Raw genomic sequence first — 144,179 nt, forward strand, 5'->3', positions numbered from 1 at the left:
CTAAAAATTATCCATAAGGATTTTCCTCCTTAAAGATGTGCGTAAACCTGACTTTCATTTGACCAATCAAAAAAGAATAATTATACCATGATTCAGACCTTTCATGGAGATTGAAAAGTTTCACTAGTAAAACATTGAATAGCTGACATGGAAGTACTTTCAAACATGTCCTCTTGAAGTTGACATTTTGATCAATTATATTATTCAGGAGTTATCTTTTTAAGATTCCCTTTCCAATGTATTCATAAGATTATAGAGGTTCATAAGATTATAGAGGCATATATAATCATATTAGTTGCCTTGATGAATTCCACATTTTACTATTTATATATTTCTGATACAAAGTAAAAAGATGTGTATTAATGATGAAGCAGAATGACAGAAGTGGACTAGGTTTTTATGATAGCAAAAACAAAACATTTTTTTCTTGTACAGGATCTCTTGACGTGATATTTGCATAATTATTGTATTTCTGTTGTTACAAGCACATTTTCTGGCATGGTATACCTTGAGTTACATATATTCCTTGTGGCTGACTTCTTATTTCTTATTTATGCAGGATTTCTTCTCAGAGAAATCAAAGATTTTTGGCGAGTTGCCTTGTTAATGTCTACCTTGTTATATCCCACTGATGTTGACCATACTGATGATATTCTAAACGAGCACTTTCAACTGGACAAAAGACGAGATTTATTTGAGGCAGTTGAGAATGCGATTTCTAAACTAGGTATGGCCAATGCTCCTTTCTATAGTCCTTACAGTTCGCTGTTAATTCATACTTGGTAGTACTTGTTTGACCCTCCAGAATATGGATTACTAAATATATTTTTTTATTTTGTACTTGTAACCCAAAAGTTTAAGCAATACAATTCATTGATGCTTAAGCATAGCCACTGTGTGAGTAGCCAGCTAGCAATTTAGATAGTTGCTATGATAGCTTAATATTAAAAAAACAAAAAAATGTTTTAAATTGGTTTTAGAATACGATTACATTGAAGATGAAAATATCCATTAGAAGATTGAAATCAATGGATGACCCTTTATTTGCTAGAAATGAAATGTACAACATGGTGACGAATTATAGCAAACAAGCGCGATGCTTGATATTGTATATGAACAAAATTTCAACATGTCTTATCTGATGTTCAAATTATGTCGAAATGCAGGTCTTGAGAAAGTGTGGGACGTGAAACCTTTGGTTAATGGGAAGGAGATTATGAGTGTTTTGCAGCTTAAATCTGGAGGGCCGCTTGTTAGGGAGTGGGTAAGGCAATCTTTATGCATCTAAGAACCAAAAAAAGAAAAAAAGTTTTGAAGTTTCAAATGCTAATTAATTCTTTACTTTGCAGCAACAAAAACTGCTTGCATGGCAGCTTGCCCATCCCTCTGGGACTGCTGAGGACTGCCTTGACTGGATGAAGGAAACTCACTCAAAGCGTGTAAAGCTTGAGTCTGGCAATTCTGTTGATTGATCTAAAGCTATAATTATTAGCGTTTGTTCTTTGGATTACACATTTATTTTTTGAGATATTGAGGCTGGATAAACATTTTGAAGGCCGCTAACATCCATAGAGTCTTGATGCCAAAGTTTATTACATTTGCAGTGAGATTGGATTGGAGTCATCTTACGGCAAGAAGATTTTATCTTCCTATGGGAGTAAAGGAGGCAAGGAAATAGAAAGAATTAGGTTAATGTGTGAATTAACAATCTTGTATAGATTCTCAAAATCTGTCCATAAACTTATATTAGAATGTGGCAGTTCAGATTCTACATGAATTTCGTAGTGTCCAGTTTAAAATATAATTACTATTTGATTTGGTTGTTGACTGTGAACAGAAGGCATATGAGAAGCCTTGGGTGGCCAGAATTATTATCTGCTGAAAAGAGAAAAAATAAAAAAGTTGGCTATATATATTAACAATAAGATTGCCAGATTGGGTTTTTTGTGTGAAATTCGGTAAGATGGCTTCAGCCTCACATGCTGATTTGAAAAAGTTAAAACTTAAAAGAGAAGGAAATTGCCCTCCTTCCCGGAAGATGACTAAATAATGAAATATGAAATCTTAATTTGTTTCCATCACATAAACTCATGTTAATTACTTAATTAACTCTGTCAACATTATTGATCTTGGCTAATAAAAAGAGAAAAATGGAAGCCATTTTTTCTACTTCCATTTTTCTAAGAAATGTCAACCCTGTAAATTACCTAATGACAACATTACATAATTAAGTTTCAATTTTGAAGAAGTATTAGGCAAGGTTTTAAAACCTGACGCGGGGGGTGACCCGTTCCAACGATCAAGTCACAGGTTAACCGGTCTAACTGGTGGTTTAACCAATGGTTTGATAGGTTTAATATCTAGCAAACACACCCCTAATAAATACCATCAGCTCCTATAAGTTTAAAATCTAGCAAACACAACCCTGATCAAATGCAAATCGACGATGACACACAAGGAAGGGTAGATTAGGTGATGGGGAGGACGAATCGGCAGTTAGCAAGTTGAGGCATCGCCAAAAAATGACAGATCAGTGGTGGAAGTCAATGGTTGCAATGGCTTTTTTTGGCGAGATGACTATAGATCTTTGTGAATGACGACAATGGAGCTTGGGAAAAGGTAGATCAATGACTGAGGAGGCCTATCAATATCGGGAAATGGAAGAAAAATTGTTGAACGATGAAACATTATGCGATGGCGGGAGATGAAGCGTCACTACCCCGGAGAAAGTCAGAAGGTGGTTTTCGACAACAAGGGAAGGTGGAAGGTCACTGGAAAAGGGGAGGTCATCGTCGATTTGCATTTGGCCAGAGGGTGTGTTTGCTAGATTTCAAACTTGAAATAGTTAAAGAATAACCCGACTCGGAGAAGGCCTCAGGTCTCGGTCCAATCGGTCCAATCGGCCGGGCTGGTCCGGGTTTTAAAACCATGGTATTAGGTATACAATCCCATATGAATAGATTATGCCACTAGGTAAATTCGTGTGATAAACCATTGAATTTTGTTATCTTACATGATTAGAAATTTCATGTGTATCTTATGCTATTTATTGCATATTATTTTCCAATATCATTTACCTTTGAAGAAAGCATGTAGATGACATGATGTGAAATTTACCATTTGGTATGTGTACAAATGATAGGTACGTTTCTGCCACCAAAGAATGCCACACATCTCATTGTGTTATCCTCAATTTCAATTTCAAAAAATGTATGATTCACTTAAATATCGAATTAATGTATAAATGATGTAATTATATCATTTTTGGATAGATTAATTAAATAAAACTTGTGAGTGTGTTGCATTACGTAATTAACATTCAAAATTATTTTTCTCCCTCTTTTCCATAGTCTTTTTAATTTATCATTTTTTTTTTTCCATTTTTAAGAAGGATTAATAACTCAATTTCGCCATTGTTGCTAAGTTGAAGCTTTCAGTTGGTTAAGTTTTGTTTTTGTATCGTTTTTTACTGTGTGAAAGGAAGTTGCTTGGAATTTGATTTGAAAAAAAAGTTATGGGTCAGATTGGGCTGGGATTTTGTGTGTTGATTTGTGTGAGAAGATTGTGGTGAGAAGGTTGAGTGTGATTCCGACTAATTTGCATCCGGCTAGGTGTGATTTGAGCGGAATCACCCTTGGCTAGGTGTGAATCGGCTGGAGTCGCACCCAACTCTATTTTTTTTTAGTTTTTAATTTTTTTAGTTTGGCTAAGAATTTGGATTTGGATTCAAATAGTAAAAAATATTTTCATCTTTATACTGATTATACTGTGTCAGAGTTAAGATATTTTACTAATAGATCTTGATGGCGGGTGAGAAGGTGTCGTTTTAAGGCTTTTCGAGTGGGAATGTGTGTTTAGGCCAAACCTCATGTGGAAAAATGTCGTTTATTCTTTTGGAGATTGGGATTCCGATTCTAAAGAGTAAAATTATATTATTGCTGCCACAGCAATAAGTAAAAAAAAAAAATATTTTGAAAATAAAATAAAATTTCAAAGACAGATTAGATAGTCGAAGAAAGAAAAGAAGATGAAACCAAAAAAAAGTTAAGTGGGAAACAACTTTCATGGAAAGTTCACGCAATTGCAGGCTTTTATAATTTTGAGTCAAAGAAAGAAAAGAAGATGGGACCAAAAAAAGTTAGTGGGCAACCGCTTTACGAAAAGTTCTGCAATTACAGGCTTTTATAATCTTGGGTGGGAAAATGCCGTTTATTCTTTTGGAAATTGAGTAAGATGGCTTCAACCTCACATGCTGATTTGAAAAAGTTAAAATAGAAAAGGAAATTGCCCTCCTTCCTGGAAGATGACTAAACAATGAAATATGAAATCTTAATTTATTTCCATCACATAATGTTATGTTAACTCTGTCAACATTATTGATCTTGGCTAATAGAAGGAATAAAATGGAGGCCATTTTTTTTCTAAGAAATGTCAATCGTGTAAATCACCTAATCACAGCAAACCTCCGTACTTATGAGAATGGCAACCGAGAGGCCTTATTAGTTAATGAAATGTAGAATTAACGAGTTTTGAAATGTTTTCATCTCTTTTGTTTAAATTCCAAGCTTTTTATAAAACGAGAAAAATAAATAGAAGGTGGATAAAAAAGGGATGGACAATAGACTGACAGTAAACAAAGCAAGAAATTAAAGGATATGTTGATGGCCCCAAACTTAGAAATAAAAATAATACTGTACTAACAATCTTCTCTTATAATTTTGAGTGATAGCTCGTAATTGGTCAGTTCATAATAGATCTCATATGAGTCTCGTATAGGTTCTATTAATTAATTGTGAATTGACTAATTAAAAACTATTACGTTAGAATTATAAAAAAAACTTATAAAAAAAGTTGTCGATCTAACATTACTCAGAAAATAATAGTATAAAAACTGTATCATTAAACAATAAAACTATACTTACTCACAATTTTACTAACCATCTTACTATCCTGATAAATATAATGGCATAGTATAGCTATTATGTATATGATACCTATACTATGCCATTATATTTTTCAAGATTGTAAGATGATTAGTAAAATTATGAGTAAGCATAGCATTACTCACCATTAAATATATTATATTCAATTAAGGATTTTTTTATTTCAATACCAAAAAGCAAATCTAGCAATAGAAAAGGATGAGACACAATACCCACATCATAGTATTAAATTGAAAGAAAATTAATGGTACGGAAACAAGTTTGAATGCCAATAAAAAAAGCAGATGGCCCCTCCCTGTCGGTGCCCATTGTCTTTCCTTCTCCAACACGCTTACAGAGCATTGACTGAAGTCAACGTCAATTACTTAATTAGTTGCTTTGCCATTCTAAAGTCTTGTAACGCCGGGCCAGTGAACATTTCCCAAATCTACAAACACTCTGATTGCTTCAACCCAAATCCGATGGCTTCTTCGTCGTCTTCTCCTACTCAAGAAAAGTACGATGTCTTTCTTAGTTTTAGAGGTGAGGATACTCGCAAAGGTTTTACCAGCCACCTCCATGCTGCTTTGTGTCGAACAAAGATTAAAACTTTCATCGATGATGAACTTAAAAGAGGAGATGAGATTTCACTCTCTCTTTTGAAGGCAATTGAAGGATCAAAGATTTCAATTGTCATTTTCTCTAAACACTATGCTTCTTCTCGATGGTGCCTCGATGAACTCGTGAAGATCATGGATTGCAACAAGATGCATGGTCAGATTGTGATTCCAGTTTTCTATCATGTAAATCCATCAGATGTAAGGAAGCAAACCGGGACTTATGGAGATGCTTTTACTGAGCATGAAGTACGATGCCGGCAGAGCGAAGAGGTGTTGCAGAGATGCAGGAGTGCTTTGACGGACGCAACCAATCTATCTGGCTTTGATTCAAATGTCGTTAGGTGAATGCTTTCGCTTGATATTATTTTCTCAATGAAATTCAACTCTTTTACATATACATGCATATACAATTACTATTGGCTTTTTTATTTTTATTTTCAAGATAAATATATATATACTTCTGTAGTTTGATGAAGACACAACAAAATAGCTTAAATAAAATTTCTAAATCAGAAATCGTTTGATATCTAAATCAGAAATCTTTTCATAAGGCAATATCGTAAATTCAATAGTAGACAGTCGTTATATTTTAGCATCAAATTTTATTGTACTGAGCTTTGAGATATGGAATTAGATAGATAATAAAATTTTTATCACTATGTTGAAAATTTTAAATTATATCATTTATGAATTTCGCCCTCCCTCACTTGAATTTCTAGCTCTGTCAGTACATTTAATTGATAACCAAACAACCAATAATTTCTTGATAAAACGTTGTATTTAGGTTTATTGCATAAGCTTTATATGCCATAAGCTCTTCTCTAAGAGTTCCGACCAAACGGGTCCATATATAGTTATGTGATAACCGTAAAATATGGACTTTAATTATTATATGATGTAAATAAAAAGGTTTGGATTGTGTAATCAAATAAATTTAATTGTAATCAAGCCCAAATTTTTTTATTTTCAAGTATGGACAAAAGTGGGCTATTGGAACTTGGCTTTGTCTTTATTTCTCTAACATTTAAATTCACGCTTGTTGTTTTCTTTTTACTTTTTGTTTCAATTTTAGGCTTGAATCAAAACTTATAGAGAAAATTGTTCAAGATATCTTGAAGAGATTGAAGAATATGTCTTCTAGTAATAACGAGAACTTGGTTGGAATAGCAAGGAAGATCCAGAAAGTTAAATCTTTATTGCCTATTGGGACGAATGAAGTATGCCAGGTAGGAATTTGGGGTATGGGTGGTATAGGCAAAACAACTCTTGCTAAAGCAGTTTTCAACGACATCTCAAGTCAATTTGAAGCTTCTTATTTCATTCAAAATGTTAGGGAAGCATCGGAAAAAGGTGAACTAAGTCACTTGCGAAAAGAACTTCTTTCTACAATATTAGAGGATGAACACCCCAATATAATGGATGCTTCCACAATAGAAAGACTTCGAAGGATAAAGGTTCTCTTTGTTTTTGATGATGTAACACATTTAAATCAAATAAATGAATTAATTGGAGGCCTTGAAAACTTGGGTTTAGGAAGTCAAATCATTATAACAACGAGAGATAAACAAGTGCTTGAAAGTTGTAGGGTGGATAATGCTACCATATATGAGGTCAAAGGATTATATAGTGGTGAATCTTTTTGCCTTTTTAGCCAACGTGCCTTCAAAAAAAACTATCCCATTGAAGAAGATTATATGGCGCTATCAAAAAGAGTAATAAATTATGCTAAAGGTGTGCCATTAGCTCTTGAAGTCTTAGGTTCTTTCCTACGTGGTAGGAAAAAACATGAATGGGAAAGTACATTGGAAAAATTAAAAATTTGTCCACACCAAGATATCCAATCAGTGTTAAAGATAAGTTATGACGGATTGGATGATGAAGAGAAAAAAATATTTTTAGATGTTGCATGCTTCTTTAATGGATGGGATGAACATCTAGTTCGTAAATTCTCTTCAAGTATTGGATTAAGGGTACTTATTGATAAGGCTCTCATAACTATTTCACGGGAAACCATAAGAGTACATGATTTACTTCAAGAAATGGGCAAGGAAATTGTTCAGAAAGAATCCGTAGATGAACCGGGCCGACGTAGTCGATTGTGGCGTGATAATGATGTCTACGGTGTACTAAAAAAGAATAAGGTAAATACAAAAAAAAAAATATTTTTCAGTTTCAGTTTTTTTTATCATTTTCAAAATCTAGAAAAATAATATCTAGGAGATTATTATTTTAATTTTTCCTTATACATCTTCATGTGGTATTGAGATTGGGATTGGGAGGTATATATTTAAACTATTATTAGAAGTCTTATGTTCCTTTCTTTATCGAGAAAACAAAAATTATGGGAAAAAGGCATTGTAAAAGAAATTTTTGACGTCAGTAGCTTCTCTGCACATATTAGAACGAGTGTTCTTATTATCAATTCTTATAGTACTCTTTTAGTACCCATCTACCTTTTGCTCGATCAAATTTTATGCTACATCTATAAGGAATTAGTATACAGCCAAAGGCAGGCCAAAGCAGAGTGATGTTTGTTTGCAAACAAGGAATTTTGATTTGTCTTACCAGTTATCTTTCTTATTCCGATGATTTTTTTTGCTTTTTCTTTAATTCATAAAATCAGAAGATGAGATTAAAAATAGTTTGAAGAGTCAGAGTTAAGAAAAACTGAGCATAAGAGATTACAAAATTGGTATTTTTGAAATGATTAGATAGAATTTATAAAACCTAAGTTTTTTAATTAATCTTATTTAAATTGGGGCTTAGAAAGAGATTTGGTGGGGTTCAAATAACACCACTCTTTAATATTTCTTTATACATTAGTTCACATGGTAACAGGCTTGGGTGGTAGGTTTGGAAGGTATATATATATTTTTAAGTAATTGTGTTGTTAACTTATCATTTGATTTTGATTGTAGGGAACTGATAAAATACGAGGCCTTTGCTTTAATATATCTACAATGAGAGAGTTACACTTATATCCTCATGCTTTCTCAGAGATGGATTATCTAAGATACTTGATAGTAAATACAAGCAGCAATAGTAATGTGCATGGTTTTGAAGGCATCGAATTTGATTTCACAGAGTTGAGATGCCTGTTTTGGGATTCTTACCCTTTCACATCGTTGCCTTTGAAATTTGATCCTCAGAACCTTGTTGTACTTAGGATGCGTAAAAGCAATCTTGAACAACTATGGTCTGGTATCAAGGTATGTGTTGATTTCATATGACAATTTTCCTTTATAAATTTTAAATATTAGATTTTCTAATTTGTCCTTCTCATATCTTTTCTTATTTTATTTTATTTTATAGGATCTTGCTAATATAAAATATATTGACCTAAGTTACTCAGAACATCTACTTAAAGTCCCAGACCTCTCGGAGGCTCAAAATCTGGAGTGCTTGATTTTAGAAGATTGTACAAGTTTGTTTGAGATCACTCCTCCAACTCGGGATCTCAATAAACTTGTTAATTTGAATCTAAGAAATTGCAAAAGCCTTAGCAGTCTGCCAAATGGAATTCAATCAAAGTCTTTAAGAGAGGTTATTCTCTCTGGCTGTTCCAGTCTCAACACTGCTCCAAGGATCTCATGTAATATGGAGCGATTGTGTTTAGATGGAACTGCAATAAAAGAATTATCTTCTTCCATCGATTATCCTTCGAGGCTAGTTGAACTGAATCTTAAAGGTTGTTCAAGGCTTGAAAGTCTTCCAAGCAGCGTTTGTAATTTGAATTCCCTTAGACAGCTTAATCTTTCTGGTTTTTCAAACCTAAAGTTTGTTCTAGGGATCCCACGCAATATAGAAGAGTTATATTTAGATGGAACTGCGATAAAAGAGTTGTCTTCATCAATTGAGAATGCATCCAGTCTAGTAAGATTGAATCTAAAAAATTGTTCAAGCCTTGAGAGTCTTCCAAACGGCGTTTGTAAATTGAATTCTCTGAAATGTCTTTGTATCTCTGGTTGTTTGAAGCTTGATAGATTGCCCGAAGACATAGGAAATTTAGAAAGTTTGGAAGTGCTAGAAGCTAATGGAATTCCTTTAAGAGAAGTACCATCATCTCTGGGACGTTTGAAGAATCTTCATCATTTATCGTTTGAGAGATGTAAGAGTCAAGAGCTGAAGTCTCTATCGCCTATTTTACCAGGTTTTCTATTTCTAAGGAGATTAAATTTAAATCACTGCAGTCTTACAGAGTTACCCAATAATCTTGGACATTTGTCCTTCCTCACAGATTTAAAATTAGATGGAAACAATTTTGAGAGTGTACCGACAAGCATCATTAACCTTTCTGCTTTAAATCTACTTAGCATAAGGTTTTGTAATAGGCTTCAATCCTTACCAAAGCTTCCATGTAATATGCAAGAAGTAAAGGCAGATGGCTGCAAATTGCTGAAAGTATTATCTGGTATGAAAGGTCCGAGTGATGGATATTACTACGGGGAACTTAGCTTCATCAATTGCTTCAATCTAGATTGGAATGCAGTCAGAATGGTTTTGAAAGGTGCTCTGATGGAAGTTGAAAAGGTATGTTTCAGTCTATCTCATTAGCATATGATTCAATTTCTTCTTCTTTTATATAAATAAAAAGCATTATATTAAATTAACAATTTTTGAAGTAACAATTTTTAATGGTGCAGCTAAGAATTGGCGAAGATTATGTGGTTAGGCGGTCTATAAAAGAAAGAGCTGGCAGAGCTGGCAGAGGTTATATGGTTTTCCCTGGAAGTGAAATTCCAAAGAGAAAAGAAAGAGCTGGCAGAGCTGGCAGAGGTTATATGGTTTTCCCTGGAAGTGAAATTCCAAAGTGGTTTAACATTCAAAGTAATGGATCCTGCATTGAGCTGCTACCACGTGTTCGTGGGACAATGCCTTATAAGCTTCTTGGTTTTGTCTTTTGTGCCATCGTCGGAATTCCAAAAAACCATTGCGGTTTATCGACTGTTGGGTATGTGTTCCGTCTGCCATTCCAAAATCGCAGCGAGCCACTTGATAGTGCCCAATTTAACATTGGACATATTAAGTCGGATCACTTATTCGTGGGATATAGTTTCGGTATATCTGGATTTTCTCGATGGACTGGTACTGCGGAGGCCATCATCAATTTCTACAGTCCAAACGATCTAATAATAAAGAAGTGTGGGGTCCGTTTATTTGTCGGTGAACAGTTCCTTTCCCTAGACAAAATACGAGGTCATGTGTTGGACAATGTTCTGAGAATCGGACCGGACCGTTCGATCGGACTGAAGTGGATTAAACCGTTGTCGAGCCGCTGGAATACTGTAGTGTTGCAATCCAATCGCAGTCTAATCGCTGCTCAATCTTGCCGGATTCCGGCATCGTTCGACGTATAATTATTAAATTATTTTTATAGAATACGGTCCAACCGACCGATCCAACCGGTCAAACCAAAAACCGACCTCTTGAACGGTCATAGTTTGGCCCGGTTTTCAGAGCATTGGTGTTGGATCGCAAGGTAATTAAATAACATATATACTTCAATCGTTACATGACATAATTAATTATTTTCATGTCTACATCTCTACACTATTTTCATGCTTTATGACTAATTGTTGAATATTTTCGCCTGGTTTCAAATTTCATTTTATACATGTTTATATTATTTACGTCTAATTTAAGATTGTTGTAGCTTTAAATTTACTTCTTTTGAATGATTTTCTTCTAGTTTCGAATTTCATTTTATACATGTTCATATTATTTATCTCTAATTTAAGATTGTTGTAGCTTTAAATTTACTTCTTCCATCAATTTTGAAAATAATCAACTTAAGCTAAGTTAGAAATTAGAATCTTTGGTAAATTAGATTTTTAAATTGTTATTATCTATTCAGTATAATTATTAAATTACATTTTAAAACTTTTTAATATATTTTTTTTAAAACGAATAATTTAAAATAAATTAAGAAGTTTTTTAAAGAAAATTTAAAAAGAGTCTGTCGCCAAACCGTGGTTGGGGGTGATGGTCCTCCGACTATGCCTACAATCCAGTTTTATTTTTTATTTTATGAAACAAAGTTTTACTCAATTATTGATTTATTTAATCAATTAATATAAATTTATCCAGCAATTTATATCCTTGTCTAAGGGTATTTTTGACATTATACATATATGAAAGGTATATTATCAATTAGGGTATAAACTTTTCAAATTTTTATAATGAGAGGACAAAAGTTACAAATTGTTCAATTAAGGGACAATTATTAGTTAATTAGAGTTAGGTTAAAAATTAAATAAATGTGAAAATTTATATTATTATTTTTTACAAAATAAATAGTAAAAAATCCAAAAATTATCAAATTAAGTATAGCAACAATAATTTTAAAAAAAAAAAAAAAGAAGAAGCCTACTATCTTTAATTTTTTTAATGTATAAATTTTAAATTTAATTTTTGTTCGTTTTTTCAATTTCCGTAAAAGAAAAATGATTTGGTCCTTTTAAGTTTTTAAGTTTTTCTAAAATTTAGATTTTAAGAACTAAATCTGCTTATGATAATAAAAAGAGAAAAAAAAAAAAAAAAAAATCAAGGGCATTCAAGTCACATTATCACTTTACATTAAAATTTAGTGGCTAATAATGGTTAGATGTCTCTTAATTAAACGATTTGTAACTTTTGTCCATGTAATGAAAAAATCTGAAAAAGTTTGTACTTTAATTGATAAAATCTACTTAAAAAGAATTTTGATTTTCAGAAGCTAACGAAATCCTTTTTATGAAACTGATTATAAAATTTGATTTTGCAGAAGCTACCAAAGACTTTTGATATCTTTACAATCCCAAACAAATTCTTAGGAAATCTCAAGTCTCATTGTGATTTATTATAATTTAACGAATGTGAATGGGGAAATTATAAGTAGTTATTTCACGTGTAACCTAAACACCTTTTAAACTCTCTCTCGATAATTTATAATTTATTAAATCTTCAGTTGCTCTAAATAGTCTAAACTAGAATAAATATGGTACACATATTATATATAATCCCAACATGATGATTTATTAATTTTGTTAGAATTTAATGAAGTTAATTAGAAGGTATCATTAATTATTCTTCCTTTAATCTTTTGTTTCTACATTAGTTATATTCAAAATTTAAGTTTTTTCTGTAAGTTTTCGGAAAAAGATGACTATCAAAATATTTCTTCTTTTTATAATTTAAAATTTTAGAAAGAATCTTTAGAATCAACATACTAATGTGAGAATAAAGTAAAAATTATTCATGTATAATTTTCTCTTGAATCCTAAAAATTATTTATGTATGATCAACTGAACATATATATGTTTTAATGTACATGTACGTAATTGTTTCTAAGTTGTACTTCAAATATGATTGGCCATATAGTAATCCTATATATTCTAAAATAGGCTCATCTTTTCAAGATACATATGAATTGTATTGATTAATTCTATATATTGATTGTTTGATCATGATTTTTTATATGCTTTTGTTGTTTCATTATAGCTTTTCTTTTGATTTGAATGACCCATTCAAGATTTTTCCGAATGAATATTGGATGTGATTACCACAACTCCACCGAGCGTTTTAGACAATGATGGCGCAGGACCTAGTAGAAGTGGCTGCTTTTATGACGAAGATGAACGACAGCATAAGGAATTCAAATTCTTTTGCAGGGCAAAGCCAATATCTTATACTTTTGTTTAATGAATATATTGGTAAGTCCGAATCTCAATTTCTGGGCCAAATGCATCTCATTTTGGTCTCAATTTCTATGTCATGTTCTTTAACATTGAATAAGTGCAGAAGCTGAATGATATTTTCGTTTCAGGATATATTGGTAAGGATAAGCCGCTTGGATTGATGCAACATTTTTTGATAACAACAAAACTATAATCCAGAGTTGTTATTTGTTATTCTATATTTATATCTAGAGAATTAGCAAAGATATTGTTTATTTGTATTTTGCTATTGTTTGCCAAAACTATCTCATCAGCTCATTCAAGTTATTGCTTCCAGCCTTCATTTATAATTTGGATAATCCAAAAGCCAATAAATTGTTTTGAAAAGAAGTTATCACAATTTTACGAATGAAATTGAAAAGCTTAATTTTATTTGTTCAGTATGACTTTTTGGTATAAACCAGTTAATAACTGCAACCAATATAGGCTTTCAGTTTTGATCTTTGCTAATATATTTATACTTAAATATAGAAAATCATGGTGCATAACTAACTGACACACCTTGGTTTCGAGTTTGGATTCAGAAGACATTCCGACTTTTTGCATATTGTGACACACCTAAGAAGATAGATGTGTTAAGAAATGAAATTAACAAAGGGGAACATGCATCAACAGTGATACTAGAGCACAGGCATGTGAAATAGTTCGCTCTCATTCTCACGAGTTTCTCTATAGAAACTAGAACATTTTCATCTATGATAACATCTTTTATGCCCATCTATACTTGTCAAATGTTTGGTTTTTACCTTATTTGTGGCGATTTGATGTTACATGTGCAGATATGTGGACTGGAGCAGAACTAGTATCAAAAAGAGATACGTATACTGAGTGGAGCTTTTGGAAACACCCTTCAACGGCTAATGTTGGGGAGTTAAAAGCTGCAAAGCTCTAGAGTCCTTGAGCTTTCCCACGTTTGACTATCTGACAAATTTTAGCGTAGAACCCAGTATCTTGTACTCTTAAATAAATGTAGCTGATTTCTTAAATCAATGTTTTAGAGAGCCCGGATGGCCTAACTTTGGTATCAGCTGTGGTGGACCGATGAGACCCTTGGCTTCTGGGAGAATTTCAAAGCACCTGCTAGTGAAGATTCAATTGTTTCATATCTTGACAGCCATTTATGTTGAAGTCCAATTAAAGATGGTGAGCAATTATTGGAAAAATCATCTTGTTTCAGGCTGTTTTTCTTCTCCATATTTTGTTTATTGCACATAATCAACTCCTCTGCAGTTCTTTTTTCTTTTTGTTGTCTAGGCTAGTATTAAATAAAATTTGGTTGTGACCATTAGTATACACGAAAATAGAAAAAGCCATCACAGGGAAGCTGCAATCAATAAAATAATTTGTTATAATGCATACATTGTGCAAAAGAATTGCTTAACTTAGTTTTCAACTTTTGATTCACTAATATGTGAATATATATAACTCTCTTCAGCATTACCTTGTGAACCTTCTGGGTGTACTTGCATTTTCTTGGACTGTAGTTCTATTTTTTCGACTGAAGGTATTCATTAGAAGTCAGCTAGTTAATATTCAAACTTAGATGGTATTATATATATTTGCTAAAATTAGGTGAGGTAGACGTCTAATAGGAATAACGGGCTATGAAAACCTGCCATTAGGCAGATGCATTCAAGTCTACTATGCAGTGGTATTGTTTATGTTTATCGTTACTGTTGAAACTTGCCAGAGGGAAGGATCTTTTTAGAAGGGAGAGGAAACAACTTACACAGTCCACAACTGATATTTTCAGGTTAGTACCATTTGCAGTTTTCATTATAGTTCTTTTAATGGAGTTCTAGCTATCAGTATTCCTCAAATTATTCCTAACATGTTGCTTAAGCGTCAACCTTCCATGACAAGATGAAAGAAGAGACAGTGGTTGGTTATCACCGCTGCATTAGCTGTATTCATCCCGAGTCTTCTTAGCAGTTGTAGCTCCTAGATGTTTATGATGTGTTTACGACTCTGTTAATTGACAGACATAGCCTCAATTTGAGCGCATTCAAATACGAGTAAAATTAGATATACATTCATTGAAATTCTATATCCTTTAAGTTTTTCACTGAAATGCTATTTAGGAGAATGTTGTTTCAACTATAATCTTAACTTGTAGGAGACACTAAAAAAAAGGTTAAATGCAAGAATAGAATAGGCAAAGTTTCTTCAAGATACTGTAAAGAAATGGCAAAGGAAGTCCCCAGCTCATGAAATGGAGATTGGAGAAAATAGAAGATCTGGATTAGTTTAGTTTATTAACAAGTTAATAATTTGTTTTTCCTTTGCTTAACAAGGGAAGTGGGCTTACTCTTATGTTTTAGCTGTATTGTGCTGCCAATAATTTAGTTTAGGGTCTGCCTTTGAACAGGTTAGACCATGAGCCGATTTGTTGAATGATGAAATTTTAGGCTTTGCTGCTTTGGCAAGCTGTTCATTGATGAGCACACTTTGAAGAACATTAGCAGGCTGATTTTGCAAAATCTTTTCTCCATTTTTTGGGTTATTCTGGCCATTTAATTTATTACCTATTAGCAGGGTCTGGAGTTGCTTTCAGACACACAGCTTTGACAAGCCCGTAGAGATGGAGGGTCGGATTATTTTCAGTGGATGGATGAAATTCGGCAACAGGTTAATGCTTAGTCATATATCTTTTATATTTACTAATAATGCAAGCTCTGTATCAGAAGTCTCTTTCCTAGTTTCATCCATAAATGGTTGTTGCATCCACAAGCCCACTTTTTAATTCCAAAAGTTAGCCCTGAGCCTTTTAACCCAATGATGACCTTGCATCTTTGCTCTATTAGTATTTGGATACGAAACAAGAAAGACAGTTGTCTAATTGTACATATCACTGACAGTAAACCTATCTCTTGAAACTTCTGTAACTTCCACTACATCCTTTTGCCCGAAGAAAATTCTGGAAATTGTAATTGGTTTAAGGTCTTACTACATTTTTTTTTTGCATATGATTTAGATGAAAAATTCATGTGTCTCGGACTCTAATTCAGTATTTCTCTGTGCAGTTGCGTGATTGGTTGTTTCCATCACTCTATACTATCTTTGCTTTTGATTCTTGCAAAGTAATGTTAGTCATTGTTTCGAGAGAGGGGATCTAATTAAAGATAGATGAGGAAGAACTTACATCCAGGTGCTGTCTGGCAAGAATCGGCAGCAGCAGTAGCTCCATTCCTACTGCGTAGTAAAAGCAGCGCAAGGAAATTCAAAGAATAATCAACAATTTTGTATAGATCCTCAAATTATATACATTTATATACAATTTTGTATAGATACGCAACTTGTGATATACATTTATTTTGTAATGTCTAGTTTGAAATGTAAATGTAGTTACTGTAATTCTTCATTTCTTATTTGGGTGTGCAGTGTGAAGAAGTGTAGGATTTGGGCTTGCCAAAAATGTAACACCCATGAGTGCACCAAGTACAGCACATTGGAATTACACAAATTATTGGTTCTGTTACTGAATTACACAAGGTCTTTTAACTAGTTTTCCCATTGATGTATGTGGTCACTCATCCTTAATTCCAATATCTAGTACAATCAATATTGTTTTTTAAAGGATTATATTCATTAAAATAGTCCAAAAAGTCAAGTTAATACATAGAAGAGTAATGTTACTCATCCGAAAATTGCATCTCAAACATTGTGTCATCATATGTGTGTTGACCAAAGTTGACTCCTCAGCAATCAAAGACTCAAGAGTTAAGTTTTATAAACTTAAGGTCTAAGTCATACTTGTGAGAAATAGTGACGTTTTCTAGTCTTGTTAAGAACATTTATATCTCTCTCTTTTACACACAACTGTATATATTCAGTTGTTGTGCTGATTTGTAATTCATTCTATCAATTGAAATACAATTCATCTTTTCCAAAACCCTGCCTCTCATTTAAGTCAGTTTGGATCTCCTTTTGCTAACTATTTCCCCTTATGCCCATATTGTAAAGTGTTCTTTCATTAAGAACTCTATAGTTTAGAGTTTTTCTGTATAGGCCAAAAGTTTATAGTATTCTTCAGAGAATTTTTCCCAATGATGTAGGTAACAATACCTTGGTGTTCTTATAAAATTTCATTTATTTTTTCTTTAGTAGTTGCTATTATTATATTTCAATAGTTAGCGTTAGAGTTTGTGTTTCCGTTGCATGATAATGACTTTATTATATTTTATCTTATGTTTCTATTATGATTAATTGTTACATGAGGGGCTAAACAACCTCTGTCATCTACACTTTGGGAACCTATTGCGCTATAATCTATTGGTTACATATTATCACCTCTAGAAAAGAATTATGCAACGATGCCAAAGCTTTACACCAGACGATTGTACCCAACGAGTTGTCGGTGCGAAATTTCGCATTGAGGAAGGCCTGCTTTGACACAAGATTTATGTCTTCCGACATTCTCTTAGCGTTGGCGCATGCCGTATTTCTAGTGACATATAGTTCACCGTGTGCTGGTTAATTTCTTTTGACTATATAGGCTGCTAAAATGCTATCAGATATATTTCTTGATATAAAATTTCTAGGGTCATGGAGGACTATTAGCTTGAGCATTGTCACCATTATATATATTTGAATGTTTTTAATAATGATGAAACTAGCAGCAAAACTAGAATGATGGACTCCAGACTATGAAGTCAAACTAGTGAACAGAGACAATTTTAGAAGCAAAGCAATCACTATGAATCACTATCGATTCACATATATGACAATAACTAGATTCCTGTTTGGACTTTGAAACCATAATCGATGTTGATAAAACTAGATGCTTGCCCTTTCGGTTCTAATATATGGGCTTTGAAAAACATGGGTTGTTTCATTATGTTTTGTTTTTTTTTTTTTGGTTTTGTTTTTATAATTTGGTGTTTGAACTGTGGAGCCCACTACTGGTTCTAATACATGGGCTTGTTTTATAATTTGGTGTTTCAATTTTGTAGCCCACTACTAGGTCTAATAATTTGGTGTTTCAATTTTATAGGAAAAAGAAATTCCTACAATCTTTAAGAAATTTCCTACAATATAATTTAGTAAGAAAAATGATTTTTTTTTTCTACAATCATAATAAGTTTATGGACAGCATATTGTCCCTTGAAAAGTTGTTTCCCTACAAATTTTAGACACATTTCCTACGAAATCATATGATAGGATACACCTAGGGGTGAGCACGGGTAGCGGGTAGAACCGGAACCGGAGGTAAGAACCGGAACCTACCCAGAACCTGCACTGTGCGGGTAGGTTCCGGTTCCAATTTTTTGGAACCGCTACTGTGCGGTTCCGGTTCCGGTTCTTGCATGTGGAGGAACCGGAACTGGAACCGGAACCTGTAAAAAGGGTACCCTGTTTGGAACCTGTTTTGAAACCTGTTTGGAACCTGTTTTGGAACCTATTTGGAACCTACTTTAGAACATGTTTTGGAACCTGTTTTAGAACCTATTTGGAACCTGTTTTTAGAACCTGTTTAGAACCTATTTTGGAACCTGGACTATAATGAAATATTTGTGAAATGTAAATAATGGGGGAGTTTCTATTATTTTACATATAAAAAAATTTAAAATAGAAAAAGTTAAATTTTTAGAATAACCTAATTAAATAAATATACGAATACAATTATACTTATTACATATAAATTACACCATATTAAAAGCTTTAATATATTATAATACATTAATATTAAAGTTTTGATCAATTAAGTGAATAATTGGAATTATGATCCAATTAAAAGTGTTTTACATTTTTAATGTTATTAAAAGAATTATTTTTGAATAAAATAGTATATTTGATTGAGTAATAATATATTTAGTTATTTACTTCAATTATCAAGTTCTAAGTATATCTATAATAAATTAGTAATTAATTAATTATATATGATAAATTGATAAACATTAATAAATTTAATTACTAGTTAAATATCATACTTAATCAATTATAACATTACATTATAGTTAAATGATTACTTAATTAATTATAATTTTATAACATTACTTAATTGATTTATAGTATAATTAATTATAGCATTACATTAATTGATTACTACTTAATTAATTGACTTATAAGTTATAACATAATTAAATAGTTAATTAATTGACTTATAATTAGAAATTTAATTAATTATAGCATTACGTTATAGATTTATAGTATAATTACTTAATCAATTATAAATTTTTATTATAATATTAGTACAAACTTTATTAAATGATTAAAAAATTAATTAATTATAATATTACATTAAAATTTATAGTATGATTACTTAATAGTTAATTCACTATAACATTACATTATAGTATGATTAATAATTAATTATAACATTACATAATTACTTAATTGATTATGTTATTAATTATAATATTAGTAATTACTAATTACTACATAAACATTAGCATGATAAGAAATTAATTAATTATAACATTCCTTACAAACATTTCATTATAAACATTAATTAACATTACATTATAGTTAATATTACTCAATTAAATTATAATTACTCATTAAATTATAATATTATATATTACATTATATATCATGATCACTTACTTAATTATAGCATTGCATAGTTAATATACATATTACATAATTAGTTGAATTTATAACATTACATTATAACATTAGTAATTTACTAATTTACTATATTTTACATTACTTAAATAAACGATTAAAAATTTAATTAATTAACATTACCTTATATATTATAATATAATTACTTAATCAATTATAACATTCCATTATAAACATTAGTATATTAATCAAATGATTTGATTTAATTAATTATAATATTAAATTAAGATTTATAGTTGATTACTTATTCATTATAATATTCATTATACTATTATAGTATGATCATATATAATATAACATTAATAATTAATGATTACTTAATTGATTATGAGTTATGATATTATGTTTTAAACATTAGTAATTACTAATTTACTACATAAACATTAGTACAATACTTATTAAATAATTAAATGATAAGAAATTAATTAATTATAACATTGCCTTATAAACTTAATTAAACATTAATTATGTTAATAATATCTCAATTAATTATAATATATTATATTATATTATATTATGATCACTTACTTAATTATAACATATATAGTTAAATGATCACAATTACTTAATTAGTTATGAATTTATAACATACATTATAACATTATTAATTTACTATACTATTACATTCTTAATTAAACGATTAAAAATGTAATTAATTATAACATTACTTTATATATTTATAATATAATTACTTAATCAATTATAACATTCCATATAAACATTAGTATATATTAAATATTTGAATTATTAGTTATAATTTAAATTATAGATTTATAGTATGATTACTTATTCATATAACATTACATTATACTATTATGTATGATCATATAATAATATAACATTACATATTAAATGATTACTTAATTAATTATGACATTAATTTATAACATTAGTAATTTACTAATTTACACAATACTTAATCAATTATTATAATTTTATTAATTATAACTATATTATAAATTTATGGTATGATTATTTAATTAATTATAACATTCTTATAAACAATATTACAATACTTAATTAATTATTACAATTTAATTAATTATAATATTACATTAAATTAATAGTATATTACTTAATTAATTAAATATTACAATTTACATTATAGTATGATCACTTAATTAATTATAACATTACTTTACATTGTAGTATGATCACTTATTTAATTATAACATTTAGTTTCAAATAACATTTACTAAAAAGTTTTTTTTCCCCCCCTAATATTAAATTTACTAAATTATATTTGGTATATTATAAATACCCAATTGACCAATTATAACATTAAATTAATAAATTAATAAATATTAATAATTTATTTTATGTGAATTGTGATGAATAATTGTTTGTGTTTTGGTTTTGATTGACGAATTTTATGTGAATTGTGATAAATTGATTGAATTCAAGTGTTGCTTAGAGATTACAAGTTATGAGTTACATTGGATACAAATGAATGAATAATGAAAATTTGTTAGGGGTGTATTTGTAAACTTATAAGGTTTTTTTGTTATTTTTTAAACTAATAGGGGGGTAATTGATTATTTACAAGGTACCTTGGAAAGGAACCGGAACCTGCATTTTAGGTTCCGGTTCCTTGAATTGAAGAACCTGTACTGTGCGGTTTCGGTTCTGGTTCCCCCGAAAAATGCAGGGTATCCGGAACCGCTCACCCCTAGATACACCATTTTTCTAGCAACAATAATATATTTCTGATGGCATGTTGCCCTTGGTAAAAAACTATTTTTTTTCCGACGACTTGTAGAAAACAATGATTTTCTGACCTTGGCCAATCCAACGGCATTCTACAAAAAATTGCCATAAGAAGCACTCATTTCTAATGATGTTAGCTCATTTTAGACATCAATTTGCCTTAGGAAATGGACAGTTTTCTTAAAGGGGTGTTTGTCTAACCTTATAAGTTGGTCAAACTAATATATAAGTTATAAAATCAAGTTGACCTATTTATTCATTTTTCAGATTTATAAGTTGAGCTTATAAGCAAAAAAAAAAAAACAAAAAAAGTTAGGGAACCTACTTTTTTTTTTTTTCTTTGGCACTTGTTTATAAGCTACTTTGATCAAGTATCTCTATTTAATTTTAAAATTATATCGTATAACCTTATTTATTATTTGATAAAATAATGTAATACCTTTTTTTCAGTCATTTTAGTAATAAAATGTCCTTATAAGCCATATTTTACCAAATGTTTCAACTACTTATCAATCATTTATAAATATTTTAACTAAACATGTAACTACTTAAATTTTAAATAGTTATAAGCTCAAATCTTATAAGTATTAACTGCTTATAAGCTAATTTTTATAAGTTTGGCCAAACAAACTCCTACACATATTCTAAATGTTTTTGCAAAGCATTAGTAAACTCTTGATATATTTACCAATTGTCGATATTGTGCTCATACACACTTGAAAAGCCGAAAAAAGAAATAGCCTAATATTTACCAATAGAGTAATGTTATGCTTACTCACGATCTTATTTACCATCTTACTATCCTTTGTAAATATAACATATAGTACGGGTACCATATGTATGGTATGAGTACCATATGTAATTTTAACAAAAGTAGTAAGACAGTTAGTAAAACTCGTGAGTAAACATAGCATTATTGTTATGAATATTAGTTTTGACTTTAATAATTTTTTTGTGAAAGATTGCTTTCGCCATATAGTATTAGTACTAAACTCAAATTACTTGTTGTCATTAGTAGTCACCTTTTCTTTCACATTTGTATATCCTGTAAAAGTACTCTGTTAATGCTCGATTTTGACACCAACGACTTGTACGTGGGAAACACTGAGCTGACTCAGGAAACACACGTGAATGAGAGATTGAGAGTGTAAAAGTGGGGAAACGATGTTTAAAGTGGTTTGGATACTTAAACAAGCGAATCTTACATCTACTGATATTGTATTTATATTTGAAGGATCAGGTCGCAGTTAGCGAGGTGACTTTAGAGCACTGAGAATATAAATGGGAGAGAGAGAGAGAATAAGCTACTACAGAGTAAAAATGAGTCAATCCCACAAACGGGAGAGGAGCTCTCTATTTATAGTAGGATGTATTGAGGTAATGATTGCTGAATCTGGAAGTGGGTCAGGTTGCCATGCGGATCCTTCCTTGCATCTCGTCATTTACCCACTCGAGCAATTTGAGCGACGTGTGCAAGGATTAGACACGTGTAATGCCTTCAGCCTCTTGCCATTCTGGCACGCACCCACTGCACTGGCAGGAGTGCGCTGCTCACGTCACCATGCGACGTGGCTACGTCTGAATGACTGCAAGACCTATCTAAGGTCTGACTACTTATGCTGACAAGGCACTGCATCAACCCTATTTTTCCAGGCATAACATACTCAAATTGGATTAGTGGTCAATTTCTAGATTTCATCGTAAAGCTAATCGGTTTCTAATTGCCTAAATCAATAGTTCAAATCGCACTTAAAAGTATGATATTTCCCATTTTTATAGAAACTTCCTCTTACTTGAATGATATTTTTGTTTACTTCAACTTTTGTAATTTTGATGCCTTAAAGCCTTCCGTATGCCAACAAAATAAATTACTACTTGTACCATGGAGGACCAATTTTTTAAATATTTCAAGTATGCCATTTTGATCAAATTAAGGTGATGTAGATGGTAAAATCTTTGGTTGATTCATAATGGACGGATCTTGTGAGGAATGAGCCACTGACAATTGTGTAGACCTATAAAAAGAGAAAGAACGAACATGAAGGCTTGGGGGACACCGGTATGGTGTCTACCGTAGGCACTTTGACACTCAAGTCAGCATGGTGTCTACCGTAGGCACTTTGACACTCAAGTCAGCATGGTTGAATATATTTTAGTAAGGGTTGAGAGTGGGAAAGAGTTTACCATAATAATTTAGCTAGGGCAAGACTATCGCAAAGTGGCCGGAGCACAACTTTACGATGGCTAAAGGTGGTAAAGTTAGTCAGAAATAAGCTTTACGGCAGGAGAGGCGGCCATTCTTGAGAGCAAAACTTGGAGAGTTAACGCTATAGGTTCTGTGTGAATATGTAATGAGAGGTTTGACCCCTAACTATATAGTGAGCTGAGGAGGTTTGACTCCTACTAGGACTTTGAGTCCTAGTTTAGGAGTTTAAGTAAATAAGAAAGTCATGATGTTTATCCATGTAAAAATAGGAATACTAGTTCATGTAAGATTAGGAATCTTGGATGAACTAAGAAAATAATTAAGATTGTGAGTCTTATTTTGGGATGCATATGGATTAATGGGTTGAAGCCCAATTTAACTTAATCTTGTAGAATGACCCACCTCATGGAGTGGCTTAAAACATAAGATGACTCAATTCGTAGGGTGACCTTGCTCGTAGAGAGACCCAACTTCTAAAGTAACCCAGCTTGTGGAGAGGGCTGACTTGTGGTTTGTACTAGCTTGTAGAATAGGCCGACCATAGAATGAACCTTCCTATAAGATGGGTCATCCCATTGGGTGGTTAATCTCATGTATTTATGTTAATTGGATTATTATTTATATTAATATTTATAATAATAAATTCATAATAATTATATAATTAAAAAAAATGATGAAAAATCAAAAATAAAACTTCATTCAATGCAAATCTTAAACTATAATAATTCAAAATAAATTAACACTAATTTAAAAACACTAAAATTAAAAGAAATACAATATAAACTAAAATAACAATATGAAATTTTACTTTTTTTAAATTTTTGTGACATTTTATATTAGATGTCATTTTTTATTATTATTAAATGCAATGTTTATTTGATTAAATAAATGCTTAATTTTATTAAATTAGTATATTTTTCAAAGTTATTATTATTTAATAAAAATATCATTCACAATATTTAATTAATATATACAAAAACAATTAATGAAATAAATAAATTATTGATTATTAATAGAAAAAAAAAATTCAAAGAAATATTATTTTTAGTGTAATATTTGATACAATAGGTTTGAGATGCAAGAGTGAAACACACCAAAAATCACATCAATTTGACGTGAAAGTTACACTTGTTTAGTATTTGTGGTTAAAGATTGTCTAAAAAGGTAAATTAAAACTTTAGTCTGGGATATTATAACTTCTTCTCAAATCGTTTCTCAACTTTCCGCATAAACAACTTTTAATATTATTAGTTCATAAATATTAATTTTTAATTTTACAATAATATATATAGCACATATAAAATAGCAAAATTGGGTGGTATTTTTCTAATTTATTAATACAATATTAATAATAAATTCATTCAATAAAAATATTTTTAAAATTAAAAATTTTAACATCTAACCAGCAGACTTGTGGGTAGCGAGTCCACTCTGCATTACTATTGTTTGGATAAAAGAATTGCTTTGCTCTGAAGCGAGGATAAAGTTATTTTACAAATTATTCACGTTTTCTCATGAAAGTTGGACAATAATTTCATCTCTTTGTATCAACTCTGTCACATAATGCTTCGAAAGTTATTTTACCGGAGATCTTCATAAACTCCCTTTGAGGTTTGCCTATTCATTAAACTTGTGGCACCTTTGGGCAAAAATAATATCAAGATATAATCCAAACTTTAAGGGCATCTCCAACCCACGCCATTAAAAAACATCAAATTAGCGTGGGTTGGAGCATCAACCCACGCCAAACACCACGCCATTTTTGGCGTGGTGCTACGCCAAATTTGGCGTGGCATTGTAGCACCATGTCAAAATGGTGCAACATTGTAAAGCGAATAAAATATATATACATTTTTTTTAATTTTGCTTTTTTTTGTTTTTTGTTTTAAATTTGTTAAGTTAATTTGAGTATTAAATTTTACACCAAATTTGAGTATTTGTATTTAATTTAATTTGATTATTATTTATAATAATGATATAATTTAAAAAATGATGAAAAATTAAAAATAGAACTTTATTCAACGCAAATATTAAACTACAATAACTCAAAATAAAAATTAAAACTAATTTAAAAATACTAAAATCAAAAGAAAATACAACATAAACTCAAATAACAATTTAGTATTCCGGTAGATTAGTTTCGGATCCAATAAGATCATCAAAATATTGAAAAGAACTAGAGTTATTTTGAGATCTTTGACCTTGCTGTTGAGCTCTTTTTTGCATAATTCTTAATTGCTCATTTTGAAAAAACTCACATAGGCTTGGATCGGTTATAGAATTCAAATTTTCTTGCAGGATACAGAGGCTCACCATGCTCTTCGAAATGCATTAATTGATCATTTGTGGGAAGAATATACTAATTCGAAAAATTAAATTACTATCAATATGGAATTTTACCTTTGTGTTGTTGTTGTTTTTTTTTTTTTGTATCATTTTATATTAGATGTAATGTTTTTCTATATTAAATGTAATGTTTATTTGATTAAATAAATGCTTAATTTTATTAAATTAGTATAATTTTTAAAATAATTATTATTTAATAAAAATATCATTCCTAATATTTAATTAATATATACAAAAATAATGAGTGAAATAGATAAATTGTTGATTATTACAATAAAAGAAAAAAAGAATATTCTTTTTAGTGTAATATTTGGTGTTGTGGGTTGGAGATGGAATAGTATTTTGTACCAAAATTTGTACCAATTTGATACAAAATTACACCAAATTGGTGCAATGGGTTAGAGATGGTCTAAGGTCATGCAGTTATATTAACATATATACCATGGATAGTTTAGTTAATTGATAGGATTACAATAGTATTTTAACATATATGAGGAAGAGGAACAGTTTACTTTACAATAGTTAATCGATAGGTTTATACAAACTCTCATATGTTAATTGACTAAATTACCCCCCGTATGTTTACAGAATTGTACAATGTTTAGGTTTTAGGTGTACATTTCAAAATTTTGCCGAAAAGTGCCATAAAATGAATAGACAAACCACAGGGGTATTTTAGAAAATCTCCCATTACTTTACTGTGTACAAGAATTTATTTATTTAATCAAGTAAGAAGATAAAGATGCAAGACTCCTCTCTCAAGAAATGTCATCGTATTTCTGAAATGCGCCTAGAGCCCAACGCCACTTACCCATAAATTACAAATTATCTGAGCCTATGACATTTTCCTCCTCGAAGTTTGGGTAAAGAAATAAACACAACCAAGGATTTTGAAAAGTAACAAATACACCAAAAAAATTGACAAGCCCTAATGAAATATTATTACACTACTATACCAAAAATATAGTACCTTAAATCTTTTATCTAATTATAGTATTCATTTCAGTTTTTGTTTATTCAATTTTTATTTTAACTACATAGATAGTGAAATTTATAACCAATTTTATTTCAAAGTAAATAATTATATTATATTATTAATTTAGTTTTATTTTAGCTAATATTTTTATTATATAAAAGCTAAATTAATAATGAAATTAAATTATATACTTCAAATAAAAATAAAATAAAATAGGAAAAATATAATAACACAGGTATTAAAGTCTTTTCACAGCAAAGTTTTAAACTCTATAAATGTCTGTAAATTTTTGGGTGTGTTTTGACTTTTCATAATTATTGGGTACGTTTGTTACTTCTTCAAACAAGGAGGAGGAAATTGTTCTTCCCTTCAAATTAGCTTCGGGTGGCCCTCCATCCATAATCTTTGTCCACTGCGCCTACAAAACTACTAGTCAAAATTGATGACTTAAAAGTAAGTATAAAGACAAAATAATAACTTAATTAATTTATAACTACCAAAAAGCTTTACAAATTGAGTCTATTTCCCCAAAATCCTTTAGTTTTCGAGAGTTTTAAAGCACTTGAAAGTATCAAAAATAGGAGCATAAACCCCATTTAGGCATGACAATGCTCGCTGGAATTTTTGGGACCCGTCCTATCCCATCCGATATGGGATAGGAAAGCCTCAAATTTTTCAAGAATAGGGATAGAGGTGGGGGCGTTTTAATCGGGATGAATGATGCCTTTTCCTTGTCTTTCATAATATTCTTATATTTCACCTAATTACACGATTATCACATTTATATAAACCTATATTATGTTTTCATAAAGAAAATCCAAGAAAATACTCAAATTTATGTTTATGTAAAATTAATTATGTTTAAACAATTAATTTAAGTATTTGTCATGTGTAGAAGAATTAACTATGTTTAAACGATGAATTTAAGTATTTATCATGTGGACGAGAATTAACTATTATATTTAATAATACTTAAATTAATTTATGTTTATATAAAATTAACAAGGTGAGGACAAACCTCCAACATCCCTCATGGCGTGGGGAGGAGAATTCTTGTCATCCCCGTAATAGGGATAGGGCAGGGGTGGAAAGTGATTTTGAGGGCGAGGATGGTTAGGGTGAATGAGATCCCAACCCCGTTGCCATGCCTATTCCCATTCTATTAGTTTTTTCCGTTAACATTAGCGAATACTAAGGTGTAGTTGTTATTTTCAACTTTTGGGCAGTTTAGACTTTTCATTTCCTAAGAAACCCTTATTTGTTTTTTCTTCAATTTTATTCTTTTATACTTCTTCTTTTCCCCCGACACCACTACTCAGCCAGTGTTACTAGTGTGTTAGGCTAGATCTAGCCTTGCAAGTTGTCGCCAAAGCGATGTGAAGCTTGATCAGGCCTTGCAAGCCATTAGTGATGCGAGGTTGATATAGATTTGCAAGTCGCCAATGGTGCAGATGTAGCCTCTTATTCTACTGGTGAGGCATGAGAGGGTTGATCTTGGCCTCTTAAGCCACTAGTGAAGCGGGCAAGGCTTGATCTAGCCTTGCACCACTTTTTTGGTGGCAATGAGGCATGATACGGCCTTGTGCCACTTTATCGATAGGCAATGAGGCCTGATCTAGCCTTATATCGCTCTATTGGTGTCGTGAGGTTGTTTTTCGGCTTCAAGGATGCTAGTTCTTGGATTGTTGGAGAAATGGTGAATTTGTTAAGTATAAGAGTTAGACAGGTAAAGAGGAGAGGCTGTTTTAGGATTAGATGGGTTAAATTGTCATGTTCTATTTAAACAGAACATTATTAAGGATTTTAACATAATGGAGGCTAAACTCATATTTTCAGTATCTTTTTTTTTTAGGACGGCTTCAGGCTTAGGGGTTATTCCAAGGTACACCATTTGTGTATTTTCTTTCATTTGTGCTAAGAATTGACGTAATGTATGATATATCTTATTGATTAATCGCTTAGTTCAGTTTGTAAAACATTACGTATGTAATATAACGCGGAATTTAACCACTTACCTCCAGCCATATTGTTTAAGTGTTGTAGAAAGCTAAAACGTGAATGATTTGTGAGTTGAGAGTTGTCTTCTAGCCTATGCCTCCAAACCTTTTCTTTTCTTTTGTATTTTCGTGATATATCTCTGATAGAGAAGATATATCTTTATATATGGCTAGGCTAGGGACCAAGTAACTCCCATCAACTGCTTTTTAACCTCCCATCAAGGATCAAAGGANTTAATGAAGGGGTCTTCCCTATTTTATACTGAACTGAAATGTATAATCGTTGCTAAATCCGTGGTTTGGTGTGATTGTCAGTGTATAATCAGGCTTTATGTCCCATTTCCCTTTTTCCAAGCTGACATCGCACGACTTGTGGCAGGAGAAAGGACGCGTGTGGGCTCCACATCACTTGGCAGATCTGACGTGTGCGTGTTGCTCTGACGGGAGCAGGTCGTCCTTCACGTGACTCTTCCCACGTCAGCCCTTTATTTCCTTAGGCATAACATTCGTGTTAGTGAGTATGTTAAGAAAAGGGAAGTTATAGCTGAAAGTTCTCAGCTAGTGGCCAAGTGATTATTAATGAAGACTTGCTCCAATATGTTTTAGATGGTCTTGGTTCTAAATTTGATGTAGCTGTAGTGAATCTGACCTCCACAATTGAGTCCACATTTGACTTAGTAACTTTACAAAGAAGCTTAGTTTTTGCTTCAAAAATATGAGCTACATCTTGAGAAATTTAACTCAACAGACTTTCAAGGAGGATCAATTAATGTAGCTGTTACTAGTAACATAGGCCATCATTTTTCACATCCTTTACATAATACTCCTAATTCAACTATTCCAGGTCCAAATACTACAGTCACAGCTCCAGTTTTTCCTAACTCCATTCCTTGTACCTTAAACACTATGACTAATTCCTCATTTCCTCACAATTTTTCTTAGAACACAACTGGTTCAATTGCTCAAGCTAATCAGTTCACACCTGCCACTCATTTAAGTCAGTTTGGATCTCCTTTTGCTAACTATAGATCTCCTGGAATTAATGGAGCTAGTAGAGGCAGAGGAAGAGAAAAACCAATCTGTCAGGTTTGTAGCAAAATTAGCCACATTGCAGTTCAGTGCTATCATAGGTACAACTTTACATATATTGGAGTTCCTCCACAATTTGGAAACTCTGGTCAGTTTGGTAATTTTAGATAATTTATTGGTGCTGGAGCTCCACAATTTGGGAATTTTGGACAGTTTGGTAGTTCTGGACAATTCATTGGTGCTGGAACTCATTTTTCTCATGTCCAAAGCAAACAAGGTTCAAGTCCTTATAATGGTGAATCACACATTGGGAATTCTGGAACCTTATATTCAAAACCTTCTCCTATCAGTTTCTCTTCTAGAGGAAATTAGGAGCAAGAGAGTTATGATGGCTCTTATCAGTAACAACAACAGTCTGGTCCACCATCATTTAACAACACTATACCTAACCAAAAAATTTATGCTGCAAATCAAGCAAATTTTGCTTCCTCCTCTCATGGACATCCTATTGCTTCTATGGCTACTTGCTCAGCAATGTCCCTTGTTCCAGCTTGGTACATGGACTCTAGTGCTACTAATCATGTTACTCCTAACTTGAATCAATTGAATGGCAACAGGAACTATGCTGGAGTTGAACAATTGCAAGTTGACAGTGGTGAGTTTTTTAACATCTCTCATATTGGTTATACTACATTACCTAGTTCCTTACAAACCAAATGCCTACATTTAAAAAATGTTTTGTGTGTGCCTACAATAACTAAAAACCTTTTTAGCATATCCAAATTCACAAAAGATTATAATTTAGTAGATGAATTTACTTCTAATTGTTGTGTTGTTAAAGAAAAGGTTACAAGGATAGTGTTGCTGCAGTGAGAACTTAAAACTGGACTTTATCAACTAAATCTTTCTTCCAATCCTTCCTCAGAGCCTATTCCATTTAAGCAAATTGTTCCTGCCCTACCTAGTTCCAAACCTTTGTCATATGTTTCTGCTGTTAAGTCTAAAACTTCTTTAGATTGTGCTCTAGATTCTAATTAGACTATGTCTCTAGATTGTTTGTCTGATCTATCTAAAACAGCACATTTTAATACAGACTGTACAAAGAATTCTTGAAAAACAGTTTGATAAATAAAGTTTCAAGTGATTACATTGACAATCATGTTCCTATACATTCTTTTGCTCATGATCATTTTGTGCTTGACAATAATTTTGTGCATGATCATTTTAAGAATAATGTTAAATCTCATTATCATTATGTGCTTAACAACAATTCATTGTCTCATTCATCTTTAGCCTTACAAGTTAATAACACCATTGACAATCTAGGACTCCTTTGGCATAAAAGATTAGGCCATCCTCATTATGAGGCATTGCATAAGATCATGACTCATGTCAACACCAATTGCTCCTCCAAATTGCAGTTTTCTTTCTGTGATGCTTGTCATCTTGGTAAAATGCATAGAAATAGCTTTCATTCTTTTAACTCTAGAGCAACTGAATCTCTTACTCTCATACATGGTTATGTCTGGGGCCCTGCTCCATCTGCCTCACTTAAAGGGTTTAGAGTTGATATCAACAGACAGCTACATTAAAAAATTGAATCATTTGTAATCCCACATTAGGTGGGAACAAGAATGGGATAATTAGCAATCCCATATCGAATGGAACTGGGAATGGAATCAAGGATTGAGTCTATATAAAAAAGGCCAAGTTCTATTGTTACATCCTAAAAATTATTTTCCCTTACACCTCTATTGTAAAGGTTCTTTCATTAAGAACTCTATAGTTTAGAGTTTTTTTATATTGCCCAAAAGTTTGGAATGTTCTTTAGAGAATTTTTCCCGAGGACGTAGGTAACAATATCTTGGTGTTCTTTATAATTTGCATTTATTTTGGCCATTTATTTTTTCTTTAGTAGTTGTTATTATTATATTTCAATAGCTATCATTAGAGTTTGTGTTTCCGTTGCATGATAGTGACTTTCTTATGGTTCATTGTTATGATTCTATTATGATTAATTGTTACATGAGGGGCTAAACAACCTCTGTCATCTACACTTTGGGAACCTATTGCGCTATAATCTATTGGTTACATATTATCACCTCTAGAAAAGAATTATGCAACGATGCCAAAGCTTTACACCAGACGATTGTACCCAACGAGTTGTCGGTGCGAAATTTCGCATTGAGGAAGGCCTGCTTTGACACAAGATTTATGTCTTCCGACATTCTCTTAGCGTTGGCGCATGCCGTATTTCTAGTGACATATAGTTCACCGTGTGCTGGTTAATTTCTTTTGACTATATAGGCTGCTAAAATGCTATCAGATATATTTCTTGATATAAAATTTTTAAGGTCATGGAGGACTATTAGCTTGAGCATTGTCACCATTATATATATATATTTGAATGTTTTTAATAATGATGAAACTAGCAGCAAAACTAGAATGATGGACTCTAGACTATGAAGTCAAACTAGTGAACTGAGACAATTTTAGAAGCAAAGCAATCACTATGAAGCACTATCGATTCACATAGATGACAATAACTAGATTCTTGTTTGGACTTTCAAACCATATAGATGTTGATAAAAACTAGATGCTTGCTCTTTCTCTAATATATAGGCTTTTGGGAAACATGGGTTGTTTCATTATGTTTTGTTTTGTTTTATAATTTGGTGTTTTAACTTTGCAGCCCACTACTGGTGCTTATACATGGGCTTGTTTTATAATTTGGTGTTTCAATTTTGTAGCCCACTGCTGGTTCTAATAATTTGGTGTTTCAATTTCATAGGAAAAAGAAATTCCTACAATCTTTAAGAAATTTCCTACAATATAATTTAGTAAGAAAAATGATTTTTTTTTCTACAATCATAATAAGTTTATGGACAGCATATTGTCCCTTGAAAAGTTGTTTCCCTACAAATTTTAGACATTTCCTACGAAATCATATGATAGGATACACCATTTTTCCAACAACAATAATATATTTCCGAGGCATATTGCCCTTGGAAAAAAACTATTTTTTTTTCAACGACTTGTAGGAAACAACCATTTCTAACGCATTCTACCAAAAATTGCCATATGAAGCACTCATTTCTAACGGTGTTAGCTCATTTCTAACGGTGTTAGCTCATTTCAGACAACAATTTGCCTTAGGAAATGGACAGTTTTCTTAAGAGAGAGTTTGTCTGAACTTATGAGTTGGTCAAAACTAACTTATAAACTCTAAAATCAAGCTGACCAGATTGTTTATAATATATTATCACATTAGTCCTATTTAATTTTTTTTTATTATAAGTTACTTTGACCAAATATATTATCACATTAGTCCTATTTAATTTTAAAATTCCATCATATAATCTTATTTATTATTTGATAAAATAATGCAATATTCTTTTTAGTTATTTGGATAATAAAATGTATTTATAAGTCACATTTTATCAAATACGTCAACTACTTATCAATCACTTATAAATACTTTAACTAAACACATAATTGTTTAAATTTCAAATGCTTATAAATTAAAATTACCTTATAAGTACTAACTACTTATAAGCTAATTTTTATAAATTCAGTCAAACAAACTCTTACAATATTACAGATGTTTTTGTAAAGCATTTAGTAAACTCTTTTATTTACCAATTGTCGATATTGTGCTCATATACACTTTAAAAGCCGAAAGAAGAAATAGCCTAATATTTACCGATATTAGTTTTGACTTTAATAAAAATTTTGTGGAAGATTGCTTTCGCTATACAGTACTAAACTCAATCACTTGTTGTCATTACTATTCACCTTTTCTTTCAAGTCTCTATATCCTGTAGAAGAACTCAAATTGGATTAGTGGTCAATTTCTAGATTTCATCGTAAAGTTAATTGGTTTCTAATTGCCTAAATCAATAGTTCAAATCGCACTTAAAAAGTATGATATTTCCCATTTTTATAGAAACTTCCTTTTACTTGAATGATATTTTTGTTTACTTTAACTTCTGTAATTTTGATGCCTTAAAGCCTTCCTTATGCCAACAAAGTAAATTACTGCTTGCAATATAGAGGACCAATTTTTTAAATATTTCAAGTATGCCAATTTTGATCCAATTAACTTGATTCGAAATGCAGAGTGGACTCGCTACCCACAAGTATGCCAATGTAGACGGTAAAATCTACGATTGATTCGAAATGGATGGATCTTGTGAGAAATGAGCCATTGACAATTGCGTGGACCTACAAAGAAAGAAAGAATGAACGTGAAGGCTCGGGAACATCGGTGTAGTGTCTACCGTAGGCACTTTGACGCTCAAGTTAACACAGTTAAAGATATTTTAGTGAGGGCTGAGAGCGGAAAAATATTTACTGTAATAATGTAGCTAGGGCAAGATTATCGCAAAGTGGCCGAAGCATAGCTTTACGGAGGCTAAAGGTGGTAAAGTTAGTCAGAAATAAACTTTACGGCGAGAGAGGCACGGTTCGTGAGAGCAAGAACTTTGAGAGTAAAGCTATGGGTTCTATGTGAATGCGTAGTGAGAGGTTTGACCCCTGGTTATATAGTAAGTTAAGGAGGTTTGAATCCTACCAGAACTCTGAGTCCTAGTTTACGAATTTGAGCAACTAAGAAAGTCATGATGTTTATCCATATAGAAATAGGAATACTGGTTCATGTAAGATTAGGAATTTTGGATGAACTAGGAAATAAGTAGGACTTTGAGTCCTATTTTGGGACGCATATGGTTTGATGAGTTGGAGCTTAATTTAGCCTAATCTTGTAGAATGACCCACCTCATAGAGTAGTCTAAAATATAAGTTGACCCAATTCGTAGGGTGACCTTGCTTGTAGAGAAGCCCAACTTGTAAAGTAACCTAGCTCGTGGAGGGGGTTGACTTATGGTATGGATCAGCTCGTAAAATAGGTCTGCTATAGAATGGACATTCCTATAAGATGGGTCATCCCATTGAGTGGTTAATCCACAAGATGAATTTAAGCATGGGCTCAACCAAGGTTGAACCAAGGCACTAAGACGTAATTAGTAAATTTTCGCTACTAAGCCTGATAAGGTCAATACGATTTTTGGTTATACAAGTGATATTACAAAGAAAATAGCTTTGTATCTACATTGCTTTCACAAAACTAAACCACTAAATTATGTAATATTATATTTCTCAAGTCTTTTTATGCATAATGTCTTAAAAGCAAACAGTATAGAACACTCATGGATAATTACATTATTATTCTAATTTTTATTTTCAAAAAATTGGACAATTATTCAATTAATTTAATAAAAAAAAATTAGATTTATAGGGTAACCATTTGAGTCACCATACTTCTTACAGTGTGTGCTTAAAAGCAAATGATGGCATTGTTTCATTTCATACTCTAACTGCAAGCATTAAAAAGCAAATTAAAACTTTAGTTTGGGATATTGTAACTTCTCCCTTGATCGTTTCTCAACTTTCCAGTTTCCGCATAAACAACTCTTAATATAATTAGTTACAAAGTGTTTCGTAAACATTAATTTTCAAATTTTACAGTAATATATATAGCACATATAAAGTAATAAAATTGGGTGGTATTTTTTAATTATTTTTCTAATTTATTAATACAATATTAATAATAAATTCATTAAATAAAAATATTTTAAAATTAAAATTTTTAACATCTAACCGGCAGACTTGTGGGTAGCGAGTCCACTCTGCATAACTATTGATTGGGTAAAAAAATTACTTTGCTATGATGTGAGGATAAAGTTATTTTACAAATTATTCAAGTTTTCTCAGAAAAAGTTGGAAGATAATTTCATCTCCTTGTATCACCCCTGTCACATAATGCACTGGAGATTTTCATAAACTAACTTTGGGGTCTGCCTATTCAATAAACTTGTGGCACTTTTGGGCAAAAATAATATCAAGATATAATCCAAACCCTAAGACCGTGCAGTTATATTAACGGAAAATGATAGAGTTACCAAAAATTACACACTGAATCTATGCACCGAATGACGTGACAAAATCTTGACCGTTGATTAATATTAACCGATAATGAATCAACGGTCAAGATTGTGTCACATCATTCGATACGTATCTTTTGATAACTGTAGCATTACTCTATATTAACATATAACATGGATAGTTTAGTTAATTGATAGGGATTACAATAGTATGTTAACATATATGAGGAACAGTTTACTTTACAATAATTAATTGACAGATTTATACAAAATATCTTATGTTAATTGACTAATTACCCCGCATATGTTAACAGAATTGTACAATGTTAGGGTTTAGGTGTACATATCAAAATTTTGCAGAAAAGTGCCATAAAATGAATAGACAAACCTCAGGGGTAATTAGAAAATCTTCCATTACTTTACTGTGTACACAGAATTTATTTATTTAATCAAATAAGAAGATAAAGATGCAAGACTCGTCTCAAGAAATGTCAGCGTATTTTCTGAAATGCGCCTAGAGCCCAACGCCACTTACGAATAAATTACAAATTATCTGAGTTCGCAACATTTTCCTCCTCAAAGTTTGGGTAAAGAATAAACACTTCCAAGGATTTTGAAAAGTAACAAATACACCAAAACAATTGACAACCCCTAGTGAAATATATTACTCCACTATACCAAAAATATAATACCTTAAACCTTTTATCTAATTTTAGAGTTCATTTCAGTTTTTGTTTATTCAATTTTAATTTTAATTACATAGATAGTGAAATTTATAACCAATTTTATTTCAAAGTAAATAATATAATTATGGATGCGTTTGGTTCATTATTTTGGATAGGGGAGTATTACAAGGTAAAATTTAAAAATTTATGAAAAAATCCATAGGTTTACTAATTTAATTAAACACCCTAATATATAAAATGACAAAAACACCTCCACCACCAGCAGTGCCAGATTCCGACCACCACAGTCGGAATCTGGCCGAAAAATTTCGTTACGACATAGACCAGTCGGATTTGTGTCGTAACGCATCGCTATGGTCTTTTTTGGCCAGATCCACTACTGATCTGATCGGAAAAGACTAGATCTACGGTCAAATGTTGTCGTCAACAGCCGGAAAAGGCAAAAGAAGTCCATATTATTAATTTAGTTTTATTTTAGTCAATATTTTTATTATATAAAAGCTAAGGGTGCGTTTGGTTCAATATTTCTACCCATATTTTCAATTCTATTCTCCAAATATTGTTTGACACATTATTCTAGAAATATTACTATATTTTTTTGATTCTTTAGGCCCCTTAAGTTTATTAATTTCATTAAATACCTCCAAAAAAAGTTTAAAAATTAACAAAAACACCCCTATCCACCCATACTTGCCAGATTCCGGCAACCACTGTTGGTAGTAGCCGGAATCTGTACAACGGCCTACACCACGACCATAACTGGCCAGTAGTTCACCGATCTGGCTGTCGAAAGAAATGGGCGTCGTTGACCGAAAATGACGACCATATCTGACGGCCAAAGATAGACTTCTTTGGCCTTTTCCGGCAGTTGACGGCAACATTTGGCCGTAGATCTAGCCTTTTCCGTCAGATCCGTAGTGGATCTGACCGGAAAAGGTCATAGTGATGCGTTACGACACAAATCCGACCGGTCTGTGTCGTAACGAAATTTTTCGACCAGATTCTGACGGTGGTGACCGGAATCTGGCACTGCGGGTGGTGGGGGCGTTTTTATCATTTTATATATTAGGGTGTTTAATTAAATTAGCAAACCTATGGGCTTTTTCATAAATTTTTAAATTTTACCTCGTAATACTCCCCTATCCAACGATCCAATATTATTTCCAAAATCCTATATAAAATAATGAACCAAATGCACCCTAAATTAATAATAAAATTAAATTATATACTTCAAATAAAAATAAAATAAAATGGGAAAAATATAATAACATAGATATTAAAGTCTTTTCACAACAAAGTTTTAAATTCTATTAACGTCTGTAAATTTTTGGTGTGTTTTGACTTTTCATAATTATCGGATACGTTTGTTTTCTTCAAACAAAGAGGAGGACATTGTTCTTCCCTTTAAATTAGCTTCGTGTGCCCTCCATCAAAACTACTAGTCAAAATTGATAACTTAAAACTTAAAAGTAAGTATAAAGACAAAATAATAAATTAATTAATTTATAACTACAAAAAAGCTTTGCAAATTGAGTTTATTCCCTAAAATCCTATAGTTTTCAAGAATTTCTAAAGCACTTGAAAGTATCAAAAATAGGAGCATAACCCCCATTTAAGCATGGCAATGCTCCCTGGAATTTTGGGAGCCCGTCCTGTCCCGCCCCGCCCCATATGGAGTAGGAAAGCCTCGATTTTTTCAAGCATAAGGGCACGGGTGGGGGCATTTTAATCCCCGTTCTTGGGGATGGGGCGGGGTGAGTGATGCTTTTCCCTTGTCCTTCACTAATACCCTTATATTTCACCTAATTAAACGATTATCATATCTATATAAACTTATATTATGTTTTTATAAGAAGAATCCAAGGAAATGCTCAAATTTATGTTTATGTAAAATTAACTATGTTTAAACGATTAATTTAAGTATTTGTCATGTGAACAAGAATTAACTATATTTAAGTATTTATCATGTGGATGAGAAAACTATTATATTTAATAATACTCAAATTAATTTATGTTTATGTAATCTTAATAAGACGAGACAAGCCTCCAACATCCTCTATGGGGGTGGGGGAGGGAAATTATTATCATCCCCGTAATAGGGATGGGACAGGGGTGGAAAGTGATTTTAAGGGCGGAGATGATGGAAAGTGATTTTAAGGGCGGGGAGATGATTACGGTAAATGAGATCCTAACCCTGTTGCCATGCCTACCCCAGTCTATTAGTTTTTTCCGTTAACATTAGCGAATATTAATTTTCAACTTTTGGGCAGTTTAGACTTTTCATTTCCTAAGAAACCCTTATTTGTTTTTTATTCAATTTTATCCTTTTTTTATTCTTCTTCTTTTCCTCCTGCACCACTACTCAGCAAGTGTTACTAGTGTGTTAGGCTAGATCTAGCCTTGCAAGTTGTCTCCAAAGCGATGTGAAGCTTGATCAGGCCTTGCAAGTCATTGGTGATGCGAGGTTGATATAGCTTTGCAAGTCGCCAATGGTGCGACACGAGGTTAGATGTGGCCTGTCATTCTACTTGTGAGGCATGAGAGGGTTGATCTTGGCCTCCTAAGCCACTAGTGAAGCGGGCAAGGCTTGATCTAGCCTCGCACCACTTTTTTGGTGGCAATGAGGCATGATACGGCCTTGTGCCACTTTATCGATAGGCAATGAGGCCTGATCTAGCCTCATATCGCTCTATTGGTGTCGTGAGGTTGTTTTTCGGCTTCAAGGATGCTAGTTCTTGGATTGTTGGAGAAATGGTGAATTTGTTAAGTATAAGAGTTAGACAGGTAAAGAGGAGAGGCTGTTTTAGGATTAGATGGGCTAAATTGTCATGTTCTATTTAAACAAAACATTATTGAGGATTTTAACATAATGGAGGCTAAACTCATATTTTCAGTATCTTATTTTTTTAGGACGCCTTCAGGCTTGGGGGTTATTCCAAGGTACACCATTTGTGTATTTTCTTTCATTTGTGCTAAGAATTGACGTAATGTATGATATCTTATTGATTAATCGCTTAGTTCAGTTCTGTTAATTTTTTATGAGTTAGATTTTTACTCTGTATGGTTTCTTAATTCCAACTCAAAATAAGTGGATTAATGTTGAATGAAAAAGTATAATGGAAATTGAAAACTTTCTTAAGAATTTACAAAGAAGCAGTTTTTAAATTTTGATGTGATACATACAAACATATGGATAGTTTTATTGTTTGTTTAAATTCTGGAGTTTCGTTGTGAGACATTGATAAAGCATCAGTATAAACCTCTTGTTAATATAGTATTTTTAAGAATTTTTGGCATATAAAGTTTATGTGCCCGTTGGCCTAATTTGCTTCTTTTTGTCAGTTGAATATGAGTTATTTTTCATCTTTTTCTGATTACTGTGGTATGTTTTTGCCCTTTGCTTTACATATAATTATCAGTGAGGGCTTTCCCTTCCCTTTTTGTTTCTCCCTTTTCCATTTAAAAATATCCTTATTCCAGTCTGAGTAATTTTTTTTTGCTTCATATCATTGAATATGTTTGTTTGATACAATTTTTCAGGTAATGATTTTAACGATGGACTTATGGATGTTAAACTTTTGAATCTCGTGTGCTATTTTGTTACTTCTGGGCAATTTACAGTTTAATTTAAAATTTTCAGTAATCCAGATCAGTCCAAACACTTAGAGACGGCAAGGATGTACCTTTTTAATTTATGGATTGATTTTGTAAACTTAAGATGTGAAGACTACGGCGAGAATAGCTGCATTCCTACGATGGTAAACTGTTACTCACATTTTCAACTTGTGTGACTTTATTACTCATTTGTGTTTACTTTTTTGCCTAAATATATCCATTCAGTGCTTAGAAGCTTTTTGCTTTATTATATTCTCTTAAACTTTTTATAATACCTTAGTGATATCATTTCTGCTTTCTCAATTTGGAATGCTTTTATAAGGCATAGACAAGGATTTGGTAATTTGTAAATTAGTTTACATTATTTTTATATTTATGGTTTCTTTTTATTTTTTCAAAGGTCTTTCAAGCTTCATTATTCTGTGGATGTTCCAATGTCGTCAATGAACTTTTCAAGGATGTTCTTTTCACAATTATGCATTTGCAATCTCTATAACATTTGCATATCCAATTATATTTGATAAGGATGAAGAAATGATGTCTGATCTTTGATGATGAAATTACCAAGTTTACTCATGCCTCACTGCAGAAAATTGGCACAACAGAAGAAGATGCTTATTGAAGGGATCTGACCATTAATAGGTATCATCTCTATACTGGAAATTAAAAGCATAACGTTTATATTGGTTTTTGAAAGTGATCGTCACTTGAAATAATTCATATCTTGTTAATATTTTGCTTACTTGGTAGAACTCATTAAATGCTTAGAATTTGTCTGCTGTAAATTATTCCTTTGGTTGTATACAGCTTCCCTGGACTTCTCTTTATATATACTTTAAAGGTAATTCCATATTATTGTAATTATGGGGTTTACTTTTCCTTCAGCAGCTTGTTCTACAATATCAACACGAGCTCTGTTGAAGATTTTACTGGAAGAGGTTGACATGTACTTTTATTTGATTTTATCTTTCTAAGAACTAGTTTTCCACTGAGTTAAACTTCTCATTATTATTATTTTGCTTTTCCTATAAATTATTTTCTGGAATTGAAGAACTAAAATTTGGAAAAATTGTGATTCCATTGCCTCCAAAAGCCTAAATTTTTGGATGATCCCCCTTTGAGTTTCGTTTTGGTACTTTCTTAATTTTTCCTGATAAATTTTAGTTGTATGCCCTTATGTCTAATACAGTGTTTACCATTGGCCTTTTTTTCCTTCCACTGCATCTTTTAGCTAGATCACTTGGCGCTTATATAGGCACACACACAGATATGCGCATCAAGAAGTAACAAAAAAATTGTTACATACCACAAGATTTCATTCAAATAAATGGTTGCACTAAGCTCAAATTGCACTATTTGTTATGTAAATGTTGAGAACTGGTGTTGGATCGTAAGGAAGCTATTACTGTGATTTAGTAGTTGTTTCTACCAAGACTGATTTGGCATCAGTCACCTGAATGACAAAATTTTCTTAGCCTTGATATTAAATATCAAGTTCTTGTTTTAGTTATTGCTGTTTTGATGGCCAATGCTGTGGAGGCAAGGCGATACTGTTGCATATGGTGAACATTGAGTGAATTCCTATCATAGTTTAACCTTAGCATTTCATTGCCAATCTTGTTATACTGCATAAGGTTCTTGGTACACCTTATGATTAAATTTGGCTGAATGATTGCCATTTTCCTGCTTGTTTACTTGTTTTTGTACTCAAACTTGCTTCTCACACCATCTTTGCTTCTTTGTTTTCATATTAGGTGCAAGTTTTGGATTCATACTATATGAAGAACTACAAAAAGCTGCTGCCTGTGATGAGGTGAAAGCTGCTCTTGCAGCCAAAATTAGCAAAGAGCGCATTGGAACTGAAGTATGTTCATTGTCAATTTTCAGATGGTAGTTTTTAGGAATATAATTTGATTTCTGGGAACAGAAGTTCATGTAGATTATAAGGAAATTTAATTGGTTACAATATGTATTGTGAAATTATTATTCATTTTTTGTTTGTTGCTAATTGTTTGTGCAGATTGATCTCATGGTCTCTGGCAATCAACCAGTTAAAGCAATGACCTACATTTGTGATTTGACACTTTTTTGGATTGTCGTTAATCTTCCTCCTAAATCTGAGCCTGCAGTATCAGACGGATGTGATAGGTATGAATTGTTCAAAATTATCATATATCAAAAGATCTGTCTTTGGAAATCTTTTTTGAATTGTGAATTCACTGGGACATAAATTTTTCAAATTGAGGTTGAGATCAAACTGAAAAAACTGAAGACCAGATCAGAGTTTGTAATTTTCAAAAAATGTGTTGTACTGTGACAATGGCAGTCAATTAGACAGTATATCGACTTTCTTCTTAAATCTTCTAATCTTTTTCATTGAAGTTATATGTTGTTTGCTAGGTTTAAAATTGTTTCCCCTGTATGTGGTGCCAAGAGCCCTTATCTTTTGATATTTAGATTTTCGATTTTGCTCTTGTCTTCTCCTTAATTCTTTGCAATCTGTTTCTCTCTTATTTTTGTCTCTTCTACTATTTCTATCTAATTTCTCCTCTCTCTCTCTCTATTTCGATCGCTTACCTTTATCTTTCCTTTTGTCCTTTGTTGTCGTAAATCACTTTGTACTTGGTTTTTATTTTGTTGAAGCGGGATCTTGAGAATATGTTGCATTAGGAACAAAAGTACAGGATTCCACGCTATTAGTACTGGTATCTTAAAGATATTGCTTCTATTGATCTCTTTAACTATTATATTGACAATTTGTTTTCTATTTCTGTGGCATGTTTGGTACAAGAATTCAAAACATTGATAATATTATCTGATGGGAAAACCCACTAGATTTTACTGATATCTTTCTTTTAATCATTTTTTAAGTTCTTTATCATTTTGCATCTAACTTTTTTTCTTACTTGACTTTGCTTAGATAGTATCCTTCTACGTATCAGTGTTATTTGGCCATGAGAATTTTATAGCATATGTAGATTAGCTATTAACTAGATGGGTCGGTATCACACTTATGATCTTTTGTTTGCTGATATAGGCTTTGAATTGCTTACTTGGATGCTGCTTGGAACCTTACTCAATTAATGGGGTGTTCAAACTTCAGTGTCAGTGCTATTTTCCCTTTTATATTTTTATTCCATTTTGGTGGCAACTAGTGCTGATCATGGTCTCAGTTCATTTTGTTTAATTTTATTCTTTTTTTTCTAATCTTTTGTATATTATTTTTATTTTTATTTTTTATTGTATTAGGCTTTGAATTTACATATTCTTGTCATATGTGAATGTAGGATGAGCAAAGAAGGCTTTCCCTGTTTGCTGCTCTATTTCTCCCATTCAAAGAGATCACGTATAAGGATATAACAAACCAAAAAAGGTGTGTTCGTTTTCTTGTGCTGTAGCATTGATATTCATTTATATACTTCCATGTTATATTTGGTGAGGTTTGACAATGTTTGCATTGGGCTTATACATTTTATTTGTATATGTAGCTGGAATTATTTTGATGTTCGTGAATATTTTATATCCGTAAACTGGCCACTTATTGTTTTTTCACTGCAGCAACTGTCACTAGAGTTCAAATTTTTTTGGAATTTATCATGAGTTTTGGACTTTGTGGATTTAATTCCTCTATTTTTTTTTCTTAATAAGCTCTGGCTAAAGTGAATATCTGGAATTATAGAGTCCCTTTGACTAAACTTCGGTGAGCCTTTCCAGTAGAAGTGTAAGATCAACATTTGATATAAGGTAATATATAGAAGATTTTATGCAAGAGATTAGAACTTTATTTATTGGGTGTTGCCTTACTTTTTAGTAGTCCTAAGTCCGTATTGATGCTGGAATTCATAAGGTGATGTCTTCTCTTGCAAGCATCCAGTTCTGTTGGGAACCATTTTTCTTTTTTTTTTTTTTATGTTTAAACCGAAAAATTGTGTTAATATTAGAGAAACCAGGTGCTATATTAACAAGAGACTTCTCTTAGAGGGGGACAAATAGCTAAATGCAAAGTTTCCCAAAAGGAAAAAAAAAATCAGTTTACAATTTATTATGCAGTATGAACAAAAAATTGAGATATTTATTTTACTTCTGGCAACTCTTGCAACATCAGCCCAAGAGGCCAAGACTCTCTTCCAGTTAATATGAATATAAAACAAAGACGAATCTTGAATGCCTTGAATAAGCTCTGGCTTGAGCTGCCTTAACCAAAATGTCTGCCACTAGAGTAAATAAGAGAGGAGATAAGGGTTCATGTAATGAATGGTGGGCATAAAGTTTTAATATTGATATCTATGCTTTTCTATCTCAGCATGAATTCACAAAATCTCTTTTATCTGCTGCTTAAAAGAATACTGATATCTGTGCTTTTATATCTAAGCATGAATTCTCAAAATCTCATTTATCTGCTGCTTAAAGGCTAAACCTCTGTCCCTCATGCAGATACCTATTGTCAACTACATTTTCAGGAAGTCTCTCAAGCGAAAAGCCAGTGATGCTGAAACAGCATGCCTCAATATGCTTACTTCTTATTTCTTAACTTTGCATTTTTGTCATAAAGTGTACTTTGTCAACCTGTATCAGGACTTCATGAATCTCTAGCTGTATTATAAATTAGGTTTTTCTTTTCTTTCTAGGTAATAAACATTCACAAGTCATTGGAGAAACTCTTATCCTTGATTCCATATCTTGTATCCACTGAGGACGTCCAACTTTTTGAAGTTGATTGGGGTAGAGAATTGGTTGATGACTCTGTTCCTCTGAAACTGCGAGTTTTGACAGGTATGAAGTTGCTGATGTTAGTGATTTTGACAAGGTCTTGCTTTTAGTTTTCTGTAACAATTAGGACAGTGGTCTGCAATTCTGCTTAAATTTCTGAAATCATTTGTCCTTGGTTCTTACTTTTTACTAATATGTCGTGAAGTTTTTCTTTTGGTGGACCTCGATGATCCAAGAAATTTATTAAGCAAGAAAAATAATGCCCAGAAAGGGGTAGGGTAGTAATAAGCCTAAATTATCAGAAGAAGCCTATATAAAAGTGTCAAGGGAGAATTATAAAGATGCTTGTGATGCAACAATTTTAGTAATTCTACATCCGGGAAACCCCAAAAATCTTGCATGATATAGAAACAATTTCCATGGGGGAAGACCCCACCAATGAAAGTCCTAGATCAACTAAAATTTATCCACAAGGATTTTCCTCCTTAAAGGTGTGCATAAACCTGACTTTCATTTGACCAATGAAGAAAGAATAATTATACCATGATCTTGACCTTTCATGGAGATTGAAAAGTTTCACTAGTAAAACATTGAATAGCTGACATGGAAGTACTTTCAAACATGTCCTGAAGTTGACATTTTGATCAATTATATTAGTCACGAGTTATTTTTTCAAGATTTCCGTTTCCCTTCCAATGAAGTAATAAGATTATAGAGGCATATATAATCATATTAGTTTGCCTTGATGAATTCTGGAATTTTACTATTTATGTATTTCTGATAGAAAGTAAAACATGTGTATTAATGATGAAGCAGAATGACAGAAGTGGACTAGGTTTTTATGATAGCAAAAACAAAACATTATTTTCTTCTACAGGATCTCTTGACGTGATATTTGCATAATTATTGTATTTCTGTTGTTACAAACACATTGTCTGGGATGGTATACCTTGAGTAACACAGATTCCTTGTAGCTGACTTCTTATTTCTTATTTACTCAGGATTTATTCTCAGAGAAATCAAAGATTTTTGGTGAGTTGCCTTGTTGATGTCTATCTTGTTATATCCCGGTGATGTTGACCATACTGATGATATTCTAAACAAGCACTTTCAACTGGACAAAAGACGAGATTTATTTGAGGCAGTTGGGGATGCAATTACTAAACTAGGCTGGCCAATGCTCCTTTCTATAGTCCTCACCGTTCGCTGTTAATTCATACTTGGTAGTACTTGTTTGACCCTCCAGAATATGGATTACTAAATACATATTCTTTTATTTTGTACTTGTAACCCAAAAGTTTAGGAAATACAATTCATTGATGCTTAAGCATGGCCATTGTGTGAGTAGCCAGCTAGCCATTTAGATAGTTGCTATGATAGCTTAATATAAAATAAAATAAAATGTTTTAAATTGGTTTTAGAATTCGATTAAACCGAAGATGAAAATATCCATTAGAAAATTGAAATCAATGGGTGGCCCTTCTTTTGCAAGATATGAAACAAAGTTTCATCAGCAACTTGGTGATGAATTCTAGCATACAAGCACGATGCTTGATATTGTACATGAAACAAAATTTTAAAATGTCTTGTCTGATGTTCAAATTATGTCAAATTGCAGGTCTTGAGAAAGTTTGGGACATGAAACCTTTGGTTAATGGGAAGGAGATTATGAGTGTTTTGCAGCTTAAATCTGGAGGGCCACTTGTTAGGGAGTGGGTAATTAATTCTTTACTTTGCAGTAACAAAAACTGCTTGCATGGCAGCTTGCCCATCCCTCTGGGACTGCGGAGGACTGCGGAGGACTGCCTTGACTGGATGAAGGAATCCCACTCAAAGCTTGAGTCTGGCAATTCAGTTGATTGATCTAAAGCTATAATTAGCGTTTGTTCTGTTGGGTTACACATTTATTTTTTGAGACATTGAGGCTGGATAAACATTTTTGAAGACCGTAAACATCCATTGGTTCTGGGTGCCATAGTTTATTACATTTGCAGCGAGATGGGATTGAAGTCATTTTACAGCAAGAAGATTTTATCTTCCTATAGGAGTAAAGGAGGAAAGGAAATAAAAAGAAATAGGTTAATGTGTGAATTAACTGTGTTGTATAGATCCTCAAAATCTGTGCATAAACTTATATTAGAATCTGGCTTTTTAGATTTTACATTGATTTTGTAGTGTCAAGTTTAAAATATAATTACTATTTGATTTGGTTGTTGACTCTGAACAGAGGGCATGTGAATGTTGGAAAAGTAGCCCGGCCCGGCCCGCGGCGGGTTACTCCTTTTGGCGGGTCGGGTCTAACCCGGACTGCCAACAAAGGCAGGCTGGGTTAGGCCCGCCACTTGTTAGGGGTTGGTTGGTCCAACCCGGCCGGCCAACCCTAACCCATCGGGTTATGGGCCGGGTTAGCTTGCCTCTTTTTTTTTTTTGTGTAATTATTTTTAGTTAACTTCTTTTCAAATATCAATAATTAAATTAAATTAAATTTTTTTTTTTTTTGTTAACATTTCAAATATTAATTCAATTTTAATACATTAAAATTGTAATATAAGAAAAATTAAATTTATTCATTTATCTAAAAATAAAATAAGAAATTACAATAATTATTGCCTCGTTAAAAACCTCACCAAGAAAAACCCAATCAGACAAAAACTTGGTAAGGAAAAAAGAGTGCAATAATTGACAATTAATTTACAAGTTACAATTTACAAAACAACTAATTTTGGGGTTGACTAGGACCTCCCGTATAATCTATATTACAAAATTGAAATGATTCTATTAAAATATTGTCGACAACCTCGTATTGATCTTGATGGCGTGACCGTTCCCAATCTTGAAGACATATGAGAACTTCAATCATTTTTTTGTGAAATTTTAGTCCTCCTTTCATTTAAAATTCTTTCACTTGCATTAAATGTTTGTTCAGATGAGACGGTTGAGACAGGAACAACAAAAACATCCAAGGCAAGTCTTGATAATACCGGAAAATTACATTTTCTGGTTTTCCAATATTCTAAGACATCAAAGTTGGCTCTTTGTTGTGGATCTGTAGGTAACATTTCGGGAGTTCCAAAATATTGTTGAAGCTCGTTACTCTGTGAGTGCATGGCAGACAGTATATTCGTTGTTATCGTTGGTGCTTTTGAAGAAGAGGTTGTGCCTGTGCTTCGGGTTCGGGTCCTCTTCGGCCTATTAAATGCGCTCCAAGTGTAGAAGTCTTCATTTGTTTCTTCTGATGCAACTTCCCTGTGTATTTCGTGTCTTTACGGGTTCTCATACCTGTTTTCATATTGGAAATATGCCTCTGCAAGATAATTTTTTACCTCTCCTATTTGATTGACAAATGCTACGTTTTGTAAATTTTTAGTTAATGTCTCTAAACCATTTTGTAAACCTTCTTGTTTAATTCTAGGATCAAATGTAGCACCTAAACAATAAAGAAAATGAATAGGTTTAAAATATTTAAAAAAAAAAATTCCATTGCTTTTATTAGTTCTTTTAAAATATCATTGTTTTTGTTTTTTTTTTGTAAATAACTCTGAAAGTTTTATAATTGTATGTATTACCAATGGACTAGTAGGATAATACACACCAGAAAGTTGTAAAGTGGATTGGTAAAAAATTTTAAGAAAAGAATGAAATATTTGAGCTATTTGCTAATCATTTTCTACCAAATAATGAGGACCTCTATTATTTGTTACAAAATAACTAATTAAATTTGCATAAGGTAAATATGAATTAAGCATTAAATAAGTACTATTCTATCTAACAGGCATGTCTAATGCAAAAGTTCTCGAAGACATATTTGATTTTATACAAGCATTTTGAAATTCAGTAGTTCTTTTATTACTACTAATAATCTAAGCTAAAGAATCTCTAATTCTATTAATATTAGCTTTAATTGTTTTCATACCACTTTTCACAATTAAATTAATAATGTGACATGCACAACGTTGGTGAAAAAACTTCAAATTGCTATAAAAAAAGATAATTAATTTTAAAAAAATCTATAGCTGTACTATTAGCACTTGCATTATCTAAAGTTAAACTTATCACTTTATTAATAACATCATAATCTTCTAAAACTTCAATAATTTTATTGTAAATTTGTTGACCACTATGATCCATATCCATTAATCTAAATCATAACAAAGATTTATTTAATTTACATTCATTATCAAAATAATAACAAGTCACACAAATATAATCTTGTTTAGCTCTACCACTCCAAATATCGGCAGTTAGAGTCACACTAACATGACAACTATGTATTTTATTTTTTAATTCTAATTTCATTTTTCCAAATAATTTTATTAAATCATTTCTAGTTGCAGTTTTAGAATAACTTTTAAATCCTGGAAAAAATGAATTTTTAATAAATCTTTCAAAATATTTATCTTCAGCCATATTAAAAGGTTGATCAGTTGCAGCAATATATAAAGCTAATTGTTTCCTATATACATAAAAATTATAACGCCAAGTAGTACCCATATTAGTTATTTGAGTTTGATTGGTTTCTCTGTTTCCTTGTTGAACAATTGTTTATTAGCATGCATTTTTAACGAACTAGTACCATTACCTGAATCAGCTTTATAAACATTTCCACAATACTTGCACCTTGCTTTCTTCACTTGAACTCCATTTTCTGTCTCATAAAACTTCTCGAAATGCACCCAAACGTCTGTCTTCGGTTCCGATAGTAGTTGATGAACCCGCTTCTTGTTGAGATCAAGTTGGATGAGTATCACGATTACGAGGACGACTTCTAGAACCACCAGGAGCTGTAGCAGCATGAGGAGGAATCGGGGGCATATTTTGAGGTGTATCGGATTCTGAGACTGGGAGAGCGAGACTATTTAAATCTACTGCATTTATGTTAGCAAATTCAGCGGGACTATGATAGTTTCCTTCATTATCAAAATTGATGGAAGAGTAATATCTATCCATTATAGTTAAAAAAGAATTTGATATAGAAATAGAAGAAATAAAAAATTAAAGAAGGAGAATTGGAATGTGGAATAATGAAAATATGAATTGAAAATTGCAAAAACTAATAAAAATTAAAATTAGAACAAATTAACAACAAAGAGAATAATTAGAGATTAAAGATTAGAGATTAGAGAAAATGAGAGAATGTGAGAATTTGGGATGTGAGAAAACATGAGAGTTTAGGGCCAATTTATAGGGAAAAAAGGGAAATGAAAATGACAAAAAAAACCCCTCCGACTGCTGTAAAACGACTATATTTCAAGGGTAAAATAGGTATTTGAAAAAATAATATATATATATTTTTTTTAATTTTAACCATCAACCTGTAGGGTTGGTGGGTTGCAACAACTAACCCGGCGGGTTGGCAGGTTGACTATTGCCAACCCGGTAGGTTGCTCACAAAAACGACAAAATAGCAACCCGTGGGCCGTCGGGTTGCCATATATCAACCCGGTCCGCCCATGGGTTACATGCGAGTTGGGCTTAACCTGGCCCGCCTAGTCCTCTTTAATGCGGGCCGGGTTAGGGTTGACCCGCCTAACCCGGCCTATTTATTCTACCTCTATGTGAGAAGCCTTGGGTGGCTAGAATTATTATTTGCTAAAAAGAGAAAAATAAAATAATAAAAGGTGCCAATATATATATTAACAATAAGATTGGGTTTTTCTGTGAAATTCAGTGAGATGGCTTCAAGCCTTCAACATCACATGCTGATTTGAAAAAGTTAGGAGAAAAGGAAATTGCCCTCCTTCCTTGGAAGATGACTAAACAATGAAATACGAAATCTTAATTTATTTCCACCACATAATGTTATGTTAATTACTTAATTAACTCTCCAAGGTTAAAAATGTCATTTTGCAATCTGACGGGAGACCTTTTTGAAAATAATTAAATCGAAGAAAATACTTAATGTATTAGTTAATGAAATGTAGAATTAATGAATTTTGAAAACAAATGTTTTCATCTCTTCTATTTAAAACCAGAAAAAAAAAGGAGGGCGGATAAAAAAGTGATGGACAATGGATTGAAAGTAAATAAAACAAGAAATTAAAGGTTATGATGATGGGTAGGAACATCGAAATAATGACATAAGAACCGTATCGTTAATATATTATTTTTTGTCTTTAAATTTTAAAAATCCTTGTTTAATAAAGGATATTACTTATTTCAATACTAAAAAGCAAACGTAGAAATAGAAAAAGATGAGACCAATACCCCACTTCATAGTATTAAAATTCTAAATTGAAAGAAAATTAAACAAGTTGGAATCCGAAGAAAGAAAGGTGGACGGCCATTATCTTTCCTTCTCTAACAAGCTTACAGTCGCAGAACATCCACTGAAGTCAACACCAATTACTTTACCATTCTAAAGTCTCTGTAACGCCAGTGAACATTTCCCGAATCTCCAAGCACTGATTGCCTCAGCCCAAGTCCGATGGCTTCTTCTTCGTCTTCTCCTACTCAAGAAAAGTACCATGTTTTTCTTAGTTTCAGAGGTGAAGATACTCGCAACCGTTTTACCAGCCACCTCAATACGGCTTTGTGCCAGAAAAAGATTAAAACTTTCATCGATGATGAACTTGGAAGAGGAGATGAGATTTCACCCTCTCTTTTGAAGGCAATTGAAGGATCTAAGATTTCAATTGTCATTTTCTCTAAAGACTATGCTTCTTCTCGATGGTGCCTCAAAGAACTCGTGAAGATCATGGATTGCAGGAAGATGCATGGTCAGTTTGTGATTCCAGTTTTCTATCATGTAAATCCATCAGATGTAAGGAAGCAAACTGGGAGTTATGGAGAGGCATTTGCTAACTATGAAGTACGGTACCGGCAGAGGGAAGAGATGTTGCAGAGATGGAGGAGTGCTTTGACGGAAGCAGCCAATCTATCTGGCTTTGATTCAAATATCGTTTGGTGAATTCTTTCCCTTGATATTATATTCTCAATGAAATTCTACTATTTTACACGCATATACATTTACTATTGGCTTTTTTAATTTTTATTTTTACCTTTCGAGATAAATATATATATTTCTGCACTTGACTTTGTCTTTATTTCTCTAACATTTAAATTCATCCTTATTGTTTTGTTTTTACTTTTTGTTTAAATTTTAGGCCTGAATCAAAACTTATAGACAAAATTGTTGAAGATATTTTGAAGAGATTGAATATTATGTCTTCTAGTTGCAACAAGAACTTGGTTGGAATTGCAATGAAGATTCAAGAAATTAAAATTTTATTGTCTTATGGGCCGAAAGAAGTATACAAGGTAGGGATTTGGGGTATGGGTGGAATAGGCAAGACAACTCTTGCAAAGGCAGTCTACGATGAAATCTCAAGTCAATTTGAAGGTTATTATTTCATTCAAAATGTTAGGGAAGAATCAGAGAAACGTGGACTAATTCAATTGCAAGAAAAAATTCTTTCTAAAATATTAGGGGGTCAAGACCACAATATATGGGATGCTTTCACAATAGAAAGGCTTCGAATGAAAAAGGTTCTCTTGGTTTTTGACGATGTAACACATTTAAATCAAATAGATGAATTAATTGGAGACCTTGAAAACTTGGGTTCAGGAAGTCAAGTAATTATAACAACGAGAGATAAACAAGTGCTTGTAAATTGTAGAGTGGATAATGCTGACATATATGAGGTCAGAGAATTATGTAGTGATGAATCTTTTTGCCTTTTTAGCCAACATGCCTTCAAAAAAAACCATCATATCAATGAAGAGTATATGGCGCTATCAAATAGAGTAATAAGTTATTCTAAAGGTGTGCCATTAGCTCTTAAAGTCTTAGGTTGTTTCCTACTTGATAGGGGAAAACATGAATGGGAAAGTACATTGGAAAAATTAAAAAATATTCCACACCAAGATATCCAAACGGTGTTAAAGATAAGTTATGATGGATTAGATGATGAAGAGAAGAATTTATTTTTAGATGTCGCATGCTTCTTTAATGGATGGGATGAACATCTAGTTCGTAAATTCTCTTCAAGCATTGGACTAAGAGTACTTATTGACAAGGCTCTCATAAGTATTTCATGGGAAACCATAAGAGTACATGATTTGCTTCAAGAAATGGGCAGGGAAATTGTTCGGCAAGAATCCGTAAATAGACCGGGCCAACGTAGTCGATTGTGGCATGATAATGATGTCTACGATGTACTGAAAAAGAATAAGGTAAATACAGAAAAAATTAGCTTTCAGTTTCTATTTTTTTTTTTTTTTTTTATCATTTGCGAAATCTAGAAAAAAAATATCTAGGAGATTTTAATTTTAATTTTTTCCTTATACACGTTCATGTGGTATTGAGATTGGGATTGGGAGGTATATATTTATACTATTATTAGAAGTCTTACGTTCTTTTCTTTATTGAGAAAACAAAAATCATGGGAAAAAGGCATTGTAAAAGAAATTTTTGACGTCAGTAGCTTCTCTGCACATATTAGAACGACTGTTCTTATTATCAATTCTCATAGTACTGTTTTAGTACCCATCTTCCTTTTGCTCGATCAAATTTATGCTACATCTATAAGGAATTAGTATACAGCCAAAGGCAGGCCAAAGCAGAGTGATCTTTGTTTGCAAACAAGGAATTTTGATTTGTCTTACCAGTTATCTTTCTTATTCGGATGAATTTTTTTGTTTTTTCTTTAATTCATAAAATCAGAAGATAAGAATAAAAATAGTTTGAAGAGTCAGAGTTAAATAAAACTGAACATAACAGATTACAAAATTGGTATTTTTGAAATGATTAGTTAGAATTTATAAAACCTAAGTTTTTGAATTAATCTTATTTAAATTGGGGCTTAGAAAGAGATTTGGCGGGGCTTAAATAACACCACTCTTTAATTTTTCTTTATACATTAGTTCACATGGTAACAGGCTTGGGTGGTAGGTTTGGAAGGTATATATATATTTTTATGTAAATGTGTTGTTAACTTATCATTTGATTTTGATTGTAGGGAACTGATAAAATACGAGGCATTTGCTTTAATATATCTACAATGGGAGAGATACACTTAAATCCTCATGCTTTCTCAGAGATGGATTATCTAAGATACTTGATAGTAAAATATATAAGCAGCAATAGTAATGTGCATGGTTTTGAACGCCTCGAATTTGATTTCACAGAGTTGAGATGCCTCTTTTGGGATTCTTACCCTTTGACATCGTTGCCTTTGAAATTTGATCCTCAGAACCTTGTTGTACTTAAGATGCGTAAACTCAATCTTGAACAACTATGGTTTGGTATGAAGGTATGTGTTGATTTCATATGACAATTTTCTTTTATAAATTTTAAATATTAGATTTTCTAATTTGTCCTTCTCATATCTTTTTTTATTTTATTTTATAGGATCTTGCTAATATAAAATATATTGACCTAAGTTACTCAGAACATCTACTTAAAGTCCCAGACCTCTCAACGGCTCAAAATCTAGAGTGCTTGATTCTAGAGGATTGTACAAGTTTGTTCGAGATCACTGCTCCATCTCAAAATCTCGATAAACTTGTTAATCTGAATCTAAGAAATTGTAAAAACCTTATCAATCTTCCAATTGGCATTCAATCAAAGTCTTTAAGGGATGTTATTCTCTCTGGCTGCTCTAGTCTCAACACTGCTCCAAGGATCTCATGTAATATGGAACGATTGTATTTAGATGGAACTGCAATAAAAGAGTTATCTTCTTCCATCGACTATCCTTCGAGACTGGTTGAACTGAATCTTGAAGGTTGTTCAAGGCTTGAAAGTCTTCCAAGCAGCGTTTGTAATTTGAATTCCCTTCGACATCTTTGTCTTTCTGGTTTTTCAAATCTAAAGATGGTTCTAGGGATCCCACGCAAGATAGAAGAGTTACATTTAGATGGAACTGCAATAAAAGAACTGCCTCCATCAATTGAGAATGTATCCAATCTAGTAATATTGAATCTTAGAAATTGTTCAAGCCTTGAGAGTCTTTCAAATGGCATTTGTAAACTGAAGTCTCTTAAATATCTCTACATCTCTGGTTGTTTGAAGCTTGATAGATTGCCCGAAGACATAGGAGATTTAGAAAGTTTGGAAGTGCTAGAAGCTAATGGAATTACTATAAGAGAAGTACCATCATCTATGGGACGTTTGAAGACTCTTCATGATTTATCTTTTGTGGGATGTAAGAGTCAAGAGCTGGTGTGCTGTCTATCGCATATTTTTCCAGATCTTCTATTTCTAAGGAGATTAAATTTAAATTACTGCAGTCTTACAGAGTTACCGAATAATCTTGACGAGTTGTCCTCCCTCACACATTTAGAATTAGACGGAAACAATTTTGAGAGTGTACCAACAAGCATCATTAACCTTTCTGCTTTAAAGCTACTTAGCATAAGGTTTTGTAATAGGCTTCAATCCTTACCAAAGCTTCCATGTAATATGCAGTTTGTAAAGGCATATGATTGCAAATTGCTGAAAGTATTATCTGGTCTCAAAATTCGGAGTGATGGAACTTACAGCGGGACACTCGACTTCAGCAATTGCTTCAATCTAGATTGGAATGCAGTCCGAATGCTTTTGAATGATTTTCTGTTGGAAGTTGAAGAGGAACCTTTCATTACTGTATTTGGAAAGGTATCTTTCGGTCTATCTCATTCCCATATGATTCAATCTCTTATTCTTTTATATAAATAAAAAGCATTATATTAAATTAACAATTTTAGAAGTAACAATTTTTAATGGTGCAGCCGAGAGTTGGCAGTCCAAAATGTAGTATGGTTTTCCCTGGACGTGAAATTCCAGCGTGGTTTGACATTCAACGTAATGGATCTCGCATAGATCTACCATATGGTTCGTTGAATAGAAAGTTTCTCGGTTTTGTCGTTTGTGCCATTGTCGGAGTCCAAGATTATTTTTCTTCTGCGTTCAATGGAAGGACTGTTGTTAGCTATGAGTTGCAAATTGATTGTTCGTCACTTGGCAGAGTTGCTACTGACTTACTTTCGACTGAATGTATTAAGTCAGATCACGTATTCGTTGGGCATAATTTCTGTATAGCTAAAGTTCATGAATTCAGTTGCAAGACGGAGGGCGTCATCAATTTCTACAGTAACAGTCCAGATTATTTAATAAAGAAGTGTGGGGTCCGTTTATTGTACAGTGAAGAGTTTGAGGAAGCTAGGAAAAAATCCAAATGCATCATCATTGATGAAGAGGAAGGACGATCCAAGAGACTGAAGCCCTCGAATTTGTTTGAAGGAGAATCCAGCTCGAGGTAATTAAATAGCATATATACCTTCATCTTTACATGACTAATTTTTTAATAATTTTCTTTTGGTTTCAAATTTCATTTTATACATGTTCACATTATTTACGTCTAATTTAAGACTGTTATAGCCTTAAATTTACTTCTTCATCAATTTTGATGATAATCAACTTAAACTAAGTTAGAAATTAGAATATTTGGTAATTTAGATTTTAAATTGTTATGATATGAAAAATGACAAAAAAAAGACCTATTTTCATCTATTCAACATAATTTCTAAATTATATTTTAGAACTTTTTAATAAATTTTTTAAAACCAATAAAATATTTAAATAAATTAATAAGTTTTTAAAAAGAGAATTTAAAAAAAGATTGCAGGTACAATTGCCAAACCATAGCTGGAGGATGGTCCGGCGACTATGCCTACAATCCAGTTTTATTTTTCACTTTGTAAAATAAAGCTTTACTCAATTATTGATTTATATAATCAATTAATATAAATTTATCTGGCAATTTATATCATTGTCTAAGGGTATTTTTGACATCATACATATATAAAAGGGATATTATTAGTTAGGGTATAAACTTTTCAAATTTTTTATAATAAGAGGACAAAAGTTATAAATTGTTCAATTAAGGAACAATCATTAGTTAATTAGAGTTAGATTTAACATTAAATAAATGTGAACATGTGATTGGATAATTTAAATTATTATTTTTCAAAATAAATAATAAAAAATCCAAAAATTATCAAATTAAAATTAGGAAACAATAAATTTTTTTTTGAAAAAAGGAACAGCCTACATTCTTTCATATGTTTTATTTTTAAATTTTCCTTTAGTTTATAAATTTTAAATTTAATTTTCGTTTGTTTTTTCAGTTTCCTTAAAAATAATGTTTTGGTCCTTTTGAGTTTTTTAAATATAGATTTTAAGAACTAAATTTGCTTATAATAATAAAAAGAGGAAAAAAAAAAAAAAAAATCAAGGGCATTGAAGTCATGTTAAGATTTTCCATTAAAGCTAATGGCTAATAACTGTTAAATGTCCTTTAATTGAACGATTGGTAACTCTGTCTTTCGTTGAAAAAGTCTGAAAAAGTTTGTACCTAGTTGATAATACACCTACATAAAATCTACTTAAAAAGAAATTGATTTTGAGAAGCCACCTAAATCTTTTATAAAAATGATTATATGATCAGTTCAAAGATTAGTGTACCAAAGACTTTTGATATCTTTACAATCCCAAACAAATTCTTAGGAAAGTTTCATATTGAGTAAAAGTCAAATGCTTAATTCATTTTTAATTTATTATTAATATCAATCATCAGCTCCTCTTTTGCAATAATGACTTAGCTACATGCGTACCTTATGACTAAATCAGGTACCTTAAAATAAAATTAGGCACAAATAGGCAAAATCATACCATCAAACTATTCTGCACTATTGTTGTAAATATTTGCACAAATAATAATAGTACAAAATCTTAATTTTCAACCTTTGATTTACTATAATTTAACGGTTGTGAATGGGGAAGTTATAAGTAGTCATTTCAATGTGTCATCTCAACACCTTTTAAACTGTTAAATTATGATTTATGAATGGCTATTAACTAATGTTTCCAACTGAGTTAAAATAAAATTATTTGAGTCTCTCTTGATAATTTATTATATATTAAATCTTCGATTGCACTTAATAGTCTAAACTAGAAAAAATGTGGTACATATTATATATAATCCCAACATGATGGTTTATTAATTTTGTTAGAATTTAATGAAGTTTCATTAGAAGGTATCATTCAATCTTTTAAAGTGGTTTATTCTACATTAATTATATTCAAAATTTAACTTCTTTCTGTGGAAATAGAGGGCTAGCTGATCCAATGTGGAGTAGGGGACCTGGTGCAGTGGGTGGAAGAGGTATGATTGGGATTGGTGGAAATGGATTTGGGCAAGGCATTGGTGGGGCCCCTCCTTTGATGCATCCTCACACAATCGGATTTGGTTCGGGGATCGGTGCACGTATGCGGAGGATGGCCAGTTATGGGGGCTTTCTTGGTGCTCCATCGCCTCCATTGTCAGGCGAATCCAGCTCAAGGTATTTACATAAGATATATTTTTTCTTTACTGCATATAATTTAAATAATGCTCTCTCCATCTCTACACTAATTTCTTTTATGCTAATTTCTGAAATAGTTTTTCTGTGACTTACGAAACCTGAGTTTCTTATTGAGTAAAACTTTAGGCAACTCTAGCACTCAAGTGACGCTACCGCTAGAGTCCACATGACTCTGGCACCAAGGTCAATAGACTTTTTATTTATTTATTTATTCTCCAAATTAGTGTTAAAAATTAAATATCAAAATTTCTTTAAGCTAACAAATAAATTAACTAATTATATTTTATTAGCAAAATTAAAAAATAAAATGTATTATTTTTAAAAAGGAATAGTAAATGCATATAAGAGTTGTTTCAATTTTTTAAAAGTATGAAATGAGAAAAAAAAAGATTAATTTTTTTTTTTACCCTAACTGGACTCTAGCGCTAGGGTTGATTGGACTCTAGCAACTCGAGTACTAAGGTGGTTTTCCATAGCTGCAAGAGTGAAGAGGGTAAAAGGTGAAAGAAATTGGATGAAATGTCTTATCTGCTAAGCCAATAAAAAAGAGGTCAGATTTCAATTTGACTCTTAAAAAAGGGTTTTTATGAAATTATTATTATTATTTTTTGGGTAAGTAAACTTTTCATAGAAAGGGAGAAAAAATGTACAAGAAAACTAAAAACCGGCCAACCTACCTCAGAACAACCCCTGGGTTAAAAGCAAAAGAATGACATTATCAAGACAACTCCTAATCTTCTCTTTTTTCTATTTCTCTTGTCAAAGAAATTGAACCAAGTAGCACATGCTCTGGGTTAGGTTCATTAGTATCCAAAAAAACAAAAACCTCCTCAACTCTTCACAATACATTGCATACCAAAGGGTGGTAACCTCCAAGGCTATACAACCCATCCACCCCCAAAAGCCAAACCACCAAGAACATCCAGATCAAAGCATCCACCCAAGGAAGAATGCAACCAGCTGCCCCCCCAACCAGCTGCCTCCCCAAAGAATGAAGCCAAACCTTCTCAAGAGCAAGGTACCGAGAGCCCTCTCCAAACCATAGATCACCTCTACACAAACGCCTTAGAACCAAAGAAGATAGAATAATTTAGCCCCAAATTATGAGCGAGCCTCTCATTAAATGGGGACTTCTTCACTTTAGAAAGCTCCATCGCCCTCCCCCTCGCAATCTGCTTAATCATATTCTCTAATGTTATGGCATCAAGGCAATCACGCCCAAATTGTATTATTGCTCTGTCGCCAAATATGGTAAATAGTAGCTCACAAACAAAGTCTACTAATGATATACTTGAGCTTTTTAGGTTTCCATTTACGAAATTATTTCATTATCTATTGAATCTTTAATTGCACTAAATCAAAACAAATTAATGAAGTACTTATTTTATACTCCAACATGATGATATATTAATTTTTTCTTAGAATTTAATGAAGATAACTGAAAGGTATCATTATTGTTCCATTAATCTTTTGTTTCTAAATTAGTAATCTTAAATTTTAAGTTTTCATGTACATTTTGCAAAACAATAACCATCAAAATATACCCATCTAGAGATGAGAGAGTGGATTTTGATTATATCAATTCTTTTTATACGTTAAAGTTTTGAAATTTTTGAGTGTAGGGAGAATCTTTAGAATCAACATAAGGTTATGCTTTCATGTATATGTAATTGTTTCTTAGTTGCTTTCTTTAAAATATGATTGACTGTAAAGTAATAATCCTAATTCCTAAATCCAATAAAATAGTTTTACCTTTTCCTAAAATATTAATTGTTTGATTATCATTTTGATATGCATTTGATGTTTTAGTGCGCAATTGGATATGAAAATGTCTGGGGCGCCTCTAGTGTTACCACATGTGGAAGAAGGGGAAGAGATCAATCCAAGTACAAATGAATCCAATAGCTTTACTTTTTCGGACTTGGATGAAATCCCTCAAGATTTTTTCAGATCAAATCCTTTTACTCGGGATTCGGATGAATTCCCTCAAGTTTCTGTTGCATCACCTATTATTTTTATTTCCGATTCGGATGAATACAATGATGAAGATTTTGTCAAACCGCAGCCCTTTACTCCTTTGGATTTGGATGAATTCCCTCAAGATTCTGTCAGTTCACCTATTATTATTATTTCTGATTCGGATGAAGACAATGATGGGTAGATCATAGTGGAAGTAATTGCCTTTATGATGAAGATGAATGACAACCTTCAGAATTCAAGTTCTTACTATTTTTTTATATTATATCTAGGTGAGAGAACTATTTAAAATACTATTTTTTTATATTTTGCTATTAGATATTGTTTGCAAAAATTATCTCAATTCATTCAAAGAATTGCATCGAAGACTTCATTTATACTCAAAGAATTGCATCGAAGACTTCATTTATACTGTGTATAAGTCAAAACCTCTGAGAAAAAGTTATCACAAATTTACTAGTGAAACTGAAAAGGTCAATTTTATTCGTTCAGTTTAACTTTTTGATATGGTTTGGATTTAAGATTTGCTTATATATAATGTTTAAATAGGAAAACTCATGATGAGTAATTGATTGTCACACCTTGAGTTTTTGAGTTTGGATTAAGAAAAAGAACGTTTAGAATGTTGGCTTTCAGGGAACGCCCCCCAATTAAGTAGAAAGTAGAATCGTAGTATCGATGGTATAAGAAGGGAAGACGCCAAGGCACTGCAACAAATTGGCACGAAGCCATATTGGCATTGACGCATGCACAAGGTACTAATCTCTGTTCTGTAAAAAGAAAGCACATTTAAATTAAGAGAGTATGTGTACTTAATCAAATGTATTTATGTTGGTTTCTTGGATGCTTTAATTAATGATATTTGCAGAAGGAAGCTATCTTCTAGATGCGTTTAATATACGGGATAATTTAATATGAAAATTACTGATTGGTGAAAAAAAACATTCTTATTGGAGAGGTTTAAAGGCAATCTACTGGCAAGCGGTGGTGATAATGAGCTTGAATACGAATGTGAGCCTTCTAAATTGAGTTCAACCAAATTCTTTTACTGATTTATTGCACATTGTGATGTAGTCAAGGCCCTTGCATGGATCCCTTATCAATCTAATGTTCTTGCCCTGGAGGAAGCACAGAAGATGGATGTATTAAGATATGGAATTCACAATGGGTAACCTGCATCAGCAATGATACTGGAGAAAAGGCAATTGAAATAATTCACTCTTTCTTATGAGTTTTCTTTAGAAATTACAACTTATTTGTGTCCTTCTAAGAGACATTTCCATCTATAATGATGAAGTGTTTGCTTTGACCTTATTTATGGCAATTTGATGTTACATGTGCAGATATGTGGACTGAAGCGGAACTAGTAGCGAAAAGAGATCCTGAGTGGAGCTTTTGGAAACACCCTTCAACGGCTAAAGTTGGGGAGTTAAAAGCTGCAAAGCTCTAGAGTTCTCGAGCTTTCTCAGGTTTGACTATCTGACAAACATTGGTTTAGAACCCAATATCTTGTATTCTTAAATAAATGTAGCTGATTTCTTAAATCTTTTCACGGAACCGCATGGACTAACTTGGGCATCAGCTGGGGCAGAGTGAAGAGACCCTCTGCTTCTGGGAGATTTTCGAACCACCTGCCATTGAAGATTCAAATGTTTCATATCTTGCCAGCCATCTATCTCGAAGGCCAACTGAAGATGGTGGGCAATGGAAAAAAGTTTCTACTGACCTATTAGCTATATAGGAGAATGTTGTTTCAATTATAATCTCAACTTGTAGGGGCACTAAAAGAAGGCTAAATGCAAAAAAAAAAATTATGGCAAAGTTTCTTCAAGATACTAATAAAGAAATGGCAAGAGAAGTCATAAACTCAAGAAATGGAGACGACAGAAGATCTGGCTGAGTTTATGAACAAGGTAATAATTGTTTCTTTTTTACTTTGCTAACAAGGGAAGTGGGCTTACTTTATGTTTTAACTATTTTCTGCTAGCTGACAATAATTTAATTGAGGTTTATTCTGCATTAGAACAGGTTAAGCCTGATGCCGATCCGTTGAACGATGTAATTTAAGACCATGTCGCTTTGCAGATATGTGGACTGAAGCGGAACTAGTATTAAAAAGAGATACTGCGTGGAGCTTTTGGAAACACCCTTCAACGGTTAAAGTTGGGGAGTTAAAAGCTGCAAAGCTCTAGAGTTCTTGAGCTTTCTCAGGTTTGACCGTCTGACAAACATTAGTTTAGAACCCAGTATCTTGTATCCTTAAATAAATGTTGCTGATTTCTTAAATCAATGTTTCACTGAACCGTATGGACTAACTTTGGTATCAGCTGGGGCAGAGTGAAGAGACCCTCTGCTTCTGGAAGATTTTCGAACCACACCTGCCATTGAAGATTCAAATGTTTCATATCTTGACAGCCATCTATCTCAAAGGCCAACTAAAGATGGTGAGCAATGGAAAAAACATTTTGTTTCAAGCTTATTTTCTTCTCCATTTTTTGTTTATTGCAAAAAAATCAACCCCTGTGCAGTTCTTTTTCCTTTTTGTTGTCTAGGCAAGTATATATTTTTGTTATGACCATTAGGATACATGAAAACAGAAAAAGCCATTATAGGGAAGCAGTAATCAGTTAGATAATTTATTATAATGCATTCATTGTGCAAAAGATTTGCTTAACTTAGCTTTCAACTTTTGATTTATAATATATATAACTCCCATCAGCATTACCTTGTGAACCTTTTGGATGTACTTGCATTTTCTGGGACTGTAGTTATATATGATTGGGACTCTAGGTATTCATAATACGTGAGCAATTTAATATTCCAACTTAGATGGTATTATATATGCTTGCCAAAATTAGGTGAGGTAGACGTTTATTAGGAATCTCAGGCTATGAAAATCCACATTAGACAGATGAATTCAAGTCTACTATGCATTGTTATTGGTTGAGTATAAAATTACCTTGGGCTAATGTGAGGATATGTTTATGGTTACTGTTGAAACTTGCCAAAGGGAAGGATCTTTTCGGAAAGGAGAGGAAACAACTTACATAGATCACGACTGATATTTCCAGGTTAGTACCATTTGCAGCTTTCATTATAGTTCCTTTAATGGAGTTCTTGCTATCAGTGTATCCTTGATTTGTTCCAAACATATTGCCGTTAAACTTCCGTGACAAGATGAAAGAAGAGGAATAGTTGGAATTACCATTGCTGCTTAAGCCGTATTCTTCTGAGTCTTCTTAGCAGTTGTAGCTGCTAAAATGTTAATGATGTGTTTACGTTTGTCAGAGTCTTGTTAATTGACTAGCGTAGCCTGAATGTTGAGCACATTCAATAGGAGTAGAATTAGATTTACATTCAATAGGAGAATGTTGTTTCAATTATAATCTTAACTTGTAGGAGGCGCTAAAAGAAGGCTAAAGGCAAGAAGAAAAAAAATGGCAAAGTTTCTCCAAGATACTAATGAAAAAATGGCCAAAGAAGTCCTAAACTCAAGAAATGGAGACAGACAAAAGATCTGGATGAGTTATGAACAAGGTAATAATCGTTTCTTTTTTCCTTTGCCTAACAAGGGAAGTGGGCTACTCTATGTTTTAACTATATTCTGCTAGCTGACAATAATTTAATTGAGGTTTATTCTGCATTAGAACAGGTTAGGCCTGATGCCGATCCGTTGAACGATGAAATTTAAGACTATGTCGCTTTGGGAAGCTGTTCATTGGTGATCATATTTCGGAGAACATTAGCAGGTTGATTTTGTAAAAGCGTTCCTCCATTATTTGGTGTTATCATGGCCATTTAATTTATTACTCTGAGGAGTCACTTTCAGATGCAGAGCTTCAACAAGCCTGTAGAGATGGAGGGTTACTTGGTAAGGGAATTCTTGTTTGTTAAAAATAACAGTTCGGAGATACTGAAGTTTATTATAAGAACATATAAAACATTTTTCAGAATTGTTTAAATTAGAATGTATTATTTTCCAGGCGCAGTTAGAGAGGCCATGAACCTGTTGAAGCTATGAAGGCAGAGTTCTGTACATGGTTCCTATAATACCAAACCTTTGCAGAAAGTAAAATAATAAGGTGGGGTACTAATGTCATATTAAAGTCTATAGCTTTCACACTCAGACAGTCACACTTTTTTTATTTGATATTGATACGCATTATCTAGGGTGGTTTCTGTTTCTGAAAAAAGATTTTGATTAGGGATGGTAATGTGGATAAATGAGTTGAGACCCCACTGGTTTCAACCCATTTGGGTTGCCCCGTACCCAACCCAATTAGAATTGGGGTGAGATTGGATTGCCCCAATCTTAAACCATTCTATTTGGGCTGGGTATGGGGTACCCCAAACCCAACCCATTACCCTAATTTAAAAAATATTAATAAAATAAAAATTAGATAAAAATATAAATAAGGCAAAATATAAAAAATTATGACTTGATTGATTTAATTTAATATTCCATAAGATATTTTTATAATCAGTTTTTACAAAAAATTTGGTGCAGATAAAGGATTTGATGAACAGGGATGACGTTTAATATTTTATCTATAGTGCAAATATAATATTTAATTTATTATGTTGAAATTTCAAGTTTTACATTATTGAAATGTTATATGTTACAAAATTTAAATTTTAATGCCTGATATTAATATCAAATGATTGAAATCCTGCACAAAGAAATTTTGATTCTCACAATATAATAAATTTCTAATTTTTTTCAATCAGATAATGGTTGCAATTGTAATTTAAAAATAATATTTTTTTATAAAACATAATATTATATATATTAAGTTTATATATTTTGCTTTGCATCACAAATAATATTATTTTAGAATTAGGAATAATATTATATTATGTTTATATAATTGTCGGTTTTTTAGGTCAATGTAAGAATTCTGAGAACTTTATGAATGGTGCTATATAATTTAAGATTACCACATTTTTAATCATGTATGATAGTATAAGTGATAATTATGTCTAAAATTAAATATTTTAATATATATTATGATTCATAATAAAAATACATGAATGAATCAAAATGGGATAGGGTGGATAAGCCCACAACTCAAAACATATTTACCCAACTCACTCGCCCCAATATTGCAATTAAGTAATGGGGTGGGGTGGATTGCCGCACAACCCAAATATTGCCATCCCTACAGGCTATTGATTCATATCAAAAGTAAAATCAAACAGCTTAATTTAATTCGTTAATTTTTATTATTGGAGAGCTACTAAAAATGTTATTTGTTTACATTTCCTTGCCTGTCATAATTGATAGATTTTACAATATGATCTACCCCTGTTTTTTGTTGTATATAAATTAGATTCAAAAAATATTTTTATTGAAAATTATTTTAACCCAGATCATTCATGTATCTTGGGTTAATGTGTGAATTAACAATTTTGTATAGCTCCTCAAATATGTCCATAAACTTATATTAGGTATTGTTAATTTGTAATATACATTGATTTTGTAGTGTCTAGTTTGAAATATAATTATTATGTGTCTTGTGACTAAGCAAACTGAAGCATGCACTCTCCCCACGTGTTTCGTGATTATGCATCTCTGTCCAAGTCGTATGTCACATATATGAGTTACTTCACACTTCACTTGTAAGGTTGTTAAATGCTGCTTCAATAGTAAGGTTTAGGACTAAGCTGTCATTGAGATCATGTGGCACCTTACAAGAGTACTACTTCACTATTAAGTCTCTAATAAAGGCGATTTGTCAAACCACGTGTCATGTGATAAAAGGGTTGTTTCATGGGTAAGACCATCCATCCAATAGTATAAATAGGGTCTCCCACCCAAATCAAGGATCCAAATTTTCGTTTTCTGAATAGCTAAAGAGCAATATTTTCTCTAGAGAGCAAATATCATTTGTAAACACATCAATAAGATAACAATGGACGTAAGATTATCACTTTGCATTCGAATTATTTTAAAAACTGCTTTTGTCAACTCTTTTTATTTATTTACATGCATTATCGTTATTCTTGCTCATCGGTTCAACATCATATCTCTCGGTCTTTAATAGACCATTGTGTGAACTCCCTCAAAGGCTCACATACTTTTTGTTGGTGCGAAATATCGCAACAAGAAGTTTTTATTTGTTAGCTTATATTTATATGTGGTTTGAATTTTGAGCTTTAATAACTGTATTATGTTTAAATATAAAAAAATCATGACCCTTATTAAACTGTCACAAATTGATCAGTTTGAGTTTGGATTCAGAAGAAGAACATGTTAGGATGTTTAGTATCAAGAGAACCGCCAAAAACCAACTGGAAAGAAAATTATGGTTGTTGTAACTACTCGAACAGATCAACCAGAAAGCAAACACAAAATCACAAAAGGATTCACACACACACACACAACAACAAGAAGATTTACCGTGGTTCACTTGCTTAGATATGAGCAAGCTACGTCCACGTTGAGCTCGGGAAACCAACGAGCTCGTTGCACTATATTGATTCAGATTACAGGAACACAACTCAACCAAGAATCAAACCCTTACACAGATCTTTCCAGAACCCGTAACACCCTAGAGAAACAGATCTAACACCCAAGATACACTGCAAACTCTAGTACCCTCAAATGGCCTGCAAACCAGCCACTCAAACACCCTGTTACAGATTCAAGATCAAGACTATACCCAAACCCTAATGGAGGCTATTCGTTTTACAGAGAAAAGAGAAAAACACAAAAGAAGGGTTTCAACTGTTGAGAAGAGACTGTTGCAATGCTTTTATACTATTGACTATCAGACTGATTTTCCACCGTTGGATGCTCAGCCAGCCAATGGACATGATTTGTCTTTGCTTGGCTCAAAACAACGTCGTCTCACTTAATAATAAAACGTCACCGTATGAGCCCAACACTCTAACAATCTCCACCTTGATGGGTTCATTCGTGACTGCAGTGCAGCTTACTCTTTATGGAGTCCTTCATTGCTTTGTCACTCTGGTTTTACTGGATGAATAACAAATTCAAGCAGTGCTTGAACTTGGTATGAGTGACTGTCTTGGTGCCCATGTCTGCTAGATTTTCTTCGGTTGAAACCTTTAGAAGTGCTATCTCATATCTTGAGATCAAGTCCCTTATGAAGTGATATCTCACATCTATGTGTTTCGTACGTTCATGGTACACTGGATTCTTGCTCAAATGTATTGCTCTCTGACTGTTAGAGAAGATGACAGACCTTTGATTTGTTATCTTGGCTTCACTGAGAATTCCTTTTAGCTAGATAGCTTCTTTGAATATGTCAGCAACGGCCACATATTCAGCCTCAATAGTGGATAATACAACTATCGGCTGTAATTGGGATTTCTAGCTAATGCAGTTGCCTCCTAAGGTAAAGTAGTATGCAGTAGTGGATTTTCTAGTGTCCCTATCACCTGCAAAATCTGCATCTACAAACCCAACCAACTCAAGTGAAGCAGTTCTTTTGCAGTAATGCAATCCAACATTTAAGGTAGCATTTATGCATTTCAGAACCCATTTTAAAGCAATCCAATGGTCCATACCAGGGTTAGACATGTACCTACTGAGTAAGGAAATTACAAAGGCTAAGCCAGGCCTTGTGCTAATCATAGCATACATAAGAGATCATATCACATTTGCATATGGGATATGTTCCATCTTAATCATTTCAGGTTTAGTTCTAGGACATTGTGATTTACTCAGTGTGAAATGGTTGGCCAGTGGGATTGTGACAGGTTTTGCATCTGCCATTCCAAATTTTTCTACTAGTTTGTGCAGATATGAACACTGGTGCACTCTCAACTCACATTTGTGCCTATTTCTGTCAATTTGCATTCCTAGGATCTTCTTAGCATTTCCTAAATCTTTCATTTCAAACTCAGCACTCAATTTTTCCTTTTATCTACAATTCCGAGACTTAAACTTGTTAATTATTAACATGTCATCCACATATAACAGTAAGTACACAGGCAGGTTATCACTGAGGGCAAAATAAAAGCAATTATCATATTTACTCCTAGTGAAACCTATACTCACAATGAATGTGTCAAATCTTTTGTACCACTGTCTGGGGGATTGTTTTAGGCCATATAATGATTTTAGAAAGAGGCAGACATGGTCAGGGGTCTTTGGGTCTATAAATCCTACAGGTTGGTTCATATAGATCTCTTCCTCAAGATCCCCATGGAGAAAGGCAGTAGTTACATCTAATTGTTCAAGTTCTAAATCTAGGTGGGCTACAATGGAGAGCATTAATCTAATTGTTTTATACTTAATCACTGGGGAAAAGACTTCATTGAAGTTTATTCCCTCTCTTTGGGTGAAACCCTTGGCTACCAGTCTAGCCTTATACCTAAGTGGTTCTCTGGTTGTTGCTCCATCCTTCTGTTTGAATAGCCACTTACATTGGATTACCTTCTGCCCTTTTAGCTTTGGTACAAGAGCCCAGGTTTTGTTCACCTTCAGAGACTTCATCTCAGCTTCCATGGCAGCCTTCCATTTATCATTTTCCTTAGAGTTTATTGCTTCCTCATAAGTCTCTGGTTCAATTCTCTGCAGTTCTATACCTGCAAGAAGAGCAGTATAAATGAGGTCAGCATATGAAAACCTTGTGGGGATCCTTACCTGTCTCCTGGCCCTATCTCTTACAAGTTTTCAGTTTGTATCTTCAGTTGTTTCTGTCTCATCCTCTTGTTCTGGATCATAATGTCCAGCTTCTCCTCCAGGTTCAGGAACAACTTCAGTCTCCTGGGTGTTTTCAGGATCCTGCAGTGGTTGAGGTTGGTCAGGAAGCTCCACCTCAATTTGTGTGGTCTTAGGCTGACTAGAATTCTCCCGTACATTTGGATTTGGACCTACATTAGAGTTAGTACTTTTACAAGGGAAAATACTCTCATTAAAGATTACATCTCGGCTACAACTTTAACCCCAGGGAAATCCTTGTCCCACAGTCTGTAACCTTTTGTTCCTTCTTGGTATCCTAGAAAAACACACTTTGTTGACCTTGGTTCCAGTTTTCCACCAACAGTGTGTGCATATGCAGCACAACCAAAAACTCTCAAGTGTCCCAAATCAGGTTTTCTTCTAGTCTACATCTCTTCTGGACATTTTAGGTTGATAGTAGTAGAGGGGCTTCTGTTTATCAAGTAGGCAGAGATGGTAAGGGTTTCTCCCCAAAACGAGGTGGGGAGTTTGAAGGTGATAAGCATGCATCTCACTTTATCCAAGAGTGTTCTATTCATTCTCTCAGCCACACCATTCTGTTGAGGGGTGTGTTTCACAGTTCTATGCCTTAGAATCCCTTCATCCTTGCAGAACTTATCAAACTCTTGGTTGCAGTATTCTAACCCATTGTCAGTCCTGAGAACCTTAACCCTCTTATTCATTTGGTTTTCAACTAAGAGTTTCCATTCCTTAAACTTTTCTAAGGCTTGATCCTTAGTCTTTAACAGGTAAACCCAAACTTTTCTGTTGTAGTCATCAACTAGGGACATAAAGTAGTTGTTTCCCCCATAGGTTCTAATCCTCCTAGGTCCCCACAGGTCAGAGTGGATGTACTCAAGTGGACTAGTGGCTTGGTGTACCCCCTTTTGGAAACTGTTTCTATGTTGTTTTCCTAGTATACAGTTCTCACAGAAATCCAGAGAAGATATCTTGTACTTACCAAACTGACCCTGACTGTTCAGGGTGTCCATGCCTCTTTGGCTTATGTGACCTAGTCTAAGGTGCCATTTTTTAGTGTTGGAAAGATTGACAGGCTTAGTCACAGAATTCAAACAGTTAGAGGATATGTTCCCACAAAGTATATAGAGCCCATTCTTTTTCTCTCCTGTCAGAATAAGGTTCCTATTTTTGTATATGTTCAAGCTACCATTCTCAGCCTTATAACTACAGCCTGTTTCATCTAGGGTGCCTAGAGATATCAGGTTTCTTTTTAGTTCAGGGATATACCTGACTCTAGTGAGTTTGACCAGCTTTCCAGTGTTAAGACTTAGAGTTATAGAGCCAATACCTCTAACCCTACATGCATTATTGTTCCCCGTGTAAATAGTTTCAGAGTCAGTATCCTCAAACTCCTGGAACCAATTTCTGTTTGGACTCATATGGAAAGAACATCCTGAGTCCAGTACCCATTCATTGGCAGTGTCAGACATTGACATTGTAAGCACCTCAGGTTCATCTACTAGGTTTGTACTAGTGGCTAGGTTTGTCTCTGTGTTCCCTTGTTTTTGTTTGATCCATTCAAAACAGTTCTTTTTAATATGGCCAGCCTTATTACAGAAAAAACATTTTCTAGTTTCTTTACTCTTGTAATTACCCTTCCATTTTTTTATTGTTTCTAGTCCCCTGATTCACAAAATTGTTTCTCCCTGTTTGACTAGACTCCACTTTTGTTTTAACAAACAGGTTAGACCCACTCCTTTTCTGGACTTTCAACTCTAACTCCCTAGTCCTAAGCCCTACAACTATTAGATCTAGGGTTGGTACAGTACCAGTGTACTGTAATGCATTTTTGACTACTTGGTAGTCATCAGGCAGAGAGTTCAAGAGGATCATGGCAAGGCTAGTACTGCCTAATTCTTGATCTGTTCCTTTAAGGATCAGAGTCATTTTAATAAACTCGTCTAGGTTATCCTCTATACTCCTAGAACTATCCATTTTGTAAGAAAATAAAGTACCCTTCAAGAAAGCTAAATTTGGAGCTGATTGTAAAGCATACAAAGTATTGAGTTTATTCCACAATTCTAATGGTGATTCGATACCATCTACCTTTCTGAGGACACTGTCTAAAAAATTCAGAATGATCAGATTGTAAGCCTCTTCATTGACCTCCTCCTTCTTCGTCAGTTTTGCTTCTGGCCATTTCTTGATGTCTTCTTCCAGTGCAACTATAACCTTGTTGTGTGAGAGGAGAGCTTTCATTTTCTTCTTCCAACTCCTGAAATCGATCTTCCCATCATATTGGGAGATCTACATGCGAGTAGTACTCATTTTCCTGAAACGATAGAAAGAAAGAGGCTAAGAGGTACGTGGCGTTGTTACACGAAATGTTGCCAAATATTGCTAGATAGTTTTTAAGGCGGTCACTGGTTTCCAGCCTTTATACCTTTACACTTAGCCTAGATTTGACTCCCTAAAACCTATTGGAGACTCAATGAATCACAGATTCGAAAAAGCCCCAAATATTTCAGAAACCCTAATTTCACAAAACCCTAATTTTCAAAATCCCAAAAATTGCAAAACCCTAATTTTGCAAAGAAACCTTAGCCTTCGAGAAATGGCTCTGATACCACTGTTGTAACTACTCGAACAGATAAACCAGAAAGCAAACACAAAATCACAAAAGGATTCACACACACACACAACAACAACAAGATTTACCGTGGTTCACTTGCTCGGATATGAGCAAGCTACGTCCACGTTGAGCCCGGGAAACCAGAGAGCTCACTGCACTATATTGATTCAGATTACAGAAACACAACTCAACTAAGAATCAAACCCTTACACAGATCTTTCCAAAACCCGTAACACCCTAGAGAAACAGATCTAACACCCAAGATATACTACAAACCAGCTACTCAAACACCTTGTTACAGATTCAAGATCAAGACTGTACCCAAACCCTAATGGAGGCTATTCGTTTTACAAAGAAAATAGAAAAACACGAAAGAAGGGTTTCAATTGTTGAGAAGAGACTGTTGCAATGCTTTTATACTGTTGACTATTAGACTGATTTTCCACCGTTGGATGCTCAGCCAACCAATGGACAGGATTTGTCTTTGCTTGGCTCAAAACGACGTCGTCTCACTTAATAATAAAACGTCACCGTATGAGCCCAACACTCTAACAGTGGTATAAATGATATGAGAAGGAAAGAGGTAACAAACTGTCAGTAAGCCATATAGACATTGATGCATGCCCAAGGTATTAATATGAGTACTCAACAAATTCACTCATAAGGAGTATGTGTACTTTGCATTTGGCGCAATGCTTAATGACAAGTACTTACATTTGTTACTTAAATGGTTTACATTGGGACAATTGCTTTGGGGCTAGAATTATATATTTGGAAATCACAGGATGGAGAGGTACAAATTTTTTTGAAATTTCTTGAGGTAAAATCTCGCTGTTGGATATATGGACTCCAAAATTCAGCTCTGGGATGCTTAGGCTTCAAAACTTGTAAGTGATTTTCATGATCATGATCATTATTGATTATCCCTCGACTCTTAATAAATTGATGTTAAACATAACTGTTATATTCTGAATGCAGGTCAGGAATTTGGATGGTCATCGCAGAAAAGTAACAACTCTATGGTGAAGCTATCAGAATAGTCACATTTTAACATGATAGTACCTTCATTTCATTATCTCTTTCATGCATCATGCATATATGTTTAAAATCCATACTAATATTGGCAATCAGTGGACTATTACGAGGAGAGTTAACGTTTGTCGTTAGCACTCTTACGTCGTGAAATATATAAAGAATTTAAATTTACCGATGATTTACAAAAACATCTAAAATATGTAATTAATTACATTGAAACTAAACAACCTATAAATTTGGTTCATTACAAAACTAATGAAAACGATATATATATTTACAATTAGTTGATGTTGATAAATGCAATATTATTGATAAAAAGCTAATGTTTAATGGGGGCAAGTTTGAACTAATTAAATTATCTTGTTTTGAGTAATAATTGTTAGGGCCAAAAAAGGTCCTTAGCCCAAATAGGAAAACGGGGCCGACAGTAAGGAAGAAGTCAAGCCCAATCCCGACGTGACCCAATCCAGATTAGGCCCATTTGGTACAAGGTACAGCCGGCCAAAACCATCCGGGCACAAGCCTCATAATCCCAGTTCACTTCCTGGATCCATGAGCGAATCCAGAGCCCACGACCCTCACAGATCACTTTCCTATTCCTGATCAATCTCCTATTCGAGGTCACCTTCCTGTTCAGATCACTTTCCTACTCGAAGTTACTTTCCTGATCAGGATCACCTTCCTATCCGGACACTGGTAAGACAACTTACCACCACCCTAACTCTAGGTTGTATCAGAATCACACTAGGACTCCTACTTTCTTTCAGGATTGGGAGACCAGACAGTCACTATATAAGTAGAGGCCAGCCCTCTCACAAGGGACATTACATTACACTTCCACACCCAAAGCTCTGACTTGAGAGCTTCATATCACTGCCGTAGTCACAGTCCCTAACTAGACTTCCGGTAACCTCTCTACTCCCTAGCCCTTACTATACTAGCCTCTTCAACCTTGCTGACTTGAGCGTCGGAGTGCCTACAGCAAACACCACCCCGGTGTTTCCCATTCGTTTCACGCATTTGTTTCTCTACGTGTGCAGGTGCAGCGGATTGCTAGTGGCCTCAACCTCACAGGATCAGACCCCCTCTTCCGTACAGGTAGATTTTTATGTCTACAGTTTGGCGACCACTATGGGGCCTCTAGCAATCAATCGGCTCGACGAGCCTTGCTACGTAGAGGAGCATTCCATGGCTAACAATTCGGATAACGCCAACCCTGACCTCGATGCCAGACTGGAGGCTTTGACCGCTCTCATGCAACAAAACTCAGAAAAGATGGCCACACTGGAAGCCGAGAACAATGCAATCCGGACCGAAAACGTATCCATCAGGGTAGAAAACCAGTCTCTTAAAGAGAAGGTGAGTCAATTCTATGATCTAGAGTTTTTGCCTGGCTAGGTACCTCCCAATCGGTTCCGCGCCCTTGTTCCAACCATGCAACCTCTCCACACGCTAGAGCATCGACCCTCGGTCTCCAGTAAAAGGCCGTTTCCATTAAGCTCATCGGCAGTCGACGATTCTGTCCTGACTCATGGAGATAAAGATATTCCAATAGAACACCATTCACCTGATCTATCCCAGCCTCGAGATCAAGACGATCCAGTGACTGAAAGCCCACACCCGCAAGACCAGCCCATTGTTAAGATCCCACATCACCTCCAGTCAACCGTCCTAACACAAACCCCATTCGGCTTGGCTCACCCTTACGGGTTGAACGGCCAAACCAAACAAACCTCAACACTCGAGCCCATCCATCCTAATGGAACGAGTGACTACCAGACGACTCCCCTGACTATTCATGTAGGGCGAAACACCAAAACAGTTACCATGGGAGTCATCCGACTGGAAGGAATGAACGAAGATCCATGCTATCAGGGAGGACAGAAAGGAATGACTCATCAGACTACGCCGCAAGGGATGACCCAACGGAATGTGCCGAGGACAAATGCAATGGCAGACCCAGTCAGAGGGATGACCTAGTAGTATCCCCCTCTCCTATGAAACAGGTACTGGCCAAGAGGCTGATCGATGTGGAAGCAGTGATGAGACGCATCCCAGGAATGCCAGTCCCAACCATGAAGAGCAGGCCCCACTACTACGCGGATTCACCCTTTGTGGGTAAGATCGCCCTAGCTGACATGCTACAGAAGTTTACCATCCCCAACATGAAACTATACGATGGCACAACTGACCCAGACGATCACATAACCTCGTACAAGCAGTGGATGTTCACTGTCTCAATACCCCGATCGCTGAGGGAAGCCTGCATGTACAAAATTTTCGGTTTAAGCTTATCCAGCCCGACACTCCAATGGTACACAAACCTCCCAAACGGATCCATCGACTCATTCGCTTAACTCACTGACACCTTTGTGGAACAGTTCGCCAGCAGCAAGAAACTCGAGAACCTGTCGACCGACCTATACAGAGTATACCAGAGAAGGGGAGAGCCACTGAGAGAGTATGTCAGCAAGTTCAACAAAGAGAAGATCTCCATCCCATCATGTAACCCCGAGACAACCATGGACGCCTTCAGGAAAGGTCTACTCTCGGACGGAGAACTATACAAAGAACTTACAAAGCTAGGTTGCATGACAATGGAAGATGCTCTGGCCCAGGTAGTGATCCAAATAAGATGGGAGGAAGATGAGATAAACCGAACAACTCACTCAAGGTACGACCCGAGGCAGAATGACAGGAAGCCAGAGCACAGACTGGTGGAGCACCGCTACCAATCCCTAGCACGTAATACGAGCAGAGTCAGAAAATCGTATGATCGCCAGCTAACGAGAACCGACAACAGACAGTTCAGATTGAACCGGTACAAAATACTGGAGTACAACCTCAACGTCGAACCAACCCAGGTCGTCGCAATTATGAAAGGAATGAGATGCACCGTCAAGTGGTCAGGCAAGCTCAATCTTGAGGCAAAGAGAGACACGACCAAGTGGTGCGAGTTCTATGGTGACCATGGGCACAACATCGCAGACTACATTGCCTTGCGACTAGAGGTGGCTGCACTTCTAAAGAGGGGACATCTCCGAGATCTGCTAACAGATAAAGGGAAGAACACCATTAGCCAAAAATGCTCAAAGGAACCATCACCACCTCCGCGGGAACCTACACCAAAAGGGTTTTGTTCGCTCATCTCCAAAGGATCAGAGATTAGTGGAGTAAGTTACTCATCAGCCAAGCGATATGCCAGAGCCAACCACCACCATGAAGTCCAGTCCGTCTTTCCAGTCTCACGCTCACACACCCATCAGGTAATTTAGTTTAAAGATGACGAGCCGGTCACCTTGGCCACTCCTCATCACGATGCTCTAGTCGTCTCTCTGCAGATCGCCAACATCCTAGTGAAGAGAGTATTCGTAGATGGAGGCTTTTTAGCAAACATCCTGTTCTTTGAAGCAGTGAAGGTTATGGGACTGGAAAAAGCAAACATCAACAGACGGCTGATGCTACTGGTTGGGTTCAGTTCCGAGCAAAAGTGCACTATTGGGGAGATCATCCTTCTTATCTATGCTGGCGGAGTAAACAAATAGACCATCTTTCTAGTGATCGACTACCTCTCTCCTTACAACATCATCTTGGGCCGACCCCAGATCCACGACATGCGTGCAGTCCCATTTACCTTCCACCAGGCGATTAGGTTTCCAACCAAGTGGGACGTACGAGAGATCAACGGTGACCCCAAAGCTTTCAGAGATTGCTACAAGAACGCCTTCAAGGGTAAAGGTAACTCTTCATAGCAATTACAATCTCATCCAACCCCTCCGATCGAGCCGTTTTAGCCATCCATGGAAGAGTTGGATGAAGTACAGATACATCCAGATGACCCCGAGAGAAAAACACATATAGGGTCCCGCCTCAAGCCTAAAACAAGAGAGAAGTTGATAGAATTCCTCAAACAGAACCAAGACTGTTTCGCCTGGTCCCGCGCCGACATGGTCGGAATAAGTCCAGACGCAATGGTCCACCAGCTCAAGGTAGAGCCGGATCACCCATCAGTGAAGCAGAAAAAGAGGAAATTCGCACCAAAGCGGAACCGGATCGTCAATGAAAAGATTGAAAAGCTCTTGAGCAATGGCATGATCAGAGAGGTCCACTACCCCGAATGGCTGGCGAACGTCGTGGTCGTAAAGAAAAAGAATGGAAAGTTGAGAGTCTGCATTGACTTCACTGACTTGAACAAAGCTTGCCCCAAGGATTCTTTCCTACTCCCATATATTGACATGATGGTAGATGCGATTGTAGGTCATGAGCTCCTTAGTTTCATGGACGCCTTCTCAGTGTACAACCAGATCTTGATGCACCCGGACGACCAAGAGAAGACAACCTTCATCACAGAGAGGGGAACCTACTGCTACAAGATAATGCCGTTCGGTCTTAAGAATGCCGAAGCTATCTACCAGTGGCTAGTCAACAAGATGTTCTCCGAGTACTTAGGAGACACTATAGGGGTTTACATCGACGACATGCTCGTCAAGTCGCTGATGGCTGAACAATACCTAGACCACCTTAACCAGACATTCGCCATCCTTAGGAAGTACAACATGAAGCTGAATCCAGCCAAGTGCTCATTCGGTGTCTCATCGGGTAAATTCTTGGGCTATATAGTTACTTAGCGAGGGATAGAAGCCAACCCCAACCAGATCAGAGTGATCCTCAGCATACCATCTCCGACCTGCATCAAAGACATCTAACACCTGACAGGACGAGTGGCTGCCTTGAGCCGCTTCATCTCTAGATCAGCCGACAAGTGTCACCTCTTCTTCCATGCTCTTAAGAAGTCTAAGAAGTTCGAGTGGACCCCTTCTTATGAAGAATCCCTACAACAGCTAAAGAGGTATCTGACCTCCCCTTCGCTTCTTTCTAAACTTGTGGACGGGAAGAAGCTCTACTCTTACCTAGCGATCTCAGAGACAACCATCTCAACAGTATTAGTTCGAGAAGAAGAAACGAAGTAGTTACCAGTCTACTATGTAAGCAAGTCACTCCTCGACGCAGAAACTCAGTACAGTGAGCTGGAGAAACTGGCCCTCGCCCTCATCCATGTATCCAGGAAGCTCAGGCCTTACTTTCAGAGCCACTCCATAGTTGTAATCACCTCCTTCCCACTCAAGAAGATACTGCACAAACCAGAGCTATCAGGCTGACTCATGCAATGGACAGTAGAGCTCAACAAGTTCGACATATCTTACCAATCTCGCACCGCCATCAAGTCCCAGGCGCTAGCAGACTTCATTGCTGACTTTACACCAAGCACCACCACCCAAGCATAAAGGGAGTTGTTATGCATGAACGGTAAATCACCCTCCAAGTGAACTCTCCTAGTGGATGACTCGAGTAACATGAATGGAAGCGAACTCGAAATAGTACTGATTACACTAGGGGGAGACATCATCCAGCAGGCAATCCAGTGTGGGTTCAAGTGTAAGAACAACGAGGCCAAATATGAGGTCCTCATTGCTGGACTTTCCTTAGCCAAAGAAATTGGAGCGAAGAGACTGGAGGTGAAGTCTGATTCCCAGCTCATTGTCAATCAACTACAAGGTACATATCAAGCATGCGACTCGAAGATGACATCCTACTTGAGCATGGTCAAAGAGCTGCAGGCCCAATTCAAGGAGTTCTCCATCATCCAAGTCCCCAAAGCTGAGAACTCTCACATTGACGCCCTTGCCAACCTTGGCTCGACACTCAAATGTTCTTCCCAGTCATTCATCCCTCTCTTATTCATGCACTGGCCAACCAACTGGAAAGATCAACCACCAAACAAGCCGCTCGAAGAAGCCATGGGTGTCAAACAAGCCGACTACTGGATGACTCCGATAGTGAGATACTTAGAAAACGATGAACTCCTAGCTAATAAGAATGAAGCACACCGACTGAAAGCAAGAGCGCCAGATTCACCATACATGAGGGCCAACTCCTTAGAAAGTCATTCTCGGGCCCCTATCTCAAGTGCACAAGCCCAGAGGAGGCCCAAAGTGTCCTCGCCGAACTCCATAAAGGTGAATATGGGAACCGTGCTAGGGGATGCAGCCTTGCACACCGAGTGATCACTGCTGGATATTATTGGCCAACCATATGCACCGATTCGGCTGCTTATGTGAAGAAGTGCGATAGTTGTCAGAGGTTTGCTCACGTCTCACACCTCCCACCAGAGTGACTCCATTCCATCCTCATACCTTGGCCCTTCGTGAAATGGGGAATGGACATTGTGGGAAAGCTACCAACTGCACCCGGGTAACAAGTGTTCATGTTAGTCGTGACAGACTACTTCACCAAGTGGATCTAAGCCGAAGCCTTCGCACAAGTCAGAGACCAAGAAGTTAAAGCTTTCATCTGGAAGAATGTCATTTACAGGTTTGGAATGCTAAAGGAGATCGTTACCGACAATGGATCCCAGTTCATCATCTAAGACTTCAGGGATTTCTGTGACATGTGGGGAATAAAACTGAGTTTCTCAACCCCCCGCAACCCCTAGTCTAACGGCTAGACCAAGTCATTGAACAAGACCATCATTCAGACATTAAAGAAGCGGTTACAGAAAGCTAACAGTACATGGGCAGATGAGCTACCTGGAGTCCTTTGGTCATACCGAGCCACGGCTCGCTCGTCAACAGGCAAAACCCACTTCTCTCTCACATACGATTCTGAAGCAGTCATCCTAGCCAAAGTATCAGTCCCATCCACTAGGCTCCAATGGGCGGACGAGGAATCAAACAACTGGAACCTTTGCCAAAACCTGGACACCATCAACGAGCTACATGAACGGGTAAGCATCCGCAACGCAATCTATCAGCAACAAACTGCTTGACACTACAATCGCAACGTGAGGATCCAAACTTTCAAGATAGGTGACTGGGTCCTCCGCAAGGTCTTCCAAAACACCAAGAAGATCAACTCTGGTAAACACGGCCCCACCTGGGAAGGCCCCTACAAGATAATCAAAGAAGCAGGAAATGACGCTTACAAACTCCAGACCCCCGAGGGCAAAGACATCAGTAATAGTTGAAATGCCGTTCACCTTAAACGCTACTACTTCTAGGTGAACTACTTTTTTCTATTTGTCCTTTTTTATTTTAAAAGGATGAGTGGGCTTATCCACCTCCTCATAGATAGTTGGCCTCATGGTCAAATATTAATGAAGTATTATTTAGAAATTTTTCGTCTTCAAATCGACTCCGGTCGATCAATTGTTTGTAACACCTTCAGATCGGCCCTGTCCGATCCACAAAATGGCACCATCGAATCGACCCTGCTCGATTCACGATTACACCTTCAGATCGGTCCTGCCCGATCCATGAAATCGCACCTTTGAATCGACCCTGCTCGATTCACAACAACACCTTCAGATCGGCCCTGCCCGATCCACAAACTTGCACCTTTGAATCGGCCTTACTCGATTCACGATAACACCTTTAGATCGACCCTGCCTGATCCATTAATAAACACCTTCGAATCGACCCCGCTTGGTTCACGAAAACACCTTCGAATCGACCTCGCTCGATTCACGAAATCACATTCGATCGGCCCTACCTGATCTACGAAATTACACCATCAAATCGACTCAGCCCGATCGACAACTCATACTTTCGAGTCGGCCCTGCCTGACCCAAGGATTCACACCTTCGGATTAATTTCATTCAATCCAAGGGACTATGTACTCGGTCGGCCAGACCGAATGAATGTCCTTACACCTTCAATAAGCAAAGCGCTAGCCTAACCCAACATAAGACCTACATGCCTTAGCCACTGAGCCACACTAAAGAAACAAACACGACATAGTACATCTACAAGTAAAGAAACAATGAATTCACTCACTCATCCATGGAGAAAACATCAAAAGTAAGAGCCGAGTATAATACACACAACCTCAAATGGCTCAGTTCAGAGTACAAAAAGGCTTCAAACATCTCAGTTCAGAGTACAAAAAAGGCACACATGCCAAGAAAAAGGGCATCATAGGCCCCAAAATACAAAGGAAAACTAAGCTAAGTTTTCTCAGTACGAGTCGCCTCCTCCATCTCCGACTCCGTCGTCATATCTACACCGCCAACACCCATCCTAGCAACCTAGTAACTCGCATCCCCAACACCCGATGGCCTTGACTGACTGACAAGGTCAAGCACTTGCTTCTCGTCCTGCCCTTCCGGATGACCGTCTCCCTCTTCCTGCAACTCCCGCATGAGCTGGATGTCTTTGTCCGAATCCTAGTGAGAGGTCTTCCCTTCTTTGAACTCAAGCATTAGTTCACCCCGGGCCTTGATGATAGCATCGTCAGCAATGGAAATACACTGCTCCTTGAGAGACTCGATCTCTACGGCCAACTCACGCCTTAACCTCTCTAGCTCACATTCGTTATCCCTCCGAAGCTATTGACTCTCCTGCTCGGCCTTTCGGGCTGCTGCCTGTCTCTGGCACAAGTTGGTGTTCGCCTTGGACACATCTTGTATCCTCTTCTCCTGCGCCGCCACAAACTTCCTCAAGTGAAGACTGCTTGTGAAGACCTACACAACAAAATATTGTCATCAGTACAAAATCAAGGAACAAAACAAAACAAAACTACTACCATACCTGAAAGGTGCAGCCACCCCCCAATCAACTGCAGCAGCTGCGCCCATCAGGTTCAAAGGCGCCTCATCGCTGGGAACAAGAATGAGTCGGCCAGCTTGCTCATGGAAGTCGTCTCAGAGTAGGTCGATGAGGTAGCCGGGATCTTGAATGTAATCATCCCAGCCTCCTCATCCATGATCGCGGTTTGGGACAACCCAGCTCCGGCCACAGGTTACTAACTAGGTGACGTCGCTAACACATCCTCCGCTCTCCTGTCCTCCTTGGGCAAGGATTCCCTCCTCCTCTTCTCCCGGTGTTGGGCGATAGACTCGTTTGCACTGGGGACGGCCAACTTCTTCATCAGAGTCTCTGCAAGCGCAAACTCTCCAACGGTCAGTGGGTTCAGCGCGGACTCACCAAAAATGATATGATTACAGTACCGACTTAGAAGCACATCCCAAGTCTGCTTCAGCGAGGGGAAGGGAATACCTTGTTGAGCCGCCTCTACTCTGGCCCAAAGAATGCTGGTCCTCAAGTTGGACTCTGCTAGCACTATTCGCCAATCCTTCTGCTCCGACGAATGGCTAACACCTTCTAGGTCACAACGTCCAAGCCGTCTCCGCTCTGCCCAGCCCGATTGTACTCAAGCTCTGCATACAAAAAACACAATCAAGATTTAGTAATCAAAGTACAAAAGAAACAACAAAGTTCTCACCGGTAGCTCGCCAACTTCTCAGAATCTCGCCCTGTCCCCTATCTCCAAAGACAGCCTGACCCCTAATGAAGAAGTATCGGTCCTTCCAGTTTTTATCGTTGGATCGCAGGTCGGTCACCAGGTGAGACCGATCATGCCTCAAGTTCATCAGATACCGACCCTTCTCATTCTCATTCTCTTTTAGGAAGTACGAGTACAATAGCTCATGCAACCCAAACCTTACTTGGTTCTGAACACAGAGATCCTCCAGAGCCATCAGCAATCTCCAACCATTTGGCATTAGCTGAGACGGGGCAATCATGAAGTGATTCAACACCTCCCAGACGAGACGAGGAACAGGTAGCCTCAATCCATCATGAAACCACTTCTCATAAATGCTAACCCAATCCTGTGCCTCCCAGTCGACTCGTTCGTACGACTGCGACGCTCGGATCTTAACCGAATTTGGAATATGATATAGAGTCTGGATGCGAAACACATCATTGTCCTTCAGCACGGGCAGGTAATCCTTGGTCAAGATACCACTGCCTTGTTGGCTCGGCTCTTCCTCAGAGCCATTACTAGACGAGGATGGACTACTGGCCCCTTTGGAGTCTTCCTCACTTCTCCCATGCCTGCTCAATCCACTCGGGCCAACTGCACTCGTCCTTGGGGTAGCCACACTAACTCCAGTCGGTACGCCTATCGGAATGCCCCCCTCAGGAATCATCACTATGGTGGGGGCACGCTCATACTCATCAGCCACAATCCCGCTCGAGCTACTTGATTCAGAGTCTGACATGTTGGCCCGATCGTCTAGCCCGATCAACCGACCGACCGACTCGATCCAAGCTTCAAAACTCCTAGGAACCTAAGTGTCAAGAGACCGCTCGCCCTGAACACCCGACCAAACAAGGCCACAAACACCTAACTATCACTCGCCCCTCAGCACCGGTCGACCTATCACCATCAACCACTTGTCAACTCTTACAAGCCGAAGTTTCGGTCGACCCCCACTACCAACTGAACTAATCCCAGATCCAACAGTCTCCCCTTGTTCGGCATAGGCGACGGACTCGCCTTAAAGCTCAACCCTATGAATTTACTTGTCCTTGGCCATTGACTCACCAACTCAAACACCAACACTGTCGCACCACCCGCTTGGTCTGGGTGACCGATCACCTTTTCAATCCACTTTGCACGCTCCCTCACCACTCGATCGGATGGACCAGATGACCTACATCTCCCACTAAACTCCCCAAGCTATCACACTATTCGGTTAGGCAGACCGACCGAACCAAATAGCACTTAACTCGACTTCGTCTTCCCTTTTTCCAGAGAACGCTAGAAAAGCGGAGAAAATCGCTGGAAACTCACTAGAAATCCAAAAATCCAAGCCTATTCTAGAAAACCAAAACTCCAACACTTCTAAACACCTCAAAAACACAATTGAAACTACACAAACTTCATCCTATTTTCCAAAAACTTAGCAAACAACCAAAAACTAAAACAAAGAAACAGACAGACGGCGTAAAAGAAGTGTTTACCGTGAAAAGCCAAAACCTACCGAGAAGAACTATTATCGCTGGAGAAAAACTGGAACAAAGGCGAAAGGAAAGAAAAAGAAATTTTTTGTAGAGAAAACGAAGGAAATGCGCGAAATGGGAGACGAACCGTCCGCCCATCCGTTTTTAAAAGAAAAACTGATAGGTGAAGATGTTAGTGTATATTAGTGTATGCCCTAGAAACCATTCGTGTTGTCGGTTTCAGAGCATTTTGTCTTGTATCTATATATATCATAAATAATAGAAGAAAAAGTTCTTCAATTCATATATGTAAATTGCTTCCTTTATTCAGTCATGCATTTAAAATAAAGTATGTATATGAATTGTCCAGATGATTCATTTAATAGGTAAATGAATTATCGAAAAGGGTTCCCTACGGAAGCAATATAAATTTGGGCAACTATATTGTACAGTAGGCATACCGGATGCTTCCGAAAGATATCATGAGTTGATATAAGTACGGATGACGATGATAGTCATGTCACTAGGGCATTGGTATGGATTAACGGTTGGTGAACTGTTTTTCGAACGTGACCGAATAACGACAAATCACTTGGAAAAGCATGTAGTCAATGATTTATCGTTTGGTTATATCAGTGCACGATGTAGTCCTTTGACCTGAGACATTGTAGTCGGATCCGATATGGATGCGTATGGTTCATACGGTGTATAAGTACGAGACTAATCATGTTTCGTACAATAAAGCCTATTTGGTCATGCGTTGTTCATATGCGGAAACGAACGATGGTCAAGAGGGGATCCATTGACTCGGAAATATAGGATCGGGAGTACCGCTGACTCCATCCGGATTCGAGTTCCTAGACGAGAACATCGACAAATGTCCAAAAAATTGAATCTCTGCCAGAGTCTATTATTAGTCATACAAAAGCAAGTTTGTGATGACGAGTTCCGAACATATTGATCACGCATGCGTAGAAGATCGAGTTTAGGATTTTGACATTCCATGAATCCATACTCGATTAGGATATCTCATGGAGGGACTTTACCTGCATGGTACGTATGATCTAAATGGGTTTCGATGAAGTATTTCTTCATCGTGGTTTAGGGACTTGGCACATTGCTAGATGTTTACCATAGTCGTTGGGCCTCCGGACGGGTTTCCGGATTCATCCAGAACCGGCTCACGGCTAATCCACGGTGGACCTACAGGTCACCAATAACCTTGAGAAGTTAGAGAATGATGAGAGAAAGAAATGATTATCCGAAGAGGGCTAGCACCTTCCGAGGGTAATAACGGGATTTCTATAGTAATAGTTACATAGAAAACAATTTGTGACATTTTAAGGTTAAAATGGTCAAGCAATAATTAATTATATTAATTATTATATCTTAAAGGTTTAAATTAATGAGATGAACAAAAATAACCTTTAATAGTTAAAGGGTAAAAAGGGGTAAATTTGGGTTGTTATGTAACTAGTTTAGTTTACATGGGCCCTTGAATAATATTGATTATTCAAAGGGTAGCATATAATTTCGTGGTCCCTTTATAATAAGATTTATTGGGCTTGGAAGTGAAAAATAAATATTGCAAAATTGCCCAAGTATATATAAATGCAAAAGGTTGCATTTTTGTTCATAACACACATTGTTCACTCAAAGCAAACCAAAACTCTCTCTAAACCACGACCACTCTCTAAACCTCTCAAGGTGTGTTAAGTGTGGAGTCTTATTACTTTGAGGCTGATCTTCATCAATCCAAAGCAAAGGAGTAGGTATAATCTTTTCCAAGCTTTGTTTGAAAACCGGTTTTTTGAATCCAATTTTTTTTATGCTTTCTTCTCCATTTCCACCACTCTTCATGCATGCATGCTGATCTTTCAGAAGACACTGGCATCCCACGATTGCCAAGAGTCAGAGAGTCTTTTCACTTTCCCGCCTCGAAAACAAGGAGTCGATCCCCACCGAACCACGTGGCAAGCATCCGAGGCACATAGGAAACTGCAAGGCCGTACGAGAGCCGTTTCCATTGCCCTGCCTCCCACCGAGCCAGCACATGACTGCCCGAATGACCCAGCATACCCCCATGTTCACAAGCCCATGAGATCCTCCCAACTGGTTAACCAGCTTGGAACGGCCCGGCCCGAGCTCTCTAAGGTAAAAATGGTAGGAGGCCTCACCCATTTGTTCTTCCATAGCAGACGAATAGACAGCCCTTGGTCGAGACTCGCACATTTCTTCCACTAACCATCCCAGCAACCAACTGAGCAAACCTTTAGTTTAATGTAGTCTCTAACTCATTCGACCCACATGCCGAGCGGACACCCCGACAACAGAATACACGTCACCTCTCTTGTTGATGGGACGTATCGAACGAGCTCATGAGCCCCAAAGCCTCGTGGTCTCAACCCCTTTGGCCTTCACCAACTCAGACACACCACTTGTAATGATGGCATACTCCGGATCAGTAGGGACACTGAACTATCCCCGACCAAGAACCACCTACAACAACCAGATCACCCATGCCGACAATCGGTCGTCCAGGAAGGGAGATTGACCATGCCTCAATCGCTTCCTACTCTCTGACTTAAAAATCTTAACTCAAAAAGTGGAGGCCAAACTGTTAGGGCCAAAAACGTCCTTGGCCCAATAGAAAACGGGCCCGATAGTAAGGAAAAAGTCAAGCCCAATCCCAATGATCCAATCTGGATTAGGCCCATCTGGTACAAGGTACAGCCGGTCCAAACCATCCGGGCACAAGCCTCATAATCCCAGTTCACTTCTGGATCCATTAGCGAATCCAGAGCCCACGGCCCTCACAGTCACTTTCCTATTCCTGATCAATCTCCTATTCAAGGTCACCTTCCTGTTCATATCACTTTCCTACTCGAATTACTTTCTTGATCAGGTTATCTTCCTATCCGGACACTAGTAACAGTCACCACCGCCCTAACTCTAGATTGTATCAGAATCACACTAGGACTCCTACTTCTATCGGATTGGGAGACCAGACAATCATTATATAAGCAGAGGCTGCCCTCTTACAAGGGACATTACATTACACCTCCACACCTGAGCCTGACTTGAAGCTTCATATCACTACCGTAGTCACAGTCCCTGCCTAGACTTCTAGTAACCTCTCTACTCCCTAGCTCTTACTATACTAGCCTCTTCAGCCTTGCTGACTTGAGCGTCGGAGTGCCTACGGCAAACACCACCCCGGTCTTTCCCATTCGCTTCACGCGTTTGTTCTCTACGTGTGTAGGTGCAACGGATCGCTAGTGGCCTCAACCTCACGGGATCAACCCCCCCTTTCATACAAGTAGATTTTTAAGTCTATATATAATTTGTTTAATTTACAAAATTATTCATGTTTTCATCTGGTTTGTATCACCCGTGTCACATAAATGCTACGACAATTACTTTACCGGAGAGATTTCTATTTATTAAACTTGTGGTACTTTTGGGCAAAAATATCAAGAGATAACCCAAACCCTGAGGCCGTGCAGAACACATATGAGGGATAGTTTAGTTAATTGACAAGGATTACAATAGTATTAACTCTGGTTATTTATACAAAATATCTTATGTTCATTGACTAAATTACCCCTCTTACGTTAACAGAGCTATACTACAAGCCTACAACGATCGGGTTTACGAGTACATTTTAAAAATTTCGCTGAGAAGTGCCAAAAAATGAATAGACAAACTTCAAGGGCATTTTAGAAAATCTACCGATACTTTACTGTATATACAGTATTTATTTAATCAAATAAGAAGACAAAGACGCTTTCTCAAGAAACGTAATCATATTTCTCAAATGCCCCTAGAGCCCATCGCCACTTACAGATAAATTATAAATCTTCTCAAATGCATTGCACCTAGAGCTCAACGCCACTTACAAATAAATTATAAATTATCTGGGTTTAACAATTGACAAGCCCCAGTGAAATAAATTACTCTATTATGCGATAACTAATTATTAACCAAAATACCTTTTATCTAATTGTAGTATTCTTTTCAGTTTTGGTTTCTTCAGTTTTTATTTTAACGAGATGTAAAATTTATAATTTATTCTATTTTAAACAAGGAGGAGAGAACATTGTTCTCTTGAGAAAGTGTGGGACGTGAAACGTTTGGTTAACGGAAAAGAGTAGAGCTGGGCATTTGAGACCGGGCCCAAAAGCCCAACTCCAAAACCCAGTCCTAGGATCGGTCCTTGAGAGGATCGGACCTAGGAGGTCTGGTCCCAAAACGGGACCAGGCCTAAGGAGGAGGGCCCGGGCCCTCCACTGGGGCCTCCTCCAAGGCTCAGGCCTAAGATCGGTCCTAGGCCTAGGCTAAAAATTTTTTGTATTTTTTCAATATAGTCCTCTGCCAAATTACATAAAACTCCCTGTTAATTTTAAAACAAATATAAATTATGAGGGCTAAAATAAAATTTTACAAAATTTATTAAAAAAAATTCTTCCAAGTCTAAAAAATTTATAAAATTTATAAATTTTACCCCTTAAAAATACTAAAACCCCCCTATAAAATTTTGTTTTGCCCCAAGAATATAAAAAAAATTGAGGGGGGAAAATAAAATTATCCAAGCCCCATGGAACCAGTCCTAGGACCGATCCTAGGCCCATGGGACCAGTCCCGACCAGGCCTAAGGCCTGGTCCGGGTCCTGGTTTTTCTCATGGGCCTGGGACTATGAGTGACTGGTCTCAGTTGGGACCAGTCCCAAACGGGCCCAGACCTAGGCCCGCAAGGGATCGGTCCCTGCCCTCGTCTAGAAAAGAGAGATTATGAGTGTTTTGTCGCTTAAGTCTGGAGGGCCGCTTGTTAGGGAGTGGGTAAGGCAATCTTTATGCATCTAAGAACCAAAAAAGAAAAAAAGTTTTGAAGTTTCAAATGCTAATTAATTCTTTACTTTGAAGTAACAAAAACTGCTTGCATGGCGGCTTGCCCATGCCTCTGGCACTGTAGAGGACTGCCTTGACTGGACGAAAGAAACCCACTCAAAACGTATAAGGCTTGAGTATGACAATTCAGTGGATTGATCTAAAGCTATAATTATTAGCGTTTGTTCTTTTGGATTACACATTTATTTTTTGAGATATTGAGATTGCATAACCATTTTGAAGGCCGCGAACATCCATCGGTTATGGATGCCAAAGTTTATTACATTTGCAATGAGATATGATTGGAGTCATCTTAGGGCAAGAAGATTTTATCTTCCAATGGGAGTAAATTAAGGAGACAAGGAATAGAAAGAATTAGGTTACTGTGTGAATTGACTATCTTGTAAGACTTGTATATAGGGGTGAGCGGTTCCGGGTACCCTGCATTTTCTGGGGGAACCGGAACCGGACAATGCAGGTTCCCAAAAAGAGGAACTGAAACCGGAACCGCACAGTGCAGGTTCTTCAATTCATGGAACCGGAACCTAAAATGCAGGTTCCGGTTCCTTTCCAGGGTACCCTGTAAAAAATCAATTGCCCCCCTATTAGTTTAAAAAATAACAAATACACCTTATAAGTTTACAAATACACCCTAACAAATTTTCATTATTAATTCATTTGTGTCTAATGTAACTCATAACCTGTAATCTCTAAGCAACACTTGCATTGTTAATCATTTAATCAAGTATTGTAATATTGTTTATAATAGAATGTTATAATTAATTAAATAATCATACCATAAATTTATAATATAATGTTATAATCAATAAAATTATAATAATTTGATTAAGTATTGTGTAAATTAGTAAATTACTAATGCTTATAATATAATGTCATAATCAATTAAGTAATCATTTAATTATGTAATGTTATATTAATTATATGATCATACTATAATAGTATAATGTAATGTTATAAGTACAAGACTTCGATATTCTAAAACTCTCTAGAATCTCTCTTTACCTTTTGCAGTTTACACTTTTTAAGTTTTTAGCCAAATGCTGCCTGATTTTCGGATAGGTGCATAGTAGTATGTCTCCATCTTGTGCTTGGAAATTCCTTTGAAAGGGAATAATGTCACGAATGAAAGGAGATGGACACCAGAAGCCTTGGGATTGAAATGATGAAGATAAAATCCAACCCAGAGTTCAATTCTAGAAAGGCTCATAACATCAAAATATTAAAAACCATTGAAGTGAGATTGTTTAGTAATGACATATGACATCAACGAAGTTGAGGTTAAGTTTGGATTAGATCATACCTAACATGAAATTGATGAACCTTATAGCTTTACTACATGCTTGAGGTGGAATATGAAAATATTTATGTTAAGTTTATTTCCCAATCTTACATTAAGGAATGTAAAAGCTACTTGTTACTTGATATTGTAAGAGGAAAGTTAGGCCCTTTTTTTTTTTTTTTGGGTATTAACAATAAGCATATTATATTATGTTTATTTTGATATGTTTTTCATATAAGTACTGTTCAATGTTAAGGGCAAATTTAGTCTTTCTCTTGAATTGTATACATATTCTTTAAATGTTCATATGCAAGGTATTTTTGTAAATGTATTCCATTATTCATTTGTTAATTTCTAATTATTTCGGAGTCGATCGACAAGTAATAAAGATATTCCAAGTGTTGACAAATGAAGGGCTTTGGGAGACTTTTGTGAGGAAGCTGTGAATTCAGTTAGCAACGTATATTTGAAATAAGAAAATAAGTTTGATTAGTGCTTTGCCATCTTCCTCTCTGATTACCGTAACCCATAATTTCAATAGAAAAATAACTAGCTACCGTTTCCTTGTAGCAAAAGATCAAAGCAATGAGAACGAACAACCATATAATGCATACAACTGAAAGTCAAGAGTGTTCTTTTATGAAGGAAGGTATGGATATTAGATACATAAATTCATTCTGGTTTATTGAGGGAAAGACATGAAATAAGAACTACAGAAAGCTAATTGAGTTCGAGATATAGAAGTGTTAGAGCATTAAGCTTCATCAATGGCTTACCCAAAATTTATTAAAATGTGCTTTCGTGATATTCGGTTTCCATACTGCTAAAACAACTCCATGAAAGAAAAAAAGAGCCAAAGAAAGTAAATATTCTTGCAAATTGATTACGCACCCTTATTTATAAAATTCCATGACACTCCGAACCCCTTGAAAATCACAAGCGACTTGAAAGTTGGAAAATCCAGCTTTTTTGCACAAGGCCTCCAATTCTTTTGTTGTCCTCTCTTTCCCAGATGAAGTAAGCATGAACATGATGCTGTCAGCTCCAGAAACAAACATAGAAGACTTGCTTGAATCAGGTTCTTCCGGCAACATTGCAGTTATAATAATCAATTTTCCATTAGTCGATAGCGCTTTGTGACAATTCTTTAAAATTTTTATGCAGTTCTCATCATTCCAGTTATGAATTATATCCTGTAAGGCAAAGATAACAAAAAAGAAAAAGAAAAAAGTGAATAAAAAGAAAAAGAAAAGCCAATGAATTCATTGAATTGAAGATCTATCAATCAAAACATATAGAAAAAAGTTTATTTCTAAACAAACCTTTAACATAATTGCATCCGCTACTGGAACACTTGAAAACATATCTCCACCAACATGTTTGATACCTATATAGAAACTTACTTATTACTAATTAATTATATTATGAGTCCTTTTCTAGTTAAGACGTCCTCATGTCAAGTTCATCACGACCATGCTTAGTTACTGTTGGACTCATCTCATTGGATTAGTATGATATTTTACAATTCAAATCCAATGGTATATATGCATGGTCCTGACAAATTAGTATCAGGACATCTAAACTAGAAAATTATTCATTATATTATTTTCAAGAGTCTAAAAAATAATTCTGAAAATATAAAATTAATACCGGGATAAGATGGTGCGCTGTGTATCACATGAGGCAAATCATAATTGATACCCTTAATGTAAGGGTACTTGGATGTGATCATGTGGAGGCATTTGCCAGTTCCACCAGCAACATCAACCAGTGATGCAAGTCCGTCGTATCCTCTGTATACCTCAAGAATCCCCTTCATGGTAATTTGAGAATTTGCAGCTATTGATTTATTGAAAACATTGTTGAAAGTGGGATCATTTCTCATGTACTCGAACATAGTCACACCATGAACTTTCTTGAACAAATCCCCAGTTTCTTCAAGAATGGCATCCTTCATACGCATGCTACACAAATACAGGATCAAGAAAAAGTAAATTAATTAAAAAACAACTACAAAATTTATTACGGTAGACGTTTGCTGTAATTAAGTTACCTAACTTGCTGCACAGCTGGGTGGTAGGGAAGGGCCAAAAGATCAGACCAGAGGGATTCATCTTCATCATTGTTGCCGACGAAAAGTTGAGAGGCGGGTGTGAGACCGTAAAGTTTTTCAGTTCTACCATCTTCAAGCGTGCGCAAAGAGTAGGTGATGACTGAATGGCTAGCCAAGAAACGTAGCACGCGATCAAGCATTGAAGGTGCTGAAGGGCTGTTGGTAGGCAGCTGAGACGCAACCTCGGCGGCTGAAATGTGAGCACCGGGCCCAGCTTTGGCTATGATTGAGAATAGATCGAGCTCGATGGCTGCTTTGAAGACCATGGGGAAGAGATGAGAGTTGCGGAACAGCATGGCATCTATGCATTCTTCATTGTCTTTGTTAATGGAACTCATCTTCTCTGTTCTGTTGTAGATATTGTCGATTTCCTGTAAATGACGAACAAGGAGATTTATATTGCGTTATGTTTGTCAAGACAATCATAACAAGTGAACCCACTTGCAGTTTCTGTTTTTCCTTCCTCTTTTGCTTTTCTGACCAAGCCTCACTTTTTCTTGCTTGTGTTGTGTAAGAAAAATTAAAAGAACAAGGATTTTTTATTTTTAATATTAACCGTGGAAAATAATTGACTATTTCTATCAATCACGCTGAAGACAGAGTTGCATTAAAAATAACTTCGAAGATTAAAAAAAAAAAAATTTTCTATTTTTAGATTTTATAATTGCTTACATAATAGTTTATATTTTTAAACAATAATGTTAGGTTGATAAGTTTTTTTTACGACTTCGGACGTGACAGTTCGTCATTAGTTAGTTTGCAAATAGGTGAGCATGACCCATTTTATGAACTGATCAATGATGAACTGTCACGTTAAGAGTTGTAAGAGAAGGTTATGAGATTGAATTATGAACCCAACATTATTGATTTTTAAAATAATGTCACTTAATTCTCTAGCTCTACACTTTTGGTTATAATTCCTTCAACAACTTTTTTTTTTTTTTTTTTTCGCACCCTTCCTTCTTTATTATCTAAATTCTTAAATAAAATATAAATTTGTTTCACTTCTCTCAATAAGATTATAATAGATCAATTTATCATGTATTATTCTCATTTCTCTTTATTTTAAAAATAAAATATACTTATGAATGACAAAACTTATTATATTAAATACGTACGTTTTGACTAACATGATTTGCCCACGTTAGTAAGATCTAAACCCATAAATTAAGTTGATACCGTGTTTAATAGTTAACTTGTGAATGACAAAACTTATTATATTAAATATGTACGTTTTAACTAACATGATTTGCCGACGTTAGTAAGATCTAAACCTATAAATTAATTTGATACCGTGTTTAATAGTTAACTTGTGGTCTTCACACTTTGAAATAGCCTCTCGATCAAGCTTAATAGTAGTAGTAAAGTGGTACAATTAATGAGCGGTGAAAGTTATTGCACTATTCATCGAATTTCCACACGCATGCAATTGATCTCGAATTTTGATTTTGATGTTGAGAATTAGTATTCTGATTATTGTTTACTTCTGTCATAGCTCTGATACCAAGGAAAGAAAGCAAGAATAGATGTATTTGATAAAGAACAGAGAAAGGTGTTTGATAAAATCTGAAATTTTATCATTTAGCTGTTTTCATCATTTTTTCACAAATTAAATTTAAAATGTACCACTCACTATACAACTAAACCAACTTCCATTGATTTCATTTTCAAATTCTTTTTTTTTTTTTTTAAATAAAAACACAAAACACATGCATTCTCAATTGAAAAACCATAATTAAACTTGTTTTTTTTTAATGATTATTATTATTTTAATTATTATCTATTAAAAAATAATAATAAGTGAATAATTATAGTTAATAGGCTAATAATATTATGTGGTCCGTAGGTAATTTAAACTAGTATTTATACGTCTTCTCTTCATGTTTCAAATGTAAGTGATCGGAGAAGAAAAAATAAATAAAATAAATTAATGCCACATTCTTTTTTTTCAATTTCAAAAACAATAATTAATACCACCATAATATCTAAATTCACATATCCAAAATCATTCACCGCAAATAAAATAAAACTGAAATTTATTGATCAGATTTCAAGTGAAAAATCAAACTAAAAGACACAGGAAAGCAAATTAAGGTTGGACGTTGACGAAATAAATTAAGATAAACACTAATAGGGAGCCTTTTTACGATGTTTTAAAGTTCAGACCAGATCCATCAAACTTTTCCTCCATTAATTTTTCTAAACGTTCTGCCATTGAAGGGGTTAAATAATCTTTCCAATCTCCCAGTTTGCCTTTTCGAAAGAACATTTTTGTTGTATACCCGATAGGATGTCTATCTGCAGTCTTGCTAGCTTCCAAATTTTTCATGTTATCAAAGCTACAGAACTTTGATATTTCTTCAATCACTCCTTCCTTCTCTTCTTCCTTTGAAAAAGGGTATCCTAAAAAATCAGCCAATTTCTTAACATAGAAATCGGTGTCTTCTTTCAAATCTTCATATTTCAAGAAGAGTATCTTGTTTGGTTGCTCGTTGCTCACTTTCCAGTACCCTAAAACATGCTCCCAAATGGGGCCATAGCTTTGGACTCCACTACAAGCCATCTCAAGAGCTTCATCCATTGAACGTTGCTTCCCTTTGTTCCCTTGAATTCCGAGCAAGAATTGCCACTCGGAGATGAATTGATCCAAAGGATTCCTACACAAGTAAACAATGCGACAATTAGAATCGATAATGGAATGTGGAAGTGAAGAATACGGCGCATGCGTCGCGAAAATCCTCGGTTTAGGTAGATCTTCAAGATCAGGAGTTCGATTGTTCATGTAAATGGCTGTCTCGAAGAAAGGTATTAGCTGATGGGCAAAGTTAGTGTGCAAGGGGCTTTGTTCTAGAGTGTGACGAGAACGATTGACAATGGTGAATATCAGAGCTTTTAGCCAAATGGCGCCTGATTTTGGATAGGTGCTTAGAATTATGTCTTCGTTTTGTGCTTGGAAATGCCTTTGAAAGGAAATCATGGGACGAATGAAAGGAGATGGACACCAAAACCCTTGGTATTGATGTAGATAATAGCCATCCCAGAGCTCGACTCTTGGAAGGCTCGAAATCAGTTCATCATTTTTTTTCTGCTCTTCTAATTCTACCAAAGGGTTTTGGGAGACACAGCTTTTCTCCATGGAATTTTTTTGTCAAATGATCGAAGAAAAATTAATTTTGCCTACAAAGCTTACATTATTACGTATATGTAGTTGAATTAATATCATTTATCACGTTTTTCTTAAACCAAACACATGGCCTCGCATGCCGTATGTGACATACATGCATTTCATATCTGTTGATAGTTTTTTTTTATGATCGTGAGTGATCGGACCAGTTTACGCACACCTCAACTAATTTTTTAGAACCTTGAAATTACTGTTCAGGTAAAAAAAACTTTAATGACTACTCTTATTAACAACCAATGAGGGACTCGAACTCAAAACATCTTAAATAATATATCCAAAAGTTTATATTGAACTACTCGCCACCCAAAAATAGTCCAGACAATATTAGGATGTGTTAATTGTACATTAGCATGCCATCATAATTGTCTATTATATTATCTTATCATGTTAGCTAATGTATTGTATTACCATGTAAAGTAAATATTGTACTTATTGCATTACTATATTAGCTAGTATATTATATTATACTTAATATTCTTATGGAAGGAAGAAAATTAGCATTACTTCAACATTGGTTTTCATATTGTAAGTGGGAAATAGTACATATAATATACTTATTCATGCTCATATATAAGAGCAATTAAGATTAAATATTTATATAATTATGAAATCATTAAGGGACATTAATCTTGAATTTTTTTTTGGTAGGATTAATAAACCTCAAAACGTAATGTACAATAATGTGTGTCTATGGTGCCTCAATAAAAAATTGAGGATACACTACTGAAAAAGCTCCTTGACATATATATAAATCCTAACTGACATGTCTGAAAGAAAAAATGATAATACCCTAAATATAACTTTAATTAGATTACATTAAGGCTCAAGTTGTTGTAAAAGATTTTTTAATATCAGATATATTATTAGCTTAAATAAATAATTGTTTATTTATATGAATAAGCGTGTCCTTTTATATTTAGTGATTATATAATTAATAATAGTGTAGTAGTAAATGAATAAATAACTGAGAAAAATATATAAGTTTATTAGCTAAGGCAATCCAACCTAGATCCATTTTTATCCATGGTAAATAAACTATAGTATTATTTAATATTTATGTCCTTGATGAGTTATTCATTAGGTTATCAAACCAAACATAGGTATAATACGATCTGCGGTTTGATAAATGTGTGGTGGTGATAAGGAACCGCCACATTATTCAAATATTGTCATTCAAACTTATAATAAAGGTTTATCTAGATTTCAAATAAAAAAATTATTAAAAAAAAAAAAAAAGGTAATAAACGTTGTTATTAATTTATAAACGTGATCACACACATTAAATGTTTTAAAGGATATATTTGAATTAGCATTTTACATATGATAAATGTTGGAATTATTTTTGGTGAGTTCTTCTAGATTTCCATATGCACAATTTTGAAGAAAGATTTCTAAAATGCTATATTTTACCAATAAAGTAAACAGTAAAATACAAAAACTTAAATATTATTAAATTTTTTTAAACCCTTAATATTAATTAATAAATACTCCTAAATATTTTAAAAATTACAAAAAAACCCAGCAGCCCATATTTACCAGATTCCGGCCACCACCACCGGAAAATGGCCGGAATCTGGTATAATGGCGCCCTACCGGCTAAATCTGGCCAGTAGTGCGCCGATCTAGCCTTTTTCGACTAGATCCACAGTGGATTTAGCCGGAAAAGGCCAGATCTACAGCCAAAGATTTGGCCGTGACGGCCAGATCTTTGGTCGTAGTCAATCGCAATGACGGCCAACACATGGTCATCATTGACCATCAATGACAGCATATCTTTTCGCCGTCGTTGATGAGCAAATACGACCAGATCTAGTTGAGATCTGACCTTTGCCGGCCAGATCCACTGTGGTCTAGTCGAAAAAGGCCATATCGGCGCAAGACCGGCAAGATCCAGTTGGTCATGTGCCGATACGACGACTTCGGCCACCCTCGCGCGTGGTGGTGGCCGGCTGTCCAATTTAATGGGTGGGTTGGGGGTGTTTTGTTAACTTTTAATGTTTTTATAGGGGTTTTTAGTAAATAACAAACATAGGGGGGTATTTAGTAAATAGACAAATATAGAGGGTATTTTATTTATTTTCAATCTTACATCGTAATACCGCCAATTCAACTTTTTAACTTTTTTCCAAAAACTTTTCAAAAAGTGTAAAAAAGTGAACCAAATGGAGCCTATATATCTTACCCTATTTGCTTGAGAAATTTCAAATTTAGAATATGGTTTTGTTTCAAATAATATCATTCAAATTATTCATGAATAATCCAAAAACTCATAAAATGAAAGAAATTAATAAACTCAACCCACCTCTCAACAAATGAAACAATGAAGGTTCAAAAGTTATATATAGAAGCATCATCTTCTCAATTGTATACCGAAAAATAAATATATGATAAAATAGACATCTTAGGTGCATTATTTACGTTTTTGATATTTTTGTTTCAAAATAAGAAGTTTGATTTTGATTTTAAATTTAAAAATGGTTCATTAGAGTATCTAAAAGTAGTATTTGAAATTTGTTATTGTTTCTTATGATAAATATTATGAATTTGTGTTATAGTAGAGAATGAAAATAGAAAACAACCTTTTTATGTATCGTGTGCTTTCAATTTTTTAATATTTATGAGATTTCTGCTTAAGAAAACATAAATGAAACACAATGCATGCACTATAAACTTAACTTTCCCCTCTTCTGCAGGTTGCTTTTCAGTGTTAGGAATTTCACTTAATAATTACTTTTGGGTGGTCGAGTGGGACTCTTGGGTAGGATAGATAAACCCCGCCATGTCGAGGACTCGGCCTAACCTGACTCGAAAAGGGTGGAGTTTCCTTGAATTGTTTGTGTTGGAAATAACACAGAATAACATATATCTTAAAATTCCCAAGATCATAGTCACCCATTGCAATCACATTTGTATTAAACGAATTACAATGAATTTACACAGCATAAATACCTCTTCCTATCTCTGAAGCAATAAATTGAGCATAAATATCTCTTCTCCTTATCTTGAAGCAATAAATTGAATCTGAAAGAAAACCAAGAAGAGTATTTTCTTTTCCAATTTAGAGGAGAGAGAGAGCTATTTCCTTTGCGTATTTTGAGTAACAGTGAGTAATCTTACTAAAAAGAAAAACTTTTTATATGGGAGCGGTTCGTGAGAAACTGCCTTTGGCAGTTTCCACTTCTCACGCCCCTTCATCATGGGTGTACTTATTCAATATCTCCCACTCATACATGATGGGACATCTCTTCTGTGCTTCTTTAAGGTTCATACTTTAGTAAATGCCGTGTGGCACATGCATACTTCGAGAGCACGTTAGTCATATATCTGGTAGGATATATAAACTTCTCGAATTGTGAAACCAGGTTGTATGTTGTATGCAATACCCTAGATTACTTATCACATTTTTCTAACAATCTCATTTATAATTCATAATATGTTATGTCTTTACAAAAAGTAAACATAATTGGTTGACCAATGAATACACGTGATTTAGTGGGATAATTCAAAATCGTAATCTTTCTCTTTTCTCGATTCTTGCAATTCTCATTTAACTTGCTTTTCTAGAAATGTCCCAGCAGATTGAATTTATCTTAATCCTTTGGTAATACTCTAAGATAGCAACATAAATGAGGTTTTCAAGAAACAAAATAGAGTAATAGGGTATTCTATGAGATTTTATTCTTAAAAAAAACTCAGGGTCTCACACAATGTTAAAGTTGAGATTTTGACTTCTCTACCCCTTGGTCAAGTTTTGCACATGTGGTACGAATCACATGCTACAACATTCCTCCTTTCCCATGGAGGGCATGTCTCTTTTCTTGTAAATACTGTACATATTTTAGTTCAGACATACCTAAGTCTAACTGAGTTCACTTTAACATACTTAATTTATCAGAACTCTAATTGGCAATTAGCCAGATAAAGTGATCATTTATCACTTATGGTCACATTTCATTATGACATTATTTTAACTCTAGTTTTAGGCGACGTTTAAACATTTTAAGCTGGCTCTCTATATCACCTAGTAATAAGCTTAAAATCGACTCATCTCTATTCTACGAAGTAAGGAGGCGATTGCCTGTGTGAGGAAGGCCAATCTTTTAACTGCTAACATGCTTTTCAAAGGACATATATAATATTTACAAAACTAATATGTATATATATGCCCCTTCATGTATGTTCCATAATAATCAAATTGAGCATTGACAATATGTTTTAATATTGATAAGACAAAGTGAACAATTTTGGGAAATCTCAAAGTATGAGTACATCAACACCTACGTAAGCTTAGAGATCTACATGTCTATTGAAAGTCTCTTGGTATAGGCTTTGTGAATGGATCCGCCACCATGTATGCATAGATATGTACTTCATGTTCACCTCTTTTTGTGCCACCAAGTCTCGCACAAAATTATATTTGATATCTATGTGTTCGTTTTACCATAATATTTGGGATCCTTAGTGTATGCTATTGCGCTTGACTATCACTTTATTCATTGGTCAATAGCAACATTAATTATTCTCAGATGATTCATGAACCGTCTCAGCCAAACGGCTTCTTGCACTGCAGCTGAAAATGTTACAAAATCAGCCTCCATTGTAGATAAGGCTATACATGATTGTTTTTTACTGCTCCAAGATATGGCCCACATTTAGTAAGAAAACATACCGAAAGTAGATTTCCTTTCATTAAATCTCTTCCCCAATCAGCATCGGTGGTAGCCTTCAAGTGTAAATCATTTCCTTGATAACATAATGAGTAATCAGCTGTCTCTTTTAGATATCTTAAGATTCTCTTCAATACTTTCCAATGTGTTGTCCTGGGTCGGACTGGTATCTACTTACCAACCCAACGGCATAACAGATGTCAGCTCTAGTGTACATCATGGGCGTACATTAGACTTTCAACAGCACTGTATAAGGAACATTCTTCATTTGTTCCTTTCTTGTGGAGTCTTCGGATACATTTTACGACTCAAAGCTCGCTTTTGCGATGGGTTGTCTATGGGTTTACAATCTTGCAGAAATCGTTCAAGAATTTTCTTATGCATGGTTCTTGTGAAAGAGATACTAATTTTCTTGAGCGATCTCTTGAAATCTTGACTCCAAGAATATATGCAGCTTCACCCATATCTTTCATCTCAAAGAGATGATAACCATCCTTGATTTCATTGACAAATCCTTATCATTTCAGCTATAGTATATCATCAACATATAATGATAATAACAAATTTGTTATTGGATCTTTTTGTATATACACAGTTATCTTCTCTATCATTTTGAAATCATACAACATATCGCATTAGAAATCGAATATACCATTGTCTTGATGACTGCTTGAGGCCATAAATTGACTTTAAAGTCTACACACTTTGTGTCTTGACTTCTCTAATAAAACCTATTGGTTGGTCCATATAGATTTCTTCTTGTAATTCTCCATTGAGAAAAGCAGTCTTACATCCATTTGGTGCAATTCAAGGTCCATGCTAGCAAATATAGCTAGAATAAGTCGGATTGAGGTAAACCGCCAAACAAGTGAAAAAGTTTCTTCATAATCTATTCCTTCTTGTTTGTATACCTTTTGCGATAAGTGAGCTTTGTATCTTTCATACTGCCATCAACTTTACGCTTGATTTGAAAACCCACTTGTTCCTAATGGCTTTGGTCCTTTTGGTAAATACCCATTCCCATACGTGTTGATTCATAAACTCCAAGTCTTCTTCCATTGCTTCATCCATTTTTTCTTAGAAGGGCAATTGACAGCTCTATTACTCATGGCTCTTCGTCATCTTGTGGAGTAACTAGAAAAATTTTCCCCTAATCTCAAATCATCGACGTGGAACTTGTTTCCGTTTGATTGACGTATTGGAGATTGATTGGTGTTACTCCTACTTGGACCAGCTATCATAGTTGGATGCCAGTAGGGATGATGGAGGATCTGAAACTGATTCATCAACTCCATATTGCTCCCACTGGGATGTAGTATAACAACTGATTGTTGGTAACAGAATTGCCTTGGTCTTTGTTTCATATAGAAACAAGTCTTTACCTATCTCGCCCTTCTTAGAAAAATCGGTTTCTAAGAAGTGACATCCGTGATCCAAACTCAGTGATGCTACCACTTTCCTGTTCTCCTAGAAGACGTATCCCTTTGAATGTTCTAAGTATCTTATGAAGATACATTTCTTCCCCTTGGGCCTAATTTTCCATATTTATGAGAAGGATCATGAACATAGGCAACACCCCCATGGCTTAGGAGAATGAAATCGGGTTTCCGATTTGTCCATAACTCATATGGTGTAGTAGTAATAGATTTGGATGGTACTCGATTGAGGATATATGTGGCAGTCAATAGGCATCACCCAAAAGGTGATGGGCAGTTTGCTTGTGCTATCATAGACCTCACCATCTCAAGATGGGTTCTGTTTCTTCGTTTTGCAACGTCATTTTGTTGCGGAGTTTGGAATAGTTAATTGACGTTTTATTCCCATTTCATCACAAAATTCTGAACTGATCAGATAAATATTCAAAGCACCGATCGGTTTGTAGAACTTTTATCTTTTTATCTAATTGATTCTCTACTAAGTTTTAAACTTCTGAAAGCATTCTAAAGTTTCTGATTTTGAGAAATCAAAAAAACATAACCTAAGAGTGAATCATCTATAAATGTGATGAAATAAATGTCCCATGTCTAACCCTCACATTCATTGGACCACATATGTCAGAATGAATAGTTGCAATGGAAGTTCAGCTCTTATCGCTTTTCCAAATGGTCTTTTTGCCGTTTTTTCAGCTAGACAATGTTCACAAGTAGTCAAGTCTACTTTTGTTAAGGATCCTAAAAAGCCTTCTCTTGTAGTATATTCATTTGTTGTTGGCCAATATGGCCAAGCCTTGCATGCCATACTCATCATCATTATTGGAAGATGTAATAAAGGAAAAACAAAAATTACTAAATTATAAGCAACGTCCAGCACTATAAACCCTCAGAAATAACCACAACCATAGTTGTTGTCCAAAAATAAATGGACACCAGTACCGGAAAAGTTAAATTAAAACCAAGTTTAACAAGTTCTGACACGGAAATCAAATTTCGACGAATATCGGGTGCTAATAACACGTCATGTAGGTATATGATTCGACCTCCACGCATGATCAATTGCATGTGCCGATCCCTTTAACTTCCACTTTTGAATTGTTACCTACAATATCCATTTGTTTCCGTGGTATTCGTCGAAACTCCACAAAAGCACTCATGTCTTTCGCTATGTGGTCTGTTGCTGCTGAATCTAAGTCCACAAAGGATGAGATTCAGTTAGAAAACAGAACGAATATTTATATAACTTACTTGTGCAAACAAGTAATTTACCTTCTTCAGCTCACTACAATCGCGAGCAAAATGTCCTTGTTACCACAATTAGCATTTCACCTTTGCCATATTCTCTCCCTGGCAGGATGCTTTCCTTTCCGTGTTTAAAGAACTTTTCTTCTTCCCTTGAGCTTTATCAATATTGCCTTTCTTTGGGATCCACCTTGGAATATACGTTTAAATCCCTTCCCACCAGTGAACTGGAACCAACCATATACACATCAGTATTTGCTTAATCGCATTAAGACGATCTTCTCCCAGTTCCAAATGGCGTATGACATATTCAAATTTGATGCCCTATTGTGGGTAAGGTGTATTTTCATATGTTTCAATTTTGAGGCAATGATCTTATGACAGCTTGAACATGTTGTTATCAATTAGGACAGACGCATCTCTCAACTCACTTATCATGTTTGACAAATGCGTAAATGTACTCCATAGTATGTTTAGGCTCTTTTTAAGTGTCAAACTTGATAGTGAGTGATCGGAGTTTGGTAATGGACGTACCGCCAAACTTTGTAGCAAGTGCGGACCACATGTCCTTTGCTAATTCGTAATCTTGGTAATTTTTCATGAGATGATTGTCCATGCTGCTCAACAAAGTGATGCGAGCAGTGAAATTCTTCTTTCCATATGTCATATAGCTACATGGTCTCGTCTATGTTGAGCCGTAACTCCTTCTTCAAGCTCTTCCATGGTGTAGTAAGAGCTTCAAGAACCTCTTGTTCTTCCAAAACATATTGGATTTTCATGCTCCATATCTCATTGACTGTTAATTTTTTCTCCTTATTAAGTTCGGCGACAATGTTCTTAGAAGCAGATGCCATTTCTAAAAAAATTACACGTTGGATAGTGCATGTTATCAATGCTCGGAACATACATATACATTTAATTAATTAATCATATAAATTGATATTAGATTTGGAACAAAAGTTTACAATTTCAACAAACATCATCCAAAATTCCAATTCCAATTACCATAGATATAAAATTGCAATTTAAAATATATTTAGACACAAATATATAATATAATTCAACATAATTCACATAAAATTAATTAAAAAAAAAAAACTAACCATTATGTAAATAGAATTCAACATGTAATGAAATTAAACAAACAATTTCCAAAACAAAAAAACATTAAGTGTACTGCCACATTCCTAAAACTGGGAAGGATCTGATAACTTTATCCTAAGGTACTTTATTAACTTGTAATAACCCTAGGCAAGGGAACTCCCAGTTTCTTGTGATATCCTTACGAGTGGAGACTTTATAGAGCACCAGCTGTCTTTTTGGACCCCAATCATGTAAGCTTTTTGAATATTAGTTTTTTTTTTTTGGAAATGTTTGTTTTAATTTCATTACATATGAATTCTATTTACATAATGGAATTAGTTTTATTTATTTATTAATAAAAATTTAAAATTTTTTATATGAATTTATGTGAATTTTATTTATATGACTGTGTCTTAATATAATTTTAGAATTGCAATTAATTATATCTATGATAATGGAAATTGGAATTTTGGATAATGGTGTGACACATGTTAACTTTTGATTCCAAATCAATATACAATTATTATTGATATAATAATTAAAGTATATGTATGTTCCGAGCATTGAATAACATGCATTATACATGTGTATTTTTTTTACAAATGGCATCTGCATCTAAGAACTTGTCACCGAACTTAATAAAGGAGAAAAATTTAAGGGCGACAATATGAGATATGAAGCATGAAAATCCAATATGTTTTGGAAGAACAAGAGGTTCTTGAGCTCTTACTACAACCATGGAAAAGCCTAAAGAAGGAGTCACGGCTCAACATAGACGAGACCGTGCAGCTTATGACATATGGAAGAAAAAGAATTCCACTGCTCGCATCACTTTGTTGAGCAGCATGGACAATGATCATGAAAAAGTACCGAGATTACGATTAGCAAAGGAATGTGGTCTGCCTTGTACAAAGTTTGGCGGTACGTCCATTACCAAACTTCGGTCCATCACTATCAAGTTTGACACATATAAAAGAAGCCTAAACATACTATGAGGTACATTTAGGCATTGTCAAACATGATAAGTGAGGTGAGAGATGCAGGTCATGTCCTAACTGATGAACAATAGGTTCAAGCTGTACTAAGATCATGCCTCAAAATGGGAACATATGAAAATACACCTTACCCATAATGAGGGCATTAGAAATTAAAAGATGCCATACGCCATTTGGAACTGGAAGAAGATTGCCTTAATGCGAGTAAGGCAAATAATGATGTGTATATGGCTGGTTCCAGTTCACATGGTGGGAAGGGATTTAAATGTAAATTCCAGGTGGATCCCAAAGAAAAGGACATTCTAATAAGGCTCAATGGAAGAAGAGGAAGTTTTTTAAACACGAAAAAGGAAAGCATCCTGCCAGGAAGAGAAATATGGCAAATGTGAAATGCTATAATTGTGGTAACAAGGGACATTTTGCTGCGATTTTAGCGAGCAAAGAAGGTAAATACTTGTTGCACAAGTAAGTTATACAAATGTTCCAGTTCTGTTTTTCTAACGAATCTCTTCCTTTGTGGACTGTAGATTCAACAGTAACAGACCACATAGCGGAAGACAGGAGTGCTTTTGTGGAGTTTCGACGAATACCACGGGAAACAAAATGGATATATGTAGGTAACAATTCAAAAGTGGAAGTTAAAGGGATCGGCACATGCAAATGATCATGCGTGGAGGTCGAAACTATACCTACATGACGTGTTATATGCACCCGATATTGTCGAATTTGATTTCGTGTCAGAACTTGTTAAACTTGGTTTAATTTAAACTTTTCCAGTACTGGTGTCCATATTTTTGGACACAACATACTATGGTTGTGGTTATTTTTCTGATGGTTTTATGTGCTTGACGTTGCTTATATTATAGTAATGTTTGTTTTTCCTTTATTACATCTTCAATAATGATGATGTGAATGTATGGCATGCAAGGCTTGGCCATATTGGCCAACAACGAATGAATATACTAGCAAGAGAAGGTTGTTAGGATCCTTAACAAAAGTAGACTTGACTATTGTGAACATTGCCTAGTAGAAAAACGGCAAGAAAACCTTTTGGAAAAGCGATAAGAGTTGAAGTTCCATTGCAACTAATTCATTCTGACATATGTGGTCCAATGAATGTGAGGGCTAGACATGGGGCTGTTTATTTCATCACATTTATAGATGATTTCACTCGATATGGTTATGTTTTTTGATTTCTCAAAAATCAGAAGCTTTAGAATACTTTCAGAAGTTTAAAAACTTAGTTGAGAATCAATTAGATAAAAAGATAAAGTTCTACGAACCGATCGAGGTCGTGAATATTATATGATCAGTTCAGAAATTTTTGTGATGAAATGGGAATAGAACGTCAATTAACTATCCAAGAAATCCGCAACAAAATGGCGTTGCAGAACAGAAGAAACAGAACCCTGTTGAGATGGTGAGGTCTATGATGGACAAGCAAACTTGCCCATCATCTTTTAGGGTGATGCCTATTGATGCCACAATATCCTCAATCGAGTATCATCCAAATCTATTACTACTAACCAAGAGTTATGGACAAATCGAAAACCCGATTTGAGTCTCTAAAACCGTTGGGATGTGCTGCCTATGTTCATGATCCTTCCCATAAATATGGAAAATTAGGTCAAGGGGGAAGAAATGTATCTTCATAAGTACTCAGAAAATTCAAAGGGATACGTCTTCATAGGAGAACAAGAAAGTGGTAGCATCCTGAATTTGAATCACAAGATGTCACATTCTTAGAAACCGATTTTCCTAAGAAGGGCGAGATAGGTAAATACTTGTTTCTATATCAAACACAAGACCAAGGCAATTTTGTTGCCGACAATTAGTTGGTTATACTACTTCCAGTGGGAGCAATATGGAAGTTGATGAATCAGTTTCAGACCTCCATCATTCCCTACTGGGATCCAACTATGATAGCTGGTCAAGTGGGAGTAACACCAATCAATCTCCAATACGTCAATCAACAGGAAACAAGTTCCACTCGACGATTTGAGATTGAGGAGGAATTTTTCTAGTTACTCCAAGATGACGAAGAGCCAAGGAATGTAAATGAGGCTCTCAATTGCCCTTCTAAGGAAAAATGGATGAAAGCAATGGAAGAAGACTTGGAGTCTATGAAATCAAACCAAGTATGGGAATGGTTGATTTACCAAAAGGACGCAAAGCCATTGGGAACAAGTGGGTTTCAAAATCAAGCGTAAAGCTGATGGCAGTATTGAAAAATACAAAGTTGCTTAGTCGCAAAGGGGTATACACAACAAGAAGGACTAATTATGAAAAAAACTTTTTTGCTTGTTATGCGGTTTACCTCAATCCGACTATTCAGCTATAGTTGCTAGCATGGACCTTGAATTGCATCAAAGGATGTAAAGACTGCTTTTCTCAATGGAGAATTACAAGAAGAAATCATAAGGACCAACCAATAGGTTTTATTAGAGAAGGTCAAGAACACAAAGTGTGGAGACTTTTAAAGTCAATATGGCCTCAAGCAGTCCTCAAGACAGTGGTATATTCGATTTCATAATGCGATAATGTCGTATGATTTCAAAATGATAAATGAAGATCACTGTGTATGCAAAGAGATCCATAACAATTGTTATATTATCATATATAGTTGATGTATATATTATAGCTGGAAATGATAAGGTATTGTCAATGAAATCAAAGGATGGTTATCATCTCATTTTGAGATGAAAATGGGGTGAAGCTGCATATATTTTGGAGTCAAGATTTCAAGGGATCGCTCAAGAAAATTAGATCTCTTTCACAAAAACCATACATTAAGAAAATTCTTGAACGATTTCATATGCAAGATTGAAACCATAGACAACCCTATCGCGAAAGGCGAGACTTTGAGTCGTAAAATATGTCCGAAGACTCCACAAGAAAAGGAAAATGAAGAATGTTCCATACAAGTGCTATTGGATAGTCATGTAAGCCTGATGTGCACTAGAGCGACATTTGTTATGCCGTTGGGTGGTGAAGTAGATATCAGTCTGACCCAGGACAAGCACATTGGAAAGCAATGAAAAGAATCTTAAGATATCTAAAAGGAACAAATACGATTACTCATTATGTTATCAAGAAAATGATTTACACTTGAGAGGGTACCCAATGCTGATTGGGGAGGAGATTTAGATGAAAGAAATCTACTTCCGGATATGTTTTCTTACTAAATGGTGGGGCCATTCTTGGAGCGGTAAGAAACTCATGTAAGCCTTATCTACAATGGAGGTTGAGTTTGTAGCATTTCAGCTGCAGTGCAAGAAGCCGTTTGGTTGAGACGGTTCATGAATCATCTGAGAATAATTAATGTTGCTATTGAAACAGTAAGAATAAACTGCGATAGTCAAGCAGCAATAGCATACACTAAGGATCCCAAATATCATAGTAAAACGAACAGATAGTATCAAATATAATTTTGTGCGAGACTTGGTAGCACAAAAGGAGGTGAACATAAAGTACATATCTATGCATGACATGGTTGCGATACCATTCACAAAGCATATACCAAGAAATACTTTCAATAGACATGTTAGATCTCTAGGTACCAACCACATTAGTTTGCATGTTTTTTTATTAAAAGGAATTAAATAAAACGACTTGTCATTTATAAGGTTGGATTCAAAACGACATGTCGGTCCTTGTCGTCTTCAACCTCTGTCCGGGTCTGCAACTGGGTACCCAACCCGGAAATCAACCCATACGAAACCCGAAACTTTAAAGAGGCATATCTAAGTCATTTTAACTCCATTTTTTATGATTCAAAAACCATTTTCTTCATAATTTCATAAGGAATCTAATAGTCTAATTATTATTACCAAAAAGACAACTTTTTACGTACAAAATTTGAAAAATTCAGAACTACATTTGATAAACCAGTAACATGCTTTAACATAACAATATGAATTTAAAACAATATGAACCACGGCTCTGATACCAATGTTGGAAATAACACAGAATAACATATATCCTAAAGTAATCCCAAGATCATAGCCACCCATTGCAATCACATTTGTATATAAACGAACTACAATGAATTTACACAGCATAAATACCTCTTCTCCTTATCTATGAAGTAATAAATTGAATCTGGAAGAAAACCACGAAGAGTATTTTTCTTTTCCAATTTTAGAGAGAGAGAGCGTATTTTTCCTTTGCGTATTTTTGAGTAACAGTGAGTAACTCTTACTAAAAAGAAAAACTTTCTTTTTATATGGGAGCGGTTCGTGAGAAACTACTTTGGTAGTTTCCACTTCTCACGCCCCTTCATCATGGGTGTACTTATCCAATAGTTTGGGATTTGGGTCGGGCCCAGGCTGAAAATCAGTCCCCGAATTCGGGGATGGGATTGGTCTCGCCCTAGGCCCGAATTGTCCCCGCCCCGACTTCCCCGACTTGACCCGTATCTGTAATAATAATAATAATAATAATAATAATAATAATAATTATAATTATTATTATTATTATATATAGTAAGGTTTAATTTTAACCGTTTAATCCTATATTAATTTGAATAGTTGAAAATCAATCAATGAAGCCATAAATTATACAAGAACATATTAAAATTGTGTAAGTATTTTATGAAACCATATACAAATGGGTAAATATTTGGAGTAAGGTTTAATTTTAACCATTTGATCCTATATTAATTTGAATAATTGAAAATCAATCAATGAAGCCATAAATTATATAAAAAAATTATGATTGTGTATTTGTGTGAGTATTTTATGAAACCATATACACATGGGTAAATATTTGTAGTAAGGTTTAATTTTAACCATTTAATCCTATATTAATTTGAATAGTTGAAAATCAATCAATGAAGCCATAAATTACACAAGAACAAATTATGATTGTGTGAGTATTTTATAAAACCATATACAAATGGGTAAATATTTGTAGTAAGGTTTAATTTTAACAATTTAATCCTATATTAATTTGAATAGTTGAAAATCAATCAATGAAGCCATAAATTATACAAAAAACAAATTATAATTGTGTGAGTATATATTTTATGAAATCATATAAAAATGGGTAATAAATAATAATAGATTAAATATAATAAATATTTATAAATATTTGTAATACATAATAAATATGTTATATATGTACAATGTATAATTTGATATACATAATATATATGTTATATATGTATATTATATCATTTGAATTTTGATATATATAATATATATATGTATAATGTATAATGTATATGTATTATGTTTAATATGTACATTTAATTTCTTTTTGGATGATATACAATATAATTTGGAGAAAGTGATAAGATAGGCTCAAGGATGCAAAACCCCCACACAGGGATTTCAGAGATTCCCTAATTCCTTGTTTGGGGATTCTCCGAATTCCCCGTTTAGGCTTCGGGTCAGGACTGGGGAATCCCCTAGGGCTTTCAGGTTGAGGTTAGAGACAGAGGTCCTCGACTTGTGCCTATCCCTACTCTTGAGTGTATTACTCAAGAGGTCTTGAGTTTGAGTCCCTCATCGATTGCTAATGGAGGTAGTTACTAGAGCTCTTACATGGCCGGTAGTTTCAGGGTTCGAGGGATTAGTTGAGATGCACGTAAGCTGACTTGGACATCCCCGATCATAAAAGAAAAAAAAAAAATCACTTAATTAGGACCCAAATGGGTTATTTTATTTTGCTTTAGATTGTTTTCTTTAGTAATTGTGGTCCCTGATCTTTCTCTAAGCGGCCATTAAATTTGCGTTTAAACAAATTAAGATATATTTAATTTAATAATACAAAATATTTGCTTTATTATTGCTTATCAACTACATGTCATTAGTGTCGTTAGATTTAATTTAATTGTAAGTTTATAGTCAACTTATCATATAACTTATTTTATATTACAATAACGAGTTATTTATTAAGTGGATATATTTATAAATAATTCCTAGAATAATATAACACAGGATATGAAAATCTATCCAATTCTTATATTAACAATATCAGGGCGTATCATTAGGAAAATCTACCCCATGTGTTCCATGATGAAATATGAAATTTCCATAGAAATGTAGTGTGGTATATCTCTCACAAATAAAATACTACAACTTATCATATAACTAACTACGTCAATGCCATTGATGTGCTCAGAATTGCATACTTTCTTCTAGTTGCCATGGGGCCTTCACTTGAAGTAAAAGAGCAGAGCAATGAGAATGAACAGCTACTCTCCACTCTTCCCATGGTGGAGCTCAAGGATGGCGTTCGTCTCTATCAGTACAAAGGGTTTTGGATTCCATCTCCTTTTCTTCATCCCTTCATTTTCAATCAACCCATTTTTCAATTACAAGACACTGACATAGTCCTCTCTACATTTCCGAAATCAGGCACCACTTGGCTGAAGGCTCTCGCTTTTGCCATCGTCAATCGTTCTCATTATCCTTTGAAACATAGCCCCTTGCTCACAAACAATTCTCACCAGCTTGCGCCTTGTCTAGAGAGTGATCTTTATGCGAAAATTCAATCTCCTCCTCGTCTTCAAGATTATGGCAACTCATTCTCCATATGGGTTACTTCCAGTTTCTATCTTGAACTGCAATTGTCGCATTGTTTATTTGTGCAGGAATCCTTTGGATCAGTTCGTCTCCCACTGGCATTTCAGGGTTCGACTTCGAGAGCAAACCCTGTTGCCGGTTTCACTCGAGGAAGCTTTCGAGATGATGTGTGATGGAGTTCAATCCTTTGGCCCCATTTGGGGACATATGTTGGAGTATTGGAGGGCTAGCATAGAACAACCTGAGAAGATACTGTTCTTGAAATATGAAGATTTGAAAGAGGATATCAAGTTTTAGGTTAAGAAATTGGCTAATTTTTTAGGGTGTCCTTTCTCTGAGGAAGAAGAGAGCCAAGAGATGATAAAGGAAATTGCTAAGTTGTGTAGTTTTGATAACATGAATAGTTTGGAAGTCAACAAGAAGGGAAAGTTCTCTAATGGGTTTAAAAATGACTTGTTCTTCAGGAAAGGTGAGGTGGGAGATTGGAAAAAACACTTGACACCTTCAATGGCAGAACGATTTGAGAAATTACTGGAAGAAAAGTTAGAGGGATCAGGTTTAACTTTCAAGAAATTATAAATGAAAGATGTTGATTATGCTTTTGAGTTTGTTTCATTTTCGAATTGTGTATATGGTAGGTTGTGTATCGTTTTATATTAATAAAAAGAAAATTGATTGTTTTGGTTCTCATGATTTGGAATAACTCCACCAGAGGCTGATATATACAAAACAAAATTTTGACAACACAGATGAGGCAATCTCAAGAGAACGCCATAAATATTATTAACTATCAGAAAAGGGGCGGAAATGCAAATTTAGATGAACTAACATATCAACTCTAGGAATGTACAGAACAGACTGACAAAAAATAAATAAATAAATAAAGTAACAAATAATCCAGGTACAGTTACAATTACAATAAATCACCTGTCTAGACTTGAAGAAATTAACGTCGTCTTTTGGCATCGCTTTTCTGTTTACAGAGAGAGAGAGAGAGAACTAATATAATGCAGCTACCATTGTCACATAAAGTAAGTAATACAGGCTTCTTCTATATCTGAGAATGGACTTACATCAGCTGCTGATTGACTTCATCTTGACCCTTAAATCTTCTGAAGAGGTACATCAAATGCGTACAAAAGATGGCAGCTAAATTCACTCTTCAGATAAGCAACAGGTGAGTAGATGGTAGTACCAACTAACTTAGCTGATAAATTATGTCGTCATTGGCTGGAAGATCTGAGATAAAATTCTTCTAGCATCAAAGAAAGTGGGACTTAAAGGGAAAAGATTCCCCTAAAAAATTCTGCAGCTCAGGGTCTCTTGTGGACCGAAAAGAATAAAAAGCAAGGTTAGTAGTTAATGGGTTGAAAGAATGGAAATGAATGACAATAATAGGCAAAGCCATGTTATTGAAACTGATTCCTGACATAAGACGACATCATAATATTCATAGGGGAGAGACTGCAGGTATCAGTCTTTTGATATTAGCTCCTAGAAACTGAAGCTTGGCATCTAAATTCTCATAACCACGGTCAACATGAGCAATGCCATTAATCTCAGTAGTTCCTTCTGCAGCCAATCCAGCTAACACCAGTGACACACCACCTCTCAAGTCTGCAGCATCAACCCTAGACCCACGTAGGTTACTGTCGAAGAAATTTAAAGGGATTAGCACAAGCCAATCCAATGTTCAATTACTATAAATTTCATACACCCTTACAGCAGAAAACAATGTACCTTCCTTTCTCCCTCCCAAAAACCAGTGCAGTGCTCCCACAGACGTGAATCTCTGCTCCAAGCTTTTGCATTTCTCGCACTATCATAAATAAGGACCAAAATTAGACATATTATAGTTAGTGTGATAGAGAATGAAACACATGCAGCACTATATGCTTCTAGGTGAAGAAGTTATGTGGAACATTGATCTATTTAAAATAAATAAATAAATAAGAGCAGCGTTCTGTTCGAACTTTTGATGGCCAATGAAGTCACAAATTTTTAGTAAAAATCAAGAAATTCACCACAAAGGATTAAGAAGTAATTGCTGCATAGTTCTGCAATTTGTCAATATAGTCTTAAGCGTCACAGACTCTCTCTCTCTCTCTCTCTCTCACACACACACAATAAAATAAGGTATAATTTTAACAGTGTAAGTGCCTAAAAGAAAATCCTTTAAGCTGAACCAATGAACTCAATTTCAAGACCTCTAAGCAAAATGAATTCCATTCTTGCATGTGTTTAAGAAATGAAAACTAAACTTAGCACACTAGCACCATAGCAGGAAAAAGTGCAACTGAATTTATAAGCATGTGTATCTGATTAATTGACCACATACCATGGCCCATGCGTTTGTCAAACACAGATTCCTCCACTATACTTAAACCATTACATGTAGTGAGCAATGCCATTGTTTGAGGTTGGAGATCTGTAGGAAACCCAGGAAATGGACTTGTCTTAACATCAAAACCTTGCAGATTCTCACCAACATCTGCTGGGACTGCTGAAACCTAGAGTGACAATCAGTTAATGCCTCCAGATGCGAGAGGGAAATTGGACAAAAAATGAAATAAAGCAAAAAATTTATTACCTGAAAGGTGTCATGGTTACGTTGTGTAATTTTGCAACCAGAAATTGTTAGTTTGTCAATCAAACGTGAGACGTAGGAAGGAATCACAGGTGATATTGATATGCATGAGCGAGTAATTGCTGCAGCAATCATAAAAGTCCCTACTTCAATTCGATCTGGTGGCACAACGCATTCAGAACCATGCATTTTAAATTTTCCCTTAATTAGAAGCTTGTCACTCCCACCTCCAATCACACAAGCTCCACTGTCATTCAGAAAACGAGCAAGATCAATAACTTCTGGTTCCTGTGGGGAAAATTTGAGGGAAGAACTCACTTCAAAAATTCAATTTATTCCAACAGATTAGGCCTATATGCCCTTCCGTTATCCTCACAGCCAAAAAGTAAAAAACACAGTGAGATTTCATAATCATACTTTGGCAACATTTGAAAGTACGGTCACTCCATCAGCCATGGATGCTGCCATCATAAGAGTTTCGGTTGCCCCAACACTTGGGTAATCAAGGTGGAAATTGCCCCCGATCAATCCTCTGCCATTTGCAGCACATGCTAGCACTTTCCCATCCCTGTAATGTTGAACAATTTTCACTTTTAGTCAACTCTTCACATAACTGTAAATAATGATCAATTAGATCTAATTTACATTTTGATTATCAGTCATAGCAAGTGAACCCACTTGCATTTTATTCTTCTGGCCAGAACCCACTTTTTCTTGCCTGTTTATAGATTCCCGGTATTATTTTAAGCATTTGTAAGTAACCACGCTTAAAGTTACGCCATCATTGATGCCAGACAAATTTCACGTTAGAAAATGTTGGTCCAAAAGAAAGCTGTCTACTTGAGCTTTAATCTAATTGATGACCAATTTCAACCAAGCTTTTGGATAGTTCTCCATCAAGTGCCTAGCTTACAGTGAAGGAAAATTTATTAAGTCCTTTCATCATTGTTTAAGACAAGATAAAGGTATTCCTTCTACACCAAAAGATCACAAAAAACTGTCGAGTCTTTTCTCATCGCTTCCAGTTCCAAAAAGCTTTGCTATAACCCGCATCTATTCTTTTTAACAAGTGAAACAGATGAGGCTCACATTATGCTTCTTCCTAGAGAAAAAAAATGCCAAGAAAACATTCTAAAAAGCCACGCATCCACACCAGCCAATCAGGTTCTGTTATAGCCAAGGAAGAAATTGGTTAACTGTGATGCTAGATTGCTCAATCCCAAACCAGAACACTCCCATCTAAGTGAACAACCCACATTATCATCAACCTTATGTAATAATAACATTGGAAACAAACACATTGCATCCTTCTTATTTTCCAACTACTAATCAATTCTTCACTAAGTATGACACTAGGATTATCTCTAGACCACTAACAATTTCTTATTTTACTCCTACTTTCACTCGTTAATCACCACCAAAGAAATTCATCAAATTAACGTCTTCATCTACATATCACTTCCCACTTCCCCAAATTCATAAACAAACAAGAATTTATTCTACACATTCATCACAGATCAGCAATAAAAAGAAGTTTCTTCCACAAAATCATAATTAATAATAATTATGAATGTATTGCACTATATAACAGAACAAAGTAAAAATCCCCACTTAATCAACACGAACAAAAATTCTTTAAAAACCATAACATCCGAACCCATTTAGCAGCACTTTAAAAGAAAAAAATTTATGATCCTCCACTCAACAAAATGCTAATGAAAATCAAATAAATCAACTTATTAAAAAAAAAAAGAAAAAACCAATTAAAAAACCACTTGCCTCAACTCAACGACAGCTCCAAGAGCTCTCAACCCACGAACGTACAAGTCAACAGGCCTCTCCCCAATGTCACACCCACCAGGCAAACCCACTATCGCTTCACCAAACCGGGCCAGCAACGGCCCGATGACAAAAAACCCACCACGAATCTTCCGCATTTCCTCCAAACACGGTTCAACACACCTAATACCATCACTGTTAACCAAAATTCGCTTCCTTCTAACGTCAACCTGGGTCTTGACACCCAATGAGTTCAAAATCGAAAGCATGGATTGGATGTCAGTTAAGTCGGTGGGTACATTGTGAAGCAAAGAAGAGTTGGAGCATAAGAGAGTTGCAGCGAGGAGAGAAAGAGAAGAATTTTTGGAGCCGGATATGGAGACCTGACCCGAGAGAGACGTGGGTCCAGTTATGGTGAGAGTTTGGGGAATTCGGGTATGGGTTATTTGGGTTTGGGTTTGGGTACGAGGAAGAGAGGAATAAAGAGAGAGAGTGTAGGGTTTTAGGGGTTTTAGATGAGGGAGAGAGGTCGTCATTTTGCAGACATGGAGGAAGACGCAGGTAGAGGCGCAAAAAAAGCTTAAAGGTTACATAAGCGAGCTTTGAAAAATGACTAATGTTACGTTAACTAATTAATTTGTAATAACTTAACAACTAATATTGAAAATTTAAAATTTCAAAGAAATAAAATTTAAATTTTCAATGTTAGTACTTGGATTAGTTTAAATTGGTTAGTGTACATAGTATTATTCTTGAAAAATTATATTAAACGGAAATAGTGTAATGTGAAACAGTGAAAGTAAAGTGATGATCTACATGTTAAAATTAACACGTATATGAAAATTAAGTTCACATTTGTGAGATTATATATATACACACCAGAGGGAACACATGATCATTGCACACAAAGAGGAGATATGCAGAGATTAAAACTTAAATAAACTTAAAATTTAAATAACATTAATTTAAATAATCTTACAACTTAATAAGACAACGGCGGCAGAGCCGCACTGGAATCATATTAAGAAATAAGATTAATTCTTAACTAGGTAAAGGTGGCAGTGCTGCACTGGAACCAAATTAAGTGATGAACAAAAATTTAAAGAAACAAAGGACACAAATAAAACTTAAATAAACATTAAAACCAAACATGATGAATGATGAAGAGATTAATGAAAGAACTAGAACTTGAAAGATTAAAAGAGAATAATCAAAGAACTTGAAAGATTAAACATTGAATGATTATTGAAAGAAATTGACAATGAAAACTTTCTTTTTGGAGAGCTTCGAGAGGTTTACATCAAAAGAGAGTGAAAGAGAAAGTTTTAAAATTGGCTTGGTAAAGCTTGGTTCATATTGCACGAATCCTCCTAATTTATAGAAATCTTATCTTACTATAGCATCACATGAATACTATTGAGTGAATATTTTAATCTTTTTTTTTTTTTTAAAGAGCATTAAATGTCTTTTTGGTAGGGAATCTCTGACTCTTCAATATTATGCCAGATATTCTCTGAATCTGATGTCGATTTTTTGGCTAGTCTTCTCTTTGAGAGAAGCTGTAATTTCGAACTGTTTGAAATAACTTAGATGATTCCATAACAGTCATCTTCATTGCTCTGGGCGAGATTGACCGAGGCACTAGAGCTTCGGTAAGATCCTTCTCCATCTTCTTCTTCATCTTGGAGTTGTGAAAGAATAGTCTTGAGATGGTCTTTAAGTTCTTGTTTTGTCTTTTCTCCTGCTAAGGACACTGATGCCACAGTTTTTTTTTTATAAAAAATTGGCAATTGCAGGGGTAATTGCCTGAATTTGATGAGGTGAACTTGAGAGACAGAGTTGAATTTTTTCTTTGGACACGTGGGATGCATCAAATTTATCCCACCACTTGACTTTAAATTTCCGGATCAAATTAGGGAGATTGCTAATATTTTGGACAATTTCATATTCCCATTGTAAAATCCACGAGAGGTGGAACTTTGCTGAGAAATGAAGTGATGGAGGGAAGTTTGAATTTGCTTCGGAAACTTTGAACTTGAGCTTGAACTCATTGAATCCTTCATGGACAGTTAGGGGTAGGATTTCGGAAATTAATCCAAAATGATCCCACCATTGGGAAATTTGAATAAAGTGTTCCTTTTGAAGTAAATCATCCAGGAGTTCCTGTGATGACTGTTTTGGAGAAAGAGTGATCTGTTCCAGGCCCTTTGATAGTCCCAGTAATTATATCCAAGTGGATCAAAGTTTTGGGAAATTTTTTTGAATTGGTTTGGGTTGGATCCCCAATCAGAAGGACTAAGGATTTTCATAATATGAAAGGTTGAATGAGTGATAAATCCTGGTTGGTTTTTATCCTCACAGTGTTTAAACTCACAAGAGTCAGAATCAACAAGAAGAAATTCATAAAATTTTTGAGTTTTCCATAAATCTTCAGGGACAAAATGAAAATTTTGTGGAAAAATTTGTTGAACTAATTGTTTAGGGTTTTCATAATCATATCCTTCTTCGAAAACCAAAAGATTAGTTGCAATTCCTTTTTGAATATATTTTTGTCCTGGTTTAAGGGCTTTTAATGGTGTAGCCGCAGGAACAAGTTCTTTGTTTTTTGAAAGAGCAATTTGAGCTTCCTTTTGCAATGTGCTTAGTGAAATTTTTTCACATTGGGAAAATTCTTGGGAATTTTTTGGAAGAGTTTGAGGTTTTTTAAATTTCAAAATCTCATTTTTTGGTAAATTTGGTGTTAACCCAATCATAGCTAAGCCTGCTTTTGGACTTTGCTGAAAAGAGCTGATCCAATTCTGGATTTGCTCTGTATTTGTTGGGCTTTGAGAAGAGCTTGTTGAGGCTATGCCTTTTTCTTTTGATTGTTGGGCCTTTTCTTGGGCTTCTTCTTCACATACGAGCTCATACCATGATTTGGTGTTTGTGGGCTTTTGGGCATAAAAAGCCTTTGATTGTTTTTGGGTGATTTGAGGATTGGTATTTTTGGGAGGCATGATGGTTATCTCCTTTGAAGGAATTCCCTGGTGAGGAAGTCAGGCAGTGAATTAGCTTCTCCTTTGACGTATTCAATGTCAAAATCAAACACACATAAAATTGCTTGCCATCTTGCAAAAATTTGTTTTGATGCAATATTTTGAACATCCTTTTGTAAAACATGTTTAGCAGTTTGACAATCAATATGAAGTAAAAATTTTTGATTGAGTAAATCACTTTGAAATTTGGAAATGCATAGGACAATGGATAAAATCTCTTTTTTGATAGTGGAGTATTTTTGTTGAGTTTCATTCCAANCAGGCGTGAGAGGGAGGCGTGAGATACTGAGATGGATTCGAATAAAGGACTTTTAGTTTTAGGGATTCTTCAAAAGAATCAAAACAGAATAGAAGGGTTATACGGGTGCCCGCGGGTGCCCACAGGTTCACCCGTATGACCCGTAATTTATTGGACCGGGTACGGGTATGGGTCAAATAAAAATGGGTTTAGTTTATTGAACCCATACCCTATATTTTTTACCCGGGTACGGACCGACCCGCGGGTCCATACCCGTTTTGCCAGGTCTAGTTAATATTAACTCATCCGCTTGATTTAAAAAAGTGTTATAGAGGGTTTTTCATAGTTTTTTTAAAAGGTTTTAAGTACTTTTTAAGGGAATAAGTTTACTAAACATCTGGGAAAATGAAATAAACCTTTTATAAATATATTTCTTTTGACAAGATATTTTGGCAAGTCAAAAATATTTTTAATTTGCTTTAGTTGCAACTCAAGAAGAAAATAATCTATATATATAAAGCTTTAATATATATATATATAAAGCTGAATACCCATGCGGGTTATTCGTTATGTGACATGTTTTGGAACTTAGAGAATTGTTCCATTTTGACACATAAGATTTGTGGTTGTTATGTGGTTGAATTTTATTAGTGATGTTGTAGAGAGATATTAATTACTGAATTGATATTCCAAATCCAAAGGTAAAAGTAGACCTGACAAACGGGCGAGTACCGGTCGGGTAGATGCAGGTAACAGGTAAAACAGGTACGGATAGTAGGGGTGAGCACGGGTAGCGAGTAGAACCGGAACCGGAATCGAAACCTACCCAAAACCGGCACTGTGCGGGTAGGTTCCGGTTCCATTTTATTGAAACCGACACTGTGTGATTCCGGTTCTTATGTGTGAAGGAATCGGAACTGGAACCGGAACCTGAAAAAAGAACCGATTTTTGGAACATATTTGGAACCTGTTTTAGAACCTAGACTGCAATGAAAATATGAAATATTTGTGAAATGTGAATAAATAATAATGGGGGGTTTCTATTATTTTATATATAAAAAAATTTAAAATAGAAAAAGTTAAATTTTTAGAATAACCTAATTAAATAAATATACAATTATACTAATTACATATAAATTACACTATATTAAAAACTTTAATATATTATAATATATTAATATTAAAGTTTTGATTAATTAAGTGAATAATTGGAATTATGATCCAATTAAAAGTGTTTTAATGTTATTAAAAGAATTACTTTTGAATAAAATAGTATATTTGATTGAATAATAATATATTTAGTTATTTACTTCAATTATCAAGTTCTAAGTATATCTATAGTAAATTAACAATTAATTAATTATATATGATAAATTGATAAACATTAATAAATTTAATTACTAGTTAAATATCATATTTAATCAATTATAACATTACATTATAGTTAAATGATTACTTAATTAATTATAATTTTATAACATTACTTGATTGATTAGAGTATAATTAATTATAACATTACATTAATTGATTACTACTTCATTAATCGACTTATAAGCTATAACATTTAGTATATTATTTAATTAAATAATTAGAAATTTAATTAATTATAGCATTACATTATAGATTTATAGTATAATTACTTAATCAATTATAACATTTCATTATAAATATTAGTACAAACTTAATTGAATGATTAAAAATTTAATTAATTATAATATTACATTAAAAATTTATAGTATGATTACTTAATTCACTATAACATTACATTATAGTATAATTACATAATTAATTATAATATTACATAATTAAATGACTACTTAATTGATTATGACATTATATTATAAATATTAGTAATTACTAATTTACTACATAAACATTAGCATAATACTTAATTAAATGATTAGAAATTTAATTAATTACAACATTACATTATAAATTTATAGTACGATTACTTAATTAATTGTAACATTACATTATAATTAAATGATCATTTAATTAATTATAGCATTCTATTATAAACAAATTAATTATAAATTTATAATATTATATTAAAGATTTATAGTATGATTACTTAATTCATTATAGTATAATTATATAATTAGTTATAACATTACATAATTAGATGATTATTTAATTGATTATGACATTATATTATAAACATTAATTGTAACATTACATTATAAATAAATGATTACTTAATTAAATGATCATAAATTTAATTCATTAAGCATTAAATTATAGTTAAATAATTATTTAATTAAATTATAACATTATTATATTACATTATATTATGATTACTAAATTAATTATAATATTACATAGTTAAATGATTACATAATTAATTATGAATTTATAATATTACATTATAAACATTAGTAATTTACTACATTATTACATTACTTAATTAAATGATTAAAAATTTAATTAATTATAACATTACTTTATATATTTATAGTATGATTACTTAATCAATTATAACATTCCATCATAAATATTAGTATATTAATTAAATGATTGGAAATTTAATTAATTACAATATTAAATTATAGATTTATAGTATGATTACTTAATTCATTATAACATTACATTATAGTATAATCACATAATTAATTACAACATTATATAATTAAATGATTACTTAATTGATTATGACATTATATTATAAATATTAGTAATTTACTAATTTACACAATACTTAATTAAATGATTAGAATTTTATTAATTATAACATTACATTATAAATTTATAGTATGATTACTTAATTGATTATAACATTCTATCATAAACAATATTACAATACTTAATTAAATGATTAAAAATTTAATTAATTATAATATTACATTACAAACATTAAACATAAGTAATTAATTAAATTATTAGAAATTTAATTGATTATAACATTACATTATTGTTAAATAACTACTTAAATAATTATAACATTACATTATAGTATGATTACTTAATTAATTATAACATTACATTATAGTTATTTGATGTGAATTGTGATGAATAATTGTTTGTGTTTTGGTTTTGATTGACGAATTTTATGTGAATTGTGATGAATTGATTGAATTCAAGTGTTGCCTAGAGATTACAGGTTATGAGTTACATTGGACACAAATGAATGAGTAATCAAAATTTGTTGGGGTGTATTTGTAAACTTTTAAGGTATTTTTGTTATTTTTTTAAACTAATAGGGGGGTGATTGATTTTTTATAGGGTACCCGGGAATCGGAACCGGAACCTGCATTTAAGGTTTTGGTTCCTTGAATTTAAGAACATGCACTGTGTGGTTCTGATTCCGGTTTCTTTTTTTGGGAACACTGTGCGGTTTCGGTTCTGGTTCCCGCGAAAAATGCAGGGTACCCGGAATCGCTCACCCCTAGGTAGATGGGTAAAATTTTAGAATGGATAAAAATATGTATGACTCGTACCCGCCCGTACGGGTGCGGGTGGACCTGCGGGTCACCTGCAGAAAAAAGAAATTTTTTTTTTTCTAATTTTTGTTATTCCTTTTTCAAACATAAAATGTATATTGTATTAATTAAATAAGGACCCAGTAAAATATACAATAATTTAATAAATTGTTACTAAATGGGCAATAGATATGCAATAGATTATGACTACCAGTAAACAAAGAACTAGACATATATTGGTCTTCTCTTCTTTCTAAATTAGTATTGAATTTTTGTGACGATTACTCCAAGGATAGAGCTGTTTATCTGGCGTTGGCGATATGTGAACTTGGTAAGTAGAATATTCCGAGTTGCTGATTTCACTTTCAGAGTCGAGATCGTCTATGGAGGCACTAAGGTGATGAATTGTGAGTCTCTTCTCACCATTGCTTGTCTCCATCTCTCTTCAGCCATAAAAAAGATGGAAACTTGAGAAAGTATAAGAAAACTTGAGGCGATGACGGGGTGAGAGAGATTGTGAGATTAAGAGCTACTTTGCTCGTTGGTGTGAGAGTGAAAGTGTTTCAGTTTCAGAGATTGTGAGATTCAGCCTAAGAGTGAGAGAGTTTCAGTTGTCGTCGGCGTGAGAGAGAGAGTTTTAGTCAAATTTTTTTGAAATACCCGCGGGCATTACCCGATCACTCACTTTTTTTACGAGCGGGTCGGGTACAGGTAATTTATACTGTTACTCGTATCTGCCCATTTAGACCGAATACTCATGAACCCGCGGGTGCGGGTACCACTTTGCCAGGTCTAGGTAAAAGCATACCTATTTGAGTGACACATAAGACACTTTTTTTTTTTTTAGCTCCAACATTGGTTTATTTTGGAGCTCCAGAATTGCTCTCTCTTGCCACGTTGGATGTGTGATTTAATGAGATATTTTTAACTCTAAGATTCATGAATACCCATGCTGGTTGTTCGCCATGAATACCCATGCGGGTTGTTCGCCATGTGGCGCATTTTGAAAGTTTTAAAATTGCTCAATTTTGACACATTGGATTGACAAGCCACTCAAATTGCTCTATCTTGATACGTTGGATTGATATTTATTGATGTATCATTAATTAAAAAAATTGGATTTCTATTAATAATTCGCCATGAATACCCATTTGGGTTGTTCGCCATGTGGCACTTATTGATGCATCTATAATTATTAATTAATTTAAAAATATGGGATTTGTATTAATATTTAATAATGATACAGATGTATTGAATTGACATTCCAAAAATGTGCATTAATAACAAGTATACAGGTGCATTGCATTGACATTTCAAAGATGTGCATTAATAACAAGTATACAAGTGTATTGGATTGCCATTACTTATTGTGGTTTAATGATATTTGTCTAGGATTGCTATCTATAATTATGTAGGTGCATTGTATTGACATTAATTGCGCTGGTATTAGAAAGGTCTAAAAAAAGGGTTACAAAAGGGGGTCATGTTCAGTTGTGCATCATTGCAATTTGTTAGTTGGCATCAACGATACGTCTGGTCTTTTGTTAATTGTTTATATGTTATTTTAGTTTGTGAGAATAATATGTATATTCTTCACGTGCATCTTGATCGATGGTTTTTAATTTATGTATGTTTTGGTTGTTAATTACAGGTCAGAGATTCATGAATTGACATGGAATAAAGGCAGGATGTCGGATTGATACTGTCAGATGAGTTGTTATTTTGATTTGTTCTTCTGAACTGAAAGTATATTTTTTAAGTACTTTAATGCGAAACTGTAAGTATGTCTCCCAACTATTTTAACGTTTTTTGTTAGATTGAATGATTGTTTTTGTTCGGCCAATTTATTTGAATGATTGATTGTACGGTAAGTGTGTTCCTTGATATTTTAAACATGAATATTAATTAACTTTTGTTGTTTCCGTTTTTTAGGTACCAGTTTTTATACGGATGGATAATTGTTCCTTAACAATGTTAAGATGAAGATGGATTACATTTTGTTATGTTTGTTTTCAGGGAAATGAGGATTTCTGTTTATTTTTTTTTTATAGAGTCACAGATTTGGTGCGTTTCTTCTGCCGACCGATCGATATAAAATGTTAATTCATTGATTTTGTTGATTTTATTTTACAGGTTGCAGGGAAAAAAGTTGACATGTTTATACAATGTCCAACGTGTTTTGTACCAAGTTATGTTTATTAAGTCTTCGGTAAGTTCATTGATTTGGTATGTCTGTGGTTGTAATCGATTAGCATGAATTATATGCTCACTGATGTTTGCTGATTTTATTTTTCAGCTTACAATTCCGGCCTAGCAGCGAGTATTTGTTGTTGGTATGTTCATGTGGAAGGCAATTAGTTTTTCTTGTGTTGGTGATGTTGAGTAACATTAAATGTTCATGGTCTGTACTTTGTCTAAAGATTAAACATTGTTTTTTCGGCCATGCTATGTGTTTGTTCCGACCGATATGTAACCATTTGTTTTGGGACTGGGCTACATGAAACATTTGTGGATTGGTTTATGTTAACAAGATTCATGTGGCTGTTGTTTTTGCTAGCTCTATTCTCTAGTTACACAATCGGACCTCAACTATCATCGAATTGTGATGCTCGATGCACTGTTGTCATAGGGTGGCAAAATCCGATAATAGTTAAGGTTCAATTTTGTGATTTATGAATGGAATGTTATTGTATCGGGTTTAGTGATTGTGGACGTGAACATTTCGTGTTGTTGGAGTGTCATGGTTGGTATCGCAGCATGATGGTGATGGTGATTCAAAGATTTGGTTATTCCGGTTTCGGTGTTACTGGATTGTGATGGTTATCTTGCATGCATGAACATTTGCGGTTCGACGTTTGATGAAGTAAAGCTTTATTGGTTGTAGTCAATATACGGTGATTTTGATGTATTCAACTGTTTGTGTCCGAATCATCTATGTATTTATTAATACTGAGACAATATATCAAAGGTGTGTTTTTTGGATCATGATATATTATTAAAAAGATTGAAGCGACTCAATGTCTCTATTAGTTGAAAATTTCAGATCAATCTATAAACGATAAAGGTTATGATTTCCATTGTAATAAACCTTTTGCTGTGCTATAATTTATTCAGTATATCGGAGGTGTGGTTTCTGAATGATGGTATTTTATGCGGATAAATTGTAAGAAACAAAGTGCCAAACTAATCATGCAGCCCGATGGGTTAATACACTTACTTTTTCATTGATATGTTCGGTATTTTGATGATGTTTAGTGTTCTCATATTTAATGTTGTTGTTAATGGTATTAGTCTCTTGATATCCTGTTTTGTAGCTTTACAATTGCTCCTTTTCGATGCGTTGGATTTGTGCTATTAATAATTTTATCCAAAATGGATGGGTGCATTGTACTATTATGTGATACTTTCAATGTGATATTACTATTAATGACCACGATATCAGGATTTTGGTTTTGATTGATGTGTTCAGTATTACGATGATGTTTGGTATTATGATATTTAATGTTGTTCTTAATGTAGTGTTTTTGTTAAATTGTTAAAGAAATTTATGGTATTGTTTTTGTCACATAATAGTGTAAGTTTGTATCGAATGCAACTTAAATAAGAACTAAACATGTCCACGTAAAAAAATTACAAAAATAAAAAATCCCAGTCGTTATTTAATTTTGTTATTATTCTTATGCTGTTTATTAAGTGTTATTGAAGTTGATGCAGTTTATTACTCTTTTTGTCAGTATGTGTGCATTGCATTAGAATTAGAGGGTCTAATCATATTGACGTACTTATACTGTTTTCTAAGTTGTAGGTTTAACAAAATATTTACTATCCTTTCCTTTGGCCTTGCACCAATGAAATATTCCTAAAGTGACCAATATAGGAACATATGGGATTGTTTCAAGGTATCCACATTCCTATCAAATCCATGGTTTGGTAGTGTTCCTAGAAAAGTTATAACAATTTATAAACGCTACCAATCATATTCTAATAATGGTTCGACAATTGAATGTAGATCTCAATGATACCTTATGGATAAATTGTGGATCGGTATCCGCTGTATTACCATTCTATAGCCAAATTGATGGTTTGATGGTGAAGTTATCAATCGTAGCAGACTTTGAAGAATCATAATTATGAATAATGGTTAGGCAACGGATTCCACACTATTTGTTAGACAATTTTTTAAAGATGCCAAACTACAATATCAATAAAAAATTAAGTGGCTTTACATTCCTCTAAGTTGGTATCAGACAAGCTGCCTAATACTTGTATAGGAATAGATGGAATTGTTTATGTCTTTAATATATAAAGCTATCCAAATTTTTGTGTTTCTTAGATCATGGATAGGTATTCAAATTTATGGTTTAGCAGTGTTCATAGAAAAGTTATAACAAATTATAAACACAATTAACTACATCATCGGTATTTGCCCTATATATATAAAGTTGAATACCCATGTGGCTTGTTCGCCATGTGGCACATTGACAAGTCAATCAAATTGCTCTGTCTTGACACGTTGGATTGGTATTTATTGCTCCATCTATAATTAATAATTAGTTAAAAAAAGGGGATCTATATTAATAATTAATAATAATAATAATAATACAAGTTCATTGCATTGGCATTTCAAAAATGTGCATTAATAAGCTAAATACCCATGCGGGTTGTTCACCATGTGGCACATTTTGGAAGCTTTAGAATTGCTCCATTTTGATACATTGGATTGACAAGCCAATCAAATTGCTTTATCTTGACACGTTGGATTGGTATTTTTTGCGCCATCTATAAATATTAATTAGTTAAAAAAAAAGTGATTTGTATTAATAATAATAATAATAATAATAATAATAATAATAATAATAATAATGATAATGATAATGATAATGATAATAATAATAATAGTATTGGTGCATTGCATTGGCATTCCAAAGATGTGCATTAATAACAAGTATATAGGTGTATTGGATTGTTATTATTAATTGTGGTTTAATGACATTTGTCTAGGATTGCTATCTATAATTATATAGGTGCATTGTATTGACATTGGAAAATTTTCTTCATATTGAAATCTTATTTAATTGCGTTGGTATTCGGAATGTCTAAATTAGGGGTTATAAAAGGGGCGCATGTTCAGTTGTGTATCATCGCAATTTGTTAGTACAATTTTTTAAATATGCCGAACTATAATATTAATACAAAATGAAATGGCTTAATTTCTCTTTGAGTTTATATCAGCAAATCTGCCAAATTATAATATTAATAAAAAAATTGAAGCTGTCAATGCATTTCTCGATTGAAGATTTCGATATCAGTTTATAAATGATAAAGGTTATGATTTCCATTGTAATAAACCATTTGCTGTACTGTAATTGTACTGTTATGTGATACTTTCAATGTGATATTACTATTAATGGTCAGGATAACAGAATCTTAGTTTAATTATGGGTTAATGCACTTCCTTTTTGATTGATGTGTCAATTATTTTGATGATGTTTGGTATTCTGATGTTTAATGTTGTTCTTGATGTAATGTTTTTGTTAAAGTGTTGATGAAATAAATGGAATTGTCTATGTCACATAATAATACAAGTTTGTATCAAATGCAATATAAATAAGAATTACACATGTCCACATAATAAAATTATAAAAATAAAAAAATCCTAGTATTTATCTTAATATGGCTAATATAGGGACAGAAGGAATTGTGTCAAGTTATTCAAATTCTAATCAAATTCATGGTTTACCAGTGTTTCTATAAAAGTTATAATGGATTATAAATGCAACCAATATATCTTGATAATGGTTCGGCAATGGAATGTAGACCTCAATGATACCTTATGGATAAATTGTGGATCATATATTGACTACAACCAATAAATCACTATATATTGACTACAACCAATTTGATCTGATATATCGATCGTTTGATGATGTGAAGATTTGGATAGCTTGAACAATCATAGTTATGGACAATGGTTAGGCAACAGATTCCATACTCTTTGCTGAACAACGGTACCAATAAAAAATTAAGTGGCTTAATGTCTGTCTTAGTTGGTATCAGACAAGCTGCCTAATACTTGGTCTGACTTTAAAAAATAATTTGGGAGTGACTAACATAGGAACATATGGAATTGTTTATCTTTCTGATATATTGAGCTACCCGAATTTTGGGCATCCTTGAATCATTGATAAGTATTCAAATTCATGGTTTAGAAGTGTTCCCAGAAAAGTTGTAACAAATTATAAATACAATTAGTTACATCTTGGTTATGGTTCGGCAATGGAATGTAGACCTCGATGATACCTTGATATGTTGAATTTCCAAGCGTTTTTAAATCATGATATCATAGTCGGTATTTTCCCTATCAGCATTTTATATCTAAATTATAGACAATGGTTAGGCAACGAATTCCATACAATTTGTTAGACATTTTTTTTAAAAATGTCAAACTATAATGTTAATAAAAAATAAAGTGGCTTGATTTCTCTTTGATTTTATATCAGCCAAAGTGTCGAACAATAATATTATTAAAAAAATTGAAGTGACTCAATGTCTCTATCAGTTGAAGATTTCAGTATCAATATATAAACGCTAAAGGTTATGATTTCCATTGTAATTAACCTTTTGCTGTGCTGTAATTTATTTAGTGTATCGGAGGTGTGGTTTCTAAATGATGGTATTTTATGCGGCTAAATTGTAATAAACAAAATGCCAAACTAATCATGCAGCCCGATGGGTTAATACACTTACTTTTTCATTGATATGTTTGGTATTTTGATGATGTTTGGTGTTCTCATATTTAATGTTGTTGTTAATGGTATTAGTCTCTTGATATTGTGTTTTGTAGCTTTACAATTGCTCCTTTTCGATGCGTTGGATTTGTGTTATTAATAATTTTATCCAAAATGGATGGGTGCATTGTACTGTTATGTGATACTTTCAATGTGATATTACTATTAATGACCACGATATCAGGATTTTGGTTTTGATTGATGTGTTTGGTATTACGATGATGTTTGGTATTCTGATATTTAATGTTGTTCTTAATGTAGTGTTCTTGTTAAATTGTTGAAGAAATTTATGGTACTTTTTATGTCACATAATAGTGTAAGTTTGTATCAAATGCAACTTAAATAAGAATTACACCTGTCCATGTAAAAAATTACAAAAATAAAAAAATCCCAGTCGTTATTTAATTTTGTTATTATTCTTATGCTGTTTATTAAGTGTTATTGAAGTTGATGTAGTTTTGTGGATAGATGTTTATCTGAAAGAGATCAATAGACTGTATTTGCTATGTATTATGTTTAATGCGAAATTAATGTGAAATGTGAGGAGTATTTATGTGGATGTGAGAGGTTTTATACATAACTCTTGCAATTAATGTGTTTGTTATATATACGTAGTTGTTTATGTTGTCGTACGTGATTAAGAGAAATAAGTAAAGGTACTTGAAAGTATATCTTTAGATTACTGCTCAAAAAAAAAAAAAATAATAATAATAATAATAAACAAATTGCTAGTATAATTGAGATATAGTTGCTGTTACAGGTAATGTATTACGTTCAATTGTTTTTATCTTTCTATTATAATGTTGTATATGTTGGATCATGAATTGGTCTATAAAAGCTATTAATTTGCGTATAATAATATGAGTTTAAAATTTTAGTGCCGAACAAAAAATTCAACATACTATTAAATTGTGATAAGAAATATTTATAGTTTGAATTAGATTATAAAATAGAAACATTATGTTATTTATTTATTTATAATTGTGGTACAACGACATTTGCTTTAGTTGTAAACTCTCAGTTGGGAATCATTATTGCTTTTACTGAATTGTATTAAGAATGAATTTCTTTTTGCAAGCAGGTTATAACAATGTCTAATACTTTTCTTAAAGATATTGATGAATCAAGGGATGATTGGATAGTCACTGTCAGAGTATCTAGATTGTGGGAATGTAGGAATTTCAGAATGGGTGACGAACTCATGAGCCTTGACATGATTTTGACTGATGAACATGTATAAAATATAGTATGAAATAATGTTAAGACTTTTATTTCCAATTTATACAGCTTTGCTTAAATTTGTGATTTTCACTGGTTTTTTAGAATCAAGTTATTCATGCCTCGATACCAAAGAATAGGATTGCAAAGTTTAAAAATCCGCTTTATGAAGGGTTGATATATTTGATCAGACATATAAAAGTCATACCATCTGCTCCCCCTTACAGACCCGTTGACGGTATATACTATATACAATTTCTCATGATCACGACTGTACAAGAAATAAAAGAACCGAGAGTTGTTATTCAAGATATAAATTTGAAAATGCTGGTCTTCATGATCTTCAGAATATAACGAATGATACAAAGTTATTATCATGTATAGTTAATTTGAATATTTGTGTTTTAAATGCGTGAGAAATATATTTGTACATCAAATGTGATAAATTATATGTAGATGTCATTGGAGTTTTGAATGCAATAGGAGAAATTGAAGAGATCAAGTCGACAAAGACTAAAAAAAGAGACATTAGATTGTAGATGGCAGAGTAAATTCCCTTGTTAATGTTTTTACGTTCTTCTTCCACTTTAAATAATTTACACTAATATTGATTTCAGAGATGCAATTGACATTACGTTATGGGGAAATTTTCCGAAGAAATAGGTGAAGATTTGCAATCAGCAAGTACCAACCCAATTGTCATAATAGTTACTTCAAAAAATGTTAAAGATTTTCAAGCTAATAAAAATATATTACATGAGGTTAATATATTTTCGATTACTAACTTATGTTCTTTTCCATATAGGAAGATTATATCTCAATACAACTTCGGTATCTAGAATTTAGATAAATTTAGATAGTGGGGAGGTGCATTCTCTACAGAAAGAGTATGTGTTTTGAGAAATAGTTTTTTAAAGTAATTTCACGAATAGAATTGTATTTAAAATTTTATCTACTTTTTGTTATTTTAGAACGAGAATTCTGCCAGTAATTCAACTATAGAAAAAGATTTTGAATCAAGTTTCGATTGAGAAGGAAATGTTTGAGAATATAACATCACTCAAACATGTTACCAATCTTGCGTGGCATGATGTTGATGAGGTACAATATTCACTAAAACATTAAACTAATTATTGTAACATAGTTTGTGAATAAAAATTACAATTGTATAGGTGATGGAGTATACAATTAAGGCCAAGATAATTGAAGTTGATGACAAATATGATTGGTGTTACAACAGGCAAGTAATGGAGAACATGGATCACAATCGTCGATGTCAGACGTGAGTGAATACGAAATATTGACACCAAAAATCAGAGATGTGTCTGGAAAAACAGTGGCAAGAATTGAATCTGATGATGCTGAAAACAAGATAGACAATTCTTGTACAGACATGTTAGACAGATTGAAAGAGAGGGAATGAGGAAATGAGCAGAAAGAAAGTGACGATGAGAATTTTAAAAGTAGCAGTAGGAGTTACAAAAGCAATCCAAGAAAAAAGTTGAGGTCTTGATAAAGTGATCATGTCACATTTGATAGATTAAGTATATAATGTAATTGGGACTTCTTTTGTGAAAATGCTTTATCTTTATTGATGAATGCTAACACATATAAATATAATATTAAGCCACAATTAGTACAAAGCAGTGAACAAACTATTTCGTGAAAAAAAAAAATATATCGCACCATTAACTCAGGAATAACAAAATTGAACCTTTGAGTCTATGAACAATCAAGTTGAATGGTTGACATATGAAATATGATGAAATTCTATAACATGTAACATTAATAGTTCGATATACTTTTATATCTGAAAATCTTTTAAAAAATAATAATAATAACGAAACTATGAAATTTCGAATCAATTATAGCTTTCAAACTATTAGATTTTTTTTTACTGTTTTAAATGAATAAAATAAGTATAACATATATTTATGTTTGGTCCGGTAATAGGACTATTCTTCATTATTAAACAAACAAAGTTTTTGAATGGACTGTGTGAACAGATGTTTGTTTTGAGAAATGAATTGGAGGTTACTGATTTTAAAGAAATATATGAATCCTACATTGTGAGAAAAGTTTTAGTTGACAATGTGAAACTTGAAAATTATTATAAGTTACAGTAATTACGGAAGGTTGGTATAAATTTTAAATTTAAATGGTTGATCTCAATATTATTCATGTAATATTAAATATCATGCACAATTTGCTACGAAGTATTGACATCGAATGTCAAAATATGTCTGCAAATATAGTATTAATTGTACAAGTGGATGATGCTGAAAATATAATTAGACCATTTTTATCCAAACATATTAGGGGCATCACTAAAGAGGAAAAGAACTATAAAAGCGATCCAACGGAAACAACGTAACATTGCAATATTCATGTAAAAAAGCTAACCAATTTATTTTTTAAGTTCACATAAAAACTATAAAAAACAATCCAAAAGAAACAACATAGAAATTTTCATAAAGTGTTCCTTTCATATTGAATAGAGGGTCTTCATTTTTGGATATTTTTTCTGTTGCTCAATGGGGGTCTACCCCTGTGACGAGGTTGATGCTCATGCGCTAATTGAGAGGATACATTGACTATATCTTGAACTTTTGCTGAATTTGTTGGCAAGATCGTGTTCTTCCGTTTGTTCATCAATTCTAGACATAATCCAATGTACTTCTTTGTCTGCAAGCAAACAAAATAAAAACAATTTTTCTGATCTTCTCAATTATTCAAATTCATTTCACCAATTTCATATATAAAATATAGTTTGTGGAAAAGACATATTATTTTGCTATAAAAATATTGTGAGTTTATAAAAGTCTGTAGAAATCATACTGCTTCAAGTTTTCCATATGAATTTTGTAACTTCAAAACCAATTGATGATTTTCTTCTGTTAAGGTTTCAACCTGAGTTGGAGTGAAAAGAAAATTATTAGAATCATTAACAGTACTTAAATAGATATAGGATTTGAAATCATCTAGAGAAGCGAATCATATTCTACCAGAGTCTCTTTACCTTCTTTTGGCACTTGAAGTACAAATCTCTATATCTGGATTGCTGATTTTTGATTACATGTATTAAATGGTCAACCTTTCCTTTCAAATTTTGAATCGTATAACTTGGTTCAGCTTGTTTCATCTGCTGAGGTGATTGCAGTTCGACTTCTTGGTCGCTGTTAGTGAAAACCACTGATTCTATCACATGCTAAACATCGTCATTGTGAGTATGCACAATTGTTCCTTGGAGTCTTGTAGAGCGTCAACTAGGACCCCTACCAACTTTCTTCCGTTTAGTTCTCATAGACAAATTCTTTGCATTTTCTTTCCTCTCAGTTTGTGATTCTACCATGTTTGTTGATTGTTTCGTCTTCTCCATTCTACCAGGATTACACAATAAAGCAGACCAAATATGAAACTGAAATATATTAACAAGAAAAACAAACGGAAAAAAAAATTTGTTATCTCAAACATGTAAATTCCGAAATAAGAAATTTCTCTGTAAAAGTAGTTGTAACAAATTTTTTTATGTTTCTTCCCTTTTTATGACCCTTCAACTATTAATTTCTTATGAATAGTAAACTTAGTTTCCGTTTTAGTAATGCTTCATCCAAATTTTTTTACAGGTGTTATAACTGCATAGAAATGACCTCAATCCGAAGGAATGCCCATCAAATGCAACTGTATACTATAATATTAAACAAATTTTAACGATAGAATACACAAACAAACAAATGAAACTACTACCAAAAATAAAGAACAAAATTGAAAAAAGGGATGAGATATACAATAACTAATCGGCAATGTAGAAGATGTCGACACAAAAGCTTCAAACACTTTGGAAGAAAATCGGCATCGACACAAGAGAAAGCCAAAACGATTACACTAATAGCATGTTGGACAGAGAATGGGCGTGAACATAGGTTAAAGAAATAGAATATGTGTTAAACAAAAAAATCCTAGATAAATGAATATATTAATGAAACATAAATGATTGTTAATCCACCGACTGTAGAAAACTGGCTGGACCAATGTTTTTGAAATAGCAAGTGTACTTTTTAATAAAATAATATTTAATTTTTTAGGAATATCTGGAACAACAGAACATTATTGTTAAATATTACAAAAATTTGGTGAAATATATTTAATTAAAAATGGGATTTGTATTAATATTTAATAATAATAATAATAATATAGGTGCATTGTATTGACATTCCAAAGATATGCATTAATAACAAGTATACAGGTACATTGCATTGACATTCCAAAGATATGCATTAATAACAAGAATACAAGTGTATTGGATTGCTATTACTAATTGTGGTTTAATCACATTTATCTAGGACTACTATCTATAATTATATAGGTGCATTGTAACATAAATGGAACACAAAACTAAAATGTCATTAGTAATTTAACAAACTATTTACTTGGTTAATATAAAACCATCAACCAGATTAAAATGACAAATTAATTTTACATACGATTTTGTATTGGTTAAGTTTGATAATGTTTATAAACATTATATCATTCATTGAACTATAACATTCTTACCATTGGTCTACTGAACAAATTGTTATGCTAATATCAAGCTGTAACCACTGTATGAAACATTGGACTTTCACTAAATATATATTATTGTTTCTTTTGAAACAATCCGAACAATTTTTTTTATTTTTTATTTTTTATGATTATACTTATTTATTACTCTTTCTTTGTTGGTTTTCCGGATGTAATTATTTATTAAATCAATGAAAGGTTTCAAGTTAGTCCATATCACCTCAGTTCGGTTTTTGATATTTTCAGATTCTTCAATCGTTGCATTCATTTAATACAACATGTCTATTTGCTTTCCATATGTTCGTTTTGTGTTCTTATTTAAACTCTTCTCGAAACTGTATGTATATATAACTATCAATCTTAACATTTTTTCATATAACTTTTATATGTTTGTGGACCATCTTTATCTCTTTTACCTTTAATTGGTTCCATAATGGCCGGAGAAAGAGGAGACTTGAAACGGATTGTGAGTGACATCGACCACAATGTTACCGATATAAATACTGCAAAAACAAAAATCAAAGAAGGCATGCATTTGCTGGTCGAGGTGATGAATTCTATAGCGGTGTTGTTTCGGATTTAAAAGAAAAGGATACTTTGCTTTCTGCAAATGAGAAGCGACTTGGAATGGGAAGGCGTCAAGAGAGAAGGTAATATAAATTTTGTGTAATATAAAACTAAACAAAAAATATTATAAATTCTTTGTTATTAGTTGACTTATTTATTTGGAATTCAACTTTATGTTATGCTATTATTTATATATATATATATATATACAGCTATAATGCAATTTGTATTCCTAGCATGTTTAAATATTTATTGAAATTTATTCCTTTTTTAAACCGATTGGTGCGGCAATGGGTGTCCGACAGAAGGAATTCAAACAGATACTACCCAATCTTCGCAGCAACATAGAAAATCTAAATGATGCAAGAGAAAAATGCAACGATATGATTGATGCTTTATTTGAAATCGTGGATGATGTTAAGCTTATTGTTGCTGATGTTAAGACACGGAAGTATTCGATTGATCTCAAATCGGAATGTTCTGATTAGATGACTACAGAACCTAGACATACACCGTGTGCTGAACCTTAATATATATATGCAGTGCATGCATGTATTTTGATGTTAAAATATATTAAACAAGTCTTTGTTCTCATATAATTTTTTTTTTATTGTTTGAAATTATTTTGTATTGGTTAAATAATAGATTCGCAATATTATAATACCAATATTTCAATATTTGCTGATACAATCCAAATTAGTGTTCTTAACAATGTACCAGTCATTAACTAAGTATATCAGTTACAATAGGTCCACACACAGTTCATTAATAATATATCAGGTAGTTTTTTTACAAATACAAACATAAACCACTATGAAACATAATCCAGTGAACACCATCACCATAGTTCAACACAATCCCTGTCAAAATAAAAAACTAAGCAATTCCATTCACATCAATACCCTTCTCATTATTCTTCTTAAAGTGAATCTCGCATTGGTGCTACAACTCCATCGAATCCAATTGAATAAATTTCAACATATCGACATTATCTTTCAATGTTTGGTAGTTATGATTGTTTATATTCTTGAAAGTCCCAACCAGACACAAAACAACGCCAAGAAACTCAGTATCCATGGCTGTGTAATTATACATAATTCCAAATCTCTCAAAAGATACCATAAGTGACAGGAAACGTCAAAGTCTAAACTGAGTTTCCACTATTACCACAAACGTCGCCATTTCAATCCTCTTTTACCATATCTCTCTCTTCATCTTGCAGAATCAAACCCTCCAAGAAACTGAAATCTTCATTAGGAAATCTAGACTTAAATGCATCACAACACACTTCTCGAGTGTTCAAGAACATGTGTGAGACAACATCAAAGCTCTATCTCTTTCAACTGCAACAAGTGTAGATTTCAGTTTGCTATTGCAATCCAATAATTCTTTCTCCTTTCTTTCGAGAACATTATTTTCTAACTTTGCATTTGAACATGATCGTTCAATAACTGATAATTTGTTCTTATGAAACTTTGATTCATTCATACCTTTTGCCATTTGTTTCTCTAAATCCATTATTTTCCCTGTGATTTTGGTCTTGTGAGCAACAATTTTTTTTCTCTATTTTCAAATTTGCAATGACTTTATCAGAGGCCAGCCATCGCCTCCCGATTTCCAAATAAGCCATAATTCTCTGTTCCACAAAGATGTCAAGAACAACAACTATAATGTAAATAATTTTTAATAAACTAAACTAAACCAATTTCATTAATTTTAAATCACATAATTCACCTCTTCTAATGTAAGTTCTTCAAGATCTTTTTTAGACATTGTCTTTAAACTTTTGGGAGGAATTGAAACTTGAGCTTCCTCATCACACACCTTTTTGCGCTTGCTTCGCATGATCAGTGGCAGCTCTTCTATATCTTCATTTTTATGTTCAATTTCATATTTATTTGGTGCCGCAGAAATAGGGCCCATCAATTTGGGCATCGAAGTTGAAGCTGTTGAATTTGGAGAATCTTTTTTGATATCCACTATAACCAGGAAAAAAAAAAGCTACATGAGAAACAGTTAATAAATAAATATAAACTGATCATATATAAAATTACAATACCTCTTTTGAATTGAAGAATGAAGTACTTCTCCAACAAATCAAAAACATCAAATGTTTGTTGATTGCGAATAAAATTTTCCAATGCCTAGATGCTTGATTCATTCACATGTATTTTATCGAGATTGTGGTGGGGTATGTTAGCTTTTGTCCATTGTGTGGGTAATCCACCCTAACCTTTTTTGCAACCCAACATAAAATACCTATCATTCCATCCACGCACTTTGTTTGATAATCTAGTTAATGATACTCAACCTTTTCTACCCTCAATAAAATAGAATGGACTATTTGGCCTCTTTTTCAATGCGTAGAAGTAGTTAAAAATGTGAAACGTGGGTAGAATATAGTGTATCAAACACAATGCTTCAAAACCCAAAACTATTCTCCAGGCATTAGGATGGAGCTAAGTAGGTGTAATGTTGTAAGAAATCATAACTTCTTTGACAAATGAAGAGAAAGAAAGAACAAGACCGCATTGGAGAAAAATTTCAAAAAACATGAAAAACCTAGGCGGGGGATCCGAATCTACAAAAATTTTAAAACCATTGCATGGTAATAAATCGAAATTGTCGCCAATATTGTAACGTTTTCAGAATTGCAAAAGATCAGCACGGGTAATTGTGCTAGGAATTTCTATAAGCAACATTGTCAGATAGAAAAATGAGATGCAAATAAAACCTAGTAAGAAAAACTGAAATTGCTCACAAATTGTTGGTTAATGCAAGCAAAAACAGAGCTGAACAGTGATGTGAGACGATAAAAACAATAAATTTAGTCAGTAGAGTAAGGGAATTCAATTTGTTGATACATACGAAAGGTTTTGAAGTGCAACTGTGATTACAGAATCAACGCAGAAAATTCCCTTAATCCCTAATTTGCTTTTAAGGACCATGAATATGTTAAACGACAATGTTTTAAACAAGTAGAAGATATTTAAGTGCGAATATAATTATTGTTTAAACAAAAAAAAAAAAAATTAAGATTTCATGATATAAAAATGTGTCGAACTATTAATTTGCTAATGATTTATTTTGTAAAATTTAATTTGCTCATTAATGTTTTCCTCTTAATAAATTGCGAGGGAGATGAATCTGACCCTATAAATAAATGGTGAGTTATAATGCATGGCATATATATAAATAGTTATGTGAATTTCAACGGACTCATACATTGTATATGTTATAGAATATTGTGTTTGACTGGTTATTGAAATTAATAACATTGCTATATATATACACACACACACAATGTTCTGAAAATCGGATCGGACCGTCCGGTCGAACTGGTTCGACTGCTGACATGCAGCATATCCGGTCCGATATCTTTAAAAAATCATTAATTTCATTCAAACTGGATTGGACCGCGGTTGGACAGCCGGAATAATGCTGAATTGCAGTCCAATCGTAGCTCAATCCCGCCGGATTCTGGCATCGTTTGAGGGAGAAAACACCACCATTAGACTTGACGGCATCTCCACGACAAAACCCAGCCATTTTCAGTCGCCGTTGTCCAGCCTTCGTCGCTTGCCGTCCACCTAAAGTTTACGCGATCGTCAGACTTCTTTTGTTGATTCCGACGAGTTTCGGCACTGATGGAACTCCCTAGCACCACCATCAGATTCGCTGGCACCTATACATCAAAAGCCCCATGATTCCAAACCTCGATTGGCCGTCGATCGTCGCTGCTGCCACCATCACCAGTCTCTTCACGTGACAGGGGTGTTTTGGACAGATTTCAAACCTCAAAGGAGTATTATAGGGGTGTTTTTGATGAATTTTGAACATTCAGAGACTAAAATATAATTTTATAGAATACGGTCCAACCGACCGATCCAACCGGTCAAACCAAAAATTGGACCCTTGAACGGGTCATAGTTCGGTCCGATTTTCGGAACATTATATATATATAGAGAAAGAGAGAGAGAGAGAGAGATTTACCTGAACATTAGACTACTGTTATCTTGTGTATGGTGTATTTGATCTACCTTAAGGTTTAGATTTTCTTTTTGCTTTATATCTTACTATTTTTGTTTCTTATATAATTTATGCATACTAATATTTATATGCTTCTTACTGATGTATTTCTCTTACGTCTTTATTTTATTGTTTGTTAATGTAGATATATACAGTTGGATGAAACGATTGCTCCTTATAGTTAGAGTGTAGTTCCTATTAAAGGTGATGAATATATTCTTTCTATGAACTATTTCTATACAATTGTTAAATTGTATATTGATTGTGATATAAAGGTGAATTTGACGATTTTAATTTTTAAAAATATTTACAAAAATTCTTGTAAAAGCAATAAACTACATATTGAAAACTTCATTGTTCATCATAATTTCTCATTAGAATTGTAATCGATTAAGATTTCCATAAGATCAAAATTTAATTGATAAAGCATTTACTTATATATAATGGGCCTATAGAATTGTGACGAGTTAATTAGAATACCATAATATAAGTATAACTGTAATAGATGCAAGTATCTTTTTGGTCATAATGTTAGAGTCGAAGTTATTCTCAGTTGTTGAATCAACAAATGCATGATATGCTTTTGGTAGATCATTGCCAAACCAACAATTGTTCATACTTATAATAATAAATGTCTCCTTTGTTTGGAAATCTTTCTGTTGCTGAAACATTTAATGCGTGGCTGTAACAGATCAAGCTCTATTTCAGTTCAAATCTAGCTGGAAAATTATAATATTCTATGCTATAAAGTTTTAATAAAAGATTTGCCGATCCATAAATTTACATAAAAAACTATAGTAAATAGTTTGTTATCAATTTTTGCATATAATTATAATAATTTGGACTAAACACAGTTGCAAAAAAGAATGCAATTTACAGAATATATTTTTTTTTTTGGTCATGTACAAGATTGTAAGATGGTTCTTTCGGCTCAGGATGCAGCAGCTATATAGTCATATATCCAGGAATTATATTCGCAAGCAATTGAAAACTACAGATTGGAATATGGTGGTGGAAAAATAAATATTGTTGATTTTAGAACAAAAGTATGCAAGGAGAATATAAAATTGAGAATGTTTATATGGAACAAAAAAAGGTCTAAATTTTCAAAGCGAATCAGAAAGTCAATCTCCAAAAAGAAAAAAGGTATTTAATATTACAACTTCATATAATTATTATCTAGAGAGTAAACAACTTCAGTCTATATCTTTGTTGTTTTATTTTGACGTATGAATTTCACAGCAAAATGATCCATAATAAACTTTCGAACAAAAATAAATAGCTTATTTGTTTTGCTGTAGTCATACAATTATTTTATATATTACATGGCCGTGGATACTTTTTTGATAGATATGAAATAATTGTTGAGCGAATTAATTTCTGTTTTGTTTAATGATATAATATTTTGTGTAATATAGTCTCATTCATATTATTATTATTTTGAATTCCAGGTAACAGATTGAAAAGCAAAAACATATCAAAGACAAAGAAAGATCAAATAATTTCTTTAAATAGTTCTACAAATATAAATGAGATATTTAATTACTGTTTTTGCCTTTTGGGTAAGCTTTTCTATTATATAATTTGTTGCATGGTATAGTATTAATTCTATTATTATTATTTTGAAATCCAGATGAGAGACCCTAAAAATAGAAACAATGTGTATCAAACACAAAGAAGGGTTCAACAAGTTCTTCGAATGTTTCTATAAATGTAAATGAGATACACGAGGAAAATAGAATGGAGAGGATGTCTAAATTAAAAATAGAGGTAAAAAATATCGTGTTAGTGGTTACCTATGTTTTTTAGATTATAACAAGTTAAATTGGCTGACTAAATTTATGTTTTTCAGGTGCTTCTCCATCTACGGATCTTGATTCTAATATTCCAATTACTAATGTAGAACAACATAATCGTGAGTTTTGAATCTGACAACATACATTCAAACATTCAGTTTGTTATATTTTAAAAACATAATGTTATTTCATTACATTGTAAAAATAAAGGTGTCGACCTTTGCCAAACCATTTTTAGCATTGCAAGTGTTGTTGAATATTGTGATGACCTTTTTTTATTATTTTCATTCCCAGGTCAGACATTTAAAAAACAAAAGAAATCTTTATCAGAAACAAATAGAAGTTCAAACTCGCTCAACAGAAAGAGGTAACAGATGTCATAATAATTTTTTTAAATACTTATATAAATATAAATGAGATATTTAATTACTATTTTTTCCTTTTGGTTAAGCTCTTCTATTATATAATTTGTTGCATTGTATAGTATTAATTCTAATATTATTATTTTAAAACCCAAATGAGAGATCCAAAAAACATAAACAATGTGTATCAAACACAGAGAAGGGTTCAACAAGTTCTTTAAATGCTTTTGTAAATGTAAATGAGTTATGCGAGGAAAATAGAATGGAGAGGATATCTAAATTAAAAAGGAAAACAAGTAAAAAAATATAATATTAATGGTTACCTATGTTTTTTAGATTATAATAAGTTACATTGGCTAACTAAATCTATGTTTTTCAAGTGCTTCTGCATATGCAGATCCGGATTCTAATATTCGAATTACTAATGTAGAACAACACAATCGTGAGTTTTGAATCTGACAACATACATTCAAACATTCGGTTTGTTATATTTTAAAAATATAATGTTATTTCTTTACATTGTAAAAATAAAGGTGTGGAACTTTTCCGAACCATTTATAGCATTGCAAGTGTTGTTGAATATTGTGACGATCTTTTTTTATTATTTTCATTTCCAGGTCAAAGATTGAAAAAACAAAAGAAATCTTTATTAGAGACAAATAGAGCTTCAAAATCTCGCTCAACAGAAAGAGGTAACAGATGTCATTTGTTAATTAGACATACTTAATTGTTGACTCAAATATTAAAGTTACTTGGAAAAAAAAAATATCATTGTGAGTTCCGAAATTAACAGAATACATGTAAGTATTAACTTTGTTACTTTCTAAAAATATCACGTTATTTCTTTGCATAGTGGAAAAAAAGTCGTGGAATTTTGGTGAACCATCCTACAAGTGCATTCATTGTGGATTAGTCATGTGGTACGAAGAGCGAACTATTAAAAACCAAGAGCCAGCCATCCCTTTGTTTTCATTATGTTGTATGGATGGCAAAGTTCAGTTACCATTATTGAAACAATCGCCAGAACCATTAAAAAGTTTATTGGATGCGGGCAGTGGTAACAAAGGGATTAGTTTTGAAAGCAAAATAAGGATATACAATTCATTGTTCTCATTTACATCAATGGGAGGGCATGTTGACCATGAGATTAGCTAAGGTGGTGGTCCGTATGTTTTCAAACTTAGCGAATAGAATTACCACCGAATAGGATCATTACTTCCACCTGAAGGAAGGAAACCTCAGTTTGCACAGCTTTATATTTATGACACAGAGTATGAAACCAGTCATAGATTAAATTCAAAACGAGATAATACAGAAAATGATACCATTGATAGGGAATTAGTGCAGGAATTGCAATTGATGTTTGATGCGAACAATGAATTGGTTAAAAGTTTTCGTCCTGTTAGGGACCATATGCATTGGAATGATATTAGAAATATGCATTTGCAGTTGAAAATGAAAAGGGAAAAGGATAGAAGACAATACAATTTGCCAACTGCATATGAAATTGTAGGTTTAATTGTTGGTGATATTGGAATTTCAGAAGCCGGAAAAGATATCATTGTTCATCATTCAAAAAAGGGTCTTCAAAGAATCTCTGATTGCATCCAAGCTTTATGGCATTAAGTTATCCAATATTATTCCTGATATGTTTAGAAGTCCTAAAACACTTGTAAACATGAGTGGACAAGGAATTGCAGGTCCTAAAACACTTGCTAATTCAGTTGAATTGAAGAATTTCACTTCAAGTCTTAAGACACTTGGATTGTGGAATGTGGAAAGCAATGGAGGATATTCGGCCCAAGCAAGTTCCAAGGAGGGAGAGAGTCCAAACATTTCGGCCCAAGCCACTCCAAGTCCAAGCACAACAAGGGAAGCTCAAGCCCACCAAGAAAGAAGTCCAAGTGTTGAAAAGGTTCAATCCGGCCTAAGTCTCATTCCAAAGGGGAAGATCCACATGAACCCTTATTGGATCCATTTACATGATTTTCAAGGCCCAAATTCTTATACCCTTATTAGTAGACTTAATTAGGATCATTGATCAAGTTTTGATCTAATGGAAGTAAGCTTGTTTCAACTAATGGGGTGGTTAAAGACAGAGATCCTAGAATTAGGGAATTGTGTCTTTTTTGCATTAAATAGGCATGGCCTTGCTTTTTGAATGAATGGCTTGTAATATTTAGTTAAGTTTATTTCATTTTCTTGTATTTGTCAATTACTTTTTTATCCTTTTATTTGCCTATATAAGGGCAACTATTCCATTGTAACAATTAGCTTTTGAAATATATGAAATTGGTTTATCCATTTGAGAGAACTTTTGTGTTCTTGAGTGTGAATTCTTTATCCAACTCTTGGCAAGGGATTTGGTGGTGAACTAATTCAAGTTGGTGGAGCAATCTTTATGCTAGAAGTGCTATTACTTGTCTTGGTCCGAAAACTGCAAGTAAGTGTTTTGAATTCTAATTTTTGTGTTGGCCAAATTTGCTTGGATTTGTGGTATGTTGTTGTGTTGTATTGGTTGGAAATGGATCAATTCCCATATGAAGAAGATGGATACAGAATTGACATTAACCATTAATAATCACTTGACAAAAAGTCTTCAAAGAGAAACATGCTGAGGATGAGAGAATATTATGCATTTCGGTTGTAGTATAGATTACATGAAGGGCACACTCTGATGAGATCAGGTAGATTATTACAACAATATATTGTGGATGCATATAAGGCTGTTGAAGAGGAAAGATTTTGTTGGATTAGAAACAATCAGAAAAATTTGAGGTGATGGATGCCATTTCAAAAGATGATGTTAATGCACAACATCTAGGGAAATCTACAATGCTCCCTTCGTCTCACACTGGTAGTCCCCGATATCGTGTTCAAAATTATCAAGATGCAATGGCGATTTG

General features: G+C 34.0%; 5 protein-coding genes and 2 pseudogenes across 7 annotated transcripts in view; 4 read left to right on the forward strand and 3 right to left on the reverse strand.

Annotated features, from left to right (window-relative positions):
- Nucleotides 1-1,764, forward strand: part of LOC116125272 (tRNA nucleotidyltransferase cca2) — a 9,057-nt gene extending 7,293 nt beyond the window's left edge. For all 3 annotated transcript variants that reach the window (XM_031411009.1, XM_031411010.1, XM_031411011.1), the window contains exons 15-17: nucleotides 560-727; nucleotides 1,167-1,264; nucleotides 1,350-1,764. In XM_031411009.1, coding sequence (XP_031266869.1) covers nucleotides 560-727; nucleotides 1,167-1,264; nucleotides 1,350-1,472 — 389 coding nt within the window. In that variant the 3' untranslated portion in view covers nucleotides 1,473-1,764. The remainder of the gene's footprint in view (nucleotides 1-559; nucleotides 728-1,166; nucleotides 1,265-1,349) is intronic.
- A 3,640-nt stretch (nucleotides 1,765-5,404) lies between these two features.
- Nucleotides 5,405-10,899, forward strand: LOC116125299 (TMV resistance protein N-like). The gene is made up of 6 exons (XM_031411043.1): nucleotides 5,405-5,883; nucleotides 6,615-7,683; nucleotides 8,461-8,751; nucleotides 8,855-9,302; nucleotides 9,363-10,072; nucleotides 10,186-10,899. Exons 1-6 carry the CDS (start codon nucleotides 5,405-5,407, stop codon nucleotides 10,897-10,899), a joined length of 3,711 nt encoding a protein of 1,236 aa, XP_031266903.1.
- A 17,763-nt stretch (nucleotides 10,900-28,662) lies between these two features.
- LOC116125300 lies at nucleotides 28,663-88,510 on the forward strand (annotated as a pseudogene).
- Nucleotides 88,511-90,268: 1,758 nt separating this feature from the next.
- Nucleotides 90,269-92,176, reverse strand: LOC116125315 (caffeic acid 3-O-methyltransferase-like). The gene is made up of 4 exons (XM_031411056.1): nucleotides 91,705-92,176; nucleotides 91,302-91,615; nucleotides 90,974-91,038; nucleotides 90,269-90,844 (listed from the first exon to the last, which is right to left on the reverse strand). The coding sequence occupies exons 1-4, from the start codon at nucleotides 92,100-92,102 to the stop codon at nucleotides 90,545-90,547; spliced, it is 1,077 nt and encodes a 358-aa protein (XP_031266916.1). The 5' UTR covers nucleotides 92,103-92,176; the 3' UTR covers nucleotides 90,269-90,544.
- A 1,731-nt stretch (nucleotides 92,177-93,907) lies between these two features.
- LOC116125301 (cytosolic sulfotransferase 15-like) lies at nucleotides 93,908-94,900 on the reverse strand. Its single transcript, XM_031411044.1, has one exon. The coding sequence runs from the start codon at nucleotides 94,898-94,900 to the stop codon at nucleotides 93,908-93,910; it is 993 nt and encodes a 330-aa protein (XP_031266904.1).
- A 15,619-nt stretch (nucleotides 94,901-110,519) lies between these two features.
- On the forward strand, nucleotides 110,520-111,477 carry LOC116125302 (annotated as a pseudogene).
- Nucleotides 111,478-111,757: 280 nt separating this feature from the next.
- On the reverse strand, nucleotides 111,758-115,810 carry LOC116125292 (UDP-N-acetylglucosamine 1-carboxyvinyltransferase 2-like). The gene is made up of 6 exons (XM_031411037.1): nucleotides 115,265-115,810; nucleotides 113,903-114,053; nucleotides 113,489-113,773; nucleotides 113,237-113,408; nucleotides 112,639-112,717; nucleotides 111,758-112,547 (listed from the first exon to the last, which is right to left on the reverse strand). The coding sequence occupies exons 1-6, from the start codon at nucleotides 115,798-115,800 to the stop codon at nucleotides 112,349-112,351; spliced, it is 1,422 nt and encodes a 473-aa protein (XP_031266897.1). The 5' UTR covers nucleotides 115,801-115,810; the 3' UTR covers nucleotides 111,758-112,348.
- Nucleotides 115,811-144,179: the final 28,369 nt, after the last annotated feature.

This window comes from Pistacia vera, unplaced genomic scaffold (assembly GCF_008641045.1).
Source record: "Pistacia vera cultivar Batoury unplaced genomic scaffold, PisVer_v2 Contig162, whole genome shotgun sequence".
Taxonomy (NCBI): Eukaryota; Viridiplantae; Streptophyta; class Magnoliopsida; order Sapindales; family Anacardiaceae; genus Pistacia; species Pistacia vera.

Bases quoted from the DNA above. Each gene is read 5' to 3' on its own strand.
- LOC116125299 (XM_031411043.1), top strand. From the start codon at position 5,405: ATGGCTTCTTCGTCGTCTTCTCCTACTCAAGAAAAGTACGATGTCTTT. The intron at 7,684-8,460 runs GTAAATACAAAA...TTTTGATTGTAG, and splicing joins GTGTACTAAAAAAGAATAAG to GGAACTGATAAAATACGAGG. The intron at 9,303-9,362 runs GTTTTTCAAACC...AGTTATATTTAG, and splicing joins TAGACAGCTTAATCTTTCTG to ATGGAACTGCGATAAAAGAG.
- LOC116125315 (XM_031411056.1), bottom strand. From the start codon at position 92,102: ATGAGTTCCATTAACAAAGACAATGAAGAATGCATAGATGCCATGCTG. The intron at 91,039-91,301 runs GTATTAATTTTA...GTTTCTATATAG, and splicing joins CAGCGCACCATCTTATCCCG to GTATCAAACATGTTGGTGGA. The intron at 90,845-90,973 runs GTTTGTTTAGAA...TTTGCCTTACAG, and splicing joins CGGATGCAATTATGTTAAAG to GATATAATTCATAACTGGAA.
- LOC116125301 (XM_031411044.1), bottom strand. From the start codon at position 94,900: ATGGAGAAAAGCTGTGTCTCCCAAAACCCTTTGGTAGAATTAGAAGAG.
- LOC116125292 (XM_031411037.1), bottom strand. From the start codon at position 115,800: ATGACGACCTCTCTCCCTCATCTAAAACCCCTAAAACCCTACACTCTC. The intron at 113,409-113,488 runs GTAATAAATTTT...TTGTCACTCTAG, and splicing joins GTAACCATGACACCTTTCAG to GTTTCAGCAGTCCCAGCAGA. The intron at 112,548-112,638 runs GTACATTGTTTT...TTTCTTCGACAG, and splicing joins TTTGGGAGGGAGAAAGGAAG to TAACCTACGTGGGTCTAGGG.